At 39.2% G+C, this 144,179-nt stretch overlaps 9 protein-coding genes, 2 non-coding genes and 2 pseudogenes across 11 annotated transcripts; 6 read left to right on the forward strand and 7 right to left on the reverse strand.

Moving 5' to 3' along the window:
- Positions 1-858: 858 nt before the first annotated feature.
- On the reverse strand, positions 859-1,803 carry OR6M2C (olfactory receptor family 6 subfamily M member 2C). The gene has a single exon (NM_001389746.1). It carries the CDS (start codon positions 1,801-1,803, stop codon positions 859-861), a length of 945 nt encoding a protein of 314 aa, NP_001376675.1.
- A 9,632-nt stretch (positions 1,804-11,435) lies between these two features.
- On the reverse strand, positions 11,436-12,383 carry OR6M7 (olfactory receptor family 6 subfamily M member 7). The gene has a single exon (NM_001389773.1). It carries the CDS (start codon positions 12,381-12,383, stop codon positions 11,436-11,438), a length of 948 nt encoding a protein of 315 aa, NP_001376702.1.
- A 22,133-nt stretch (positions 12,384-34,516) lies between these two features.
- OR8D4 (olfactory receptor family 8 subfamily D member 4) lies at positions 34,517-35,452 on the reverse strand. The gene has a single exon (NM_001389895.1). The coding sequence runs from the start codon at positions 35,450-35,452 to the stop codon at positions 34,517-34,519; it is 936 nt and encodes a 311-aa protein (NP_001376824.1).
- Positions 35,453-44,938: 9,486 nt separating this feature from the next.
- LOC112444939 (U6 spliceosomal RNA) lies at positions 44,939-45,045 on the reverse strand. The gene has a single exon (XR_003033347.1). It is a non-coding gene; the product is annotated as a U6 spliceosomal RNA (small nuclear RNA).
- A 4,343-nt stretch (positions 45,046-49,388) lies between these two features.
- Positions 49,389-50,333, forward strand: OR4D5 (olfactory receptor family 4 subfamily D member 5). Its single transcript, NM_001206740.1, has one exon. The coding sequence runs from the start codon at positions 49,389-49,391 to the stop codon at positions 50,331-50,333; it is 945 nt and encodes a 314-aa protein (NP_001193669.1).
- OR6T8P (olfactory receptor family 6 subfamily T member 8, pseudogene) lies at positions 57,702-58,616 on the reverse strand (annotated as a pseudogene).
- On the forward strand, positions 64,726-65,655 carry OR8B72 (olfactory receptor family 8 subfamily B member 72). The gene has a single exon (NM_001206756.2). It carries the CDS (start codon positions 64,726-64,728, stop codon positions 65,653-65,655), a length of 930 nt encoding a protein of 309 aa, NP_001193685.2.
- A 1,217-nt stretch (positions 65,656-66,872) lies between these two features.
- Positions 66,873-67,004, forward strand: LOC112444949 (small nucleolar RNA SNORA71). The gene has a single exon (XR_003033355.1). It is a non-coding gene; the product is annotated as a small nucleolar RNA SNORA71 (small nucleolar RNA).
- A 3,144-nt stretch (positions 67,005-70,148) lies between these two features.
- Positions 70,149-71,081, forward strand: OR8B1AJ (olfactory receptor family 8 subfamily B member 1AJ). The gene has a single exon (NM_001390491.1). It carries the CDS (start codon positions 70,149-70,151, stop codon positions 71,079-71,081), a length of 933 nt encoding a protein of 310 aa, NP_001377420.1.
- Positions 71,082-79,847: 8,766 nt separating this feature from the next.
- Positions 79,848-80,816, reverse strand: OR10S1 (olfactory receptor family 10 subfamily S member 1). Its single transcript, XM_002707797.2, has one exon. It carries the CDS (start codon positions 80,814-80,816, stop codon positions 79,848-79,850), a length of 969 nt encoding a protein of 322 aa, XP_002707843.2.
- Positions 80,817-96,583: 15,767 nt separating this feature from the next.
- On the reverse strand, positions 96,584-97,519 carry OR10G6 (olfactory receptor family 10 subfamily G member 6). Its single transcript, NM_001390040.1, has one exon. It carries the CDS (start codon positions 97,517-97,519, stop codon positions 96,584-96,586), a length of 936 nt encoding a protein of 311 aa, NP_001376969.1.
- Positions 97,520-111,241: 13,722 nt separating this feature from the next.
- OR10G9G (olfactory receptor family 10 subfamily G member 9G) lies at positions 111,242-112,204 on the forward strand. Its single transcript, XM_002699118.2, has one exon. It carries the CDS (start codon positions 111,242-111,244, stop codon positions 112,202-112,204), a length of 963 nt encoding a protein of 320 aa, XP_002699164.2.
- OR10G9P (olfactory receptor family 10 subfamily G member 9, pseudogene) lies at positions 135,125-136,062 on the forward strand (annotated as a pseudogene).

Consider the following 144,179-nt stretch of genomic DNA (forward strand, 5'->3'; position numbering starts at 1 on the left):
CCAGTGATGTAGTTTGGGGCAAGATGCTCAGTGAACTTCAGTTTTCTCATCTGTAAAATGGAGATAAAAATATCTGATTTTCAAGGTTGTTAAGAGGATTAAATGATATATATATATATAAATATATATACATTTAAGTACACTGTACAACACTGAGATATGTTATTCTTCTTCCTTGTTTTGTTGTTGTTTTTCACAATTATTATCTGCAGTATTTGGCTGAGAGGGATGAAGCCAATAGTCTTGTGAAAGATGAAATGCCCAGTTATGAGTTCACTTTTGATTACATGTGGTTTCATGTCTTAGACTATTTCAGTTAAGCTTATTTTAACAAAAAGGAAAAGCACAAGCTGTATTCTCCACTTTACAGAAGGAAATGAAGGTCAGAGAGGCTGTATCACCTGCTTAAAAAAACACGTTAGGATCAGGCTTAAAATTCAGGTTTTCTGACCCTGGTTAGTATTTTGATATTCTGTGTGTGAGACAGTCCAGTAATCGAGTTCAGAGCATGTTTATTTTTCTCTGTGGCTGAATTACCTCCTTTAGACCTTGACTTTGCCTCCGATGTGGCAGGAAGTTTTTCATTTCTTCTTACACATCTTTGATTTTATGGTCTTCAAGAATACTTTACTCCACATTGTGTCCAAGATTTTAAAGTGTCATTTTGCTTTTTTTTTTTTTTTTTTTAATATTTATTTATTTATTAGGCGTTAGGCATGTAGGATATTTAGTTACAGCATGTGGGATCTAGTTCTCTGACCAGAGATCCAACCTGGGTCCCCTGCATTGGGAGCACAGAGTTTTAGCCACTGGACCAGGAGGCAAGTCCTGAAAGTGTCATTTTTAGGAAACAAACTTTCAAGGTTTCCTGTGCAATGAGGATATAATTTTGTTGACTGCATCTCTCAAAACATCTTTTGCAGTTTTATTCCTTAGACTATAAATGAAGGGGTTCAAGAGAGGGGTCACCATTATAGTGAAGACAGCAGTCACTTTGTCAAATTGCAGGGAATGACTCTGGCTGGGTCTCACATACATGAAGATGTTGCTTCCGTAGGCAATAGAAACGACAGTGATGTGAGAAGCGCAGGTGGAAAAGGCTTTCTGACGCCCTTGGGCCGAGGGGATGCTCAGGATGGTAGAGATGATGTAGGTGTAGGACACGGTGGTGAGCACCAGCGAGGTCAGGAGGATGAGAGAAGACAAGAGGAAGCTTATCATCTCAAGGAAATGAGTGTCTATGCAGGCCACCTGCAGCAAAGGGGCGATATCACAGAAGAAGTGATTAATCTCCTTGTGGCAGAAGGGCAGCCTGGACAGCAGAATAACCGGGCAGAGCACAGACAGGAAGGCCCCCACCCAGCAGCCCAGAACCAGCAGGAGACACGCCCTGCTGTTCATGATGATGGTGTAGCGCAGGGGCTTACAGATGGCCACATAGCGGTCAAAGGACATCACCACCAGCAGGATGAACTCCACGGTCCCCAGGAAGAAGAAGTATGTTTGGCTGATGCAGCCTGCAAGAGATATAGTCTTCCTGTCCTTGAGGAGAAAGGATAACAGTTTTGGGGTAACTGAACTAGTGTATGAAATATCCAGCAGTGACAAATTACTGAGGAAGAAGTACATTGGGGTTTGGAGGCGATAATCAGCCCATATTAGGGAAATGATGACACCATTTCCAGTTAGAGTGAGCATGTAAGTAAACAAGAGGACCACGAAGAGGGAAATCTGAAGCTTCTGGACAGTAGGGAAGGCAGTCAGGATAAATTTGGTCACCGTGGTCTGATTCTGCACATCCATTGAGTGCAGAGCAAGGTGGGCAGCATGTCTCTGAAAAAATAATAAAATATAAAGATGAAATTCAGCTTAAACTTTCAACTGTCAATATCATTGCTAAGATGCAGTACAAGAAGATCTGAATGCAGAGTCGAGGGTGATTTGTTTTCCTTCTCTCTGTAACCCCATTAAAGGGAGGACCTTGGATCAATGCCTTGAGTTCCCTAAACTCAGTATTCTCATAGTAAAAATTTTGGTTTAATAGAATTATCTTTGTGATTCCATAAAAATCTAGTCTTCATGACTTTATTTTTTTTATACAAATCTTCCATTTTTCATTTGCATTTTTCCTAATGCTATTTTCCCAGCTAAATTCTGTGCCTCCTTAACTGAGAATCCAACCAATCAACTTGAAAAATTGAAAAAGGAAATGTTAATAAAACTGAGTTGCTTTTATCAAAGTTATTTCAATGTTTCAGGCATTGTTTAAATCAAAGAGCAGAGACAATGAAAACCAGACAGTCAATGAAAAGGGACTTGTTTCTGTCTCTCCTTGCGTTCATTATCAATATTTTGTTGGGTATCAAGTTGTACCCAATTTACTTTGCTGTAATAGTAGTTGATGTCTCCATCAGGCTGTACAGGTTTTCTTTGTTTTTATTTTCTATAATGATATAAATTTTTATGTTTACACTGTTATGCAACAAGTAGGTCAATGGTCTGTGTTTCATAATTTGCAAGTGATTTCATATATTTTGAAAAATTGTTTTTGGGAAAATGGTCAATGTGGTTCTTTTTTGTTCCCTGCAATGTCGTATCCATGGCAGCATCCAGAAGAATAACAAAATTTCCCCTCCCATTTCCCAACCGATTCTTTTTTTTTTAATTAAAATTTATCTGTTCGTTTTTTGGCTGCATGGGGTCCTGGTTGCTGTGTGGACTTTTCTCTACTCACAGCGAGTGGGGGCTGCTCTCTAGTGTGGTGTGTGGTGACTTCTGTTGTGGAGCACAGGCTCTGGGTTGTATGGGCTTCAGCAATTGTGCTGCAGGGGCTTATTGCTCTACAGCGAGATCTGCGATTGATCTGCAGTTCGATCCCTGTCAGGGACTGAACCCACGTCTCCTGCATTGGCAGGTGGATTCTTTACCACTGAGCCACTAGGGAAGCCCCCTTGCCTCTAATTGATTCTTATAGGTTCTCTCACTCATCTCATATTCTTTTCAGCCATTTGAATATCATGTTTGTTATTAATAGTAGTTCAAGTACGGATACAGACGGTATTTGAATCACTCATTTTTATCTCTGGAGACCACTCAACTTTGGTGAATAACGACTGTATAGAATGCAGTTGCCTGCTGTCATTTGTTGTATTATTTTGTGACTATTCCTTAAGTATCAAGTTAAAACAAGATACTCATGAATGCTGGGCTAGATTATTTCTGGGTTTGGAGCCCACCTGGTTCCTCTTTAAAGGAGGTCAGTTTCCTCAGACTCTATCTGGGGTAAGTAACTTCTAGTAACTGCCTTTTGACTTAAAGACAGGTTTTTTTTTTTTTTTTGTGAACAAATTTCATTGACTTTGTCGTCCTGTAGGAACCTCTTTATTTCTATTCAACTCTCACTTATCCCACACATCTATGCATCCTTCTTATTTTAATAGCAAGTGTTTTGTCTTCACCTTCTCTGTTCTAGCCAGGAAATATTGGTTTCTTAGAATTTTTAACTTTTCTAGGTTGGTGAATAAACTCCTTTACAAATGCATACTTGTTTCTGTTCATCTCAGATTAATTTTTGAATGTAAGAAGATTTGAACAACTTGACTTGCTGTTGAACGAATGGGAGAGCTCATTTACTTTCTCTTAATCCCGGGCTCCAATTTCCACATCTATAAAAGAGATTATTGATCATCTACATTTTCCTTCCAGTCTAAATAACATCTTTTGTTTTCCATAAAGGCAGTCACAGTCTCTATTTAAGCCCCATTCTTTGGGTACAAGCCCCATTCATTTATTTATTCAATAAATAAAACAGCACGGTGGAGCTCCCTGCTTAAGTATGAGGGTGCAGCTGTTCGAGATTAAACTCAGTGCATTTTCATGTACCAAATACAGATTTCACCATAATCTATACCTTTCTGGTGTGTGTCACCTTTTCTCTAGTTTTAAGTGTGGGATCCTTGTAGTTCTAGAAAACTGATTGCTGCCACATTAATGCTGGATGTGGGGAAGGGACCCAAAACCAATCAGTCTGATAGATCTGACCTTTCAGGGTTTAGAGACAGGGAGCATCGCAAGAAGGTAACAGCCTAGGATAAAAGAGAGCAGTTTACAATTGCAAAATCCATTATTCCATTTCTTCGAATAACCTTCCAAATTGTCATAAGGCAGTTTGTTTCACCTTCTTTTAGGCTATCAGAAGTCTTCAAAGGGTCTCATCCATTGATGCAGGGTCTTGGTACCAGAAGGAACTCTTTCTACCACAAAATATTCTAATATTCACTCCTCCCCTACTGCTCCTGCACCCAGATGATAAACTTCCAAACTACTTACTAAAGTGAGAAATAGTTTCTGGGTGAACTAGTGTCCCATCACTTCATGGGAAATAGATGGGGAAACAGTGGAGACAGTGTCAGGCTTTATTTTTTGGGGCTCCAAAATCACTGCAGATGGTGATTGCAGCCATGAAATTAAAAGACGCTTATTCCTTGGAAGGAAAGTTATGAACAATCTAGATAGCATATTCAAAAGCAGAGACATTACTTTGCCAACCAAGGTCCATCTAGTCAAGGCTATGGTTTTTCCAGTGGTCATGTATGGATGTGAGAGTTGGACTGTGAAGAAAGCTGAGTGCCGAAGAATTAATGCTTTTGAACTGTGGTGTTGGAGAAGACTCTTGAGAGTCCCTTGGACTGCAAGGAGACCCAACCAGTCCATCCTAAAGGAGATCAGTCCTGGGTGTTCATTGGAAGGACTGATGCTGAAGCTGAAACTCCAATACTTTGGCCACCTGATGCAAAAAGTTGACTCATTGGAAAAGACCGTGATGCTGGGAAGGATTGGGAGCAGGAGGAGAAGGGGACGACAGAGGATGAGATGGCTGGATGGCATCACTGACTTGATGGATGTGAGTTTGAGTGAACTCTGGGAGTTGGTGATGGACAGGGAGGCCTGGCGTGCTGCGATTCATGGGGTCGCAAAGAGTCAGACATGACTGAGCGACTGAACTGAACCGAATTGAACTGAACTGGTGTTAATGTTATTGAGGTTTAGTACAGTAGTAGAATTGAGCACACTTTGTAGAGAAGTAGACATGCTTTATAGTACCTTTAATTTCTAGGTCACCATCTTCATCACCAACAACACTGGATATTGATAAGTATCATAACAGAATACTGTGGGTTCTCATGAAGTTACCTCTCATCTATTCTACTGTTTCTTCCATTTGTCTATTTCACCACTGCCATAATGTTTTCCAGTTGCCTATATAGTCCTTGATGACCCTGATATGAGCTTGAATTCCCTTTTATTGTAAAATGTGAATAACTTGGTATCTTTAAGGCATTATGAGATGTTCAAACACAGAGTTGATATTTGCCATGATTGCCATAGGATTACTATGGAAAAACAGATCTTTATATTCTTTTGTATTTTGGTCAAATAAACTTCTATGAGAAGAACTAAAGATATAGCATTGCTCTCATTTTTGGAGTCTCTCAAGTTCACGATGGTGAAGAAAACCTGGGTTTGTGTTAGCTTTGTCTCGATGATCTCTCTGCCCTCAGGATCCCATCATATCCAGGAGGAAAGGTTCTGGACCATGAAAACCTGTGTATAACAATTTAGTTACAACCTTGCCAAGTGAGGGTTTTCTTTTGGGGACCGTTTTTCTCATTACCATTTCCGTGGATTGTTGCAAAACTGCATAAAATTGCACATTTCAAGAATCCAATTCAGTCAGGGACTAGTAGATATCAAAATTGGAGAACCTGTGTTATATTTTTTATTTGGCCATGGACAGGCTTTGAGATCTTTCATAAGACTCTTTCATAAGCAATCTGAGTCTTATTTTCCTCCTCTCTAGAATGAGTTATAGTCCTAATGGCAGATTGATAGTCCTAACACAGGATATATCACAGCGATTTATACATACTTTGTGTTCAACAGATATTTAAGAAGACAGTGATGGGGAAGTATGTCAGAAAGGACTAAGATGTGTGGGGGGGGATGGGGAGATCTGTGATGGGGAAGGATGACAGAAAAGGACCAACATGTGGGGGGATGGGGAGATCTGTGCTGCTATCAGGAAAATATGAAAAAGTTTAATTGTAGCTGAGGGACATTAAACACATGAATTTACATAATTATGGGAAAGCTATCACCTTTGACTTCTGTCATAAGTAATTTTTTGGCAAAGCAGTAATTGGAATTTAACTCATAAAATACACATATAAACAAATTTACTAAGACCTATATGTTTAAAATACAAATATGGATAAATGCATAATAAAATATACTTACATCTTCCTGAATGTAGAACTTGTGGCATTTTCTTCATTCAATTATCAAAAATTTTGTCTTTATTCTTATGCCTTCCATCCATTATTCTTTAAATTTTTATATTGCTTTGATTTTGAATTCCATATAAATCTCTCTGTCTTACTCTGAAACTCTTCCCCATATCATACACATCCCTTTTCTCAAAAACACACCGAATGGTTATTCAGTTTTTGCTAAAGTACATCATCTGCTTCATTTGAATGAAAAAGTGTCCTTTTATAAGCTCTGATTACTTTCTTCAGTTTTTTTTAATTGTTATAGAAAAGTCTAAGTTTTGACTTGTACTAAGTCCAAGCATTATGTTATCACTTAATCTTTTTTAATACACGTATTTGGTATCACATTTTTGCCAAAATGGCAAAATGATGACTTTGATGATGACTCAGAAAGTTAGACCCAGTGAATTAAGAGCAGGTCTTCTGACTTCTGGTTTATACTTCTGACAAAAAGACTGGAAGTCTTTCTTCCCAAATCTCCCAAATTTCAGATCTTGTTTTTCAATATAGAAAGGTAATAACCTGACAATTTGGTTAATTTCTGTATCTTCTGTGGATCTATTCAGAAACTTGGAACTATTCAAAACCACAGACTGTCAGGTTAGAAGAGAACAAAAGGGCATATGAGACAGTCTGGTGCTAAAACCTCCCGCACTGCCTCTGTCGTCTAGTGATGTGAAGCTCTCTATTTCCTCTATTTCTCATTCTGCTTTACTGGTTTTGGTTGTTAGAAGAAACTTATATTTGCATTCACTGCACTACCTTTCTAAATTTTCATCACTTTGTTTAGTCACTCCTGTTCTTCAGCTGGCATATTGCGACTTGATTTTAGACATATCCACCTTATTTGCTTTCCTTAGGAAATGATGTTGTCTTGTGATTTGTAAAGTGATTACAACTAGAAGAACTATGATATTTAAAGATTTTTTAAAATTTACCATTAGAGGTTTGGTTTAGAATGGCTCTTGGGATTCTGGCATTAAAAAAGGTTAATTATTATTATTGCAGTCTTGGGATATTAGAACTGAAGTTACTAATCACAGAAAGTTAAAGTCTCTTGAGAGACTGTCTTATTTTATTTATCTAAAGAAAAACTTAGACATCTGATTTAAATTTTCAGTGAACTAGATACTTGGAAAACTTAAAAAATATAATGTGTTTAATAAGTTTTAAGATGCTTGTCAAAATGAGATTAATTATATAGATGAAGGTGTATGTACATATTTAAAAATTTATTGAGTTAAGATTTATAGACAGTCAACATGTTTAAGTATATAATTTGTTGAACTTTGACAAATGTACACAGTTACATGGCCACCATTACCAGTACAACATTGGTTTAACATTACCTTAAACATTTTTTGTGACCTTTTGCAAGTAAATGCTTTTCCCTCCATACCTCAGCATCTGACAACCACTGATGTTTTCTGTCAGCATAATTTGAATTTTCTAGAATGTTATATAAATGCAATCTTATATTATTTATGAACCATGTATCTTGATAATATGTTAATATCCAAAACATATGAGGAACTTATGTATTGCAATAGCAAGTATATATATATATATATATTTGCTAAATAAATATTATTTATATATGTATTATTTGCTAAATAAGTAATATAACTATATATATGTATTTGCTATTGCAATACATAAGTTCCTCATGAGTTTTGGATGTTAACATCTTATTAAGATACATGGTTCATAAATATTTCTCGTGTTGCATAGACGGCTTTTCACTTTGTTGATTGATGGTCCTCCCATGGGCTTTTTGGGTTGTTGTCTTCAGTTCAGTTCAGTTCAGTCGCTCAGTCGCGTCCAACTCTTTGCGACCCCATGAATTGCAGCACGCCAGGCCTCCCTGTCCATCACCAACTCCGGAGTTCACCCAGACTCACGTCCATCGAGTCAGTGATGCCATCCAGCCATCTCATCCTCTGTTGTCCCCAATCCCTCCCAGTTGTTGTCTTAGCAATTGTTAACTGTCACTGTGTTGGTGGGAGTGTCATTTAGCATGCTAATGAAGTATAATGACCATATGATGAGGGTCAAGATCAAAACTTCCACCAGCTTGGGCCTAGTTAGTTCTAACCATTGTTTTCCTCTTTGCAGCTTCCTCTTGAAATTTAGGTAAGAATAGTTGGTTTCCACTTGAGGGAGGGACCAGGTGTATAATTCTGGGATGATAGCTTTGGTAATGACTTGTGTTGGGCTTCTGACTTCAGAACTGTAAGATAATAAATTTGTATTCTTTTGAATTGCTAATTTTGTTATGGAAGTATTTGGACACTAAGTAACTTTCAAAATTCTTCTTAATGAATGTCTAATTATGAGTACAGAGCAGAAAATTATGTGGATGCTTCATTCCTGGTGATATTGTTTTACTTTTTTTTGATCTTTAAACATTTGTCCACTGGTTTATTTTTTGATGGCCTATGTTATTTTATAACATATTATAGTATTTGAATCCATTCTGAAGATAGCACTTTCTCTGCTTGCTCTCCCATGAGGGTTTCCTGCCAATTCTTAAGGTCTTCATCTTTGTCTACGAAGCTAGATGACCCATGACCAAACTGGTAGTGACCTATTTTGATCTTCGAGATGCCTCTTGTTTTCTCCCTGTTCCCAAGCTCCCTTTTTACATGCTTGTCCCCATTGCACCTGCTCAGTGGCTGTGTGGACAGAGGGCAATTTACCTCTTGCCATACCCTTCCTCTTACAAAAAGAGAAGTGGGGAAGACATCATCTCACTTCAGTGAGACCAATCAGACCATTCACTTCAGTGAACCTTTCAAGGAATTTGGGTTTAAAATACAGGTAATTTAAAATACATATACTAAAATAAAATAGAGAATTCCTTGGCAGTCCAGTGGTTAAGATTCGACACTTTCATTGTTGTGGGCCCAGGTTCAATCCCCAGTCCAGAAAGTAAGATCCTGCAAATTGTGCAGCACGGTAAAAAAAAAAAAAATCCATGTAAATTGTATATATGTCTCAATATATTTAAATGTTTTCAGTATACATGCATATATATTGAATATACCTACAATGGATTTTTTTTAGCCATGCCATACAGGATGTGGGAATCTTAGTTCCCTGACCAGGGATCAAACCCATGCCCACTGCAGTGGAAGTATGGAGTCCTCACCACTGGACTACCAAGGAATTCCCTGAAATATATATTTGCAAATGACTGAAGCAGCCATTATCTTCCGTATGCACAGAGAAAGGGAAATAAATAGTCTGCAGAGAAAGAAACATGAAACTGGTATGTACTAGTTTGATGTGATGCTACAGCGAATTACTACATGGTGGCTTCAACAACACTAATGCGTTCTGTTACAGCTCTGGAGACAGAAATCCAAAGTCAGTTTCATTGGGCCTAAACCTGGGCGTTGGCTGGGCCATGCCAAGGGCTCTATGGGAGAAAGAATCCTTTGCTTTGCTTTTTCAGCTTTGAGATGTACATTCCTTGGCCTGTGGCTCCTTCATCCATCTTCAAGGCTAGCAGCACAGCAACTTCAAATCTCTGCTTCTATGATCACATTACCTTCTTTTGTGTGGTAAAATCTCCCCTCTCCTCTCTCATATAATGACACTTGTGACGACAATTAGTACCTGTGTAATTCAAGATCATCACCCTATCTCAAGATCTTTAATTTGAATCCCTCCTCCAGAATCCCTTTGCCATATACATTTTATATGTTACTTAGATTCACAGGATCAGCAATTAGGTCTGGATGTCTTTCAGGGCCGTCATTCAGCCTGCTACAAGATATTTGGGAAAAAACAGTAACATAGAAACCAAATGACTCCTGAGAAAGCTAGAGAGAGAGCAGAGATTCTGAGGGAAGTGGGTGTCTGCCTTGCATTTTTAAGGAGTTCTAGCTACTAATATTTGTCCTTAGCAGGTCTTGCGGTTTCTTACCTTCTGAGGTTTATGTGCTATTCTTGATTATTATTATGATAAATATCAATGTCACTTAAGCTAGCTTGATTACTTTTCTGCTTTTATTTTCCCCAACGAAATGCATCCTAGGACATTTATTCTTCTATAGATGATGACCACTTTGGCCAGTTGCCACAGATGATCAGTCTGGACTCATTGTCAGTTACTGCCTCTGAATAACTGGTTTTCCTTTCAACACATTGCCTCTCACAATCTGTTCTCACTCATCTGATACTCCTTGGTCTGCAGGTTTTCTAGATAATTAGAACTGGCAGGGAATGCTCTTATCTCAGAAAACATAGATAACTTCTCATGTTAACTCTGTTTCCCTTAAGTTTCTTCCCATTCCACACTTCATGACACAGTGACATGCTTGAGTAGGCTAGAGTTCACATATATCTGCACACACATACACACACACACACACACACATATATATAAATGTATATTCAAAACTAGTGATGTAAGATGCTTAATCTCAATGAATTCCAAGTTTTCTCAGCTGTAAAATGGGAAAAATGTCACATTCTCAAGGTTAAGAGGACTAAATGAGATGTATATATGTACATATTGGACTATACTGTACAAACACCGGGATATTGTATTCCTTTCCTTAGTTTGTTGTTATTATTATTATCCATAGTATCTGGCTGTCAGGGATGGAGCAAATCGTCTTGAATAGTCTGCAAAGACCTGTAAAAAGTACTTATTTTTAATTACATGTGGTTTCATTTCCTAGACCATCGTGGTTGAGCCTACATTAACAGAAAGAAAAAGAAGACCCACAGACTATATTCCCCACTTTACAGATAATATATTAGGTTCAGATAGGCTAAGTGTCACCTGATAAAAAAGTGATAGAGAGGGCTTTAAATCTCTGACTTCAGTGTTTTTCGTTAATCCATGAAGTTCTGTGTGTGAGAAGGTCCAGTAATAGAGTTCAGAGCATGTTATTTCCTCTGTGGCTGAACTGCCTCCTCTGGACTCTGACCACAATACTTTGCAGCTGTTGTGGCACATAGTTCTTCCATCTCTTTGCACACATCTTCGATTTTATGGTCTTCAAGCATGCTTTACTCCACATTGTGTCTAAGACGTGAAAATGCCATTCTTAGCAAACAAACTTTCAAGGATTCCTGTGGAATTATGTTTCAAGCTTTCCTGGGCAATAAGGACATAATTTTGTTGATTGCATCTCTCAAAACTTCCTTTACCTTTTCATTCCTTAGACTATAAATAAAGGGATTCAGAAGAGGGATCATCATTGTGGTGAGGACAGCAGTCACTTTGTCAAATTGCAGGGAATGACTCTGGCTGGGTCTCACATACATGAAGATGTTGCTTCCGTAGGCAATAGAAACAACAGTGATGTGAGAAGTGCAGGTGGAAAAGGCTTTCTGACGCCCTTGGGCCGAGGGGATGCGCAGGATGGTAGAGATGATGTAGGTGTAGGACATGGTGGTGAGCACCAGCGAGGTCAGGAGGATGAGAGAAGACAAGAGGAAGTTTATCATCTCAATAAAATGAGTGTCTATGCAGGCCACCTGCAGCAAAGGGGCGATGTCACAGAAGAAGTGATTAATCTCCTTATGGCAGAAGGGCAGTCTGGACACCACAATAGTTGGGCAGAGCACGGACAGGAAGGCCCCCACCCAGCAGCCCAGAACCAGCAGGAGACACACCCTGCTGTTCATGATGGTGGTGTAGTGCAGGGGGTTACAGATGGCCACATAGCGGTCAAAGGACATCACCACCAGCAGGATGAACTCCACGGTCCCCAGGAAGAAGAAGAAGTATGTTTGGCTGATGCAGCCTGCAAAAGAAATGATTTTCCTGTTTTCTAGGAGACAGGCTAACAGTTTTGGGGTAACTGATGTAGTATATAAAATGTCCAAAAAGGCTAAGTTACTGAGGAAGAAGTACATTGGGGTTTGGAGGCGATTATCAGCCCATATTAGGGAAATGATGACACCATTTCCAGTTAGAGTGAGCAAGTAAGTAAACAAGAGGATCATGAAGAGGAAAATCTGAAGTTTCTGGAGAGCAGGGAAGGCAGTCAGGATAAATTCAGTCACTGTGGTCTGATTCTGCACATCCATTGAGTGCGGTGCAAGGTGGGCAGCATGTCTCTGAGAAAATAATAAAGTAAAAAGATCAAATTCAACTTAAACTTTCAACTGTCAATATCATTGATAAGACTTCCCTGGTGGCCCAGTGGTGTAGGAGCCACAGAAGACGCGGTCTGATCCCTGGGTTGGGAAGATCCCCTGGAGAAGGGCGTGGCAACACACTCTAGTAGTCTTGCCTGGAGAATCCCATGAACAGAGGAGCCTGGCGGGCTACAGTCCATGGGGTCGCAAAGAGTCAGACACAACTGAAGTGACTTAGCACGCACAAAATACCATTCATAAAATGCAGTAGAAAAACATCTGTGTAGAATTGAGTGATTTATTTTCATTCTGCCTCTTACCCTTATAAGTGTAGCATCTTAGATAAATTACATGACTTCTTCTAAGCTCAGTATTCTCACATTTAAAATTTTTCTTTGTATTAAGTTGTTTTCATGGTTCCATAAAAACTCTAGTCTTAATGATTTTGTTGTTTTTTATACAACAGTCCTTCCCTTTTCTATTTCACTCCTCCTAAACTTCTATTTTCTTAGCTAAGTTCTGTGCCTTTAAAGAGAAATCTACTTCACTGAGATTTCAGTCAGTTTGGAAAATGGAGAGAATGTTAATAAAAGTTGAGTTATTTTTCTCAAAGTTATTTCAAATTTTCAGGTGTTATCTAAATCAAAGAGCAGAAAAATCGAAACTAACCAGGACAGTCAAATGAAAGGAAATCTGCAACATCTGTCCTCACTTTTGTTATTGATATTGAGTATCTGATGGTACCCAAGTTTTTCTGATAGAATAGTACCTGAGTTCTCCATCAAGGTGTATAATTTTTCTTTGTTTTTTTCTATAGCAATAGAAAGTTTTATGTCTACACTCTTATAGAACAAGGAGGTCAGTTATACATATTCCATTATTTGCAAAACATTTATATATTTTGAAACACGTTTTCTTGAAAATGATCAATATGTGTCTTTTTATTCTTTGCAATGCTATATGTATGGCAGCATCCAGTAGAGTAGCCTTCACCTCCCATTTCCCAACTAATTCTTGTGGGTTCTCTCAGAGAGGACTCTGATACCTTATATTCTTCTCAGCCATTTGTAGATCAGGTTATTAATAGTAGTGGGAAAAGTGGATGCAGATGGATGGTGTTTGAAGCCCTCAACTTAATCTTTGGATACTGTTCAGCTTTGCTGAGCATATATAGCATGTCTAAAATACATTTTGACCCACTCCTTTGGTGTATAATTTAATGGCTAATCCTTTAGTTTTAAGTTAAAGCAAAGCAAATATAAACCAGTGCTGGGTACTTTATAGTGGCTCAGTAAGAGAATCAGAATCTGCCTGCCAATGAAGGAGACGCCAGAGACATGGATTCGATCTCTGGGTCGGGAAGATCCCCTGGAGGAGGAAATGGCAACCCACTCCAGTATTCTTGCCTGGGAAATCTATGGACAGATGAGCCTGATGGGCTACAGTCCAGGAGGTTGCAATGAGTCCGACACTACTGAAGTTACGGGGCATGCACTCATGCATAGATGACTGTGCAATAGATATACTTACATCATATTGATTGTAGAGCAGGTGGGATTTTCTTCACTCAAATATGTTAAGAACCATGAACTTTGGCTATTCCTACTGCTTTCTGTCCATTTTCTTTAAATTCTCTTACTGCTTCTATTTGAATTCCATGTAACTCTTAGTTTTACTCTGAAACTCTTTCCCATATAACACATCCTCTTTTACGAAACCACATCAAATGGTTTTTCAGTTTTTGCTGAAGTATTTCATCTGCTTCACTTGAATGAAAAACAGAAACAAACCAATAAAACATAACCTGTCTTTTGATAAACTCTGATTACTTTTCCCAATTCTTTTTCTTATTCCTGCAGAAAAAAATCTGTCTCGACTTACACTAAGATTAATTCCAAGTGGTATATTATCATTTAATCTTATATTTTATACATTCAGCGAGCCTTAATTTTAGACTGTTTCTCTAGGTTTTAAGTAGTATGTATTTTGGATCACATTTTTCCACACAAAAAAAAAAAAAAAAAAGAAAAAAAAGCCAGAATGGTGAGTTTGGTGATGACTCAAGAAATCAAACCCAAAGAATTAAGAGCAGGTCCTCCAACTTCTAGTTTAGATCTCTGGCAAGAACCCTGAAAGCCTTTCTGACTGAAATCTTTCCAAGTTTCAGGTCCTTTTTTTTTTCACTTATAGATATATAAGTTTATGTTTGTTCTGATAATTTCTGTCTTTTGTGCATCCATTCAGAAACTTGGAGCTATTCAGAATGATAAACTATCAGATTAGATGAGAACTAAAGGGCATATGAGATAGTCTGGTGCTAAAATAATCTGTAATGTCTCTGTTGTCTAATCACGTGAAACTCACTGTTTCTTAAAGGATCTCATTCTACTTTACTGGTCCTGATTGTTAGAAAATTTCATATTTGTATTGACTGAACTATCTCTCTGAAGTTTCATCTTTTATTTTTGTCACTCCTGTTCATTCTTCACCTGTATTGTAACTTGACTTCAGATATATCTACTTAATTTGATTTCTCCTGGAAGTAATAACTACCTTGTGCATATTAATGTGGTTACGACTGGATGAATGTGATATTTAATGATTCTTTAATTCACTTTTGAAAGTTTGCTTTAGAATGGCTCTTGGGATTCTAGCATAAAAAAGTTTAATTATAAGTAGTGCAGTCCCAGGATGTTAGAAGTGAAGTAACTAGTCACAGAAAGTTAAGGTCCCCTGGGAGACTCTCCTGGGTGTTTATTTTATTTATTTAAAGAAAAACTTATAGCTCTGCTTAAAGCCTCTGGAAACTAAAAATTTGGATAAATTAAATTAAAAAAAAGTTCATCATATATTAAAATAAATTGTTTTTCAAACTGAAACTATTTACATAGATATATGTCTATGTACATATTTAAAAAAACCTGTAGATCGACTATACTTCAATAAAAAACAGTATCCATTGGGGAAAATATTTTATTGAGCTATTATTTATAGACAATAGATAAACATATAACTTTTTGAGTTTTGATAAATGTATGCATTCATGTAGCCACCACCACCAGTATATCAATGGTGTGAAGTATTTAACATTTTTTTGAAGTAAATTGCTGTCCTCTCCCCTCCTTATCCCCTGACAACCATGGATTTGCTTTCTGTCAATGTAAGTTTGAATTTCTAGGCTAATGTATACATTCTATATTACAACATATAGCTTTGATTTGTTCCACTTAATCTGATGCTTTGAAATTAATTTGAGTGTTTCAGGCATGAGTAGTTTCTTCCTTTGTGGTATTTGAAGATTTATCTACTCTACAGATTGTGTAGCTATATGAGCTTGTATATTCACCACATGATAGATACCTGAACTGTCTTCAATTATTAATTATGAATTAAGCTTCTCTGAACATTTGAGTTCATGCTTTTGGTGAATATTTGTTTTCATTTCTCTTGGACATGTTCCTAGGAGTAGAATTACTCTATTGTTTGGTAAGCATATGTTTAATTGTACCAGAAGCTGACAAAGTGTTTTCCAGAGTTGATGTATTGTTTTCCTTTCTACTAGCCATGCGTGTGAGTACCATAGTTCCACGTCCTTGCTAATACTTGGTGTTGTAAATCTTTATTTTTAGCCATTAGATCATATATAGTGGAATCATCTAATTAATTTTTGCATTAGCTTTATTGAGGAATACTTGACAAAATTGTATATGAAGTGTGCTATTTGATGATATGACATACGAGTATTTGTGAAAAGACCATCAAAGAGGTTAAGTATTAACACATCCTTCACCTTGTGTGTGTGCTTTATTGCTTCAGTCATGTCTGACTCTGTGTGACCACAAGAACCATAGCCCATCAGGCTCCTCTGCCCATGGGATTCTCCAGGCAAGAATACTGGAAGTGGGTTGCCATGCCCTCCTTCAGGGGATCTTCTGACCTAGGGATCGAATCCTTGTCTCTTAAGTCTCCTGCGTTGTCAGGCAGGTTCTTTACCACTAGTGCCACCTGGGAAGATACCTCCTTCACCTTACATCAGTTCAGTTCTGTTGCTCAGTCGTGTCTGACTCTTTGTGACCCCATGAACTGCAGTACACCAGGCCTCCCTGTCTATCACCAACTCCCGGAGTTCACCCAGACTCATGTCCGTTGAGTCGGTGATGCCATCTAGCCATCTCATCCTCTGTCATCCCCTTCTCCTCTTGCCCCCAATCCCTCCCAGCATCAGAGTCTTTTCCAATGAGTCAACTCTTCGCATGAGGTGGCCAAAGTACTGGTGTTTCAGCTTTAGCATCATTCCTTCCAAAGAAATCCCAGGGCTGATCTCCTTCAGAATGGACTGGTTGGATCTCCTTGCAGTCCAAGGGACTCTCAAGAGTCTTCTCCAACACCACAGTTCAAAAGCATCAATTCTTCGGCGCTCAGTTTTCTTGACAGTCCAACTCTCACATCCATACATGGCCACTATTATTGTTATTTTTTTTTTTTTTTGGCAAGAGTGCTTAATATCTCCCTTCTTAGTAAATTTCAAGCATGCAATACAGTGTTATTAACTATAGTCACCATGCTGTACATTAGATAACTGGAGCTTATTTGTCTTGTAACTGAAGGTTTCTAGCCTTTGACCAGCATCTCTCCATCTCCCTTTTTCCCTCAGGTACTGTTTACCACCATTCTACTCTTTGCTTACGTGAGCTAGATTTTTAAAATCCTGTATAAAACTGAGATCATGCAGTTTTTTTTTATTTTTCTCTTTCTGGCAAATTTTTTAGCATGTCCTCTAGTTTCATCTATGTTGTAGCAAATGTCAAGATTTTCTTTTTTAAGGGTGAGTAAATAATATACCATTGCATACACGTATGTTTCATCTTCTTTCTCTGTTCATTCATCATTGGACTCTTAGCTGTTTCCTTATCTTTACTATTTTGAATATTGATACCATGGATATGGGAGTCCAGATATCTCTTCAAGATGCTGATTTCATTTCCATAGGGTATATACCCAGGAGTGGAATTGCTGATCTTATGATTGTTCTATTTTTAATTTTTTTCAGGATGCTTCACATTGTTTTCTATAGTACGTGCATCCATTTACATTCCCACCACCAATGCACAAAGCTTCCCTTTTTTCCACATCCTTATCAAGGTAGTGTATGTTGTGATTCTCAAATGATATTAGTGACTTCAGCAGGGCACACTCAGGCAGACTAAATCTTTATAAAGTCCTGTGATGTCACATGGAGGTAATTTGGACCATGAAATCACCGGAGGCTATCTTCAGGTGTATTCTTTCATTTATTTTTATTTTTGGCTGTGCCGGGTCTTTGCTGCTGTGCTTGGGTTTTCTCCGTTGCAGCAAGCAGGGGCTACTTTCTAGTTGCTGTGTGCCAGACTTCTGGTTGCAGTGGCTTCTCTTGTTGCAGAGCATGTGCTCTAGGGTGCACAGGCTCAGTAGTTGTAGTGCATGGGTGTAGTTACTCCATCTTCCCAGGCAAGGGATTGAACTCATGTCTCCTGCATTGGCAGGTGGATTCTTAACCACTGAACCACCAGGGAAGTCCCTTTAGATTCTCTCTTGGTGTGCTGCTTTGCACATTGAACTCCAGTATATCAGATTGTGCTTCATAAATAAGCACAAAAAATACCATACCTTCAAAAGTTTACAGAATTGCCACTTGAGGTAGAACTCTGCATATCATGATAATCATTCTTTGTTGATGACTTTTATATTAATTTCAATTCTACATTGTAGCTATGATTTATTAATATTAGATATGGGGTCTAGAGTACTGGATAAATTACTGTATTCTTTAGTAGCTCAGCTGGTAAAAAATCTGCCTGCAATGTAGGAGGCTCTGGTTTGATTCCTGGGTCAGGAAGATCTGCTGGAGAAGGGATAGGCTACCCACTCCAGTATTCTTGGGCTTCTCTGATGGCTCAGCTGGTAAAGAATCTGCCTGCAGTGTGTGACATCTGTGTTCGATCCCTGGGTTGGGAGAAGGGAACAGCTACCCACTCCAGTATTCTGGCCTGGAGAATTCCACGGACTGTATAATTCATGGGGTCCCAAAGGATTGGACACAACTGAGCAAGCTTCACTTTTAGTTACTATGGTCATTTCAGAACTTCATTGCTAACTTCAGTTGGAGATAGTCTGAAAATAGTAAAGGTTGCAATCAGTTTGGTTTGTCTTAATACATTTCCCTCAGGATTAATTTTCAAACTTAAGGGAAAAATGGAATTCTTTAGAGTGTTTAACTATAATAATAAGGCAGAAAATAATTGGGATTTTAAAAGAAAGTTTTAGGTATTTTTGTTCCTTCTTCTAAAATGGACATCAACTTTAAGAATATGACCTGAGTTTAACAGACTGAATAAAATAATTTCCTATTTATATACCAAATACCAAATATGGGATTCACTTCTTAGGTTCCAGTACATTAGTATAGAGATAACTTTAGCCTCTTCAGAAAAATTCCCATTCCAATATTTTAAAATTAAAACATATGCATTCCAGGCATAGAAAATGTAGAACAGTAGAGTGTTTAAAAATGTCACCTAAAGCATCACTCAAATTAATCAGCATTGATTATTTGGAATATTTTCGTTCAAACTTTAAAAAATTTTCATGTGTGAGATAACTATGAATGAATAAAAGAGTTTTGAAACTTTCTATTCTAACTATTTAGTTTCATATTTACTCATATGCTTTTTCTAGTGAAAGTGTAAGCACCTTCCTCTTTCCATTTGAACACAGCCCCTCCTCCAGGCTTCCACTGTATAAACTAAATGGGATGTAAGTCTTCTTAAAGTAAGGAAGACCGTCCTGGACATTTTTAAATGCATGAGTGAAATTAGATACTGCTACATGAATTCAATTATTACTAGGATGTCAAAACCATAAATAGGAAAAAAAAAAAACTGTCACCATAAATAAAGAGCCTCTTGATGAGGGTGAAAGAGGAGAGTGAAAAAGCTGGCTTAAAACTCAACATTCAAAAAGCAAAGATCATGAACTCCGGTCCTATCACTTTATGGCAAATAGACGGGGAAGAAGTGGAAACAGTGGCAGTATTTTATTTTCTTGGGCTCCAAAATCATTGTGGATGGTGTCTGCAGCCAGCAAATTAAAAGACGTTAGCTCCTTGGAAGAAAAGGTATGACAGACCTAGACAGTGTATTACAAAGCAGAGACATTACTTTGCCGACAAAGGTCCATGTAGTCAAAGCTATTGTTTTTTTCAGTAGTCATATATGGATGTGAGAGTTGGACCATAAAGAAAGCTGAGAGCCAAAAAATTGATGCTTTTGAACTGTGGTGTTTGGGAAGACTCTTGAGAGTCCCTTGGTCTGCAAGGAGATCAAACCAGTAAATCCTAAAGGAAATCTACCCTGTATATTCATTGGAAGGACTGAAGCTGAAGCTGAAGCTCCAATATTTTGGCAACCTGATGTGAAGAGCTGACTCACTGGAAAAGACCCTGATGCTGGGAAAGATTGAGGGCAGGAGGAGAAGGGGGTGACAGAGGATGAGATGGTTGGATGGTATCACTGACTCAATGGACATGAGTTTGAGCAAACTCTGAGAGATGGTGAAGGACAGGGAAGCCTGGTGTGCTGCAGTCCATGGGGACATAAAGAGTTGGACATGACTTAGCGACTGAACAACAACAACAACAACAACTAAATAATTTCAACTCAGGCTTTTAGTGTACAGGATAGAAGCTTGTGTTTCGAGAACTGATCTCTAAGAAATTTGGGGTAATTGTCTAACAGCTTTCTTAGACAAATGAAATGTTGAAAATATGGAGGGAAACACAGAAATAAAAGACATTTAAAAATGATTGATTTTATAACTGGCAAGGCCTTAGATAACTTAATATTTCCAATTATCACAAAATTGCATGAGAAAATCTAGTAAATGGGAGCTGTTTAGTAAATTTGTAATGAATTCCACTGGATCTCTTTGGGTATAGAGTGCAAGCAAAATATAATAGGATTTAAAAAGTGGGCAGCTCCAAAGCAGAAATAAAAATCTAAATAAGAGTTGAGGAAGAAGTAATAAAAATAGGGCTTTTCTTTTTTTTTTTTAATTTCCTTTATTTATTTATTTAATATAAATTTATTTATTTTAATTGGAGGTTAATTACTTTACAATATTGTATTGGTTTTGCCAATCATCAACATGAATCTGCCACGGGTATACATGTGTTTCCCATCCTGAACCCCCCTCCCACTTCCCTCCCCGTACCATCCCTCTGGGTCATCCCAGTGCACCAGCCCCAAGCATCCTGTATCCTGCATCGAACCTGGACTGGTGATTCATTTCATATATGATATTACACATGTTTCAATGCCATTCTCCCAAATCATCCCACCTTTGCCCTCTCCCACAGAGTCCCAAAGACTGTTCTATATATCTGTGTCTCTTTTGCTGTCTTGCATACAGGATTATCGTTACCATCTTTCTAAATTCCATATATATGCATTAGTATACAGTATTGGTGTTTTTCTTCCTGGCTTATTTCACTCTGTATAATAGGCTCCAGTTTCATCCACCTCATTAGAACTGGTTCAAATGTATTCTTTTTAATGGCTGAGTAATACTCCATTGTGTATAGGTACCACAGCTTTCTTATCCATTCATCTGCTGATGGACATCTAGGTTGTTTCCATGTCCTGGCTATTATAAACAGTGCTGCGATGAACATTGGGTACATGTGTCTCTTTCAATTCTGGTTTCCTTGGTGTGTATGCCCAGTAGTGGGATTGCTGGGTCATAATTGTCACCCTGCTTATTTAACTTCTATGCAGAGTACATCATGAGAAACGCTGGGCTGGAAGAAGCACAAGCTGGAATCAAGATTGCCGGAAGAAATATCAATAACCTCAGATATGCAGATGACACCACCCTTATGGCAGAAAGTGAAGAGACTAAAAGTCTCTTCATGAAAGTGAAAGAGGAGAGTGAAAAAGTTGGCTTAAAGCTCAACATTCAGAAAATGTTGGTGATGGATAGGGAGGCCTGGCGTGCTGCGATTCATGGGGTTACAGAGTCGGACATGACTGAGCAACTGAACTGAACTGAACTTAAGGCAGTTCTATTTCCAGTTTTTTAAGGAATCTCCATACTGTTCTCCATAGTGGCTGTACTAGTTTGCATTCTCACCAACAGTGTAAGAGGGTTCCCTTTTCTCCACACCCTCTCCAGCATTTATTGCTTGTAGACTTTTGGATAGCAGCCATTCTGACTGGCGTGAAATGGTACCTCATTGTGGTTTTTATTTTCATTTCTTTGATAATGAGTGATGTTGGGCTTTTCTGATGACAGAGTATTCAGTATAGCACAAATTTATCTGCAGTTCCTTATTAGATCTATTATCTTTTCATACCAGATGGGTTAAAAGTGTTCTGGTAACTGGTGTTCTCAGGGACCTTTGGCATCAAACTCATAAGCAGATAATGACTCTGCTCACTTCTGTTTACATGCTCTGCATGAACAGTTCCTAAATGGATTCTTTAAGTCAGGGATTTAATAACATAGGTATTATTGATAACTGAGAGAATAAAACTAATTTTATGGGTAAACAAAACCCAGTTTTATATTCCTTTTATTGAGGTATGCAAAGACATAATTATTATAATCTGCATATTATGATGCCTTAATGGCCTATAGCCAATGGTCTGTGATGACCTATATGGAAATAGAATTTAAAAAAGAGTGGATACGTATATATCTGACTTCTCTTGTGGCTCAGTGGTAAAGAATCCTCCTGCCAATGCAGGAGAGGAGGGTTTGATTCCTGGGTCTGGTAGATCCCCTGGAGGAGGGCATGGAAACCCACTCCAGTATTCTTGCCTGGAAAATCCCATGGACAAGGGATCCTGGCGGGCTACAGTCTGTGGGGCTGTAAAGAGTTGGACACGACTGAGTGACTAAACAACAACAATATGTACACGTATAATGAAGTCATTTTGCTGTACACCTGAAACTAACACATTGTAAATCAACTCTACTCCAATAAAAATGAAAAAAAGACTGCCAGGCACACATCTATAGTTGAAAAATTGGGTTTATTATTCACTGCCTACCACACAATTGCACTCATCTCACACGCTAGTAAAGTAATGCTCAAAATTCTCCAAGCCAGGGCTTAAGCAATATGTGAACCGTGAACTTCCTGATGTTCAAGCTGGTTTTAGAAAAGGCAGAGGAACCAGAGATCAAATTGCCAACATATGCTGGATCATGGAAAAAGCAAGAGAGTTCCAGAAAAACATGTATTTCTGCATTATTGACTATGCCAAAACCTTTGACTGTGTGGATCACAATAAACTGTGGAAAATTCTGAAAGAGATGGGAATACCAGACCACCTGATCTGCCTCTTGAGAAATTTGTATGCAGGTCAGGAAGCAGCAGTTAGAACTGGACATGGAACAACAGACTGGTTCCAAATAGGAAAAGGAGTTCGTCAAGGCTGTATATTGTCACCCTGTTTATTTAACTTATATGCAGAGTACATCATGAGAAATGCTGGACTGGAAGAAACACAAACTGGAATCCAGATTGCTGGGAGAAATATCAATAACCTCAGATATGCAGATGACACCACCCTCATGGCAGAAAGTGAAGAGGACCTAAAAAGCCTCTTGATGAAAGTGAAAGTGGAGAGTGAAAAAGTTGGCTTAAAGAACTCAAAAGCCTCTTAATGAAAGGGAAAGTGGAGAGTGAAAAAGTTGGCTTAAAGAACTCAAAAGCCTCTTGATAAAAGTGCAAGTGGAGAGTGAAAAAGTTGGCTTAAAGCTCAACATTCAGAAAACGAAGATCATGGCATCCAGTCCCACCACTTCATGGGAAATAGATGGGCAAACAGTGGAAACAGTGTCAGACTTTATTTTTCTGGGCTCCAAAATCATTACAGATGGTGACTGCAGCCATGAAATTAAAAAACGCTTATTCCTTGGAAGGAAAGTTATAACCAACCTAGATAGCATATTGAAAAGCAGAGACATTACTTTGCCAACAAAGGTTCGTCTAGTCAAGGCTATGGTTTTTCCTGTGGTCATGTATGGATGTAAGAGTTGGACTGTGAAGAAGGCTGAGCGCCAAAGAATTGATGCTTTTGAACTGTGGTGTTGGAGAAGACCCTTGAGAGTCCCTTGGACTGCAAGGAGATCCAACCAGTCCATTCTGAAGGAGATCAGCCCTGGGATTTCTTTGGAAGGAATGATGCTAAAGCTGAAACTCCAGTACTTTGGCCACCTCATGCGAAGAGTTGACTCATTGGAAAAGACTCTGATGCTGGGAGGGATTGGGGGCAGGAGGAGAAGGGGACGACAGAGGATGAGATGGCTGGATGGCATCACTGACTCGATGGACATGAGTCTGGGTGAACTCCAGGAGTTGGTGATGGACAGGGAGGCCTGGCGTGCTGCGATTCATGGGGTTGCAAAGAGTCGGACACGACTGAGCGACTGATCTGATCTGATCTGATCTGATGAGAAAGAACTCACACTTTGGAGAATGTGGAATATCTCAGTGAAACAATGAACCTAAGGAAATGGGGGCTTGTTCTGGATTGGGTGTTATCAGAAAGATGTGGCAATTCTAGGATTGGGTAGCTCAGTAAATCTTTTCTGCAGTGAGGGTAGACAGAGTGAGATGTAATTGGTATGTAAAAGATGTAATTGGTAAAGAGGTAGCGGTCATTCCATTTGGCAACAAAGGAGGAGGTTTAGTATTTTGTGTTGTACAGTGACCTTGTGTAAAATAGATATTTTGTCAACTTTTGTCCAACAAGTGAAAAGCATGATGATATGTAAGCATTGTTATCAGTTTGCAGTTCACTGAGACCTATTTGTGAACGTCAGATGAGTTCTGGGTCAGGTAATGATTTTTTTCTTAAATGTTATTATTCATATAATCCTCCTGACAGTGGCAGTGTGAGGCTCCCTTCTCTAGGACAAATCTGCTTTGATTCATAAGATTACATTTATTTGTTGAGCCCCTTTGGGGTTCTTATCTTCTAAGATACTCAGCAACAGGGTCAGAACTTCCACCATCTCAGGGCTGATGAAAGCTTCCTTTTTCTATCTCAACAATCTCTCCATGTGAAATCAATGTTACTTTTATGAAAATCATCTCATTTTGTAGCCACAAGTGCCTGGTAAGATAAACAGAGCAGAAGTTCTTGGCTCTATTTTACAGATGAGCAAGTGGCAGCTTAAAGAAGTAACTTACTGAAGTCCATTGAAAAAAAAAAAAGTATTGTGTTAAAAAAAAAAAAGAAATTAGTGCCTGAACAAATGTTAGACATCAGCTCTTAGAACTCAGAGTCTGGAATGTTTCTGCCTTTCTACATTAATTTATGCAAAATACTTCAAGGACTAGGGGGTGGGTTCTAGTCCTGTGTGGGACTCAATTATGTGGCTCTGGGGAAATCACTTGGCCTCAGTTTTCATCTATGTAATTGATGCGCTAGGGGAAAAAGCCCCCCCAAATAGCAACTCTGTGAATTCTTTAAACTTTAACTCTGATTTTTATTTGATATATTTCTTTTCTCCTTATTTCCTTCCTTAAACCCAAATCTATTCAAACTAGCTGAAATATATAATTAACTGAAAATCACTCAACTTATTTTGATCATACAATTCAAGAATAAAAAAATAGGGATTTCCCTGGTGGTCCAGTGGCTGAGACTCCCTTGCTCCCATTGGAGGGGGTCCAGGTTCATCTCTGTTCAGGGAACTAGATCCCACATGTCACAACTAAAACCTGGCACAACCAAATATATTGTTGATAAAGACCCTAAAGCTATTTGGCCTTGTAAGTCATGTTTCTTCCAGCATATGCTTCTACCACACAATAAATGGAAGATAAACACACACATTTGTATACCCTGTGGGCAATTCAAAACTGACCCCATAATTCTTGGCACGTGTTTTGTATATTTAGACATAGAAAGAACCTTAACTTTTCAGAATTGTATTTGTTTGATTCCTTCTCAATGCTGTATGATGCACTATTTTCTTGCTCTGATTTTCTTGGAAAGCTTCACAGTCCAGGGGCTACTTGTCCAAACCTGCTGTATCTTCCTCTCCAAAAAGTCAAACTATCTATGCTTAGAATCCTTCATTTGTGGAAAACATGCAAGTTGCTTATTTGTGCATCTTGTTTCATATTTGATCATCTCTAACTCTTAGAAATTCTTTATTAACTTGAGGTAAAACCTTTTTCCCCAGGAACTTTCATCAGTTGGTCTCAGTACTGTATAATTAGTGTTATTCAGATGAAGTCATTCTCCTCAAAAGGCCTTCGTTTCTATTTTTAGGTTTTAGGTAAGAGCCGTGATTTTTGTTGTTTAGTCGCTAGGTTGGAGAAGGAAATGGCAACCCACTCCAGTGTTCTTGCCTGGAGAATCCCAGGGACGGGGGAGCCTGGTTGGCTGCCGTCTCTGGGGTCGCACAGAGTTGGACATGACTGAAGCGACTTAGCAGCAGCAGCAGCAGTCGCTAGATTGTGTCTGACTCTTTGCGACCCCATGGACTGTAGCCCACCAGACTCCTCTGTCCAAGGGAGTTCTCAGGCAAGAATACTGGAGTGGGTTGCAATTTCCTTCTCCAGGGGATCTTCCTGATCCAGGAATCAAACCCTCATCTCCTGCAGTGCAGGTGGATTCTTTGCCTCTGAGCCATGAGGGGTAGCTGTGATACTACTTAACATACACTGAGTTCCTGGTCATTATATGCTAAGTGCTTGAAAAATTTAGGTACTATTAAAAAAGAATGTGAGAAGGGAGTGGCAGGGGATGAGATGGTTAGATAGCATCACTTGACTCAATAGACATGAACTTGAGCAAACTCTGGGAGACAGTGGAGGACAGAGGAGCCTGTGTGCTGCAATCCTTGGGTTTGCAAGGAGTTGGACCTGACTGAACAACAACAACAGCAACAGCAACAAAACGAAAAGTGTATCGCCTACTTAGACACAAAATTTTCTTGCTGATTTTTAGGTTGGCAGTGTTTGTTTCCACATCATCTTTTGTTTTGATCTATTAATTTCTGATAGGTGACTATTAAATCATCCCTATAATTGATGTTGAATGTGTCATATTTTTCTTGCATTTTGTCAGTAGCTGTTTTAATCTGTTTCAAGGTTTTGCTATTTTATACATGTATGTTTGGCAACCTTTTGAAGTAGGGAGTAGATATTGTGATTTACATTTTGCACATGTAAAACTTGAAATTTATAGAATTTAAAGGGGAGGGAGGCAGGAGGGGGGTTCAGGATTGGGAACATGTGTACACCCGTGGCAGATTCATGTTGGTGTATGGCAAAACCAATACAATATTGTAAAGTAATTAGCCTCTAGTTAAAATAAATAAATTAAAAAAATAATTTTCTTGTCACATAGCTAGTGTATGACAAAGCCAGATTCAGTTCCAGTTCTATCTGATCCAAAGATGCATTCTTTAGTAAAAGTCACAATCTGGATTCTTATTCCCACTTTTGTAGAGAGGGAAAAGAGGTCAGAGAGGCCCTAGTTATGGTCTAAATTATATGTTACGTAAGCCTGGATCAAGACTCACTTCCCTAGTTTAGTTAATGCAAAAATGTTACTCTCATTGCTATGTCCCGTATTTAGGAATGTTGTTCTTACTGTTGTAGCCTCGTGTTCTGGGAAACAAACTCACTCAGATGGACCATGCAGATAGTGGAGTGCAGTTTATTACACCAGTGGGCCCAAGGCAGAGTCTCCTCTTAGCCAAGGACCCCGACCAGTTTTTGTGAAAACCTTATATACCATAAGTGTAAGTGCCCAAACCCACCTCCCCAAATTCCCTGAAACTAGTCTGAACAAAGGAAAAGAAAGATACAATCAAAGTTAAGCCATGATTCATATGCCTCATACCTCATACCTCAATAAGCATAATAGAATGTATGATTCTATTTGGTTACACAGATAATCAGGGTATTCTTTTAGGCAATGGAGAGTCTCTTCCTTCCTGGGGCCTGGTTTTCCAGTTGGTAGGTCATTTCCATAGATACTGGGTATATAGCTCAAAGTCCACAGTCTAGCCCAAGATGGAGTCCTGCTTTCAAGCTGGAGCCTGCTTTGTCTGTTTCCTCTTTCATTACTATTTTGAATAATTGAGTAACTGGAATATTTTAGATTCAGAAAAGTCTTAGCATTGGAAGGGATATTTAGGATGAGGTAGTTCTACCAAAGCAACCTCTGGTGGCTCAGACGATAAAGAATCTACCTGCAATGCAGGAGACCTGGGTTCGATCCCGATCAAGAAGATGCCCTGGAGAAGGGAATGGCTACCCACTTCAGTTCTTACCCGGAGAACTCCATGGACCGGGGAGCCTGGTGGGCTGTAGTCTACGGGGTTACAAAAAGTTGGACATGACTGAGCACACACACACAGTTCTACCAAGGGCTAAATATAAACATTCTTTTCAACTATTTTTCTAGCCTGAGACCTACTGTGGATTGCCTATTACATCTTTGTTAAACTCTGTCACAAAATCCATCATTACTTTGACTTGAAATCTGCTTACCAGTTGTTTTCATGTGTTTATTCTGAAACTCCGAATCCTTTATAAGATAAATGGAACTTTGAACATTTTTTTTCTTGCATCTAAGATGTGATGTGTCCTTTTCTCTATGAAAATAGGCCATGAATAAGCTGTGATATTTGAAAGTCTTGCTTGCTCCTAAGAATTTAATTGAGAATGACTCTTGGGAATATGAGGTAAAAGAGGTTAATTACTATTATGATAATCAAAGACTTTTAACCCTGAAAATTAATCACAACTACAAATTTAGTTGGAGATGCCAAATACACATGTTGAGGCCTCTAGGGGAATTACACCATGTTTTTGCTTTATTCAGTTAATAAAAGTTTGGTGGCCTGCTTTAGAGTTTCAGAGAAACTGAAACACAAAACTTTTGAGGGAGTCCCCTAGTGGCTTAGTGGTTAGGATTCCAAATTTTCACTGCCATGGCCTGGATTCTGTCCCTTGTTGGGGAACTGAGATCCCACAAGCCACACAGAGATGTTAAAAAAAATTTTTTTTTTAAACTTTCTATTTTGTATTGGGGTAACTGCAACCATGAAATTAAAAGACGCTTACTCCTTGGAAGGAAAGTTATGACCAACCTAGATAGCATATTCAAAAGTAGAGACATTACTTTGCCAACAAAGGTCCGTCTAGTCAAGGCTATGGTTTTTCTTGTGGTCATGTATGGATGTGAGAGTTGGACTGTGAAGAAGGCTGAGCGCTGAAGAATTGATGCTTTTGAACTGTGGTGTTGGAGAAGGCTCTTGAGAGTTCCTTGGACTGCAAGGAGATCCAACCAGTCCATTCTGAAGGAGATCAGCCCTGGGATTTCTTTGGAGGGAATGATGCTGAAGGTGAAACTCCAGTACTTTGGCCACCTCATGTGAAGAGTTGACTCATTGGAAAAGACTCTGATGCTGGGAGGGATTGAGGGCAGGAGAAGAAGGGGACAACAGAGGATGAGGTAACTGGATGGCATCACTGACTCGATGGACGTGAGTCTGAGTGAACTCTGGAGATGGTGATGGACAGGGAGGCCTGGCGTGCTGTGATTCATGGGGTCGCAAAGAGTCGGACACGACTTGAGTGACTGAACTGAACTGAACTGAATCCCAATTAACAATGTTGTGACGGTTTTAAGTGAACAGGGAAAGGCCTCAGCCATACATATACATGTATCCATTCTACCCCAAACTCCCCTCCCATCCAGGCTGTCACATAACTGTTGAGCAGAGTTCTTTGTGCTATACAGGAGGTCCTTGTTGGTCATCCACTTTAAATACAGCTGTGTATACATGTCCATCCCCAAATCCCTAACTGTTCCTTCCCCTCATCCTTCCCCTTGGCAACCATAAGTTCGCTCTCTAAGTCTGTGAGTCTCTTTCTGTTTGGTAAGTTCATTTGCATCATTTCTTTTTAGATTCTACTTAAAAGGAATGACATATGTATTTCTCCATCTCTGTCTGGCTTACTTCACTTAGTATGACTATCTCTGGGTCCATCCATGTTGCTGCAAATGGCATTATTTCATTCTCTTTAAAGGTTGAGTAATTTATGATGTTCTCAAATAGTTGACAAAATTATGCCAGATTTTCCTTTCCCAGGAATGGCGCAATAATGGTATTTCCAATGCTCTGAAAATGATAAGTGTGCCCTTCTTTCTCTGTTAAAATAGAAGAAAACTTTTTTGTTCTTGCCAAGACCTGTAAAGGGTGACTTTGTCTTCATTTATTATTTTCGACTATACACACATATTCAGTCATGTCTAATTCTTTGTGACCTCATGGACTGTACAGCCTTACAGGTTTTCCTGTTCATGGAATACTCCAGGCAAGGATGCTTGAGTGTGTTATCATTTCCTACCCCAGGGGATCTTCCCAACCCAGAGATTGAACATGTGTCTCTTGCATCGCCTGCATTAACAGGCTGATTCTTTACCACTGAGCCACCTGTGAAGCATAATTGTGTATACTTCATCCTTAAATTAGCCTAAAAATCCTTAGGTTGTGACTTGGAGTAAGTTTAGGTGCCATTAAGTGAGCACAGGCATTTTCTAGATTGATCAAATGTAATTTCTAAAAGTGGGTAGAAACCCTCCAAAGAGGCCAGGCTTGGAATAGAGAGGTGCCATGCAGCATTACTCTCAGCCAGTGGACCCTTACATGTGTTTTTTTTTTTTTGTATTGTATCTCTTGTATACTCCATTTAGCTCACATCAAAAGCTTCGTTTCTGGGACTCATCCATTTTCCTCTGTCAAAGCCTAGACACTTTGACATTTCTACCTATTAAAAGTCAGAAATTGTTGGATTAGTTTAAAAAAATGCAACTACATTTTAATTACTGGAGACACATCTAAAATAGAAATTGTGATTGAAAAATAAAGGGAAAGAAAAGGGATACACAAGACAACAAAGACCAACTTTGGTAGATTGCATTATTGTTCTCAGCCATTTTGTACCCCTTTTCTTTATAAGATGATTACATGTCTCCACTTACACATCCCATTCTCACACTGGCTTTGTGACATGCTTTAGACAATGGCAGCTGAATGGACCTGCAGTGCTCAAGGCTTGAGCTAAAGTTTGAGCTATTGCTCTGTTCCCTCTGTCACAGATTGGCATGTCCCAGGTAGGGGCTGCTGCTTTCTCCTGAATCCAGAATAAGGACATATGTGGGGCAGAGACAAAGCACATAGGGAGCCAGGAACATGCAGTGTGGTCGAGCAACACGTCTGCTTTCTTTCTTTGTCTCTCTTTTGGCTGCACTGTGAGGCATGTGGGATCTTACTCCCCAGATGAAAATGGAACCCATGCCCCTGAAATTGGAAGCTTGGAGCCTTAACCACTGGACCACCAGAGAAGTCTCTAAATCTTATTTTTTGTTAGCCAATGAAATCTGGGGGGTTGTTTATTAATGTATCATAACATAATCAAATTGACTCCTATGCTATTGAAAAGCAACTGCCAACTTAGAGGCCAAGCCCCCCAAAAAAATTCGTCAAAAAATGAAATAGAGATATTAATATTTTCAAATAAAAAGTAACCTGAATGTGTTTATTGTCAGCACATCTACATAAAAGAACTACAGATTATTATTAACATCAAAGAATAGAAATTTAGATATGCAGAAAGAAATTAAGAACAACATAGAAATTAAATATATGAGCAATGTGAATTAATTTAGACTTTACAAAATAATTATAGTGGTTTCATAAAATTTTAAATATATTTATAATAAAAACTCATCATAATAATGTGAAATGAAATTAAAGACATACATATGTCAATATGTGATGATATTACATGTAAATATATTTGATTTTCTAATTAAAAATCTAAATTTTCAGATTGGATACAAATCCCAACTATACACAGCTACAAGAGACCTTAAATATGAGGCACAGGCTTGTTGAAATTGAAAGAACTGAAAAAGATATATAATGCAAACTCTAAGAAAAAAAGCAAGTGTAGCTATATTAATGTTAAACTAGATGTTATGACAAGAAGTTACTAGAGCTATACTGGAATATTCTGAAATATAAGAATTCTAAATCTGTACCTACCAAAACTATGACATCAGAATATACAAAGCAAATGCTGACGGTGCTTGTAGGAGAAACAGACAAATTCATATTTGTAGATGGAAGTTTAATAATACTTAAGAGATAAGATGGCTTCTTAAGCAATAGAAAGCAGACAAAACAAATAGTAACAATAAATAAGATTTGAATAATACAATTAGTAGTTTGATTCAACTAATATACAGGGTATTTCAACCAAGAGTGACAAGATAAAGAGGAGCTTTACGTAATGATAAAGGGGTCAAACCTAAAGAGTACACAACAATTGTTATTGTGTATGTGCCTATCTACAACAGCAGAGTGTCAAAATATGTGAGGCAGAAACCAATATGACTGCAAGGAGATATAGACAAGTTGACTATTATAGTTGAAGAATTAAAAAACCCTCTATGAGAAATGAAGAAATCCAACAAGCCAGGAAAAAGCATATAGTTGAACTCAATAGCAGCACTAATCAACCAGGTATAATTTACATCTACAGACTATTTCAACCCCAAACAGAAAAATACACATTCTTCTGAGGCTCACATAGAACTTTCTTCAAGATAGACTACATTCTGGACCATAAAACACACCTTAGCAAGTTTAAATGATCAGAAATTCTACATGTTTTCCCCATACAGTGCATTATGAATTATACAGTGTATATGAGTTTATTAGTGAAAACCATAAACTTTTTCATTATGTTTAATTCAAAACATTTTCTAAGGAAGAAATTAAAGGCATCTGGTTTACAGCCTAGAAAGAAAAAAACAGCTCAAATAAAGTTGTAAAATATTGCATATGTACTGGTCACACAGGAAAAAGCAGGATGTTTAGATAAGTCTGTAAAGGTATAATCTCCTAATCTAGATATTCTAAGTTTTATCCTTTGATCACCAGAGACCAAATACTGGGACTGTATTAGTTTTTCCTTTGGTCAGTCTTCTTCATTAAATTGCATTTTGATTTAATATTGGCCTTTTATAAGCCAATTATTAAAATTAAAGTTCTTCCTCATTTATTACAAAGTTGTTGTAATGATTTTTACCATACTGTTCAATGTTTCCTGTGCAGATTTCTATTAAAATATCTCTTTTGAGTAAAATAAATAAGAGGAAAGACTTTGTCATACTAAAAGAATTGAGTGTGTTTTTGTTTCTGATATAACTATACAGTATTTCAAGATTTTGTTTTATTTTTGCTTAGATTCAGGGAACTGAATTTCTAAAGGATAGAAATTGAGTTTAAATCACAGGAATGATATTAAATTTTAAGTTGAAAATATTTGCTACTTCTTACTTTTATACTTATTTTACCTTTTATTAGTCTTGTGTGTAAATATATTTAGTAACCTGAATGTATATAATATCATATATATATATATATATATATATATATATATATATATACACACACACAATCTTTGTTGTTCAGTCACTAAGTTGTGACCGACTCTTTTCAACCCCATGAACTGCAGCACACCAGGCTTCCCTGTCCTTCACAATCTCCCAGAGGTTGCTCAGTCTCATGTCCATTGAATTGGTGATGCCATCCAACCATCTCATTCTCTGTCATCCCCTTTTCCTCCTGCCTTCAATCTTTGCCAGCATCAGGGTCTTTTCCAACGAGTTGGCTCTTTGCATCAGATGGCCAAAGGACTGGAGCTTCATCTTCACCATCAGTCCTTCCAATGAATATTCAGGACTGATTTTCTTTAGGATTGATCTCCTTGCTGTCCAAAGGACTCTACTCAAGAGTCTTCTCCAACACCACAGTTCAAAAGCATCAGTTCTTTGGCATTCAGCCTTCTTTACAGTCCCGGACAGTATCCTGTGGGGTCACTGCTCTTTTCTCCTGGGTCCTGGTGCACAAGGTTCTGTTGTGCCCTCCAAGAGTCTATTTCCCAGTTCTGTTTAAGTTCTAGCAGCTCTATGGTGGGGTTAATGGTGACCTCCTCCAAAAGAGCTCATGCCATACCCAAATCTGCTGCTCCCAGAGCCCCTGTCCCTGCAGCAGACCACCGCCGACCTGTACCTCCACAGGAGATGCTCAAACACAGTCTGTACCAGTCTTTGTGGGGTCCCTGGGTCCTGGTGCACACAAGGCTTATTTGAGCCCTCTGAGCATCTCTGGCTGGAATGGGGCTTGATTCTAAACGCGAATTCCCCCCTCCTACCATCTTGCAGGGGCTTCTCCTTTGCCCTTGGAAGTGGGGTATCTCCTCACAGCTGCTCCAGCGCCTACTGTCTTACTGGGGTTTCTTTGACCTTGGACGTGAGGTATCTCTTCTTGACCGCTCCAGTGCTGTGCAGCTGCTGAAGAATTGATGCTTTTGAACTGTGGTGTTGGAGAAGACTCTTGAGAGTTCCTTGGACTGCAAGGAGATCCAACCAGTCCATCCTAAAGGAAATCAGTCCTGAATATTCACTGGAAGGACCGATGTTAAAGCTGAAACTCCAATACTCTGGCCACCTGATGCAAAGAACTGACTCATTTGAAAAGACCCTGATGCTGGGAAAGATTGAAGGTGGGAGGAGAAGGGGATGACAGAGGATGAGATGGTTGAATGGCATCACTGACTCAATGGACATGAGTTTGAGTAAACTCTGGGAGCTGGTGATGGACAGGGAGGCCTGGCGTGCTGCGATTCATGGGGTTGCAAAGAATCGGACATGACTGAGCGACTGAACTGAACTTCTTTATGGTCCAACTCTCACATCCATACATGACTACTGGAAAAACCACTTTAACTCCTTTCAAATTATTTTTAAAGACTCAGGACATAAATACAAGCAAGCACATATGATTATGTGATGATTAATACATAAATAAATCTTAATATGGGTGGTATGGGGGGTACATGTAAACATACAGCTGATTCACTTTGTGCAGCTGAAATCAATACAATATGGTAAAACAACTATACCCCAATAAATTTTTAAAAAACATTTTCATTATGAAGATATTTTTCTTCTTAAGAGTTTCATCAATGAGTTTTTTACTTCCTTGTTCCTCAGACTATATATCAGGGGATTCAACATGGGAATCACATTGGTATATAATACTGAGGACACTTTCTCCTGGGTGAGTGAACTGCTAGAAGCAGGTTTGAGATACATGGACATGAGAGATCCATAAAATACAAGGACAGCTGTCAAGTGGGAGCTGCAGGTGCTGAAGGCTTTGGACCGACCTTCTTTAGAATGGATGTGGAAGATGCTGGAGAGGATAAAAGCATATGAAGTGATGATGGTCATGCTGGTGGCTACCATGTTAAATCCTCCAATGACAAAAATCAAAAGCTCATCAATATAAGTGCTGGAACAGGAGAGTTTAATGAGAGGAACGATGTCACAGAAATAATGTTTAATGATGTTTGATTTGCAGAAAGTCAACCTTAACATAAAGCCACCATGCATCATAGCATCAGTAAAACCTACTGAGAAGACAGCAGCCACCAGCAGAGAACAGACCCTGGGGGACATGATGACATTGTAGAACAGGGGGCTGCAGATGGCGACATAGCGGTCATAGGCCATTGCTGCCAGCATGTAGCACTCAGAAATGATGAAAATACAGAAGAAAAACAGCTGGGTCATACATCCAGAATAGGATATAGCTTTATCTCTGCATAAAAACCCTGCCAGCATTTTGGGGGTAATGACAGAAGAATAGCAGAAATCTATAAAAGACAAACTACTAAGGAAATAGTACATGGGCTTGTGGAGTTGAGAACTCAACCTGATTATCAAGATCATGCCGAGGTTTCCCACTGCCGTGACTACATAAATCCCGAAGAAGAGGCAGAAGAGAGGCAGCTGAAGCTCTGGTTGGTCAGTTAATCCTGCAAAAAGAAACTCAGTCACTGTGGATTGATTTCTTACACCCATTCTCCCCTGAGAACTCTGTGGAGATAAGGAGAAAGAGTCAAATTAGACAGGCAGTCCCAGTTCCTCTCCAGTTCTTTACAATTCAGATATTCTCTCTGTGAAAACACTGAACCCCGGTTTTCTTACCCTTTGGCACTAAGCCTGTGCTTTTACTGATGGTAGGGACCCATCAAAAGTCAGGTCCCAGATAAAACAGAGTAAGTATCCTCTCCCTGTAGATTTTGTGTGCTCAGTAGCTTCAGTTGTGTATGACCCCATGTGACCCCATGGACCGTAGCCTCCCATGCTCCTCTGTCCGTGTGATTTTGCCAACAAGAATACTGGAGTGGGTTGCCATGCTCTCCTCCAGGGGATTGTCCTGACCCAAGGATCAAACCTGCATCTCCTGCATTGCAGGCGGGTTCTATACCTGCTGAATCACTGCGGAAGCCCCCATAGATTTTAGGAACCATATATAAATTTTCACATCCTCTTTACTGTCTCAAATTCTTTTAGCAAAGTATAAAACCCTTAACTTCAGCATTAAAAATAAGTCTAATGCTAAAGAACATTGGAGAGTTTTTCTAAAGCAAATCAGTTGAAAAGGCACATAAAGAAGACCTATGTGCTTAGAAAATACTTCTGCTAATAACATAGTGGCCTAGGGCTGAAACTGCCTCCAGGATTTCCTATAGAGAAGGTATTTATTGTTAAAATTAATTATAATGTCCACATCAAGGTTTTCAAGGGTGTTTAAGAGTATTAATTCCAGGGTGTACATGAAATAAGTATGTTAGGATCATACTGGTTTCAGACATGCAGAATTACATAAAGTTAAACACGTTTTGTAACTAAGACTATTTCAGATTCTCCAAGACAGCTCTACAACAAACAATTTTTTCCAAACTAAATTGATGATAGAATCCCCCTGGCACTTTAAAACAATCATGTTGTAGCTCCAGTGTGGCTCAGAACATGTTTCAGGAAACTGTATTTTCATTTCTGCTATTTTATTGTAATCTAATCACAAGCTGATTTCCAGGTAGAAAGCATATTCTTCTAATACCTCAGTAAAGCTCGATGATGGTGGAATGGCAGCACTCCCACAAATATTTCTGCCTTGTGAACCTCTGTCAATCCTCTGAGCTAAGCCTACCTATATCACCAAGGCTACTGAGCAAGACAATGCACTTCTGCTAGTGCTGCCACTTGGGGATTTCAGTTTTCGTTGGAGGCTTTTAAGTAGTGGTTCCTGTCTTTCACTCACACTTCCCCTGCTACTGCTGCTGCTAAGTCATTTCAGTCGTGTCCGACTCTGTGCGACCCCATAGACAGCAGCCCACCAGGCTCCCCCGTCCCTGGGATTCTCCAGGCAAGAACATTGGAGTGGGTTGCCATTTCCTTCTCCAATGCATGAAAGTGAAAAGTGAAAGTGAAGTCACTCAGTCGTGTCTGACTCTTAGCGACCCCATGGACTGCAGCCTACCAGGCTCCTCCATCCATGGGATTTTCCAGGCAAGAGTACTGGAGTGGGGTGCCATAGCCTTCTCCACACACTTCCCCTAGAAGGAGGCAAAGAGGGCACTCGACTTGCAGATGCCTGTCCTGGGGTCAACAAAGTCCATATCTCTGAAAAATCAGACCAGTTTCCTTTTGGTGTTGGGCTGGTCACAGTCTGCAGTCTTCTATCTACCTAGAAGTTATACATGGCAATGCTCAGACATCTGGTCTATCATCTTCTCAACCTGCCACAGATCTACTTTTCCGCCTTGCTCTTTCTTCCCTACTGGCTCTTAAAGAAACTCTTGTGCCTCTTACCTCCATCCATTCCTGCCATATTAGGACAGAGCACACTTCCTTTGGTCACATGCATCCCCAAGTCTGTTTAAAACAAAGGAGCTTCCCAACACTGAACAGCTGTCCTCTGAGCAAGGTGGCCAGATTTTACAGAACACATGACTTTTGCATCTGCTCTTCTTTTCCTGTCCTGAGGGATGGAGACAGGGGAACCACGTGCAGAAGAGAGATTGTCCAGTTGCCCTGAGTCTGTTGCTAAAACACCCGTGAGTCCTCCTTTCCCTTCAACTCTTGCCAACTAACACACAGGTGTAGTCTAGTCCTAGAATCCACACAGAGAAATAGAAAAGGAATGTTAAAGAAGAGCCAATACTCAGCTTTTTGCCTATAAGGTCTTTTCAAGCATGCCTTCAGAATGCCCTGAATGTCACAAACTCACTAACCTCTCTCCTCATGTGTCTAATTCTCCCACATGCCCTCTGATTTTTACTGGGCTCTCGATCACAGTGAAATGTCTGCCATTCTGCCCACGTTCCTTGTTCTGTTCCAGGGCTCTGCACCTGTATTCCTTCCACTCAAGCCAGCTCACTTCTCTGTCCTGTCTTTGCTCTTTCCCAAACATTTCTGTGCTGTGGGTCCTTATTACTCAACATGGAACATCACTAACACCACTGGGGATTTGTTGCACCATCTCAGGTCCTAAGCCATACCAGCTGAGTCGGGATCTGCATTTTAGCAAGATCCGCACGTGATGCGTGTGCACATGAAAGTTGGAGAGGTGCTATTCTAGGTTTCTGTCTCCTAGAACTGGAATCATTTCTCTTTGTTCATAATTTCTCCCCAGAACCTCTCTCTGCTTCTTTTCTGTGCCAGAAAGCATTATAGGATCATTTAAAGCCCATTCTTGAAAACATCCTCTCAAGAAGGGCCTTTTGAATGGAGGATAGAGCTGCACCATTTTACATTTTGGTGTTTTTCCACCTTTACATAGTCTCAGAGATTCCATGGGAGTATAATACGCATTCCAATGGCTTATTACAACACACAGAATTGCAATGTTTTGTTTATAGGAAGAATTTTTATACAGATTACATCTTAATCCACATAAAAATGAATAATGCTAACCAGTATTGACTTTATTTAACCATTACTAAGCAGTAGATTCTACTAGGCCTGGGTTAAAGTTTTTTATGTTGTATGTTTGACCTCCCTTGAAATGATCTACTACACTGACTCAGCTGATTCAGGCCTTATGTAAATTTTGGATTCAAAAGCGATTTAACAATTTATCTTTTTTTTCAGTTTAGCAACTCAAAAGGTAAGTTTATAAACATTTCCATGTACCATACAGTGCTATTAAAACTATGACAATTGTTAACTTGATCAGCATTGCTTGATAGAAAGATAATGCAGTCACAAGGGTGATTTATTAATATAATGTCCTAGAAGCCCCCCCTTTTATTTTTTACAAAGCAAAAGCAAATAGCTAAAGTCAATTTACTACTATATTTAATTTAGTATATACAAAAAATTACACTTAATGTAATGATATAAAAATTCTTATGAGGTATTTTATATTTTTTTGTATAAATCTTTGAAATTTATAATGTGGCTCAGATGCTAAGGAATCTGCCTGCAATGCAGCAGACCTGGGTTTGATTTCCTGAGTTGGCAAGATCCGCTGGAGATGGGAATGGCAACTCACTCCAGCATTCTTGCCTGGAGAATTCTATGGACAGAGGAGCCTGGTAGGCTACAGTCCATAGGGTCGCAAAGTCCATGAGTGACTAACACTGATTGACTTAACAATACACTTCAAATCACACTACATTTCAAATGCTCAGTGGCCACATGCAGCTAGAGGCTATAGCATTGGACAGCTCAGGTCTAGAACATAATTTAAAAAATTGAATTTGATTTTCAAAAATTGCTTCCTTTAAATCTAGAATATAATTAAAAAAATTGGATTTGATTTTCAAAAATTCCTTCCTTTAAAGAAGGAAACCATTAACACAGAGTGGCAGAAAGAACACTGAATCATGAGTCAAATACATTTTGTTTCAATACTAACTCTAACACAGTGTAACGTTTGACTCAGCAGAGAATCACTGAGTTTTATGTTTTAGTCTATAAAAAATAATAAATACTTATAAAGATGGCCATGCAAATTAAATAAGACATTTTTTGCATTGTCTATTGTGTGTAAAAATATTTCTAGTATTGTAATTCCTACTTTAGAGGCTGATGATTCCATAGGTTAATTCACTAGGCTACTCAGATAAGGAATCTGAGTCTGAGATAGGTGTCCACAGGCTCTTCTCTCCCTTCCTGTGTCTTGGTGGCCTGAACCTCCAGCTTTTGGGAAAATCAGGAGGTAATTTAAAACCTGTTTATTTTAATACCTATACAACATGAGCATTGTAATTGTGAAACTCACCTTCCTCCTTGTTCTTATCACTTTAAGAATAAAAATGAGTCAGTTGTACCTTTTCATCTTGGCATGAAGCAGAAGCAGATCTAAGTGAGTGTGACTTCTGTTCTCAGTTCAATTATTTTATGCCTAGAGATATAAAAAACAAGCATCCCCCAAGGGATTCTGATCTCTGGAGTTTAGTGGCTGGTATATTTGTAAGAATATATCCTATCATATTCTTTTTACATAAGAAAACCTAGCCGTGTAATATCACATTTCCAGAACATTGTAATTAGTGTAGCTCAAAATCAGAAATATATTTACAGCACGTAATGAAGAAATAGAATGTATGAGGAAAGGAATGTAATACTCTCATAAGAAGTATTTTAAACTGTAGTGATAGATTTCCAGTCATATTTTTTAAAGTCATGGATAAAATTTTAATTTAAAAGGTATGTATAGAACAGTCTTTTGGACTCTGTGGGAGAGGGAGAGGGTGGGATGATTTGGGAGAATGGCATTGAAATATGTATAATATCATATATGAAACGAGTCGCCAGTCCAGGTTCGATGCATGATACTGGATGCTTGGGGCTGGTGCACTGGGATGACCCAGAGGGATGGTGTGGGGAGGGAGGAGGAAGGAGGGTTCAGGATGGGGAACACATGTATACCTGTGGCAGATTCATTTTGGTATATGGCAAAACCAATACAATATTGTAAAGTTAAATAAAATAAAATTAAAAAAATAATAATTCAAATATTACATAAATTAGTGGCTACAGGACTGGAAAAGGTCAGTTTTCATTCCAATCCCAAAGAAAGGCAATGCCAAAGAATGCTCAAACAACCACACAATTGCACTCATCTCACACGCTAGTAAAGTAATGCTCAAAATTCTCCAAGCCAGGTTTCAGCAATATGTGAACCGTGAACTTCCTGATGTTCAAACTGGTTTTAGAAAAGGCAGAGGAACCAGAGATCAAATTGCTAACATCTACTGGATCATGGAGAAAGCAAGAGAGTTCCAGAAAAACATGTATTTCTGCTTTATTGACTATGCCAAAACCTTTGACTGTGTGGATCACAATAAACTGTGGAAAATTCTGAAAGAGATGGGAGACCAGACCACCTGATCTGCCTCTTGAGAAATTTGTATGCAGGTCAGGAAGCAACAGTTAGAACTGGACATGGAACAACAGACTGGTTCCAAATAGGAATAGGAGTACCTCAAGGCTGTATATTGTCACCCTGCTTATTTAACTTATATGCAGAGTACATCATGAGAAATGCTGGGCTGGAAGAAACACAAGCTGGAATCAAGATTGCCGGGAGAAATATCAATCACCTCAGACATGCAGATGACACCACCCTTATGGCAGAAAGTGAAGAGGAACTCAAAAGCCTCTTGATGAAAGTGAAAGTGGAGAGTGAAAAAGTTGGCTTAAAGCTCAACATTCAGAAAACGAAGGTCATGGCATCCGGTCCCATCACTTCATGGGAAATAGATGGGCAAACAGTGGAAACAGTGTCAGACTTTATTTTTCTGGGCTCCAAAATCACTGCAGATGGTGACTGCAGCCATGGAATTAAAAGACATTTACTCCTTGGAAGGAAAGTTATGTCCAACCTAGATAGCATATTCAAAAGCAGAGACATTACTTTGCCAACAAAGGTTCATCTAGTCAAGGCTATGGTTTTTCCTGTGGTCATGTATGGATGTGAGAGTTGGACTGTGAAGAAGGCTGAGCGCTGAAGAATTGATGCTTTTGAACTGTGGTGTTGGAGAAGACTCTTGAGAGTCCCTTGGACTGCAAGGAGATCCAACCAGTCCATTCTGAAGGAGATCAGCCCTGGGATTTCTTTGGAAGGAATGATGCTAAAGCTGAAACTCCAGTACTTTGGCCACTTCATGAGAAGAGTTGACTCATTGGAAAAGACTCTGATGCTGGGAGGGATTGGGGGCAGGAGGAGAAGGGGACGACAGAGGATGAGATGGCTGGATGGCATCACTGACTCGATGGACGTGAGTCTGAGTGAACTCCGGGAGTTGGTGATGGACAGGGAGGCCTGGCGTGTTGTGATTCATGGGGTCGCAAAGAGTCGGACACGACTGAGCGACTGATCTGATCTGATCTGATTCCTACTCCAAGATATTTGAAGCTACTTTTTTTTTTCTTAAAATTCTTTTATTGAAATATAGTGGGCTTACAGTACTGTATTAGGTTCAAGTGTACTGTAGTTATTTAGTTCTTATATGTATATACAAATATATTCTTTTTCAGATTCTTTTCAATTGTAAGTTATTTCATAATATCGAATATAGTTCCTTGTGCTATACAGTAGTTCCTTGTTGTTTATATGTAGTAGGGAGTGAAGTGAAGTTGTCAGTCGTGTCCGACTCTTTGCGACCCTATGGACTGTAGCCTACCACGCTCCTCCATCCATGGGATTTCCCAGGCAAGAATACTGGAGTGGGTTGCCATTTCCTTCTTCAGAGGATCGTCCCAAGCCAGGGATCAAACCTGGGTCTCCTGCATTGTAGGCAGACGCTTTACAATCTAAGCCACCAGGGAAGTCATATGTAGTAGTAGGTATCTGTTAATCTCAAACTTTTAATTTTTCCCTTCCTCTCCTTTGGTAACCATAAGCTGTTTTCTATGTCTGTTTTGTAAATAGGTTGACTTGTATAATATTTTTTAGATTCAAGGTATAAATCATATTATATGATACTTATCTTTCTCTATCTGACTTACTTCACTTTGATTGATAATCTCTAGGTCCATTCATGTTGCTGCAAATGGCATTATTTCATTTTTTATGGCTGAGTAATGTTCCATCGTATATGTGTTCCACTACTTTCTCCATTCATCTGTTAATGGACATTTAGGTTGCTTCCGTGTCTTGGCTACTGTAAATAGTGCCGCTATAAATATTGAGGTGTATGTATCTTTTTGAAGTATGATTTTCTCTGAATATATGTTCAGGAGTGGGACTGCTGGGTCATATTGTAACTCTATTTTTAGTGATTTTAGGGAACCTTCATACTGTTCTCGATAGTGGCTGTACCAATTTACATTCCGACCAACAGTGTAAAAGGTAGAATTTCTATTCTTAATAAATAGTTCACAAATAAGATAAACAAAACTACAAAAATGATAATGCATGGAACATCTGGGAAAAGAATAAAGAAACACCACTATCAATATGAATGTCATGGAAGAATTTTTAAGACAAAAAAATAACTATCTTCAATAATTTTAAAAGTGCATGTTAAAATCAGACTTTTAGAAAATTCAATTGAAAATGATGCAAAGATTGATAATTATTGTTGGCAAAAATATGGTGAGATTGAACATCTCACATACATCAATTGGAATAAATTTTCTGAAAATAAATAACATAATAAATATAAACAATAAGTATATAACATATATATAACAAACATTTAATAAAATGTTCATATGAGAATATGTGTCTCACATATATAAATTGTAATAAATTTTTTGAAAATAAACATATAACAAGCATTCAGTAAAATTTTCATATCTGAGAGTTCTAAAACATCTACAAATTTGAGGATTTTATGAAGTATATACTTTGCCTTATTGATATGCATAAAATATTGTCCAATACACAGATGACCTCAAAAATCTTTAACAAAGACAATGATACAAAAAGCAATTGGTTGGGAACAATAAAGTCAGATTGAGGAGCAGCAGGTTTGTGGTAGTTGGCTGAACTCTTACTTTCTCAGTGAACACTCACATTGGTTTATTTTATGCATTTAAATCTTTGATCTGTATGGTAATTAATAAACATTATAAAATAGGGTAGGAGAAAGATAGGAAAACAGATAACTGGAGACAAATAATTGCAAATTTAATTTTTGAATTATGGTGCCATGATATGGTAATGCAGAAAAATCTTTCAAGCCAGAAGGGAAAGCAGTTCATTTATCCCACAGGGATGGTTTACTCAAGCCATTGCCCCTCCATGCTCTGGTTCTTGGTGTGGTCTCCAGTGACATTTGACTTTGGAGAGCACCGGGCAGGTTTGCCTGCCCCATACCTGGAATTTGCCTCCTGTTGTGCCAATAATCCCTCTGCACTAAAATTAGCCAAGTTCCATTCCCCAAAGCCCTTTCAAAGGCTCAGCAGAATCTTTACACTCAAATATTTTCCCCCATATTTATAAATCTATATTTGCTATTGGTATATCTTAAATGGGAAGCTGCAGGTAAGTGAACCACTGCTATTTCACGTGTTCTTTGGCTTTTTCTCATCCATTTGGAGATGTAGATCCTGAAATTTCCATTGAAAGGATATGATGTAGAGCACGGTCTAGTCTGTGCTACTAATGAACTTTGAGAATTTAGCAAGTCATTTTTGTTCTCTGAGACTCAACTCTGCTGGAGTGACTTTGCATTAAAGTCTAAGACCATTTTTCATGCTGTGGTCACTCTACTTTTAGGATGAGAAATAAGATTTAAAATTAGACTATTTCCTTTTTTTTGGTAGGTTTTATTATTTTTTAGTTGGAATATAATTGCTTTACAATGTTGTATTAGTTTCTACTGTATAACAAAGTGAATCAGCTATATGAATACATATATTCCCTCCTTCTTGGAGGTTCACTTAAATGGAGTGAGTAAACAAGAGGTTTAAATACCTATAATTCCACTGACCAAAGAGAATTCACAAATTTTAAATGTTTACTTAAATAGGGTGTTCAAATGGCACAGCTAAGCAGTACTAATGCCTTTTTGATTTCCTTACTCCCCTGCTTGTAAACTCTATCTAAAACAGGAACTTCTTAACCTGACATTTACCTAAAGCTGAAGTTATGATCTGAGTCCTCTGTCTACTTTTCCTACATTATCGCTTACCACTATTTCTATTTCAAGAAAGACATTCTGACTCTATTCAGACATTCCCTCTACTGTTGCATCTCTGTGTATTTTTTATTTCTTTCTTTTTTGTGTGGTTTTCCATTTACCATCTTTGTATTTGACAACATTATATAAATCTTTAGACTAGATTTTTGTTTTAAAAATATTTATTTATTTTGGCTGCACCGGGTCTTAGTTGCAGCATGGGAACCCTTAGTTGTGGCAAGTGGGATCTACTTCCCTGATCAGGGGTCCCCTGCATTGGGCGCAAGGAGTCTTAGCCACTGGACCCCAGAGGAAGTCCTAGAGTAGATTTTCCAAAATTATTTCTCTAGTTAGCTTCTTACAAAAATATAAAAAGCCAAACAAAAACAGTTACACAGTTATTATACAAAATGTATTCTATAAAAATATGGAACGCTTCATGAATTTGCATGTCATCCTTGTGCAGGGCCCATGCTAATCTTCTCTGTATCGTTTCAATTTTAGTATATGTGCTGCCAAAGCGAGCACTCTGTATTTTCTTAATGTTTCTTCCTTCAGAAATGCAGCATTTCTATCCTTCCCTGTTTCTGAGTTAAGAATACTTTCTAAATTTCAAGATACAGCTACTATTTATTTACATTCAAGATACTGTTATCTAGTACTCTTCTAGGCATTAGGCTAAAAGCTTTCTTTTTTTTTTTTTTTTTTCTAATTTTATTTTATTTTTAAACTTTACATAATTGTATTAGTTTTGCCAAATATCAAAATGAATCCACCACAGGTATACATGTGTTCCCCATCCTGAACCCTTCTCCCTCCTCCCTCCCCATACCATCCCTCTGGGTCATCCCAGTGCACTAGCCCCAAGCATCCAGTATCGTGCATCGAACCTGGACTGGCAACTCGTTTCTTACATGATATTTTACATGTTTCAATGCCATTCTCCCAAATCTTCCCACCCTCTCCCTCTCCCACAGAGTCCATAAGACTGTTCTATACATCAGTGTCTCTTTTGCTGTCTCGTACTCCGGGTTATTGTTACCATCTTTCTAAATTCCATATATATGCGTTAGTATACTGTATTTATGTTTTTCCTTCTGGCTTACTTCACTCTGTATAAAATGAAACTAGACCACTTTCTAACACCACACACAAAAATAAACTCAAAATGGATTAAAGATCTAAACGTAAGACCAGAAACTATAAAACTCCTAGAGGAGAACATAGGCAAAACACTCTCCGACATACATCACAGCAGGATTCTCTATGACCCACCTCCCAGAATATTGGAAATAGAAGCAAAAATAAACAAATGGGACCTAATTAACCTTAAAAGCTTCTTCACATCAAAGGAAACTATTAGCAAGGTGAAAAGACAGCCTTCAGAATGGGAGAAAATAATAGCAAATGAAGCAACCGACAAACAACTAATCTCAAAAATATACAAGCAACTCCTACAGCTCAACTCCAGAAAAATAAACGACCCAATCAAAAAATGGGCCAAAGAACTAAATAGACATTTCTCCAAAGAAGACATACAGATGGCTAACAAACACATGAAAAGATGCTCAACATCACTCATTATCAGAGAAATGCAAATCAAAACCACTATGAGGTACCATTTCACACCAGTCAGAATGGCTGCGATCCAAAAGTCTACAAATAATAAATGCTGGAGAGGGTGTGGAGAAAAGGGAACCCTCTTACACTGTTGGTGGGAATGCAAACTAGTCCAGCCACTATGGAGAACAGTGTGGAGATTCCTTAAAAAACTGGAAATAGAACTGCCTTATGATCCAGCAATCCCACTGCTGGGCATACACACTGAGGAAACCAGAAGGGAAAGAGACACGTGTACCCCAATGTTCATCGCAGCACTGTTTATAATAGCCAGGACATGGAAGCAACCTAGATGTCCATCAGCAGATGAATGGATAAGAAAGCAGTGGTACATATACACAACGGAGTATTACTCAGCCATTAAAAAGAATACATTTGAATCAGTTCTAAAAGCTTTCTATACATTGTCTAATTTCATGCTTAAATCAACCCTCCAGGGGAAGTGCTGCTGTCCTCATTTTGCAATACTGAAAACTGCGATGTAGGCACCATTGCCCATACCATACGGACTAGATTCAGAACAATTCAGATTCTTTAACCAGGAGATCACAGTTTATGAGTCCAAAACCCAAGGTCTACTGGTGATGCTGGGAACACGCTTTCCTCTCTATCCAAGCCGGTTTTTATAGTGTTGGCAAAAGTTATGGCTATTGAGCACCATAGGTATCTGGAAGTAGAGATCCTAAAATGAGTGAAATAGACTTCTCTCCTGGAGGTCTCACAGTTACTCATTCCTTTAAGGGGAAGGAATTTTTTCTCCCCCCAATAGCACTATATTTATAGCATTTTAGAGACATGTATCACATTTTAAATTTATTTAAAAGTTTTATTTTGTTCTTAATTTACAAAATGATTTTCTTATCTTTCCATCTAAAATAAGATACAAGAAGGTAGAGATACTACGTATTACTTCTTCACTATTTTTGTAGTTGCTAGTACTCTTTGTTTACATAAAAATATCCTGAGAATAAATGATCACTGAATTGGAGTGAATGGAAAATTCACAAATGTATGCCTAGTGATGGTTTGGCGGTTTAGTCGCTCAGTTGTGTCTGACTCTTGTGACCGCATGGGCTGTAGCCTTCCAGTCTCCTCTGTCCAGGGGATTTCCCAGGCAAGAAGACTGGAGCAGGTTGCCATTTCCTTCTCCAGGGGATCTTCTTGACCCAGGAATGGAACCCAGTTCCCCTGCATTGCATGTATGCCTAGAATTATACTTAAAAACACCTAAAAATGTATGCTGAAGAACAACCCACTATGTCAGTTAAAAATCTAATATTTACATTTACAATGCTAGATATAAGATATATTACAGTGAATTTCCCATTTAGAAACGTTTCAGGTATGACAAACGAGAGTAAACTCTTTCCTATCTTAGGCTCATCGGCAACAGAATCTGCTTAGAATCATACAAAGGCTGGGAAAAAGTCATACCTATATGGCAACCCACTCCGTACTCTTGCCTGGAGAATCCCATGTACGGAGAAGCCTGGTAGGCTGCAGTCCATGGGGTCACTAGGAGTCGGACACAACTGAGCGACTTCACTTTCACTTTTCACTTTCATGCATTGGAGAAGGAAATGGCAACCCACTCCAGTGTTCTTGCCTGGAGAATCCCAGGGATGGGGGAGCCTGGTGGGCTGCTGTCTATGGGGTCGCACAGAGTCGGACACGACTGAAGCGACTTAGCAGCAGCATATATTAATTTACATATTATGCTTAAAATATCTCAGTGAGGCAAACTGGGTATATTGTCATCATTTTCATTTTACTGGCAGGAAAATTAAAGTTGAGAGAAGTTAAGTAACTTTCCCCAGATCACATGTCCTAGTGCAAAACTAGTTAAGTTAAACTTGAATTGATAAGTGACCATTCTATTATGGGATGTGAAGAGATGCATTCCAGGTGTCTTGTAAATGGCTAGCTTTTTTTAGTATCTTTTAAAATGCTTAAATACAGGAAACATCTCTTTTATTTCCAAGGTTTTCAAATGTTGAGGCAGCTCTGTATTTTGATAGTGATTTTAAAACTCAAGTCAGTATTTGTGATCTTCTCTTGAAACTTTTCATATGTATAAGAAATTACACTTTAGATAAGTACCCTGAGATTAATATTGAAAATCACACTCACCCTTCTATTTGTTTCCCCAGGGGACTATCATTTCTCTGGGTTTCCCAGAGACACATGATAGAAAGCTTTTCTTCCACATGTTTTCTAATCAGACAGTAGGTCGTTATCTTTATAATGTGCAGAACAGTGGTTTTTTTTTTTTAACTTTTGATTTTGTATATAGAGTGTGTCAATTAACAATGTTGTGATAGTTTCAAGTGAAAAGCAAAGGGGCTCAGCTGGACATGTACATGTATCCATTCTCCCCTAAACTGCCCTCCCATCCATGTTGCCACATAACACTGAGCAGAGTTCTGTGTGCTAAACAGCAGGACACCGTTGTGTGTACATTTAAACATAGCAGTGTGTAATGCCCATCACAAGCTCCTTAACTCTCCTTTCTCTATCCTTCCCCTCTAGTAAGCTTAAGTTCGTTCTCTTATGTCTGTGAGTCTGAGGAACAGTGTTTTCTATTTGGTCCCTTGCCCATGATTTAACATCCTTCTAGGATGAAAATCCTAAAGCAGGAAATACATGTCCAAGTTAGAGCTAACTCAAAAGGAAACTGAATATTTTTCCAGGGATATGATGGGAACTTGCACTTTTTTTTGTTTGGGGATATAAAAGAGCAATCTATCATACCATGGAAACTAAATATCTGCCATGGGAATTTATCAGGTTTCCTACATAAATGCCACATATAATTATAAACTATAGAATATTTTGCAGACATTATGGCTACTTTATATCATAGATGTGGGAAGTGAGGTTTAGAGAATTTCTGAAGATTGATATTGTTTATACAGTTAATGAAAGAATAAAAATTCACTCCCAGTTTGGCAATATTGCCTCTAGTCCCAGTTTGTCATTTTTGAGGACTGATGATTTGTGATTCTCATGAACTATAAATACCAGTGCTATGCTGTGTTTTATGGTCTTGGTGTTTGATTATACCAGTACTTGATGTTCAAATGCTGGGTGTCCCGTAGAACCACTTACAATCTTCTTCTTGTATTAAATGACAGGCAAAAACTCCATTCCCCAGGGAAGCCAGAAGATATTGTCCCAGAGAAGCTTGTGGAGCCCACAGTGAACATGCCCGTTTTCCTCAGCAGGCTCACTTGCCAGGCCACACCAAGCAGATGACCACAGCGAACCATTCCCAGGTGACAGGTTTTGTCCTCCTGGGGTTCTCTCAGGTATGGGAGCTCCGGCTTTTCTTCTTTATTGTCTTCTCAGTTGTGTATCTTATGACTGTGACTGGAAATCTCCTGATTGTGGCCGTAGTGACCTCTGACCCACGCCTGCATACAACCATGTACTTTCTCTTAGGCAATCTTTCTTTCCTGGACTTTTGCTACTCGTCCATCATGGCACCGAGGATGCTGGCTGACTTGCTCTCGCGGAAGCCTGTCATTTCCTTTGGTGGCTGCCTGACTCAGCTCTTCTTCTTCCACTTCATCGGAGGCATCAAGATCTTCCTGCTGACGGTCATGGTATATGACCGCTATGTTGCCATTTCCCAGCCCCTGCGCTATATGCTTATCATGAATCGGACAGTCTGTGGGCTCCTCGTGGCGGCCTCCTGGGTGGGGGGCTTCATCCACTCCATTGCACAGGTTGGACTGACTGCCCAGTTGCCATTTTGTGGGCCTGACAAGCTGGACAACTTTTACTGTGATGTGCCTCAGCTGATCAAGTTGGCCTGCACAGACACCTTTGTCTTAGAGCTTCTGATGGTGTCTAACAATGGTCTGGTGACCTTGATGTGTTTTCTGGTGCTCTTGGGATCCTACACAGCACTGCTAGTCATGCTCCGAAGCCACTCGCGGGAGGGCCGTAGCAAAGCCCTGTCCACCTGTGCCTCCCATATTGCTGTGGTCACCTTAATCTTCGTGCCTTGTCTCTATATCTATGCACGGCCATTTCGGACATTCCCCATGGACAAGGTGGTCTCTGTGCTGTACACAATGGTCACTCCCATGCTGAATCCTGCCATCTATACCCTGAGAAACAAAGAAGTGATCATAGCCATGAAGAAGCTGTGGAGGAGGCAAAAGGACCTTCTGGATCCCCTGGAGCACTGATGTCCAGATGAGCAGAAGCAGGGAGCTAAGAATCTGAGCTATGCTTCAGTGTAGCAACCTGCCCGAGAAGACCCATAAAGTAGCCAGAGCTACGAGTACGTCTACTGCTTCTTTACTGCTTTAACCTCAGCTAAGTTCTGCTGACCTGAGCTTTTAACAAAGCTAGAAAATGGAATCAAGAGCTTCCTTGGTGGTAAAGAATCTGCCTGCCAGTGTAGGAGACATGGGTTAGATCCCTGATCTGTGAAGATCCCGCATGCTATGGAGCAACTAAGCCCATGTATCACAATTATTGAGCCTGTGCTCCAGAGCCTTGGAGCTACAACTACTCAGCACATGTGCCACAACTATGGAAGCCTGAGTGCCAACAAGAGAAGCCACTGCAAACAGAAGCCCATGCTCCGCAACGAGAGAATAACCTCCATTCTTCACAACTAGAGAAAAGCCTGTGTGGCAACGAAGACCCAGCACAGCCAAAACCAAACAAACAAACAAATAAATAAACATTTTTATTGGAAGTAAAAAAGGAAGTGGAATTGAGAAGTTCTTCCAAGTTTCCCCTAGAGAAAAAGCCTCCAGAGCTATTCAGAAATGATGTTAAGCTCCGATGGCACTTTCCTTACAATGTTGGCCCTGCTGAGAACGTTCAAACTGCAGTATGCATGGAGGTGGTGCATCTGTGTTTTCTTTTCTGATTTTGCTTCTTGGACACAAAATACATTTGAGGAGCTCAAAATGATTCTAAACTTCCAGAAGACAGCAGGGATCTGTAGGTTAAAATAAATGTCAGAAGTCAAATCATGATTTCAGGAGGCTGATTGAATTTAATGTTGATGAAGAGAAAAGGAATCATCTTGGGCAAAGTTCTTTCTTCCTCACAGTTTCTTAAAGTCATTGTCATCTCATGTCATCTCCATCATTAAGTAGTATCTGTTAAGAGCTTACTGCGTGCTGGGCATTGCTCCAAGTGATTTAGTTTTATCGTTTACTTTCATTCATTCAACATTCTTATGAGATTGGTACCTTCTGCATTTCAAAAGTGAATCAGTTGCAGGTTAGAGACATAAAATAATTTACTTAAAGCCCCAGAGCTCGTTTCTGAAATGTTTCTGTTTATTTAACTTTTGAGCCCAAGTTCTTGATAATAGCTAAGACTCTCAGATATGAGAGCATATGAATGGCAACCACTCTAGTATTCTTGCCTGGAGAATTCCATGGACAGAGGAGCCTGGTGGGCTACAGTCCATGGGGTCACAGAGAGTCGGACACGACTGAGCGAAAATATCTGAAACCCAGGAAAGAATGCAAAATTGGGATATAAAGTGGGAAGAGAGATTATCCTCTGGTCACTAAATAAAGAGTGGTATAAAATAATACATAAGCACCCCTACTAGCTCTACTTCAAATTAAGAAGGTGTGGAGAAATTATTATGGCCTTCTCCTTCATCATCTCTGTTTCCCCCCAGTACCCTATCTCCTTGATCCAGGTTCCTGCATTTTCTGTCACCAAGGTAACAGTTGGCTTCTCATCTATGTCAGAAGACCTGTGCATTTTTAAACTCACTTCCATATCTAAGAATCAATTTGAAAACAAAGCAAAGCAATGCTTGTTTAACTTCTTGAATGTATTTAATCCATCAGTGATACTCTCCATGGATGCGGGATGAGATGAGGATGACATGTGTCTGTGATCTTAGCATTAAGTCATTATCCGTTGCTTAGTAAGTAAATTAATTAAATTAACTGACAGATTAACTTACTAAGTAAGTTGATTAAATTAAATTAGTAAGTAAATTACTGTAAGTGTAGTTTCCCTCCACAGTAATAGGCAAACAGGGCCTAGATCATGGGTCAGACTTGAAAGAGGAAAGGCAAAGGATTAGAAAAGAGGAAGCTGGGATATTGTAAGACAAGTCATGACAACATAGAGCAAACAAACTGTTTATAGAGTGTGTATTTCAACGGAAAGAGAATTTCAGAATCAGGAGATGTTAAGTCAGAGTCCTCTTTCAATGCACCTTAATTTAGTAGCAAAAATCTAACTGTCTTTTTATTATATTCTGAACTTGTAGCAAACTTTAATTATACAAGTTATATGTGCAAATAGATTGTAGCTTCTCAACAATCAATGTAATTTTCCTAAAAGTGTCCTCTAGCCAATAGTAGGGAAAAATAGCTAAAATTTAGGCAAGTTTAGTACACTTACTTTTATGTATAAAGTCAAATAGTTCCGTAAAAGAAGTGGTCTTTTTTTTTTTTTTTCCCAGAAAATAACTCAGTCCTTTAGAATTGTGGCCTCTCCTTCTTTCCAATTTTGTCCCTTTAAAAAAACTTCTTTATTTATGGCTGCGCTGCTTCTTCACTGCTGCATGGGCTATTCTCTAGTTGCAGCCTGCAGGCTTCTCATGGCAGTGGCTTCTCTTATTGCGGAGCACAGGCTGCAGGGCACGCAGGCTTAGTAGTTGCTGTGCTCAGGCTCTAGAGCATGGGTTCAGTAGCTGTGGTGCATGGGTTTAGCTACTCCACCACTGTGGGAGCTTCCCAGACCAGGGATCCAACCCGTGTCTCTTGATTGGCAGCTGGATTCTTTACCACTTAGCCACCGGGGAAGCCCTTTCATTTTGTAAAGTGACATCAAAGTGCACAAAGGAGGTGTGCAGTTTACTTGATCCCATGGTGATGAAGCGAGACAGGCCTCGCGTGCACACGCTGTCCTCTGCTACAGAGTGGCTGAACCTGGACTGCTTTCTGGGCTTGTGACTGGACACCAGAGTAACTCCACGTCTGAATGTTCTGCTGACCCCAATGCTGAAGTCTGTGACTAACAGGCTGACATTTGGTTTCTCTGTTTGGTCAGGCTGGGTGATGCTCCCATTGGAGCTTAGTCTCACCTAATCTCTGGTTTGAGTCATAGATCCCATTGAATCTGTTGCTCTTTTTCCACCCATTCCTAGGCCAATTTTTTCATCCCACAGAGCTTAATCATGTGACCCCTGGCCACTGTGAAGCCAGGACACATTCACTTGCTGTCAGCTCAGACCCCAACTGAATCCCTCCTCGGCAGAATATGGGATCTTGGGGTCCATCCATTATCACAAGGAAATTGAGGGTGCTTGAAAAGCTATATTGCCAACCCATCCTTTGCCTTACTACCCTGGTTCTCTCAGCTGACTTTAATGTGACCACATACCAGCTTGGTTTGTGGACAGCCTGTGGGACCAGCTCATTCAATGCCCTAAACGTGAGCAGGAAGAGGGCTTCTGTCCTCGGCATTCCCCTTAGTCTGTTCTCAGAGGCAATGCAGTGAAGGAATATGGAGACACCCCTCTGACCCTCTGCCTCCTCTACCTATGTATTCTTTTGTTTCCTTTCAATATTTTGCTCTTTCTCTTTCTGACCAGAACCTTCATAGGTGAAACTCTATGTTCTGGTAACTAATCAGGCCTAGATCCCAGTGTCTCAAAGAGACATTAAAGAAAAACAGAAAATCCTTTTCACTCTGCCAAACTCAAGTTTCATGACTGTTATCTTGATAAAAGATCAAAAGAATCAAAACTAATAGGTGTCTTCTTTGTTTCTGTGTTTTCTCTATGTATCTATCTATGAGTCTTGCTGGGAAGCCTTTGGATTAGAAATATTAATGAAACCATGGTTTAAGGAGGGAATCTAAATGCTTCCGCTTATTGTTCATGGACTATTTTCCCTTTGCACTACTGATGGGTTCTTCTTTTCGTGAGTAGAATGGCGGAAGTTCTGGAAGAGTACAGAGATAATATGGGAAGCAAACGACTTACTCAGTGTTAGCATGTCTATCGGCATATGCCAAGAGTTCAGGTGGAATGTACTTGCATTGGCTTCCCAGGCAGTGCCAGTGGTAAGGAACCCGCCTGCAAATACAGGAGACATAAATGACCTGGGTTTGATCCCTGGGTTGGGTAGATCCCTTGTAGGAGGGCATGGCATCCCACTCTAATATTCTTGCCTGGCCAGAGGAGACTGGTGGGCTACAGTCCATAGGGATGCAAGGAGTCGAACATGACTGAAGCGATTTAGCACACAATGACTTGCACTTAAATTTAGGGGGCTGAGAAAACTAAAGAGATTTTAATATTAATAATAAAAATAGTGTTTTAAAGATACTTGACAGATGTGGTATGTCTATCATTTCTTTCTTCTAGGAGGGGAGTGTTGGGGGATGTATTTTCTAGGGTTAGCTGAAATAATTAGTATAGCACAATTGGGAAAGCAATAAGCAACATGTTGACACCTTCCTGTTACTGTTCCTACAAAAATCCTCAATAACCCTTGTTCCCATAATAGATTGTTATGGCTGAAGTTGCCCAAAGGGTAGTGATAGTATTTGGAACTTAGAACAGTGAGTTGTTCTCGAAACAGACTAAATGTCTATGCCATTCAGCATATGCAACTTAAGAGCCTGCCATGTCCAGAGTGCCTGCTGGTTTTTCAGATGAGTTGCCTGAGACAAGAATATTTCTGGTCTTTCCTGTAATATGCAGGAGTCTTCCCCCAATGTCTACTTACACGTATTTATACATAGTGTCAGACACGACATCAATTTGTCTCTCATCTATTTCTTTCTATTTATCTATCATGTATTTTTATCTATCAATATTATTACCAAAATATGATGCTAACAATGATACTTGCAATCATAATGTGTTAGTAAAAGTGTGTTTGAATAGACCTAGATGTAATTGAGGTTCTTTCAGAGTCATACAGAATCATAGATTGCTAGAGCTGAAAAAATATTAAAAATTATCTAATTCATGGTTCCAGAGATGGGCTTAAGTGCTCCATAAACAATCTGAAATTATATACTAGATTTTATGTCTGTATAAATTATTTGGAGTGAAAAGGGTATATAGATTTAAAAAGAGATTCTCAAACAGATGCATGATTCCTCCAAATAGTAAAAACCATCTGATTCAGTTCTTTTATTTTACACATGAGGAAAATAAGGAAAATGAGAAAATCATTTGTTCAAGTGCACTGGGCAAGTAAGTTGGGACAACAGGAACACTGATCTGCTTTCTGGTTCTAAACTCCCCCCGCCCCCAACAATGGCACTTCTTGAAAATAGTAAGAAGAGAGCTGCATTGATTGGCTCCTACTTATCTTTCCATTCTCAGGTCTTGCTTCTCTTTGCCCCAAGTCTATCATGTTGTGTATCTTTCGTTTTCCTGAATATGCTTGGAGCACCTCTGGGACTCTGTACCTGCAGAAGTGTTATAGGGACCACCCAACACCCCTCTTAACCTGGCATACTTCTCTGTGATCTAAGGGGAGATAACACCTCAGGAAGTGTTCACCGTCCCTTTCCCTCTGCATTAAGTGTACTTCTCTTCTTTTTCCCATAGAATCCTTGCCTTTCACATTGTAATGCTTATAACTGCTGTGGTTTCCTTTTACTACCCTGGTTCCACTATAGACTGCAAGATCTGTGGGCAGGAAGAGTATTTATCAACTCTCTTCTAAATTACATGTGTACTGTTCATTTCTCTCAACCTCCATTGTCAAGTCTAAAGTCTTACCTAGCCCATCTGTTGTTACCTAGTTAATTCTTGAAAATCCACGTTTGCCTCCCTCTAATCAATGGTTCCTACAATGCAGATTGATCTTTTAAAATATGATGTGAGCAGTCCCTTGTTTAAAACTCTTCAAAGGCTTTACATGTCCTTTAAAAAGAAAGAAAGATGCCTATAAATTTTATTGATAAGATCTTGTCTGCATTGACCTTAACCCACCTCCCCAGTTCCACTCCTTTACAACATTTGTTTCTCTCAGCCACTTCTTTCTTTGCAAATACTGCTCACTTTTTCTGAACGCTCCTCTATTAATTTTTCCTGGTTAACCTCTTCTCAATCTCAGGCCTCAGTTTAAAGACCACTTCTTCAGAGATGTGGTGTTCCTTGATCTTTAATCCAAATTATTTGTCCTTATTACTCTCTTACAAAACTCAGCACTTTCCTCAAAAGCATTCCTCACAACTTACAACTACATATTGACTTATGCATTTAAGATGTTTTTTTGTCAACTACCCCGATGATACTATAAATTCTACCAAAGTGAAGCTATGTCTTCCTTGTTTTCTACAGTATCTCCCAAAGCTTCGTGCAGAGCCTAGATCAGGGAGCAGCAGCAGAGGTGGCTCTGGTGCAGCAGTGACGAGTCCTTTAGTCTCAGCTTTGTGCACAGCCTGACCCTAACCTTGCCCAGTCATGTGGGCAAGTGTGTCTTTAAAATGTGTGCCCTAGACATCTCCCTTGGTTCACCTTAGTCCTATCCCTACCTAGTTCAGTGCCTAAAACATATTATTTAATAATATTTCTTAAATAAATGGTTATCCCCATATTTGGAGTCTATTAGGTAGAATTTGACTTGGGAATTAGAAATAGCTAAATATTTCTTGAGAGTCACCTGGACAGCAAGGAGATCAAACCAGTCAATCCAATGGAAGTCAACCCTGAATATTCACTGGAAGTACTGATGCTGAAGCTGAAGCTCCAGTCCTTTGGCCACCTGATACAAAGAGCTGACTCACTGGAAAAGACCCTGATGCTGGGAAAGATTGAAGGCAGAAGGAAAAGGGGATGACAGAGGATGAGATGGTTGGATGGCATCACTGACTCGATGGACATGAATTTGAGCAAGCTCTGGGATATGGTGAAGGACAGGGAAGCCTTGTGTGCTGTGGTCCATGGGATCGGAAAGAGTCAGACATAATTGAGTGACTGAACAACAACAATAAATAGTTTTTTGGTCTCAGCATTTTTCCTATGTGAGATTGTTTCAGGACCTGCTAGTCACATAAAGAGTATAACACAAGAGAATCAAACAGCTCATAAACATTTGTTATCACAGCCAGAATTTGATTTTCTGATACGGGGATCCTGGGTAATCTTATTTGTCATATCCAGTCTAGATGCAAGGCCTCAGAGGGTCTCTTACTCCCCTCTAAGCTGCAAATCTGAATCTCCATATTTTAGCATTTCTGTTTGGCTTTATGACCTACCATCTTGAAGCAGTAATAGGTGTGCTTAAGCACACACGTGTGAAGAAAAAGAGGAGCAGCCTCTGTGAATGGAGGCTACATGTTTAAGCACCTCAAAAGAAACATGTCATCGCCAGAAGTTTGAAACTTGACCAAATGGATCAGTTTTCTCTGTGTGAAGATTCAAGGGAGGAAAGCGAAGGCTGATCTCCACATTGCATATTTATGAAGACCTATTTCATTATCTGAGAAACGTACAAGGTATTGCCTATGTGACCTGAACTTCAAATATTTGCCCACTCTAGTAGGAATATTTCCTTTTACACATGACCCTCATGGTGTCTTGCAGCCATGGGTCAGTTCCACCTGAGGGCATCTCTCAGAGCTCACTTCACCTTCTCATTGCAGAGGCTGAAGATGAACGGTTTCAGGAGGGGCATGATGATATAGTTCAGGACCGAGACCCCTTTGTTGAACAGCATGGACTGAGTCTCTGGCAGATAGATGTCGAGAAAAATGGAGCTGCTGTAAGAGATGATCACCACTGTAAGGTGTGAAGCACAAATGAAGAACGCTTTCTTTCACTCAGCAGTGGTCCCTGAGAACAGTGGAAAGAATGCAGGTGTAGGGAACTGAGGGCAGTGTCAGCGAGTCCAGCAACACTGACGTGGATAGCACGAAGGCCAGCAGCCCCAGTAGGCAAGTGTCTCCACAAGAGAGCCTCAGTAAGGGCTCACCGTCACAAGAGAAGTGGACAATACCGCTGGGGCCACAGAGTGGTAGGCTGACCGTGAGGACGGAGTGGCAACGGACACAGAGAAACCCAGCTAGCCAGGAGGCCAAGTTGGGAACCGACATGACCACTCATCAGGGTCTCATAGCAGAACGGGTCTACAGATTGCCAGGAAATGATCCAGAGACGTGACAGCTGAGAGGAAGAAGTCGGTGGTGCCTAGGAGGAAGTAGAGGTAGGACTGGATGATGCAGCTGGCAAATGAGATGGAGCGGTCCCCTGGGAGGATGACAAGCATCTTGGGAACCACAACAGACATGAGCAGCAACTCCAGGAAGGACAGGTTCCACAGGAAGGAGGACACCTGTGTGTGCAGGCATTGGTCCATCCAGCTGAATCCAGTGATGAGTAGGTTGCCTGTGGTAGTTACAATGTAGACCACTGGCGGTCTTGGGAAAAACAGGAACTGCAGAATATTGCTTCTGGGGAAACCCAGGGGGACAAACCTTGTTACCTGAGTCCAGTTTTTAGGGCTCATTTTCAGTCATCCGCAGGGTAAATGGAACAGAAATTCATAACTGGTCCACAGTGACCAATCCTTCAATCAATCAATCAATGAGATAATACCTCATGCTTAGCAATTTCTTACATTCTGACACTTAATCTGTATTTCTGCCTGTGGGTTACTTACAAAAAGAGAAACAGATTGTGATAGCAACCAGAATACCAGTAATAACACAGATGATATTGAGCACCAATTACTTATTAGGAAATTTACAGCCAGTATCTCCTCTCTCATCTGCCCTTGAAGACAGGTAGTGCTGTGCTCATCTTGCAGATAAGGAAAGGATGACTGAAGTTTAAGGAACTCTTTTATGATCACTCAGAGTCAGAGGCATGATTTCATGCCAAGTCTCTGGCTCCAGTACACATACTACTGGACCTATTTCACTGAGGCTTATTTCACATGAGTACTGTGGTTTAGGGGAATCCAGAAGAGTAGAGGGGTCAGAGAACACCTTACAGAATAAATGCACCTCGAACAAAATCTTATTGGTTTTAAGAACTCTTCTTTTAGTGTTTGCAGTCCTTCTGTGTCTTGGCGTAATATAAAAATAATAGAATGAAAGTTTGGGTTTTCAGTGTCTTTACAGATTTTATTTTTCTTAATCAGCCAGAGAGCCACATTGGATTGGACTGTTCAGAGCCCTTGTCCTGTCATAAGGTTTTTTTTTTTTTTTTTAACCAAGACTTCCCTCTTTAGGTTAGAAATAATCCCTCTTCCTAACCTAAAGAGGGAAGACTTTGTTAAAAAAAGAAAGAATCAACAACAACAACAAAAAGAGTTGGCTCAGTGGTAAAGAATCCGTCTGTCAGTGCAGGAGATTTAAGAGACGTGGGTTCAATCCCTGGGTCAGAGAGATCCCCCAGAGAAGGAAATGGCAACCCAATCCAGTATTCTTGCCTACAGAATTCCATGGACAGAGGAGCCTGGTGGGCTACAGGCCACAGGGTTGCAAAGAGTCAGACATGACAGAGTGACTGAGCATGCACTTGTGCATGCTTCAATAAATCTGGAAAAACAAGTCTACTTTTTTTTAGCCCAAGGACCAGGAAAGGGGTAGCCAAGTAAGATAGAAAATTTTAGTACAATAACCACCATACCATAGACCAACCCCAGGGAAAACCTGTAGCTAGCTCCCCCTCCATGACAGCAAAGTTCAAATAGGAATCCATAGACTGCCTCTCTTACAGGATGTAATGATTGCCCCAATACTTTCTCTGGTGGTAGAATCAGAGAATGCTATGTAGAGTCAGGGCTTTGATTCTCACTGGGTGACAAGAGCTCCCTACATGGTGTGAGTGGAAGCCATTGAGGGAGCCTGAACTTCCATCAATACCCGTCAGTAATGAGGGAGTCCTTGTCCTCCATGAGGTCATGTCAGAGGAGGACTTAAGGGGAATCAAGACTCTTATTTTTAAAAAAGAAAATGTCAGCCAAAAAATAGAAGATACAATGTTATACTGTGTATGCTTCTATTAAATAATATAACATAAATCTTGAAATGATAAATTTACAGAAATGGAGAACCTGGTTGGTCATGGTTGCCAAAGGTTTAGAGAAGAATAGGATAGAAAGAAAGTGGTGTGGCTTTGAAAGGAAAAATGGGTGTGATGGTTGGATGGCATCACTGACTCAGTGGGCATGAGTTTGAGTAAACTTCTGGAGTTGGTGATGGACAGGGAGGCCTGGTGTGCTGCAGTCCATGGGGTCGCAAAGAGTCGGACACGACTGAGCAACTGATGAGGGAAAAAGTGGGTGTCAAAGGGAACATGAAGAAGCCTTGTGGCAATGGTAGAAACAGTATTTTGACTGAATCAATGTTAATGACATAGTTGTTATGTTAAAAAAATACAATATTGTAAAGGTAAAAATAAAATAAAATAAAATAAATTAAATTAAAAAAAAGCTAAAAAAATTAGTAGCAGTCATCTGTATAAAATTAGTATCTGATAACTTGCTTTATTTTGCTTAAAAATTATAATATAACCTCAGTTATACATTTAATTTTGAAAATATATTAGTTAATATTTCTGGGTGATTGTAGCTTGTTAGCTTAGTGTCACATAATCCTGCCAATTAAAAATCCATTTAGTTAAAATACATCTTTATGTTTTATGCATCTTTATCGTATAGTATAAATTTTTTATTACCACTGACTTTGACAAGTTAGAACATATTGGGGTTGAGATACTTAAAAAGGAGTCAAGAATGAATAAAATTGAATGTATAATTTTTATGAATATTTCCACTATTTTCTGAATTTTTCTTCTGCTTGTAGTAACACTATAGTTTATCCAAACATCTAGGCTACTATTTTTTGGAATTTTTTGGTCTTCTATCATCTTTGTGAGAAGTCCTGATGAATCTTTCCTTGGAATATATCTCAGTGAGAGGGTGACCATTTGAGAGTTACACCTGAATTAGGCTAACCTGATGGTTATGGAGAGAGAAGAAAGAAAGGGAATGAGAATTTTGCTGTGTAGGTATAAGCTCAGAATTGCTCTATATTAATTCCATGTTTGCTTATATTTACAGTGGCAAAAATGAAAGAATGATTTTTCAACTCTAGTGTAGAACCCTGGCATATAATTCTTCTTGCAATGTGATTTGATATACTATAAAATTAGAGGAAGTATTTCTGTCTATTGTATTGCCTAAATAAGATTTTTTAACTTTCCATAGAAAACACATTTTAATAAAGTTCCAAGTTCTTTATCATTGCTGAAGTCAAGGAATGTCTACCTTGTGGGATAGAGTTCAACTTTGGCTTGAGGAATTTTTGGTCCCCTAGTAATTGTGAAGGGTCTGAGAAAAATGACTGGGACTCATTTTAGTGATGATTGGGTTTAAGAGATTATCCTAAGTATAATACTCACAATTTGGGGAATTTCCCAAGTATTCTTCTACCCTCTGCCCTTTTTCTCTTTACTTTCTCTTATTTAGTTTACTTAACCCCATGGCTTTAATCTCTATGGAAACAATCCTCAAACCTTCTCATGTTCTGACCTTTCTTCTTACTTTTAGCCTTTGTTGTTCAGCCACTAAGTCATGTCAGACTCTTTACCACCCCATGGACTGCAGCACACCAGGCTTCCCTGTGTTGAACTATCTCCCAGAGTTTGCTCAAACTCATGTCCATTGAGTCGATGATGCCATCCAACAAAGTGCTTTAGCTTTAGTTAGGCATTTGCCCAATTGTACACTTTTACTTGGATGTCCCCTGGTGGCTCAGCTGGTAAAGAATCCGCCTGCAATGCGGGAGACCTGAGTTCTATCCCTGGGTTGGGAAGATCCCCTGGAGAAGGAAAAGGCTACCCACTCCAGTATTCTGGCCCAGAGAATTGCATGGACATGTTAGTCCATCTGAAAGAGATGGGAATACCAGAGCACCTGACCTGCCTCTTGATAAATCTGTATACAGGTCAGGAAACAACAGTTAGAACTGGACATGGAACAACAGACTGGTTCCAAATAGGAAAAGGAGTACCTCAAGGCTGTATATTGTCACCCTGCTTATTTAACGTATATGCAGAGTACATCATGAGAAACGCTGGGCTGGATGAAGCACAAGCTGGAATCAAGATTGCAGGGAGAAATATCAATAACCTCAGATACGTAGATGACACCACCCTTATGGCAGAATGTGAATAAGAACTAAAGAGCCTCTTGATGAAAGTGAAAGAGGAGAGTGAAAAAGTTGGGTTAAAACTCAACATTCAGAAAACTAAGATCATGGCATCTGGTCCCATCACATCATGGCAAATATATGGAGAAACAGTGGAAACACTGACAGATTTTATTTTCTTGGGCTCCAATGTCACTGCAGATGGTGACTACAGCCATGAAATAAAAAGATGCTTACTCCTTGGAAGGAAAGTTATGACCAACCTAGACAGCATATTAAAAAGCAGAGACATTACTTTGCCAACAAAGATCAATATAGTCAAAGGCTATGGTTTTTCCAGTAGTCATGTATGGATGTGAGAGTTGGACTATAAAGAAAGCTGAGCACCAAAGAATTGATGCTTTTGAACTGTGGTGTTGGAGAACACTCTTGAGAGTCCCTTGGACTGCAAAGGAGATCCAACCAGTCCATCCTAAAGGCAATCAGTCCTGGGTGTTCATTGGAAGGACTGATGTTGAAGCTGAAACTCCAATATTTTGGCCACTTGATCTGAAGAGCTGACTCATTTGAAAAGGCCTTGATGTTGGGAAAGATTGAAGGCAGGAGGAAAAGGGGACGACAGAGGATGAGATGGTTGGATGTCATCACCGACTCAATGGACACGAGTTTGAGTAAACTCTGGGAGTTGGTAATGGACAGGGAGGCCTGGTGTGCTGATTCATGGGGTCGAAAAGATTCGGACACGACTGAGCAACTGAACTGAACTGATTGACAGTTTTAATAGCTTCCTATCGTAGACCTGCCTCCAGTCTTCCTTACTCTAGTCTGTTCCTGCCAGTGACCACGTTATTACTTTCTAAGTTGGCATTTTGATTATTTCAAACCTGTGTCAAAAAAGAAATGATTTTGAATGGTTCCTAATGATCTCCCTAATGAGCTGACCTTGATTTGAACATTTGGAAGCTTCCTGTGTTGATCCAAAACTGCCTTCTGATCTGAGTCTATGCTGCAGACTTCTGAGAAGAGGCACTGGGGCCTCTGTAAGAGGAAGTCGTCTGTGTGACATTCAGGGAGGACAGAAACTTGTATTTTCTCTGATTTCAGTAACTTTGATCTACAAGGCTTATAGATGGCCACTAAGACTTTACCCATGACCTTCACTACCTCACTGGTGTTTGTCCAGTCCCACACTCAGGCCTACGAGGAAAATCACTAATACTATATAAGCCTTTGCCCATGGGGCAGTGCTTCTGCTGTGGTATCCAGTCTTGGTCCCCAGGGAAATGAGGAAAAGGGGTTCTCATTCATTCATTTTTATTAAATGAGTATTTATATAATACCTACTGTATATGTGTGGTTTTACTCTAAGTTGCTATAAAAACAGTACTGAACAAAACAGACAAAATCTCTGCCCTTATGGAACTTAGGTTCAAATGCATGTGAATGTATGTGTTTGTGTTGTGAGAAGACACACCAAATAAACAAATAAGTGACTAGTGTTTCTTAAGAGCTGTGGATGCAGGAAAAGTCACTGCTTTTCCATTTGAGGATGTGCTCCATTTGGCAACAAACCAAAATGTATGCAAAATGGGTTACTTCCAATACACACTGATATTCTAGTGAACTCCTCTTAAATGCAGAGTGGGTAATTTTTCTTTCTTACAAATCATATCTCTGGGGAAAACACAATGAAAACCTAAGACTTCTTAATCAGGTCCCTAGGATTTCCCAATTCACAATAACCCCTGGGTCATATTAGCAGGTGGCTCCCTGGGCACCAGCAGATGCTATTTCCACCCCCTAGACTGGAGAGGACACTCTGGCAGAGCCACCATCAGAAATCGTGACCTGTAACTCATGTCACCTTAGAGCCTGGTGTACTGAGGTCTGTGCTCTGACTCTCTCAGTCCGAAACGCACTCAAAACAAAAACAACAGCAAAGAAGAAGAATCTCTGTTCTGGGCTGTTCATCTCTAAAATTCATCAGAACCACTTGAGAATAAGGAAGCAGAGTTAGCAAGTCCCAACACTGAAGTCTCTGTGCAGAAGGGTGAGTGTTGAATCTTATCTGTCCAGTTACTCATCTTCCAAACCTCATCTGTGGAAGCCAAGGATTCCCTGAAATGACAGCTTTCCCTCTGCTGAGATGACCACTGATCATTGGGTCTGGTAAACTGTCAGAGCAGAAGTAGAGCAGAGATGCTGTTGTCATGAGGCTAAGGTCACTGAATCTTACCCTGTAGAACTTGCCCGTTAGTGTTTTTAATACACATCTTTAAAAATTCCCTCAGCCTTTTTGTAAAGAAGAAGAAAAAAAAAAGATACAGAGGGTTGGGCTGGGGTTCCTTCTCACATTCTTGGTCTCAGCCTCATTAGAGTGGGATTGGGTGGAGAGAGTGGGGTACTCATTTTAATGTTACCCTCTGTCCTGTTCCCACAGGTATGTCCTAGGGAAGAATGGCCCCAGGGAATGAATCTTCAGTGACTGAGTTTATCCTGCTGGGTTTAACACAGCAGCCAGGACTCCAGCTGCCTCTCTTTTTCATTTTCTTAGCAGTTTATGTGGTCACTGTGGTGGGGAACGTTGGCTTGATTATTCTTATTGGTCTGAACCCTCACCTGCACACTCCCATGTACTACTTTCTCTTCAACCTTTCCTTCATTGATCTCTGCAACTCCTCTGTCATTACCCCTAAAATGCTGATGAGTTTCGTAAGCCAGAACATCATCTCTTATGCAGAGTGCATGACTCAGCTCTGCTTCTTCTCCTTCTTTGTTATTGATGAGTGCTTTATTTTGACATCAATGGCCTATGACCGATACGTGGCCATCTGTAAGCCCCTGCTCTACAAGGTCTCCATGTCCCATCAGGTCTGCCTCATGCTGACAGTGGGTGTATATGCGATGGGGCTTGTGGGTGCCATGGCCCACACTGGGTGCATGCTGCGACTCTCCTTCTGTGATGGAAACATCATCAATCACTACATGTGTGACATTCCTCCTCTCCTCCAGCTCTCCTGCACAAGCACCTCCATCAATGAGTTGGAGATTTTCATCGTGGTGGGTGTCAATGTCATAGTGCCCAGTGTCACCATCTTCGTTTCTTACACCTTGATCCTCTTGAACATCCTTCGCATCCGTTCTGCAGAGGGCAGGTCCAAAGCCTTCAGTACCTGCAGCTCCCACATAATTGCAGTTTCTCTTTTCTTTGGATCAGCAACATTCATGTATCTCAAGCCTTTTCCTGCTGGGTCTCTGGATGAAGATAAAGTGTCCACTGTTTTTTACACCATTGTGGGGCCAATGGTGAATCCTTTCATCTACAGTCTGAGGAACAAAGATGTCCATGTTGCACTGAGTAAGACTATTAGGAAAAGGGTGTTCTGAATAGAAATTGTGTTAGCTGTTGATGTCAAATTTTAGTAAGGGCACACAATGTATGATGATATGGAGAAAAGAATTAAAATAAAAAAGCAGGTGATTTAAATAAAAAGAGAAGCAAAGTTTTTTATGAAAACCACTTTATAAGAAAAGATAGTATAAAGAAGAGGAGAATCAGCCATTCATCCTTTCATAGAAAGTAGGAAAGTACTGGGTTGGACAAAAAGTCCAACCCTATAATTCATTCTGTCATGCTCCAGCTTATTTTCAGAGATTATAAGGTTTTAAATAGAAAAAAGTGAATGGTGATGAATCCAGAAACACTAAGATTTTGAGATTTTTGACTAAGGTATGTCCAGAACTCCTGTGAAGCTTTGTCAAGGACATTTGGACTTTGTGGACTTCAGATTCAGTAAGTTACTAATTTATTTAATAAACCTCTATTGAAATTGCTGGAGAGGATTTTGTCTGGTAGATTCCTTTGTTTCTCAGAAAAGAAGATGAGGAAAATACTTCTCACTATTGTCTCTATCTTCTCAATTTAGTCTTAAGAAAACATGGTAAAGGGAGATTGTTTTTCGATCTCAGTTCAAGGACAAAAAAACTCAGATAACCATTTATAGCAGTCAGGAATGAAAAAGGTAATGTTTTATTTTATGTAAAATATATCTATTCTGCATACGGTAATGTGTATATTTCCATGTTTCTCTCAATTTGTCCCACCCTCTCCTTCCCCTACTGTGTCAACAAGGCTGTTCTCATGTCTGCATCTCCACTGCTGCCCTGAAAAGAGGTTCATCAGTACCATCTTTCTAGATTCCGTATGATGTGTTAATGCACAATATTTGTCTTTCTCTTTCTAACTTACTTCACTCTGTATAACAGGCTCTAGGTTCATCCACTTCATTAAGACTGACTCAAATGCATTCTTTTTTTTTTTATAGCTGAGTAATATTCTATTGTATATAAACGTACAACTATTTCTGTATCCATTCATCTGTCGATGGACATCTAGGTTACTTCCACGTCCTAGCTACTGTAAAAAGTGCTGTCATGAACATTGGGGTACATGTGTCTCTTTCAGTTAGATTTTCAAAGGGTATATGCCCAGTATTCATAGTTACTTATATTTTTACTACAATGCTGCCATATAGTTTTATTACAATGATTCAGGTGTCCTGGGGTAACTGAAGGTCACTGAAACTTTTAAAGGAGGAAGGGACTCCTGCATCGAAAGTGATTGTGGGCTGCCCGTGCCCTGGTCATCGATACTGCAGGGAGAGGAGTCTCTGAAAGACCTGTCCCCGTGTTTGAAGAACCCAGCCGTCCCTTCCAAACCCTGGAGCTTTCACACACTAGTTTTTTTCTCCTGCCATTCCCTTCAGAGCTTAGACCTCGTCTGGTCCCTGGACTTGCAGGGGTTCACTTTGTCTTTGAAGTTCAGGGGCCTCTTGGCAGAAACCAGTCAACACATTTATTCTTGGTCTTCACACTGGAATAAGTTCATGTAGTGCGAAAGAGCATGGGGTGGGGAGGAAGGGCTGTAAACCGTGGCTTCTGCTCTGTGGACTTAACAGGAGTGGAGGACAACCTGTAATGTATTATTCAAGACAGCCTGTGACTGACATGCTTGTTGGTGTGGCTGACAGAGTCACCAGGCCTGCCATCAGCAGAGGGCTGATGACCTGCCTTTTGAAAAAAAAAAAAATTAAAAAAAAAAAAAAAGAAGGAAGGGAGAGTTGTGTGCTTCCAGAACTTATCCTCCAGTTGTGTATATGGCCAAATAAGAGGGAGTATGTGAGAAAAGCTAGAATTGTTACTGGAATCATTACATTTCAGCATTTAGTTCAATAAAAACCTCAAAAGTACCTGAACTTGTGTGGTGGCTAGGGGAAAAGGATGGAAGTCAGTGTGGCTGTTGACCCTAATGCTGAGCATGTGAGAAACGTGAGAAACACTCGGAAGGCTTTCACCAGAGAACAATGTAACTTACAGAGTTATTTATGCAGTGCCTACTGTGTGAGTTAAAGTCACTCAGTCGTGTCCAACTCTTTGTCACCCCCATGGACTACACAGTCCATGGAATTTTCCAGGCCAGAATACCGGAGTGGGTAGCCATTCCCTTCTCCAGGGGATCTTCCCAACCCAGGGATCAAACCCAGGTCTCCCACATTGCAGGAGGATTCTTTACCAGCTGAGCCACAAGGAAAGTCCCTGCACTATTCACAGCAGTACAAGAGAAGTGGCAAATAAGACAGAAGAGATGTTAGTCCTCATTTATAATTTATAAGGAGACACAGGAATTAGAGAGAAAAATGGTGAGTGGTATGATGGAGGATTTACAGAAAGTTTGGAGAACATATATGAAGACAGCTGGCATTATTTGACTGTATACTACATGCCAGGTACTGTTCTAACCATTTTTTGGTATTTTTTTCATTTAATCATCAAGATAACCCAATGAAGGAGATGCTATTATTATTATCAATATTTTCAGTTCAGTTCAGTCACTTAGTCATGTCCGACTCTTTGCTACCCCATGAATTGCAGCACACCAGGCTTCCCTGTCCATCACCAACTCCCGGAGTTCACTCAGACTCACGTCCACCATCTCATCCTCTGTCGTCCCCTTCTCCTCCTGCCCCCAATCCCTCCCAGCATCAGAGTCTTTTCCAATGAGTCAACTCTTCGCATGAGGTGGCCAAAGTACTGGAGTTTCAGCTTCAGCATCATTCCTTCCAAAGAAATCCCAGGGCTGATCTCCTTCAGAATGGACTAGTTGGATCTCCTTGCAGTCCAAGGGACTCTCAAGAGTCTTCTCCAACACCACAGTTCAAAAGCATCAATTCTTTGGTGCTCAGCCTTCTTCACAGTCCAACTCTCACATCCATACATGACCACAGGAAAAACCACAGCCTTGACTAGATCCTGAGGTATGGAGAGTTAATCACTGTGTCCAAGTTAGTAAGCATGGGGGTAGGCCTCAAACTCATACCCTCTAACTCTATAGCCCCCACTCTTTTCTACTATGAGAAATGATTGATGACTCAGTTAATTAAATAATATATTTAAGGACCCAGCTGGAACCTTAGGTAGATATTTCCAGTAGGTGTTTAAAATGTAAAAAATTTAGTAGGGAGAAAGGCATTTAGCATTTTCTTTTTGAGATAATCCATGAGAGACAATAAGTGAAGTGAATTACTAGAGGCTTTGTAAAATTTCAAGTAAAGATGTGAAGAAACCCCTAGGTAGACTCTGGAAAATTTCCTCTTAGGATCTGGGAAGACACAGAGAAAGAACCTGTACAATAGATTTTTCTAAAGTGATGAAGATGATAGGAAGATGGGAGCTTACTTTTGCCTCTTCCTTGGGGGATGTACAATCCCTGGAGTGATGTGTAAACTGGATTAATATATTGAGTCTCTAAGGACCTAGATAGAGAACACTGTAAATGTAAATCCCTTACTTCTTTTTTACATATAGAATCTATTCACTGGGGAGAGACTGATCAAGCTTCCACCCTGTTTATAACCAAGTGTGCTACATCATTAAACTCACAGTCAGTCTTCTGTTTATTATCAAGTGGCAAACCTGATAACAACGCTGTGAAATTTTCCTTACTGAGTGAGAAGACTCAAAGTCATAATTAGAAATTAATATTTGTAGTTCAGAAAGATTTCCAGGGCATAATCTGAAATTAAGTCTGGGCTGCTCAGACTTTTCATTTTAGAATCAAATGAACCAGAGCCTCCACTGCCTTTCAAGGACAAACACCAAGGGAGAGCTCTAAGGTTTCTGGCCACATAAGGGTGAGTTTCTGAATTCTGTTGACATCAGACCTGCCACTTTCCTGTCTCCCCCTCTCCCCACCATATTGTGCAGTCATGAGATTCAAGTGAAACTCTTAGGAGACTATATCGAAGGGGATCAGAGAGTGTTCAGAGGTTAGGAGGTGCAGAAGTATCTCAGTCAGTAAGCTCCTTTTCTATGGACAGACTCTCACTCTTCTACTTGGGCAATAACTAAACCTCCTCTAGCATTCGGTCCCTTAGTCTTTGGTTAGAGACAATCTTCTTGGTTCCAACTCACACCAGATCTAATCTGCACCAGAAGCCAGCACCATGTAGCTGGGGTCTCTGCCTACAATTTTGCTGATGAGGAGAAGGCTCAAGTGAATGAAGAAAAGGTGAAGTTAGAGAAGGACTTTCTAACTTGATCCCTCTCTCTTATCTCTTCGTTTTTCCAGCAGGCATGTATCTGTATGGCAGCATTGCCTTCTCTCTGTAGGCTGTTTGTTATGATCTTTGTTTTATTTAGCTTATCAAGACTCTAGAAAGGGAAAGCCCATGGTAAAGGCAGATTCTATGGGCCCAGGTTGGCCTAGTGTCAGACATGCTCAGTATGTACATTCTCTTGTAGGATGAGATATTGTCAGAAGGACTGAGCTGTTCCCCAAGGTAAATATTCTCTCCTGTGTCCACAGATTTTCTTAGGGAGGAATGGCTCCCGGGAATGGGTCTTTCGTGACTGCATTCATCCTGGTGGGGTTAACAGATCAACTGGATCTCCAAGTTCCCTTGTTTTTCCTGTTTCTATTAATGTATATGGTCACTGTGATAGGAAATTTGAGCCTGATAATCTTAATTGGGATACATTCACATCTACACACCCCCATGTACTTTTTCCTCCTTAACTTGTCCTTCACAGACCTCTGTTACTCTTCAGTATTTACACCCAAAATGCTGATAGATTTCTTATCAAAGGAGAATATTATCTCTTACATGGGGTGCATGACTCAGTTCTACTTCTTCTGTTTTTTTGTTGTTTCTGAATGCTATGTGCTGACATCAATGTCCTATGACCGCTATGTGGCCATCTGTAAGCCATTATTATATAATACTGCCATGTCCCCTAAAGTGTGTTTCAGCCTTATGCTTGGTTCCTACTTGATGGCATTTTCTGGTGCCATGGCTCACACTGGATGCATGCTGAGACTGACCTTCTGTGATGCAAACACCATCAACCATTATTTCTGTGACATCCACCCTCTGCTTCAGCTCTCCTGCACAAGTACCTATGTCACTGAGCTGGTAGTTTTCATCATGGCGTGCATCAACATCATTGTGCCCAGTCTCACCATCTTTGTCTCTTATGGTCTCATCCTGTCCAGCATCCTCCACATCAAGTCCACGGAGGGCAGGTCCAGAGCCTTCAGCACCTGCAGTTCCCACATCATTGCTGTTTCTCTCTTCTTTGGGTCTGGGGCATTTGTGTATCTCAAATCATCTTCTACTGGATCTTTGGATGAGGGAAAAATCTCTTCTGTCTTTTATACCAATGTGGTTCCCATGATGAACCCCTTAATTTACAGTCTGAGGAACAAAGATGTTAAAAGTGCTCTGAGAAAAACCCTGAGGAGAAGAAAGTATTGATTAGAATCAGTTTCTGTGTCCAGGTCATAGGATGGGAGAGATTTTGTGTGTTTATTCACAGTATTTGTAGTGGCAACCTTCTTACCATATTTATTTCTCATCATAGGGAAGGAAATTTAGTCTTCCGTCAAGTTGTTTCCAGTTTCTTAGAGTAGATCATCTTTCTTTTATTACTACTTTAGCAATATCCTTTCCTTTTCTTCATGTTTCCCATTTAAAAATGACATAAATAAACTAACATATTTTTTTTTTTTTTGCCACCCAGCATGGCTTTTGGGGTCTTAGTTCCCCAACCAGGGATTGAACCCTTGCCCCCTGCAGTGGAAGTGCAGAGTCCTAACCACTGGACCACCAGAGAATTCCCTTCTATTTATTTTCCTTATTGTTATTATGGACTTTTTTTTTCACTTGGAAAAAGATGAATGTTTCTGCTAATGATCAATAAAGTAACACTAGTGTGACTTTATTAGAGAAGGAAATGGCAACCCACTCCACTGTTCTTGCCTGGAGAATCCCCGGGATGGGGGAGCTTGGTGGGCTGCAGTCTATAGTCTATGCAGTCTATGGCTGCAGCTTGGTGGGCTGCAGTCTAAAAAGTCTTTTAAAGTCTTTAAAGTCATTGATTTTGAATGTTCAATAAAGTAACACTTTCTTAAATGACACTTATGCCACTGGAAGCATGAATCAGACAACCTGTCCTACCTTTTTCTTTCTCCTTACAGTGGTCAGGCATGTGATTTCTCCAAATGCCATTGTTTCACCCTTATAGGAGATTCCATAAAGACTATCAAAGATACTCCACTTTGAAGCTGTATACATTAGTCATTAAGCTACTTTCATGCTTATCTCCAGTATTTCATATTTATTTTCTATATTCAAAGTAGCACATCAGATTTTCAATATGTATTTATTTCATGAATACAATACTGAATACTGAAACTCAGAGAAGTGTAATTATTTACTTAAAGTCACACAATTTCTTTATGAAAAAATCTGGGATAAACTATTAGCCTTTTGATTTCAAATGTACTACTCTTTCTAGTATACTTTCTGTGTACTTCATTTTATTTGTATTTTAGTAAACATAAGGTAAGGCTTCCCAGGTGGCTTAGACAGTAAAGAATCCACCTGCAATGCAGGAGACCTGGGTTCGATCCCTGGGTTGGGAAGATTCCCTGGAGAAGGGCATGGCAACCCACTCCAGTATTCTTGCCTAGAGAACCCCCATGAACAGAGAAGCCTGGCAGGCTACAGTCCATGGGGTCACAAAGAGTCGGACATGACTGAGAGACTAAGCATAGCATAGCAAACATAAGATATGAGAAAACATTTGTTTTGAAAGCTGACTTTTTCTGCAAAAAAAAAAAAATATTTTCAGGATCTTATAATTCAGAGAACAGGCATTCCTAAGAAATAAGTAAAGCATTTCTTAGGAATGTGTCATTAGTCCATGGTCTAATAAAGAAGGCCAATAAATAAGAGGTTGCCGGGGACCAGCCCCGGCTGATCCAGGGTATTCGAAGGAGAGACGGCGTAGGCGAAGATCAGGAAACAACTGCTTAATTAAACGTTAATTAAGGATATAAAGAGTAATAGAATGAGGATAGCTCAGTAAAATTCAGTGAAGAAAAGAGGCTGAATAATTCAGCCAGAAGGTAAGAGAAAGAACGACATGGTGAGACCAAGTTTTGGTGAACAAGGCCCGCACTTTATTTTCCAAAGTAGTTTTTATACCTTAAGTTATGCATAGAGGATAATGGGGGAAGGGGTAGAGTCAGGCAGCAAGCCAGGCTTTCTTCCTGCAAACTTATCATATGCAAAAGCTTAGGTGATTTGCATCATCTTCTGGCCCAGAGGCCTGTTAACATTTTAAGACCTTTTCTTCAGAAGACTTATTTTTCTCTAAAGGTGTCTGGTCAGGAGCCACCCTCCAAAAGCATTAGATAAAGTTGCATTCCTACAGCGCAAAGATGTGGTGGGCTATAACAAGAAAAAGAATTAACTCAAGGGTCCCAGGTTACAAACATTAAAGCTACTACTTACACCAACTATATTAATCAATACACTGCCAGGGACACAGCAGGTAAGGGATATGGAAACTTAGCAGCAAACATTGGCCCAAAAAGTGAAAATCCCTTCACCAATACAATTTCTAATCAATCTTTTAACTGCTCAAAGGAATCTGTATTTAGACAGTTTAGAACATCTCCTGCCTCTCACATTTGGGAGGCTCTGAGCAATCACATGTGGCCGGAAAAACCTATTCAGGCAGGCTAGAGGATTTCCAATGGAGTTTGTAGGTTAAACAGTGTCACACTCAGGAATTATTAACTGGAGCTGTAAGCTAACTCTTTTTTCAGAGAGGTAGTGGGGGACAGCCCCCCGTAAAGTCAGAGGTGTAGGTGAAAGCACAAAGCAGAAAGTAGGCAGACTCTGGTTTTGGGTGTAAATGCTCGAGAATTTCCAGGGGGACTCCTGAGGCTCGATCCCGCCTTTGCGATCCCGCCTTTGCGTATGCCGAGCCTCCTTCCTCATGACCTTTGTCATGGGCGGAGTTCCTCACGCTGGCTACCGGCAGTGATAGAATTCCAGTTGAGCTACTCCAGATCCTGAAAGATGATGCTGTGGAAAGTGCTGCACTCAATATGCAATATGCACTCAATATGCAATATGCCGGCTCCCCGCAAGAGGTACCTCACACAAGGCCAATAAATAAGAGGTCCCTCAGTAGGGAATGGAAAATGAGATTTAGAAGTCACACTTCATCCTGAATTTGTTTCCTTATCTGTACTTAAATTATCCTCCATTGTCCATAAAGCTTTAAAAAAAAAAAGCGAAAAAAGTTAATTTTGAATAAAAAAATTGCAATTTGGGGCAAATAGATTTTGGTAGCAGCCCAAACAGTGTCCCAGCTCAGGAGTAAAATCAAAGGCTTTTAGAGGTAAAGAAGGAAAGTTGGCACTGCAAAGAATTTTAATTTAAGGGTTGGAGACAGAAGCTAGTCTTGGCTAAACAGGATTGAGTACTAGCTATCACTTGCTATTGTTTTGTCGCTAAGTTGCGTCTGACTCTTTTGCGACCCCATGGACTGTAGCCTGTTAGGATCCTCTGTCCACGGAATTTTCCAGGCAAGAATATTGGAGTGGGCTGCCATTTCCTTCTCCTCCATAAAGCTTTTATTAAAACTTATAATACACAATGACCACACATTAATAGTAATTTGGAGGATGAAGACCAATGGCTATGGCCACATCTGTTGGGAATCAGGTAGAGAGAGGACAGTATCTTAAGGAGATAACATAGTGATTTGTAATCAAAACTCAAGTTAGAAAGAAAGAATAGAAAATAAAATTATGAGAAAAGAAAGCTCTTTCTATGATTTTCTTCTTCTTCTTTCTAGAAGGCTCTAGAAATATTATGGAGGTCACAGGATTTCTCTGGAAACCCTTTAGCTTATTTGGTACTTATAAAATGTTGAACACACATTCCTGTTTCTTGGCTTCCACATGCTACTCTTATGTGGATTTTAAAGTACAAAAGCCTCAAATTTCAGCTGTGAGAGCAATGACTATTTGAAGGAAATATTTGGGGAATAAACTAAATTTTGAACAAGATGTCTTTTTCTTTTGAGGTACTAGGAAAAAGAAAACCACTCAAAAATATGATGTGTTGAGACAATTTAAACATGTCCGAAAATAACTGTAGTAACATTTATTACTTTACTGTTTTCCAGTCTCCATACAATATTTAGATATTTTGAAATTTAGTATAGCTGGATTGTTGGCTTGTTTTTAGATGTTCAATGTTGCTAAATTCTTGACATAGTTTTACTGACCATTCATATCCCATCCCCTGATCCAATATTAGTATGTTTGATTTTCACTTAACTAGTTCTATGTATGTGAAATAATTGATCTTGGTTGAATTTTTTTTTTTTTCATTTTGCTTTTCTTTTAGTAACTGTTCTGATAAAATTACTTTCCATATTGAAGGGAAAATATATCTCAATAGGCAAACAGTATCTTGCTATTTGGGAGCCTTTGCAGACATTGCAGATTGTGTTCAATATGTTATATATTTTACTAGCATTTGAGGTGACTCAAAGAGTGGGTTAAAACTGATGGTTGATCTTTCATTTGATGAGACTCAAAATACAAATGAAACCCGTTTCAATCTCAGAAAAAAATCTTTAAAGTTAGCTTTCAATAATTAAAAAAGATGCATGTACCCTAATGTTTGAACTTCCCAGGTGGCACTAGTGGTAAAGAATCCACATGTCAATGCAAGAGACACTGATTTGATCCCTGGATTGGGAAGATGCTCTAGAGAAGGAAATGGAAGCCCACTCCAGTGTTCTTGCTGGGGCAATCCCATGGACAGAGGAGCCTGGTAGGCTATAGTCCATGGGTCTCAGAGTTGGACATGACTGCATATCTAAGCACCTCAATGATCACAGAAGCACTATTTACAATAGCCAGGACATGAAAGCAACCTAAATGTTCATTGACAGAGGAATGGATAAAGAAGATGTGGTACATATATACAATGGAATATTACTCAGCCATAGAAATGAAATTGGGTCATTTGTAGAGATGTCGATGGACCTAGAGTTTGTCATACAGAGTAAAGTAAGTCAGAAAAGAAAAACAACTATCATATATTAACACATATATGTAGAATCTAGAAAAATGGTACAGAGAAACCTATTTGCTAGGCAGGAATAGAGATCCAAATGTAGAGTGAACATGTGGACACAGTGGGGGATGGGGAGGGTGGGACAAACTTGGAGAGTAGCATTGACATATATACCCCATGTATAAAACAGATAGCTAGTGGAAGGCTGCTGTGTGGCACAGGGAGCTCAGCTTGGGGCTCTGTGATGACTTAGAGTGGGATAGGGGTGGGGTGGGATGGGGTGGGGTGGCAGGGAGGCTCAAGAAGGAGGAGATATATTAATATGTATACATATAGCTGATTCACTTCACTGTATAGCAGAAACTTAACACGACATTTTACAGTAATTATACTTCAATAAAAAATTATCTCATTCCTTTAGATTATTTTGGAAATGATTAATCAGAAAAACAGATATACCTACAGATTGTAAAAGTTAAGGGTGGCTAAGTTTTAATAGAGGCAATTTAGTCTTTTAGTTAGTGCCTTTAAGTACTATATAGCTATGTGGACTTCTTTTAACAAGGAGGAATACATGTGAGGAAACAAGTCAGTTATTCTATATACATAGCATAGAATTTTGAAATGGGATAAAAGGGGTTATGAGGGAAAGTATGATTCTATTGAAGTTGGCACAGCTGAGAATCAAACAGGTAAGTCATGGGATTCTTCTGTGCCTGTGTACTAGGATGGAGCTGTTTTTAGGTCAGTCCAAAAGCTTTGATATTGTAGGCTTAACAAAAGTGGTCTTCCTAGTTAGGGACCAGAATGTTCCCTGATGACATCATGAATGTGTTTAATGTGAACTTTCTCTAAGTGGGCTACTTTTGTTAGGATCAGGTTTGGAATGAGTATGACGAGGGTGCACTGTGATTAAGGGCTAAAGAAACGAGAAGTAAAAGTGGTTCTGATAATTCCTGAACTTTACTGAACCCCATTATATACTTCTCCTTATACGGCCTTGCCCCCAACACACAGAATGTCTTTAAGTCTTGTATTTTATGAGATCACTGCCTAACATCAGTTCATGATACACACCCACTTTTAATCTTTGCAAGCTCATTCAGGTAAGTGGTTCTTTACTCCAGTGCCTGAGGGGCAAGGCTGAGTAGGAACTACTTGTTGCATCTAGCAAGAGGAAATGGCTGTTGATTCATTCACCCATTTGATTATGTGACTACAACGAACAAAACATGCATTTAATATCCATTGTTGGTGATATGTACAATGAGCTGTATGTCACAAGTGAGAGAAAGTCATCGAGGCTGTTTTTCTCTTTAAAATGTAGTGGAGTTGCAGGCTACCCATGGGTTGAATGTGAGATCAGTTGTTTGTATTCAAAATTCTTACTGAAATTTGATTCTGGTAAATTGACGTACATATTGAGGACAGACACAGCGTTTCCCCAAAGCTGGCACAATTGGTTTTTCTCTCAAGCTCTGGGACATTTCCCTGTGTAGTCAGCCTGGCACCAGCTGAAGTTGTTGCTTTACATGCTGGGTCTGGTGTACAAAATAAGCACCTTTAAACATTAAAGCTCACTCAGTGGAGACATCTTATGTTCTGAAGCAGAGACACCCTCTTGCTCAGTGAGTGGGAGGCTGGTGGAATCACCTGGGCTGTTTGAAGACTCCCTATGCCATGAAGTTCAGTAGACCCACTTCACACATTAATAGAGAGAACTTGCAGGGTGTCACAATTGTTCTTAGAGGTCGTGTTGCAGTTTTCTCTGCACCTTTGCATCTGTCAGGCTGTGTGTTCCTCAGGGAAGGACAGTGAGGGAGTTAGGGAAGGGGATCCTAGTTCCCATCTCAGGGATGATGAAACTGAGGCTCAGAGATGTTCATGCTTGTTCCAACTGGCAATTTATAAGTGGTAGAGCTGAGACTAGGACTTGGGTGTTTTTTTTTGATTCTAAATATGTAAAGTTAAAAAAATATACAGAATTTACTATATACTTTCAAAAATCAGTGACACACAAACAATGATTTTAGTGAGTAAAAGGCATCTGAACACAGACAAAGGCAAAATTCTAAATTAAGAAAAATGTAAAATATCTTCACGTTTCTTTCACAGTTTATTGCCTAATTTAGAGTACGTGAACAAATTTTATACTTCCCTGCATCCATGCGTGCTAAGTTGCTTCAGTCATGTTCAACTCTTTGCGATCCTATGGACTGTAGCTCAGTAGGCTCCTCTGTCCATGGGATTCCCCAGGCAAGAATACTGGAGTGGGTTGCCATGCCCACCTCCAGGGGATATTCCCCTCCAGGGGATATTCCCCACCCAGGGATCGAAGCTGCATCTCCTGCATTGGCAGGCAGATTCTTTTTTTTTTTTTTTTAATTTAATTTAAAATTTTAACTTTACAATATTGTATTGGTTTTGCCATACATCAACATGAATCCACCACAGGTATACATGTGTTCCCCATCCTGAACCCTCCTCCCTCCTCCCTCCCCATACCATCCCTCTGGGTCATCCCAGTGCACCAGCCCCAAGCATCCAGTATCATGCATCGAACCTGGACTGGCGACTTGTTTCATATATGATATTATACATGTTTCAATGCCATTCTCCCAAATCATCCCACCCTCTCCCTCTCCCACAGAGTCCACAAGACTGTTTTATACATCAGTGTCTCTTTTGCTGTCTCGTACACAGGGTTATTGTTACCATCTTTCTAAATTCCATATACATGCGTCAGTATACTGTATTGGTGTTTTTCTTTCTGGCTTACTTCACTCTGTATAATAGGCTCCAGTTTCATCCACCTCATTAGAACTGATTCAAATATATTCTTTTTAATGGCTGAGTAATACTCCATTGTGTATATGTACCACAGCTTTCTTTTTTTTATTTTTTATTTTATTTTATTTTTTTAAAATTTTATTTTGTTTTTAAACTTTACAATATTATATTGGTTTTGCCAAATATCGAAATGAGTCTGCCATAGGTATACATTCATTTCTGATCTAGCTTTTGCTGTTTATTTTCTTGCGCTTCCTTTAGGTTTCAATTACTTTTCTTTCTCTAGTTTCTTAAATTGGAAGCTTAGTAAGATATTTTTCTTTTCCTATTAATAACATATGCATTTAATGCTGAATATTTCACTTTGATCTTTGTTTTTGCTGCACCCCATAAATTTTGTTAAGTTGCATTTTTTTGTTTAGTTTAAACCTTAGCTTGTATAATAAGCACTCTTGACTTCTTCATTTTGCTTTGAAAGAAATGGGAATATCCATTTTTCAGCGAGCACTTAACATAAATATATTATTTAGCCTGCCTAAAATTCTACTAAGTAGTTAATTTTAATCTTACTATATTAGAAGAACACACTGAAACAGCAAGTTATTATAAAATATGCACAAGATTTTATATCAAATGACAAGTGGAATCAGGATTCGAGTACTGGTAGTTCCACCTGATGTCAAGGTCCATGTCTTTCTATCACTAGTTATAAACCACGTGGAGTGGGAAAATAAAGACAATGACACTTTCTAAGCGACCTTGGGCAAGTTGTTTTTCTCCTAATAGTTGTATTTTATCATCCTAAAAACTGTCGCTTCTTCTTTTAAACTGGAGATACATAGACAAACATTGTCTATACTATACTTTTGTAACCAGCATTTTAAAATATGTTATATTTAACACAATTATTTCATAGTTAAAAAAAGATATACTTGCTAAAATAAATGAGGCTGTGAATAGCATTTCACATACCTCTGAGCCATAAAACCTAGGTGGTAGAGATTTTCTGGGATCACCCGATCCAGCCCTTTAGTTTTCTGCATGCCAGGAGGCATGGCAGGATCTTCGTTCCCCGACCAGGGGCTGAACCTGCATCCCTTTCAGTGGAAGTGGAGTCTTAACCGCTGGATCGCCAGGGAAATGTCCCAGCCCTTTGGTTTTAAAGATGAAAAGTTTGTGACAGACATTGACACCAGTCAGTTGGCTGAAGTGAGGGGAAAAAAGGTCTTGGCTGAGCTGAAACTCAGTTTTTCTCATTTCCACCTGAATGATGCTCCTTTCCATTTTGACACGGAAATAGACGCTTTCTTGGCGGGCAAATGAAGAGAATCGCAGTGTAGGTTAGCGGAGCAGGCTGCCTGCTGGAGAGTCTCTGGAGCCTTGGCCCAGAAGTCTTCGCAGAGCCTGCTTCACCTCTGTGTTCCGCAGGGTGTAAATGAAAGGGTTGAGCATGGGAGTGACTATGGTGTAGAAGACGGTAGGGGCCCCAACGCCTGCCCCACTGGAGCGAGGCTGCAGGTAGATGCAGACCGGGGGCATGTAGTACAGGAGCACCACCGTGAGGTGGGAGGTGCAAGTGGAGAAGGTGCGCTTCCTGCCTTCCGCTGTGCGGATGCGCAACACAGCTGCGGCGATGAAGACATAGGAGATGACGATGAGTATGAGGCAACCTGCAGCCACAATGCCAATGTTGGCAAGCATGACAAGCTCATTGACAGTGGTGTCTGCACAGGCCAGCTTCAGCACTGGCGGGATATCACAGAAGAAGTAGGCGATGTGACGAGGCCCACAGTAGAGCAAGTGGAAGGTGAGGCAGGTATGGAGTGCGGAGTGCACCGCACCCATGGTCCAAGTGATCCCAGCCAGCCCTGCGCACATCCGCCTGTTCATGGCCACCGGGTAGTGCAGGGGTCGGCAGATAGCCAGGTAGCGGTCGTAGGCCATGACTGTGTACAGGAAGCACTCGGTGCTGGCCAGGAAGTGGAAGCAGTAAAGCTGGATAGCACAGCCCTCAAAGGAGATCACCTTTCCATCCGGAGTGAGGAGGCCTGCCATGACCTTGGGCACTGTCACCGTAGACAGACATGCATCTAGGAAGGAGAGGTGCGCCAGGAAGTGGTACATGGGGGAGCAGAGGTGAGGGTCAGAGCCCACGGTGATGAGAATGAGGAGATTCCCAGTCACGGTGATGCTATAGATGAGGAGGAAGAGCAGAAAGAAGAGGCTAGGATGTTCAGCTGTGTACATCAGACCCTCCAAGAAGAAGAAGTCCACCACGGTCTGGTTGGGGTCTTCTGTCTCCCTGATCATCTTCTCAGGCAGGAGAGGACTGACATCAGCAGACAGAATAAGTAGCCATTTGCCTTCCCTGAAGTGTCATTAGCCAGTTGGTTCATGTCATGGATATACATGTTCAGTTAACTCTTTTGGCCTGTTCTGGTGTTTTCTTGCTGCCCTTTCAAAATGAGTCTTTTAATATGGGAAACACTATCTTTTTGAGGCACACAAAGAACTGTAAGGATTATTTGGGAAAAGTACACTCCCTAAAAATGGCAAGAAAAATACAGATTATAAATCTTACTCTCATGGAGCCTATATATATATATATATGCATATATATATATATATATATATATACATACATATATATATATATATATATTTTTTTTTTTTTTTGCAGAGTTGGAAACTGTGGTTCCTCTGCTCCCCTGATTTACTCTGCTGTACTGCATATGTGGATGACCAGGTTCTTATTGCTTTGAGTCATCAGGGAGTCACATCTCATCTTCCGGGAGACTTGTCCAGAGTCTGGGAGCTATTACATCAGCCAGGAACACAGCAGTCCCATGCATTCTTCATCCAGAGGGAGTTCTTTAGCCACTCACAGTCAACTCTCAAGTGTAGGAAGATGAAGCCTTAGAGAATTGAGTTAATAATTACCACAACAGATTGTTCAGTTTCATTTCAGTCTCTTCCTGTAAACCTTTATTTCAGCCTTTTGGGAAATGTTTTCCTGTTCCTTTGTTTTTAAGCCTAAAATGAAATTTAAGTTTTCTTTAATTCTTTCAATCTGTTAACTCTTAAACCTAATTAGATGTTAAATTATATGAAAATTTTCTTTAAACTGCTTATTTCTGCTGTATCTTCAGTTCTATAGGTTTTACCTAAGACTTCCTCTGCATATTTCATACCTAAATTTACACAAAGGTGTTTTATGTCTTAACTCTCAATTCTCTAATATATCAAATGTTCTGTATTCCACTTTGTCAGTTTTCTTAAAACAACATGTTTAATTTCTCTCTCCCCTTTACTGTTCCTCTCTGTCTAAGGCATAAATTGACTCTCTTTTCAATATGCAAAACTATCTGCAAGCTAATTCCATTATAAGCACAAAATCTTTATCTCCTGCAGTCCCAGGAAGAAACTTCTCTTATCTAGGGTTGCTGTCTACCTTTTCACAATTTGCCATAATCTCCCCCTGATCTCATCACAGCATTCCATCTTAGAAAGTAAATGGAATTCTTTTCGTCTCTGCTTTCACTAATCTACTCTCTATGGCTAATTTTGAACATTAATTCCTCTAGTTGCCCTTTATAAATAATATTTTATCTCATACTACTTTATTCATTCATGAAATATGTAGTATTCAGGATAATTATTAATAATAATTAGACCAAAGTACATGCTTATGTATTATTAATAATTAGCCTAAATACAGTATGTTTCATGGATGAATAAAGTTATATGAAATAGAATATTTATAAAGGGCTTCTAGAGGAATAAATGTTCAAACTTAGCCTTCTTTGGACTTAGTGTTCCATGGGCATATGTCATGTCTTTCAAAGAGAAACAGAGAAAATATCTTATGCCTTATTTAGTTTCTTTTTTAAAAATTTATTTTTAATTGGAGTATCATTGCTTTACAATGTTGGGTTTAGTTTCTGCTGTATGACAACGTGAATCAGCCATGAGCATTATATACAATCCTTCCTTCTTGAGCCTCCTTCCCCCTACCCATCATTCTGCCCCTCTACGTTGTCACAGAGCACTGGGCTGAACTCCCTGTGTTACACAGCTCCTTATCTAGTTTCTGATTAATGTTTTTGGTATAGAGAAGTAGAAATAGCAAGGAGCCAAGTTTATTTGGATGCTTGTAAGCTTACGTTTAGAAGGAAATGGCAACTCACTCCAGTATTCTTGCCTGGGAAATCCTATGGACACAGGAGCCTGGTGGGCTACAGTCCATGGGATTGCAAAAGTCAGACACAACTTAGTAACTGAACAGCATTTAAGGGCTTCCCAGGTGACTCAGTGGTAAAGAATCCATCTGTTAATGCAGAAGATTCAGGTTCAATCTCTGGGTCGGGAAGATCCCCTGGAGAAGGAAATGGCTACTCACTCCAGTATTCTTCCCTGGAGAATCCCATGGACAGAGGAGCCTGTCGGGCTATAGTCCATGGGGTCACAAAAGAGTCAGACACAACCGAGTGACTAAACAACAATGATGATGACAAACTTAAGTTTAAGTCTCTGGTCAATCACTTACTAGCTGAAAGAGAACAATAATTGTGCTAAATTTCTTGGTTCCTCCATTCATCAAATTTTAAATGGGGATATTATTATTTGTGACAGTTATTCATTTACTTAGAATAGAGTAGGACACATAGCACATGACCTTAAATTTATTCATATTCATTAATTCAGTTTTCCTATAATGCTCCTGATGAAAAATTGCATAGATTCTGCTTGAACAAATTCAGCAATGGAGTATTCCCTATTTCACAAGAGAGCTCACTCCAGTGTTGGGTAGATTGATGTATTGTAATGTCCTTTACATCAACTGTATATATGTATGCCTGATATTTCAACCAATTAGGTTTAGATTTGTCCTCTTCTCACTCACTGGAATGGATATGATTTTTAAAGTAGACAAACAGTAACAAGTGTTATTGGTTATGGAGAAACTGAAACCTCTACACATTGGCATTCAGAATGCAAAATGGTAGAGTCCACTTGGGGAAACAGTGTGGAAGTTTCTTAAACAAGAGTTTTACTATATGATCCAGAATTTCCATTTATAGGGATACACAAGAGAAGTGAAAACGTGCATATAAACATAAATGTTTATAATGGAATTAATCATAACAGTCAATGCCTGGAAACAATCATGTTTGTTGGTCATCAACTGGTGAATAGATTTTTTTTTAAAGTATATCTGTACACTGAAATACCACTCAGCAATACAGAGAAACAAAATGCTAATGCAGAGTATAAAATGGATAGTACTCAAGAACATGATGCTAAGTGCAAGAAGCCAGACACAAAAGGTCACATGTTGTATGCTTCTTAGGAAACATTCTGTTAAGACAAATCTGTAAAAAGAGAAAAGTTAGTGGATACATGAGACTGGAGTGAGACCAGGGAATGAATACAGACTGTCATGAGGAATCTTTCTGAAGTGAAGGAAATGTTCTAAAATTGGATTGTTGTTACATTGCACAAGTTTGTAAATTACTAACAATTTTTGAATTGTATACTTAAATAGGTGAATTTTATGGTGTACAAAAATGAGTTATTAAAAAAGGAAGAAGTAAATCAAAAGGAAGAAAGTTTGCCAAGTGATGCAAAACATGATTTAAATAAATGGACAAATACTGTTTGCTGAAGGATAGTATAATAAAGTATTTAAATTCCTTCTAATTTTAAAAATGTTTTTGTTTTGAAATGTTAAATTTATAGAACATTAAAAAATAGAGAAGATGACATATATTGAGTTAAATTCTCCTAAAATTGACACTGTAAAATTATAAGAATCAGGGAATTAGCATTAGTACCATACCATAAACTCAAATATAGACCACATTCAAATTTCACCAGTGCTTCTCCAATATCACTTTTCTTTTCCAGAACCCAGCAGAGGATCTTAGTCTCCTTTAATCTGTGACAGTCCCTCATTCTTTCCTTGTAATTAATGACTTTTACCCTTTTGATGAGTACCAATTAATTATTTTATATAACATATTTCAATTTGGATATGTATGATGTCTTTTCTTGAGTAGATTGAGATTATGCAGTTTTGGCATAATACCATAGAAGTGATCTTGTATCCTTTTCCAGGTATATATCATTTCAGGTGTATGTGATGTCAATATGTCTTATTGGTTATGGTAAATGTCTTGTGGGAGAGATACTTTGAGACTATGCTTATATTTTGTATCTCCTCAAATTTTCACTCAAGAATTTTAGAATCATCCATTTTGTCAGGGAACATTATTACCTTGTTGTTTGTCAAATGGTGATTAAAAAATAATGCCATCAATTCTGTACATTATTATTAATAATAGGAATTCTTCTGTATGGAAGAACAGTTTCTTCTTCCTGTTTATTTATTCAATTATTTATATCAGCAGAGATTCATGAATATGTATTTTATTCTGTGATTAAACATAATGCAGTGTAATATATATTTTGTTATTCAAGTTGTTCTATTTTGACCATTTGGGGCTCCTTCAGTTTGTCACCAGTATCTTATTGATATGCTTCACCTTTTTCATACATGTCCTTGTTTCCCGACACAACAGGATGTTCCAGGCTGCTCTTGAGTTTTCCCTTCTCCAAACCTAGATGCCACAACTTCTCTAAAGAGTCTTTCTATTGGAGAATTGCATTAAAATTTAGAAACCAAATCTGATTTCTAAGTGCACTCCTTGCTACTGAGATGTCTTTACTCCTAGGGACCCTCAACAAATAGAAAATATATGTATGAGTACTAACCTATCCAAACATATGCATCTATACTTATTCTGTATCATTTTATCATCATAATTTTAAAAGCTATTTATTTATAATGATACTTCCAAATTCCAATCCAACACCACTTTTGCTCTCTTTATTTGTTGTTTCTTTCTCCAAGAGTGAGAAACCTACTTCTCATTACCTAAATTTGTCAGTTCCATATTAGATTTTTTTCTTTAATTGCTTTTGGATTTTGAGTCATAATACAAAATTATTACCTTATGTCATGGTTGAAGAATAATTCACCCATGTTTTCTTCTATTATTTATAAGCTTTCACACTTTACATTTAGATTCCAAATCTGTTTGCAGTTTATTCTTTTCTGTGGTGGAAGAGATATGGACCTAATTTTGTATGGCTTGTGTTTATGAAGACTTTGATTTTTGCATATTAAATTCCTTTTTATTACTGGTCTTTTAAGTTGAGTTAGTTTTATTATTGATTCTCTGGGATTTTCCAGATGTCCTATCTATTATTTGCATATGGAGATACTTATTTTTTATTGTTTATGCAGTTTTTATTTATATTTAAAAATTTATTGGAGTACAGTTGATTTAAAATGTTGTGCTAATTTCTACTGTACAGTAAAGTGAATTAGTTATACGTATACATATATCCATTCTTTTAAATAGTCTTTTCCCATAAAGATCATTACAGAGTATTGAGAAAAGTTTTCTGTGTTATACAGAAGGTCCTTATTAATTTTTTATTTCCTATATAGTAGTGTGTACATGTTAATCTCAATCTTGCATATGGAGATAGTTCTAGTTATTCTTTACCCATTCTTATTCCCCTAATATTCTGTAATTTATTTCTCTTGCTTAATTGTATTAGCTAATTGTAGGCAGATTCTTTACCATCTGAACCACTAGAGGAAGCGCAACACTTCTAATATAGCATCAAATATGAGAAAAGAGCATGTGTATCATTACTTTGATCTTGTTTTAGTTGGAAATGCCTCTAGTATTGTCCAATTAAATAAGAAACTGCCTGAATTTCTTATTATACATATAAAATATTATTATATATTATCATGTTAAGTATTTCTCATGTCAATTTTCTTGAGTATTTTGATCATAATGGGTGTTGAATTTTGTCAAAGACTTTGTTAAATATCTGTTAATATAGTCATATGACCTTTCCCCCACACTTATTAATATGGAGTATGATATTAATTGATTAGCTAACATTAAAACATCATCCTCTTCCAATACATCCCACTTGGTTATGGTGTATTATTTTCTTTTATGTGGTATTGGATTCTGTTTGCAAATATTTTATTTAGTGATTTTTGAATTGACATTTATGAGTTCGTTTCTCTACAGTTTTCTTTCTTATACTGATTTTAAAAATCTAGTTTAGCTTTCTGTTTTATTATTTTATTCTTTATTGTCAGGCTTATTAGTTATTTTCAGTATCTTTTAAAGTACGTCTATTGCCTGTACAACAATAAGCTTTTTAATTTCTCTCTTTCCTTTCATTTTTCTCTCATATTTCAGTTGTATTATTTCAACTTTATCACAATACATAACCTTTGTGCCTGAGTCTTCCACCTTCATTCCTCCTTTGCTTCATTCTTATGTGTACATTTATATAATTTAAAATATTGACCATCTGTATTTTTGCTGAAGTTTTCTCAATTATCTTTTGATTGGTTGATGTTCTTTCATTATTAGATTCCTTAGGAAGGGTTGATGAATGCAGAATTCCTTAAGTACTTAATATGTTGAATGGTGTTTTTTCATTGCCTTGATCTTTGAAGGGACAGTTGTGCTGCATATGAAATCATTGGTTTATACTTTCTCTTACTGAGTTTTTAAAAACATGTTGTGCCATAGATTCTTTGCTGTGCATTTTGCTTTTTAAATGTCTGATGTCTTAGTTAATTATTTTGCTTTTTAAATTACTTAATCATTTGGTTGAAGTCCTTGATGGTTTTATCTTCATATTTGAAATCTGGTAGTGTCTTAGATTTGCTTAGGATATCTTAGAGTTGACTTTATAAAATATAACAGAGACTAGATTTAAAAATTATATATCTATTTATAACATGAACATAACCTTGGTATCAATTTCAAATAAAAACAGCAAACAAAATAAACTTATAGACTAATATCATTTATGAATATAAGTGCAAATAATCACATAGAAGCAAATACATGTCAAATAAAGTAATATTTGCATAGAGCATAAGGATATTTTAGTATCAGGAAACAATCCTTTGTAGTTCACCACATTAAGAAATTTATAGGAGAAGAAAATATTACCCAATAAATTTAGGAAACAAACCTCAATAGTCATTATGAAAAGAATATCTTAGTATATTAATAATTTAAAACAAAATAATGGGTATAATTATTTTAGGGACAATCACATTTATGGTGACAATTTACTTGTATTCCCCTCAAAGTCAGGTAAAATAAAGAACATCTCTTTTATCCTTTACTGCTGCTGCTGCTGCTGCTAAGTAGCTTCAGTTGTGTCCGACTCTGTGTGACCCCAGAGACGGCAGCCCAACCAGACTCCGCCGTCCCTGGGATTCTCCAGGCAAGAACACTGGAGTGTGTTGCCATTTCCTTCTCCAATGCATGAAAGTGAAAAGTGAAAGTGACGTTGCTCACTTGTGTCTGACCCTCAGCGACCCCATGGACTGCAGCCTACCAGGCTCCTCTGTCCATGGGATTTTCCAGGCAAGAGTACTGGAGTGGGGTGCCATTGCCTTCTCCGTATCCTTTACTACTTAGCATTTTATAAGTATCCTTGTCAACATGATCAAATAGGAAAAAGAGAAAAGATTGTGCCAAAGAAATAAACTTTGTTTTTAATTTAGGAACAAACAAGAGTATCTGGATTCTAAAAATCAGCAGTTGCTTTGAAAAATTTCAAGAAGCTTCTTTCTAAAATTAGAACTATGTTTTTTTGCAGAAAATATAAATACTCCATGCATTCATTGAATAATAAAAAGGAAATTGTCAGTTTAAATATATTTTTGTGTGTTTATAATGCAAATGCAATAATAAATAAATATAAGACAAATTCATTATTTATTGTGAAAAAGGGAAAATTACTATAGGCTGTATGAATTACATCATTAGGGGCTAAAGATACATTACAGGTTCTTAGTCTTATACATTATAGAACCAGTTGGCTAATAGTTATCACTTTAGATGAATGAAAGAAAAGTCTGAAGAATAAAATATGGTATTTAGGTTATAGGACAGGCAGTAGTTAAGTTTAGTTTCAATGGAATATTGCTTTGACTTGTTTAATCTGATAAGCAAAATATTTTGCTTAATTTCAATTTATCATTGCTTATCACAGCACTGTATCTGAGTGAACCAATATTCACAAGTTGAGTGAGATAGTTCTTTCCTTGTGCTTCATATTTCATAATTATTGTTCCTTTTAATAAAATAAGACTGAGCAAAAAGAGATTTATAAATATTTCTTGCCATTTTTCTTTTTTATTCCAGATATGAGATTTAAAAACAAAATCAAAGAAAACACTTAGGTTTTCTTTCATTATGGCAAATAAGATAGTTCAGCAACCATTTTGAGTATGAAACCAACAATTCAAAAATCAAGACCATCTGTCTGCTCTGTTAATACAAAATTAACTGCTGCAGGAAATGCCTTCCAACTGTAAAAGTCTAGAAAAATAGACAAAAATCTATACATTAATTCTTTTTAGACATTGGACAAAAGGCAGTATAGGACTATGATTCCTGGAATAGGGGAAACAAATGAAGTAAGTCCTGAGAGTGCCTGAACTTAATGCCTGGAGACAGTTTCTGTAATTCAGAAACCCATAATACATAGAGTATGGGTTAAAATCCTCAAAGGTTAGTGCCTTAGTATGAGGGCTTATGAGATCAAGAATAAAAGCTGTTGCATACCTAGTCGTAAAAAGAACCAAATGAAAATCTGAGAGGTGAAATGTATAACAACTGAAGTAAAAAGACACAGAGTAAGATGAACAGTAGCTTAGATATTGTAGAAGAGAAAAATTCATGAATTTTAAATGTTAGAACAGGGCCTCAGTCAACTGTAGGATAGTATCAAGCAATCTAATTTGTATGTAATTGGAGTCGAAGAAGAGGATAGAGGTAAGTAGAAATAAAATAAAATAAATAATACCTGAAATTTTCCAAATTTTATGAAAACAATAGACCCACAGATAAGAGAAACACAATGAGCAACAAGTAACATAAGCATAAGTAAAGCAGCACGAAGGCACACTCCCCACACAAACTACTGAATTTACTGAAAAAGAGAAAATCCAAAAGGAAGACAGAGACAAAGAAGACTCATTATACTGAAGGAACAAAGATAGGAATGACATGAAACCTTAGAAACCTGTCAAGCCAGCCAGAAGAGGGAGCATCTCTAAAGCAATGAAAGAAAAAAACCTACTATCAACCCAGAATTCCATATTCAGCTAAAATATCTTATATAAAGAAGGTGAAGTAAAGATTTTTTTCAGTCAAAAGCATAAATTCCCATTTTCATTAGGCCACAATTATATTTGAAAAATTTAACACTTCCTTGTCAGTTATTAATCAAAAATGTAAAAATAAATCAGGAGAATATAGAAGACTGAAACAATGCTGTCCACTAACTTGAGCTAACTGACAATTATAGTAATAGTAATACTGCACCAATTCCTGTAAATAAAACTTCTTTAAAAGTGGTGGGGTGATATGAGAAAATAGCATTACCAATAGTATATTACCATGTTAAAACAGATGACCAATGCAAATTTGATGCATGAAGTAGGGCATCCAAAGCTGGTGCTCTGGGATGACCCAGAGGGATGGGATGGGGCGGGAGGTGGGAGGGGAGTTCAGAATGGTGGGACACATGTACACCCATGGCTGATTCATGTCAATGTATGGCAAAAACCACCACAATACTATAAAGTAATTACCCTCTAATTAAAATAAATAAATTAATTTTAAAAAGATAAACTGAACTTGGTGGTATAAGCGTTTGAAGGGCAGGTTTTTTTTTAAAGGTTAAAGTCAGATAGGTCAATTGTTTTCTCACTTTTAGAGAAAAATTGGAAATTCCTCAAGTAAGATATAAGACTTAGGTGCTTATTCACTTGCAAGTCATGGCTGACGTCACTAGAGGGCGCACTCCTACCATAGCCCATACAAAGTTCTGAAACTAGACTGGTCACATTTTTTTTTTTTTTTTTGGTTTTAATTTTATTTTATTTTTAAACTTTACATAATTGTATTAGTTTTGCCAAACATCAAAATGAATCCACCACAGGTATACATGTGTTCCCCATCCTGAACCCTCCTCCCTCCTCCCTCCCCATACCATCCCTCTGGGTCGTCCCAGTGCACCAGCCCCAAGCATCCAGTATCGTGCATCGAACCTGGACTGGCAACTCGTTTCTTACATGATATTTTACATGTTACAATGTCATTCTCCCAAATCTTCCCACCCTCTCCCTCTCCCACAGAGTCCATAAGACTGTTCTATACATCAGTGTCTCTTTTGCTGTCTCATACACAGGGTTATTGTTACCATCTTTCTAAATTCCATATATATGCGTTAGAATACTGTATTTATGTTTTTCCTTCTGGCTTACTTCACTCTGTATAATAGGCTCCAGTTTCATCCACCTCATTAGAACTGATTCAAATGTATTCTTTTTAATGGCTGAGTAATACTCCATTGTGTATATGTACCACAGCTTTCTTATCCATTCATCTGCTGATGGACATCTAGGTTGCTTCCATGTCTTGGCTATTATAAACAGTGCTGCGATGAACATTGGGGTACACGTGTCTCTTTCCCTTCTGGTTTCCTCAGTGTGTATGCCCAGCAGTGGGGTTGCTGGATCATAAGGCAGTTCTATTTCCAGTTTTTTAAGGAATCTCCACACTGTTCTCCATAGTGGCTGTACTAGTTTGCATTCCCACCAACAGTGTAAGAGGGTTCCCTTTTCTCCACACCCTCTCCAGCATTTATTATTTGTAGACTTTTGGATCGCAGCCATTCTGACTGGTGTGAAATGGTACCTCATAGTGGTTTTGATTTGCATTTCTCTGATAATGAGTGATGTTGAGCATCTTTTCATGTGTTTGTTAGCCATCTGTATGTCTTTTTTGGAGAATGTCTATTTAGTTCTTTGGCCCATTTTTTGATTGGGTCGTTTATTTTTCTGGAGTTGAGCTGTAGGAGTTGCTTGTATATTTTTGAGATTAGTTGTTTGTCGGTTGCTTCATTTGCTATTATTTTCTCCCATTCTGAAGGCTGTCTTTTCACCTTGCTAATAGTTTCCTTTGATGTGCAGAAGCTTTTAAGGTTAATTAGGTCCCATTTGTTTATTTTTGCTTTTATTTCCAATATTCTGGGAGGTGGGTCATAGAGGATCCTGCTGTGATGTATGTCGGAGAGTGTTTTGCCTATGTTCTCCTCTAGGAGTTTTATAGTTTCTGGTCTTACGTTTAGATCTTTAATCCATTTTGAGTTTATTTTTGTGTATGGTGTTAGAAAGTGGTCCAGTTTCATTCTTTTACAAGTGGTTGACCAGATTTCCCAGCACCACTTGTTAAAGAGATTGTCTTTAATCCATTGTATATTCTTGCCTCCTTTGTCGAAGATAAGGTGTCCGTATGTGCGTGGATTTATCTCTGGGCTTTCTATTTTATTCCATTGATCAATATTTCTGTCTTTGTGCCAGTACCATACTGTCTTGATAACTGTGGCTTTGTAGTAGAGCCTGAAGTCAGGTAGGTTGATTCCTCCAGTTCCATTCTTCTTTCTCAAGATCGCTTTGGCTATTCGAGGTTTTTTGTATTTCCATACAAATTGTGAAATTATTTTTTCTAGCTCTGTGAAGAATACTGTTGGTAGCTTGATAGGGATTGCATTGAATCTATAAATTGCTTTGGGTAGTATACTCATTTTCACTATATTGATTCTTCCAATCCATGAACATGGTATATTTCTCCATCTATTAGTGTCCTCTTTGATTTCTTTCAAAAGTGTTTTATAGTTTTCTATATATAGGTCTTTAGTTTCTTTAGGTAGATATATTCCTAAGTATTTTATTCTTTCTGTTGCAATGGTGAATGGAATTGTTTCCTTAATTTCTCTCTCTGTTTTCTCATTATTAGTGTATAGGAATGCAAGGGATTTCTGTGTGTTGATTTTATATCCTGCAACTTTACTGTAGTCATTGATTATTTCTAGTAATTTTCTGGTGGACTCTTTAGGGTTTTCTATGTAGAGGATCATGTCATCTGCAAATAGTGAGAGTTTTACTTCTTCTTTTCCAATTTGGATTCCTTTTATTTCTTTTTCTGCTCTGATTGCTGCGGCCAAAACTTCCAAAACTATGTTGAATAGTAATGGTGAAAGTGGGCACCCTTGTCTTGTTCCTGACTTTAGAGGAAATGCTTTCAATTTTTCACCATTGAGGATAATGTTTGCAGTGGGTTTGTCATATATAGCTTTTATTATGTTGAGGTATGTTCCTTCTATTCCTGCTTTCTGGAGAGTTTTTATCATAAATGGATGTTGAATTTTGTCAAAGGCTTTCTCTGCATCTATTGAGATAATCATATGGTTTTTATTTTTCAATTTGTTAATGTGGTGTATTACATTGATTGACTTGCGGATATTGAAGAATCCTTGCATCCCTGGGATAAAGCCCACTTGATCATGGTGTATGATCTTTTTAATGTGTTGTTGGATTCTGATTGCTAGAATTTTGTTAAGGATTTTTGCATCTATGTTCATCAGTGATATTGGCCTGTAGTTTTCTTTTTTTGTGGGATCTTTGTCAGGTTTTGGTATTAGGGTGATGGTGGCCTCATAGAATGAGTTTGGAAGTTTACCTTCCTCTGCAATCTTCTGGAAGAGTTTGAGCAGGAGAGGTGTTAGCTCTTCTCTAAATTTTTGGTAGAATTCAGCTGTGGTCACATTTTTTAAAATTAAAAAAAAAAAGTCAGAGGGATGGTATGGGGAGGGAGGAGGGAGGAGGGTTCAGGATGGGGAACTCGTGTATACTTGTGGCGGATTCATGTTGATATATGGCAAAACCAATACAATATTCTAAAGTTAAAAAAAATAAATAAAAAATAAAAGGCCTTAAAAAAAAAAGTCAAATGTATTTTCATCCATTTTTAAACACCAACTTGGTAAAAAAAAAAAAAAGTGACTTCCCCAAAGTAATATTAAGCACACTTTATTCAAATACTTTGGCCACCTCATACGAAGAGTTGACTCATTGGAAAAGACCCTGATGCTGGGAGGGATTGGGGGCAGGAGGAGAAGGGGACGACAGAAGATGAGATAGCTGGATGGCATCACCGATTCGATGGACGTGAGTCTGAGTGAACTCCGGGAGTTGGTGATGGACAGGGAGGCCTGGCATGCTACGATTCATGGGGTCACAAAGAGTCAGACACGACTGAGTGACTGAGCTGAGCTGAACTGAAACAGGACCTTGTTCTTAATTACTGTTTTCAACACTGGTTGAACATTCAAATTAACCACTTTTTCTCTTCTGCTTTATTTTTTTCTCACTTTTAAGGCTAGAGAACCTCAAAATGAACTTGAAAACGAAATTTCCTCTTAAGAGTTGAAGTTGCATAAAAAGTATATACTAACCTACATAGTTCTTTCTAAAGGAGGCTTTCAAGTTTTGGACTCAGACTTAAGTTCACTTATTGGCTCTGCAGTTGTTTAACTGTGAATAGAGGATAAAGTCCCTGGTTTGGAAAGATCCTCTGGAGGAGGTGATGGCAACCCACTCCAGTATTCTTGTCTGGAGAATCCAATGCATAGAGGAGCCTGGTGGGCTACAGTCCACAGGGTCGCAAAACACACACACACACACATGCACAGGATAAAGTAAAATTTGTTGCTTGCTGTTTTTATGAGGTAGGTTTCTTAATTTAAAGTGATGAGATATATTTTATGTTTCTCGATTACCAGTTAAACAAGAAATTAAATTTTTTATGTAACCCTTCATTTTTGCATGATGTGTCATTGGTCTTGATGAGAAAACAGATGCCACGTTTACTTTAATCCAACTTTCAGGTCTCTGTTCTGACCCAGGAGGCTTATTAACTGAGTTCTGCTGCTGTTTGTGCAGTGGGATGCTGAGGTGCCTGTAGCACTGAGGTGTTTTATGTTTGTCAAACAGAATTTGTAACTAACTGCTTTTTCCCATCCCCAGGGCAACTCCACCCAAGATAGCTAATTAAACGTCTCTAGGGGTTTCTCTGGAGAAGGCAATGGCACCCCACTACAGTACTATGCCTGGAAAGTCCCAAGGGCGGAGGAGCATGGTGGGCTGAAGTCCATGGGGCCGCTAAGAGTCGGACACGACTGAATGACTTCACTTTCGCTTTCACTTTCATGCATTGGAGAAGGAAATGGCAACCCACTCCAGTGTTCTTGCCTGGAGAATCCCAGGGACCGGGGAGTGGTGGGCTACCGTCTATGGGGTCGCACAGAGTCGGACTGAAGCGACTTAGCAGCAGCAGCAGCAGCAAGGGTTTCTCTTAGGATTATCTTTAGGGTTTATATTGTTCCTATCACATGAAAAATTCTATCTATTTACTCTTTTTTTTTTTTTTCTGAGTAGATTTTACAAGACCTGCAAACTGTGGATCATCCTATACTTTCCAGGGTGCCAGCTTTATAAATTCCAGATTCAGTTATCTTTCTCTAACTCCTTTTCCTGAACTACTGCAGTACTTATTGTATGCTGAATTATAAACTCATTTTAAATTTCAGTTTCTAGTCATGGAATGGCATGAGTGCTCTGTCGTGTCCTGCTCTAACCCCATGGACTGTAGTCCGCCAGTCTCCTTTGTCCATGGGATTTCTCAGGCAAAAATACTGGAGTGGGTTGCCATTTCCTTTTCCAGGGATCTTCCAGATCCAGGGATTGAACCCGTGCCTCTTGCATCTACTGCATTGGCAGGCCTAGCCTTTACCATTGGTGTCACCTGGGAAGCCCTTTCTAGTCATATATTGATAGTTTATCTACATGCTCATGTATAAATGTATTTTCTTCTTGTAAGATCATAGATGCATTTAGAATAGACAACAATGTTATAATTTTGGAGTTACACTGAATATGTTTTTCTTGATTTGAATGGAATTACCTATTCATGCATATTTTGATATTCAAACTTACATCTCTGCTGTTAGAGCAGACAGCAAGAAAAATCACTGAACACACACATCTAGGCTCAGAAAATATCTGGTACACATAAATCAGTTCTCCTTCCTTTTGCCAGCTATTTAACAAGTAGAGTTGATTTTGGAATAGAATATCATCATATTTCATGGGCTATACTTACGCATGTATATTCAAAAGCAAAAATTCAGACATCAAAACAAAACATCTTGAGCACTCTGGGATTGAGGGGCCCTCCTTGGACCCTGGCAACATTATCACAAAAAAGGACTAATAGAGCAGACCTCATCTCCTTGCAAATACGTATATGCGCCATCCCATTTGTGTCTCCTCACTCATACTCAATTGTTGTGGAAAATGCCAGGATATGGTAGCATACATTCTTCTACCATCGCATATGGTCTGTGTAATTAATATCCAAGAAGTCAACAGGGAGATCTAGTCATAAGGAAATTTATCCTTGATATACCCATGTCAATTTTACCAAAGTAGAGTTCTGTGCAAGCTCAGGTCGTGATGCAGTGCACATTTCATGGCTCCCTTACTTTGCAGTGGAAGTGCCCTCTCAAGTTAGAGTTCACAGACCATTGTTTATCAAAGTAAAAGGCAGAGAGTGAATATGGGAAAGCCACTTACTTCCTTGAACTTCAGTTTTCCCACAGTTACATGGGAATAATAATGCTTACCTCATATAATTGTTGTCAAGGTCAAATTATATGGTTTGCATGCAGGTTACTTGTAACGTGTAAAAAGCTATGTGGGTATCAACTCAGGGATTAGAAGCAGTAACACACATGTAGATGGATGCCACAGTGAGAGTTTTTATGTGGACAGTTTACTTATCTTAGATTGTTTTCTGCCTGTTATCATCCTTGTTGAGTGTTTTAATTGATTTCCATTGTTATTCAAGGAGGAAACATGAAAAATCATGTTCAAAAATAGGTTACAATGTAGAACTTTCCAAGGTTCCCACTCCATATCTAGAAGTCATCAACTCTTTGTATGAATTCTTCATTCTCTTTCTATCTTAAAGCTCCCCAATTATCTGGTGTCTCATCTGATACCCTAAATTTTAGCATTTCCTGTATGTCTGTGATGCATGGAGTCAGTGAGGCTTCACGACCTTGCGACCTCCCAGCCTCCGTAAGGCTACCTTCATTTCTTTGTTGCGGAGTGTGTAGATGATAGGATTAAGCAAGGGAGTGATGGCTGTGTAGAAGACAGCTACCACTCCATCCAGGGGTTCCTGAGAGCCAGGGCGCAGGTAAATGAAGGTGCAGGGCACATAGTAGACAATGACGACTGTGAGGTGGGCGGCACAGGTGGCGAAGGCGTTGCGGCGCCCGTCGGCGGACCGGATTCGCAGGATAGCAGCCACTATGTAGCCATAGGAAGTGAGGATAAGCACAAAACAGGTGAGGGCCAGGAATCCAATGTCCACAAGGGTGGTCAGCTCGTTGATGGTGGTGTCAGCACAGGCTAGACGCAGCATGGCAGGAATGTCACAGAAGAAGTAGTCTACCTGGTTTGGACCACAGAAAGGCAGCCGGAATATGAAGCTTGTTTGGAAAAGTGAGTGGAGGATGCCTCCCAGCCAGGTGCCAAAGGCTAAATAGTTACAGACACTGCGGGTCATGATGGTGGCGTAATGTAAAGGCTTACAAATGGCTAGGAAGCGATCATAAGCCATGAGTGTGTACAGGAAGCATTCAGTGCAGCCCAGGAAATGGAATGAAAAAAGCTGGATGACACAGCCTCCAAAGGAGATAATCCTACTGTCCAAGAGAAAGCCAGCTAACATCTTGGGGACAATGGCAGAGGAAATGGTCATGTCCAAGAGGGAGAGGTGACATAGGAACCAGTACATGGGGCGGTGGAGCTGGGTGTCCACCAAGACCGTGAGGATGATAAGCCCATTCCCAGAGATGGTGAGGGTGTAGATGACAAGGAAGGTTAGGAAGAGCGGTGTCCCCAGCTGTGGTGGGTGGTGCAGCCCCACTAAGATGAAGTGAGACACGGAAGTGTGATTTCCACGTTGCATCTTCTTGCTGTTCACATCTGCCAAAAGAAGCAGCAGAAGGGAAAAAGCGATGCTGTAAATTCTGTAGGCACGGGATATATATTCTATGTCACTGCCAAATATGGACCGAAAAGGATCTTCAAAAGAGAGGTCTTCTCTAGCTCTTGTTCATAATCGTTCTTTCTCTTCAACCCCTGATTCTGAGATTCTGCTTGAATCTCAGAGCAGATTCAAGCAGAAAAGAGCAGCTTTTCTCTCCAGGGTTAAAACCCGTGTAACAGATTATGTGTATATAGTTCCGGAGAGTGAAGGAAAGACCATACACAGAGATAGTCATGTCAGAAAGAAGAACAATTATATAATGCCTAAACCAGCCTAAGAAGAAATGACTGTTCTATTGTTTTCCTTCAGTTTGATCTCTGATCTGCATACTAGAGAGTTAGGTTACAGCTTATTTACTTACTGAGAATTGGAATTATATTTCTTAATGTAAGTTTGCCAAATAAAAAATGTGTGTATTTTTTAAAATGCACTCTCTGGTTTATACATCAAACATAAAATATTCAGAATCTTTGAAATTATGGGAGGAATATCTATTTTTATAAATTCTATTTCAAACATACACAAACCCTTTAAAATCATTCAGGTTAGTGAAGCAACACAAAATCCAAAATTACAACAGGATACCTGTTGTAATCTATTCTCTCTGCTTCTGCCTGCGTGCCATCCATCTTTCCATCCATCTATCCATCCACCCATCCAGCATGCATCTGTCTGTTCATATGCCCATTCAGTAATATACTGTATACTGTATCTTAAGACCATGAATGCTGAAGTCAGACGTTGTTTAAACATCCTAGCTCTTCCACTTTGACTCATTGGAAATCTTGGAAATCCTATGGACAGAGGAACCTGGTGAGCTACAGTGCATGGGGTCACACAGAGTCAGACATGACTGAACGACTGAACAACGATCTTGGAAAAGCCATTTCACCTGTCTTTGCCTATTTCTAGAAATGGGAACAACTGTAGTGTCTACTTTATGGGGCGTTTGTAAGGATTAAATAAATTTACATAATTCACACTAACCCTCAATGACTTTAGCTATTATGTGTCAGGGTTCTGTATTAGAAAAATTCAGGCATTGTATCTGTGCCTCAGGTCTGAAGTGAACCTGTAACTTCCAGTGAGTTGTCAAATAGTAGATTTGAGTTCTCAGAATTTGCAGCATCATCACAAAGAGGCTTTTCTCCCAGGACTACTGGTGACAGGCATCAACCACAGTGAAAGGAAGAAATCAGGAAGGTGGCTAAGAGGGTGCTAGAGCTCTTTCAGACACCGAGGGGTTATGGGAGGTATATCCTTCTTAAGTGTCCCTTCTCCCCACCGATATTAGCTCTAATAGTCTTTTTACCAACTGGAAGCAAGTATCCAAAATAGTGTGCTACCTTTTTGAGAATTCAGGGGTCACCCAGAATCACTCAGAAGGCTTTGAAAAGTGTGGAATGAAATTTGGCTTCCAGCTGGACAGCTAGCAGGCAAAAGGACCAAGATGGCAGCTGTGGCTGACCTCTTCATCTTCTTCTACACCACGAATCACTGTGTATCCATAACCTTTATTCCTTTCAGTCTTCATCAGTGCCACAGAGACGACTCATCAGTGAAGATAGGTGTTTTGGGGACTGAGCAATTTCTCGGGTCATGAGATTTTCCTTGTTAAACCTAAGAGAGTCCAGGGCAAACCAAGACAGGTGTGTACCTTAAGTAAGAGTCTAAACCACATAGACTCAGACAGCAAAGAATCTGCCCACAATTCAGGAGACCCGGGTTTGATCCCTGGGTTGGGAAGATCCTCTGGGGAAGGAAGGAAATGGCAACCCACTCCAGTATTCTTGCCTGGAGAGTTCCATGGACAAAGGAGCCTGGTAGTCTACAGCCCATGGGGTCACAAAGAGTAGAACACGACTAAATGACTTTCACTTTCTTTCAAACCACATAGAAACTAAATAATCTCTCCACATGTAGCTACAGAATCTATTTTGAAGCAACTTCAGAGGAAATTCTTAGAGGTTTCCTGGGCATTTCCTTGATTACCAACCTTTACTGGCATCATGGTGCTCAGGCGAAAATTCAAACACACTGGCATGCCCTATGGGAACAGAGACACTCGTAACCTGATATCCACATACTTCCTTAGCCTCCTCTCTTTGTGCTCCATCCCACAAATCTGTGCTGTAGTCAAACATTCCACACCCCCCCCCTTCCCTATACATTAGTCCCTTTAATATGTACTGGCCCTGTTCCACTGATGCTTGAAAAATTTCTACTAATCTTTCAAGATCTCATTCATGTGTGATGTACTAAGTAAAGGCTTGCCTCCTTTTTCCCCAAAAGGCCTTTCATTCTTTGTAGCCACCACAGTACTTCATTCACATTTCTATCATAGGTTTACTAGGCAAGTTGCAATTTGCCCTCTGTGTGCCTGATCTACCCCATCAGGCTGTGAATTCCTACGGGGACTTTGTCTCATTTTTCTTTTGATCCCAAATTTATAGCATATCTTGCACAGAAAGATTTTTATGTTTTATTGAATAGAAGGATTCCCCTCTGTCTTGTCTGGATTCCCTATTATCTAGACCCTTAATCTAGGATAACAATCACTTATGTCTTATAATCTAGGACCCCAAATCATAAGAATTCCAATACTGAGACTGTCACTACTTACTATATTGTTTTGAGCAAATTTCTTAATATGCCTAGTGTTGGCTTCTCATTTGTAAGAGAGAGAGAGAAGGGGAGGGAGAGAGAGAGAGACAGAGAGAGAGGGACAGAGAGAGAGAGAGAGAGAGAGAGAAAGGAGGCGTTTGTGCTGATTCTTACCTAAAAAGAAATAGCTATCTTTTCTATATCAGTAAGGGTTCACACTGTAAGTTTTGTTTTGTTCCTACATACAGAAAATCAATTTTCCTCCTAGCTTTAGTTCTCTTCTGTACTATAAATTTTTCTCTTGTCTCCCGGTTGCCTTGGCATCTCACTCCTCATTCATTATTATAATTTATTGTTCTCTCTGCACAATAGTGTATGCCACATGAAAGAATAGTGAAACATCCTACTAGTCTCTGCATGAATCAAACACACACCATCTCTACCAGCTCTTGCTTACCATAGCTCAGATCCTCCTCCCAACCCCAGATTCCCCATAATGTACACGCATGCGTGTGTGCTTAGGCTTCCCTTATGGCTTAGCTGGTAAAGAATCCTCCTGCAATGTGGGAGACCTGGGTTTGATCCCTGGGTTGGGAAGATCCCCTGGAGAAGGGAAAGGTTACCCACTCCAGTATTCTGGCCTGGAGAATTCCATGGACTATAGAGTTCATAGGGTCGCAAAGAGTCGGACACGACCGAGTGGCTTTCACTTTCACTGCACAATAATCATCGTTTTCCCCCTGGAAAGAGAGAATACCCTATTGATGGTTTTCCTATTTATAGCTAAAACTGCTCCAGTCCTGTGGTGTATACACTTTAGTCAGTACCACATTATATTATCAGCATATGATATATTCATCCGTGTAATGGGAAAGGAAGCAGTTTCTACAAGCAGTCTTGGGGAAAAGGACATGAGTACCCATATACTAACTTTATCTGGCCATTTGTACTCTGTATGAACTGGACTAGGCTTGAAATAGATCTTGAAGCTTACCAGGGTCCAAAACTGAGAGGTAAGTTGACCTTCAATGAGCAGAGTATGAGGCCCCTCCATCCCTTGTAAAGCCTAATGCTGGGAAGAGATCTCAGGTGTCTGCACTGTTTCCAAAGTCTCTAACATACTTCTAATAAATGCAAGTCTCCCAGCGAGTTCTGTTACTAGCCCTCATCTCCCTCTCCGAGTCTTCTCTGCTGATGGCCACTACCTGGATGTGACTCTGCCCCGAGGATACTGTGTATTGCTTGCCGCAGCTTTTTCACGCTCTTTGCTGTTCTTTGTAGAGGCTCCTTTCTGAGCTCAGCAGGTTCCCTGGTCCCCTCCTATGACATGCCCTTTCTTGGCTTTGTCACTGAGCTCTTTTGGTGCACCTTTCTTGGCTCACCATCTTCTTTATAGCTTTTTTGAAGACATTGGCAGCAATCTCCCTAGGAGACTCCTCTGGGGTCTCCCTTTCTGGCAAGTAGGCTGTTCCTTCCTATAGTCCCCATGGGGTGGAGGAAGGGGGCTGATGTCACTTCTGCTTCACCCTCCAGAGGCTATTAACTTGCCCAGAAATAAGCTTCAGTGTCTTTGTTAGCAGTGAAACGTGAACTATGGCTACTCAGGAAGTTTACTTACTTGCTTGTACTGTTCCTGTAGCATAGAATCCTCCTAAGAGCATGTGGATATATGTAAACTGATTCACTTTGCTGTATACTTGAAATGAATACAATATTGTAAATCAACTATACTCCAATAAAAAATTAAAAAAAACAAAAAAGTGTAAAAAAAGGTGAGTGGCCAAGATGGTGGAATAGGAAGACCCAGAGCTTATCTCCTCCCATTGGCATACCAAAATTACCTCTATCTACAGAGCTATTATTGATCAGAGTGACCTGACAACTAGAAGAAGAGATTTTCTACAACTAAAGATGTAAAAAAGGAACCAATAATGAAATGTGTAGGAGGGGTGTAGACCCATACCCCCAGATAAGCAACACATAAAAAGGAGCATAATCAAAATGGCAAAAGTTCTCCCCAAGAAGCTACAACTTCAAGCTCCACATCAAGCTCTGCAGACCAGGGGTCTTGGCACCAGGAAGATGAGCTGCCAGAACATCTGGCTTTGAAGGCCAATGGGACTTGCTTTCCGGAGAGCTAGAGCGATGTAGGAAATGGAGAGTCCACTCTTAAAGGGCACACACAAAATCTCACATGCTCCAAGACTCAGGGCAGAAGCAAAAACTTGAACGGAACCTGGGTCAGGTCCAAATGCTGATCTTGGAGAGCCTCCCGGAGAGGTGGGAGGCAAGTGGGACTCACCCAGCTACCGAGGACTTGCTGGTGGCAGCCATTTGGGGGAGCTCACTCTACCCTGAGGACACCGATGCTGGCGAGTGTCCTTTTGTAGTCCTTCCTCTATTTTATTAGTGGCTGGGACTTGACCCATCTCATCAGCCAGTTGATACCACTTCTGGCCAACCATCCAGTTTCACGGGGATGCAGGTCCACCACCTGCAAGTCCTCAGTAGACCCCTCTGAGCCCCCAAGCTGCCCTAGGACTTGGTTCTGTTCAACAGAATACAAGGGACCCAGCCTTGCCAACCCCCTGGCTTACACAGTTCCCGCCCCCTAGAAACCCAGTCAGCCACCTTAGGATCCAACTCCATCTGCCAGTGCTGTACACTTTAAACTTAGCCAGTCCTATATGCAATCATATCTCAATAAAACTTGAAAGGAGAAATTAATAATAAAATGACTTATTTAAAAAATGCATACCAACAATGATTTAAAGTAAATAAAGCATACTAAAAAAGATATTTAACAATTATTTATTGATCTATTCATTGCCCAGTGTTATTTCAGAACTACAAATTCCTCTGTTATGATAATTAGAGGATTCCATATAATGCATTTACATAGCCTTATGTGGGATTTTTACCCACTAAGTAAGCAGTATGTCCTTTTGTATTTGGAAAAGTCCATGTTCTCTACAGAAGTTGCTTTTTTTCAAGGGTAAAATGGGGGTGTGCTCTAGGTCACTTTTCTAAAGGGCTGTCCAAGCTCTAAATATGTTTGATTTTTAAGGGACTGCCAAGTTTTTCAAATTCCATCTCGCTTAGTCTCTTCTTTGCATACTAGATGATCTAGACAGTGCTGCCTGAAATAGTGTTGCCTGTAGTAGTGTAGTGTCCTCAGTTCAGTTCAGTTCAGTCTCTCAGTCATGTCCTACTTTTTGTGACCCCATGGACTGCAGCACGCCAGGCTTGCCTGTCCATCACCAGCTCCTGGAGCTTACTCAAACTCACGTCCATTGAGTCAGTGATGCCATCCAATCATCTCATCCCTTTTCATCCCCTTCTTCTCCCACCTTCAATCTTTCCCAGCATCAGGGTCTGTTCTAGTTCTTTGCATCAGGTGGCCAAAGTATTGGAGTTTCAGCTTCAGCATCAGTCCTTTCAGTGAATATTTAGGACCGATTTCCCTTAGGATGGACTGGTTGGATCTCCTTGCAGTGCAAGGGACTCTCAAGAGTCTTTTCCAACACCACAGTTCAAAAGCATCAATTCTTTGACACTCAGCTTTCTTTATAGTCCAACTCTCACATCCATACATGACTACTGGGAAACCATAGCTTTGACTAAATGGACCTTTGTTGAAAAGTAATGTCTCTGCCTTTTTTTTTTTTTTTGAAAGTTTATTTATTATTATTTTTTAATTCTATTTTATTTTATTTTTTAGCTTTACAATATTGTATTGGTTTTTGCCATATATCAACATGTCTCTGCTTTTTAATATGCTGTCTAGGTTGGTCATAGCTCTTCTTCCAAGGAGCAAGCGTCTTTTAATTTCATGGCTGCAGTCACCATCTGCAGTGATTTTGGAGCCCCCCAAAATAAAGTCTTTCCCTGTTTCCATTATTTCCCCATCTGTTTGCCATGAAGTGATGGGACCAGATGCCATGATCTTAGTTTTCTGAATGTTGAGTTTTAAGCCAACTTTTTCACTCTCCTCTTTCACTTTCATCAAGAGGCTCTTTAGTTCCTCTTCACTTTCTGCCATAAGGATGGTGTCATCTGCATATCTGAAGTTATTGATATTTCTCCTGGCAATCTTGATTCCAGCTTGTGCTTCTTCCAGCCCAGCGTTTCTCATGATATACTCTGCATATAAGTTAAATAAGCAGGGTGACAATATACAGCCTTGACGTACTCCTTTTCCTATTTGGAACCAGTCTGTTGTTCCATGTCCAGTTCTAACTGTTGCTTCCCGACCTGCATACAGATTTTTCAGGAGATAGGTAAGGTGGTTTGGTATTCCCATTTCTTGAAGAATTTTCCACAGTTTGTTGTGACCCACATAGTAAAAAGCTTTAGTGTAGTCAATAAAGCAGAAGTAGATTTTTTTCTGGTACTCTCTTGCTTTTTTGATGATCCAGCGGATGTTGGCAATTTGATCTCTGGTTCTTCTGCCTTTTCTAAATCCAGCTTGAGCATCTGGAAATTCACAGTTCACATACAGTTGAAGCCTGGCTTGGAGAATTTTGAGCATTACTTTGCTGGCATGTGAGATGAGTGCAATTGGATGGTAGTTTGAACATTCATTGACATTGCTTTTCTTTGGGATTGGAATGAGAACTGACCTTTTGCAGTCCTATGGCCACTGCTGAGTTTTCCAAATTTGCTGGCATATTGAGTGCATCACTTTCACAGCATCATCTTTTAAGATTTATAAATAGCTCAACTGGAATTCTATCACCTCCACTAGCTTTGTTCATAGTGATGTTTCCCACGGCCCACTTGACTTCACATTCCAGGATGTCTGGCTCTGGGTGAGTGGTCGAACCATTGTGGTTATCTGGGTCATGAAGATCTTTTTTGTTTAGTTCTTCTGTGTACTTTTGCCACCTCTATTTCAATCTGAGTTAAATTCAAAAGGCATTTTTACAATAATTAGTACGTGACATCCATGTATTCATAGCATCTTTGGCTTTAAAGTTCATTCAAATTCCAACCCTAGTACCTCTATAGGATAACTGGATATGGCAGCATTAGCTTCAATTGACAGATGATGAAAGTAAAACACAGAGAGATGGAAGGAGTCCTTCCTGACTCCTGATCAAGTACGCTCTCTTAAGAGGATTCTATGCTACAGGGCATTACAGAGTATTGAGAAGAGTTCCCTGTGCTATACAGTAGGTGCTTTTTAATTATCCATTTTTAATATGGTAGAGTGTATTTGTCTCTTCATTAACTAGTAATGATTTAATCATTTTTAAGGCCATTTGGGTTATCAACTGTGAATTGCAGATCCATGTTCCTTGCTCAGTTTTCAAATTTGAGAGGTGGCTTTCCATTTTTATTGATTTGCAGGCATAATTTATTTTGAATTTAAGTTCTTTGTCAATTATCTGTATTACAAATACTATTTCCTACCCTGCAGCTTGTCTTTCACTCTCGTAATGAGACTTTGTAATAAAAGAAATAAATTTAAGAATGAGAGATAGTAATGAAATTTCACAATATCATCCAAAAGTCAAACAATTAAAAGATATTCAGCTTCAGTTTTCATCAGAAAGAGAAAAATTATACCACAATAAAATATCACTTCACAATCATTAACAGGACCAAAGTGAAAAAGACTGATGACGCCAAATGATGGTCATATGTGAAACAACTGGAAATTCCATGCACTGACACTGGGAGGATAAACTGGCAAAACTCTGTGGCAGAATCTACTAAAATGATGATAAAAATTCCCTGTGACTCAGCATTCCACTCCTAGGTATATATCTGATAGAAATACGTGTATATGTTTGCCTCCATTTAAAATAAATAAATTTAAATAAAAAAAGAAATACGTGTATATGTTTATACATTTCCAAATGTGTATCTGAAAGGAAGAGATATTATATATAACCTACAGTATATAACATATAATATATAATATTATATGTAATACATCATGGGGGCTTCTCTGGTGGATCAGCAGTAAAGAATCTACCTGCAATGCAGGAAACCACCTACCAAGCAGGAGATCTTCCCTGGGATAGGAAGATCCCTGGAGAAGGCAATGGCAATCCACTCCAGTGTTTTTACCTGGGAAATCCCATGGACAGAGGAACCTGGTGAACTACAGCCCATGGGATTGTGAGAGTCCGACATGACTTAGTGACTATACTACCACCACGATACATTATATATAGTTTTGCCAAAGAAAATTTCATATATACATACACACAGAACGTATATTCTAATAGTTTAGCACTGTTTTAAATAAGCAAAATTGGAAACTATTCAAATGCCTTTCTATGGTTGAATTAAAAATAAATTGTAGTATATTCACACAACATATATTAATATATCAAAGAGAATCTATGCTCTGCAACTTCATGTATAAACAGCTTATGCACTTTTGATTTGTGTCCATTTGTTTATGTATGATTAGGTTCAAAATATTGAAATGTGTATATTACCATATGTGAAGTAGATGATCAGTCCAAGTTTGATGCATGAAACAGGGCACTCAAAGCAGGTGCACTGGGATGACCAAGAAGGATGGAATGGGGAGGGAGGTGGGGGGGTTTAGGATGCGGGGGACACATGTATACCCTTGGCTGATTCATGCCAATGTATGGCAAAAACCACTACAATATTGTAATTAGCCTACAATTAAAATAATTTAATTAAAAAAGCAAACTTTATTAAATATTTAAATCAGTAGCTCTCAACTGTGATTTGAAAATGTCTGTAGAAATTGTTGATTGTCTCTGGTACTTGTGTCTGTGTCTGGTGGTCATTGATGCTGCTAAATATCTCCGAATGCACCAGATAGCTCCCCATAAGCCTTGTCTTGCTCACAATGTCCATAGTGCTGAGGTTGAGAAAACTTGATCTGGATCTAAAAGTAAGCAAAGATGTGTAAGATCACAATAATAGAAACTGCAAAACATTTTTGAGAGATATATAAAAGTTGCTGAAGAAATGATGGATTATAAATCGCTCACGGCTTGGTGTTTGCTGGTGGCTCAGACGGTAAAGAATCTACCTGCAATGCAGGAGACCCAGGTTTGATCCCTGGGTCAGGAAGATCCCCCAGAGATAGGAATGGCAACCCACTCCAGTATTCTTGCCTGGAGAATCCTATGGATAGAGGAGCCTGGTGGGTCCATAGTGTCACAAAGAGTTGGACACGACTGAGTGACTAACACTTTTACTTTCACAGCTTGAAAGACAAGATTTTAAAAATTGTTTCTCCTCAAGGGCTCCCCATATGGCTCAGTGTTAAAGAATCTGCCTGCCAATGCAGGAGACACCAGAGATGTCTCCATCCCTGGGGTTTGATCCCTGGGTGGGGAAGATCTCATGGAGGAGGAAATGGCAACCCACTCCAGTATTCTTGCCTGGAAAATCCAATGGACAGAGGAGCCTGATGGGCTACAGTCCATGGGGTTGCAAAGAGTTGGGCACAGTTGAGCCACTGAGCACACACATTCTTCTCAAATTGTTAATAGATTCAATGCAGTTCTAAATATAATCTCAGCACTTTATTCTATAGACATGTGGACCCTATAGTGTATATTCAAGTGGAGAGAGATTCCAAAATGGCCAAGATAATCCAGAGAAGTTAAAATTAATAGATTCACAATACCAGATATCAAAAATCACCATGCGGACTTCCCTGGGGGTTGAGTGGGTTAAGACCTTGGACTTGCATTGCAGGGGACCAGAGTTTGAACCCTGGTTGGGGAACTAAGATCCCACATGTGATTTAGCATAGCCAAAAATAAATAAATAAGTACATTAAAATATTTTTAAAAAGTCAGTATGAAGGTTTCCTCTAGATTCTCAAGTTTTATTTATGTATTATCTTAGTTAGTGCTTTTGAGTTTTCCCCCTTTATTTAAATCTTTACTTCATCTGGGATTAGTTTTATTTTAGATATGGTATAAAGATGCCATTATTTTATAATAATTAAGAATTATAGCAGTAATTATCTCATTAATTGAAGTGGTATTTAGAAAATTGGTTTAAGTTCCCAATTGTTTTGTTTTCTATAATATAGTATGATTATAAAGCTCTTTAACCTTATAACATATGATCAAAGAGAATGAGACGCAAAATTTGTATTTTAAAATGCAATCAATTTAGTTCAGAGCATTATGTTTCATGGTTGGCTTGTTTGCTTATTTTCTTTAAAATGTCTTTACCTAAACAAATGAAGTAATGACTACCACAGATATCTAAAAACAGCTGTAAAACAGTTTGGGAATTTAGACAACTAAATTTAAATCATCTTAAAATATGCTGAAAGAAAGAGTGAGATATGAGATGGAGCACAGAAATAAGAGATGATAATCGTCGGTTCTGGGCAATTTTAAGTTGAAAATAAACCATTGTGAGTTTATCTGCATCATTGATGAGGGAATAGGGTAACAGTCCTTCTTTCCTCTTGGGTAAAACTGCTAGCTCCAGAAAGACATGAACTCTTCTCAGGAGTGTTCAAATAACAAACATACAGGGAGATACACGTGTGATTTTTAAAAACTTTTAATTAGATTCTTTTTGTTGTTTTTCTGATCATTCAGGAAACCCAAGGGTAATCCAATTCCTTGTGAAAGTAAATCAAATTAAGCTCCTGCCTGTCTAGCTATGTTAGTTTCCATTCTTTGCCCTTCAACTAGTTGGGTCCTATAACAGAAATGAACCGCTCTTTCTCCACAGGCAATCACAGGTATGCCAGCTCCTTGAGTATTAACTTGCAAACAAGTACCTTGATGTAGCATGTAGAAAGTTAAATATTTTGGCAGGCTTGAGGGTAAACACAAATGAGTTTTATATTGTAATGAATCACATAGTGCAGGTGAGTTCTTACAAACGTAGCTTTCTCTCATTTCCACTTGCTTTCCTTCTTAAGCTTCCATTCAGAGATAAGATATTGTTAGATTTCCTTCTCAATGTGGCTATCAAGTCCTGTCTGCCTGTCTTTTACTCTGTCTCTGTTTCTAATTTATTCTTTCTCTCTGTTTGTATGTATGTATATATACAAATTTCACACACACACACACACACACACACATATATATACACACAACATATGCATATCTGTATATACAGTTAGTAATAAGGACCTATGATTAGTTACTAAGTTGCTATGGCATAAAAGACAAGTCAAACACTGATAACTTTCATTGATACTTCTGCCTTAGGTCTCAGGCTACCTTGCAATTCACCTGATGAAAATTTTCATACTTTAATCTAAATGTGATTTTTCCTTATGATGGGACCCCATTGGTGCTGTAGAAATTTTCGAGATACATTTGTTCTGTGTTTTGAATTTTGATATCCACATAGGTTGTTAGGGTAAGTGTCTCTGTTATTTACTCTTTCATTTGAAATACAGCTTTAATGTAGCTTAAGGCACATTGTGTGGAGATAGGATCTGTTGTGTATGGGTTTTGCTAAGAGCAGAGAACCTCATTTCTCTCATGTTGATGAGTCTTCACTTGAAATATACTATCAGTCTTGACCTTGACAATATTTTGGATTAAATTAAAACCATCATTTCTGCCTTACTTTCCATAGTACACAATTCCAATGTTTCTTGATGTTATGCTAACATAGGTCCTTTTCTCTTACAATGGTTCTGTATTTCTTGTCACAAGTAGTAGGTTTTATGTAAGAATCTGATACTTGATGGAATTGTCTTCCCTTATGAGGGCATCACCTGGATTTATGAATATGAGGAGTAGAAGGTGGGGGGCAGGAATATCATCTCTAACAAAGCCAATACTATAAAATACTTATATATTTAAGATAGCAATATGTGTCAATATACTAGAAGCCAGTCCCTACCCAGTGGATTGCAGTTGGGAGAACGTGTGAAGTTTATGTTCTTAGAGCCTCGTGAAAGACTATTTAAAATAAGACAAGCATGTGGCCAGCAGTGTTATGAGGGTTGCTGTTTCCTAGATCATATGGGAGGCGGTAGGGAGACGGCAATGGCACCCCACTCCAGTACTCTTGCCTGGAGAATCCCATGGATGGAGGAGCCTGGTAGGCTGCAGTCCATGGGGTGGCTAAGAGTCGGACACGACTGAATGATTTCACTTTCACTTTTCACTTGCATGCATTGGAGAAGGAAATGGCAACCCACTCCAGTGTTCTTGCCTGGAGAATCCCAGGGACAGTGGCGCCTGTTGGGCTGCTGTCTATGGGGTCGCACAGAGTCGGACACGACTGATGCAACTTAGCAGCAGCAGCAGCAGCAGCAGGGATTCTATATGCAGTTTAGACTCTTAACCTGCTCTGAGACTATTTCCTATAAAAGCAGATAGTGGTGTTAGTGAGACGTGAGTACCAATAACAGTGGTGAAATCTTCCTCAAAGTTGTAGCTGTGAAATTGAGAAGTCGCTATAGCACAATGAGAATTTACTTTTCCTCTCTACTCACCTCTCTGTCTGTCTCTCTCTCCATATATCTATATCTATACATTAAAAAAATAAGGCAGCAGCTTCATATAGTATGCTATCATTTATTGAGTACCTACTAACATAGGCACTTTACTAAATACCTTGTATTTATTATCTTATTTTGTACTGACATCTTCACTGAGACAGGTGATCCTGAGCTTCAGATTAGAGGTGAGATTAGAGAACAATCTGAAACTTTGGTTTCAACATTGTGAAGCCTGGAGCAGAGGACCAAGCTGACATGACCTATGGAGAATACCAAATAGAAAACTTGCATTGTTTTATGGTGCTATGTTAGTGATATTTATGATACACCAAGAGAAATTTACAATGAGTTTCTACCAATTTTTTTGCATGTATCTGTGTATGACTCTATGTCATTGAGAGTGAGATAGAAGATGAAAATGTTCTCTCTCCTTTTACAAAGGAGACTTATAATAAGCAAAGTGGAATATAACTCTAGAATTATGTATGATGTATGATGCAGATTTCATATAAAGAATGAGTTGTCAATTCTCGACTAAATGCTGGGTGCTCTTGATATTCCCATAGAGAGAGAGAGAGAGAAACCAAAAGCCTGGAGAAATGACGAACATGAGCCTAGTGACAACGTTCATCCTCACGGGCCTTCCCCATGCACCAGAGCTGGACACATTCCTCTTTGGAATCTTCCTGGTGATCTATGTCCTCACCGTGGTGGGGAACTTCCTCATCCTGCTGGTGATTATAGTGAATCCCCACTTGCACACCCCCATGTACTACTTCCTGAGCAACCTGTCCTTCATTGACATGTGGTACTCCACGGTCACTACACCCAAAATGCTGATGACCCTGGTGTCCCCAGAAGGCAGTCCTATCTCTTTTCATAGCTGTGTGGCCCAGTTTTACTCCTTTGACTTCCTGGGCAGCACCGAGTGCTTCCTCTACACCGTCATGTCCTATGACCGCTTCCTGGCCATCAGTTACCCACTCAGGTATGCCAGCATGATGAGTGGGAGGACTTGTGCCATCCTGGCCACAACCACGTGGCTCAGTGGCTCTCTGCACTCTGCTGCCCAGACCACACCGACATTCCGTTTACCCTTCTGTGGACCCAACCAGATCCAGCATTACATCTGTGATGCACCATCTGTCCTCAAACTGGCCTGTGCAGACACATCCACCGTGGAGATGGTGATCTTTGTCAACATTGGGGTGGTGGCCTTGGGCTGTTTTTTCCTGATAGTGCTGTCCTACGTATCCATCGTCCATTCCATCCTGAAGATCCGCACCTCAGAGGGGAGATGGAGAGCCTTCCAGACCTGTGCCTCCCACTGCATTGTGGTCCTTTGTTTCTATGTTCCCCTTGTTTTCATTTACCTGAGACCAGGCTCCAAGGAGGTTGTGGACAGGATTGTGGCTGTTTTCTACACTGTGATGACGCCCCTTCTGAACCCTGTGGTTTACACCCTGAGGAACAAGGACGTGAAGAAAGCTCTGCTCAAGCTTAAAGACAAAGTAATGTATTCACAGAGCAAATGGTCTCTGCAATGTAGACTTGCTCATTAAAAAATATAGTATTAAATAGTATAATATAGCATAGAAATATAGTATAGTATAATATAGTAATATAATATTTTCAATGTGAAATGTACTTTGTCAATACTTCTCAATATTAAACTATGAACAAAATACTTGGAAATATTTGTTTCACAGATTTTTAAAAGGAATTTAAAAATTGCAATTTTTAAATTTACTGTGAATGTGCCATTCACTCATTTATCTGCAACATGTTTCTTTTTTACTTTTTCCCTAGTTTTGTTGACTTGTAATTGATTATGACATCATTTTTACCTTTTTAAGAAGGAAATATTTAGCCTGGATCTTGGATGCAGAGGAATGAATTATTTATATATACTTACACTGACAATATACTTTTTTGTTTATGTCTTATGCAACGAATTGGGGATATAGAATTTTGGGGACACAGTTCAAGGATAGCATGAATTACCGGAGGCGACTTACTCATGGGTGCAGTTGTGTACCTGTCTCCTCAATTCTTTTTGTGGCTGTGTGTGTGTCTGTGTATATATATGTGTGAGTTGTATGTGAAGGTCCCAAAGTAACTAGTCCTCTTCCCAGCACATTTGACCCTGGTCAGTGCTCCCACATTGAGAGTCCCACACTTTTGAGCAGTTTGCTGTCTCTCTAGGTATGTCTGCCAGGACAACCTGTGGCTCTGACAGGCTCCTTTTAGAGACTGGGAACCATCACCACCTTCAAAGAGCCCTGAAGTTTCTCAGGTTTGGTTAGTGTGATCAGGAGGAAGCTACCATCAGACATCTCCAGTCTCCATCACATAATCTGACCTTGATTTCCTGTTTTAATGGACCAGGTGCCCATATTCAGCACAATCATTCTATGCTGGGTCATTACTATGGATGTTGGTGATGGTCATGTTGCTCAGAGAGCTCCTACTCTCAATATTTTAGAGTCTTGGAAATTCAGATTAATCAAACCTCAACCTTCTCTAGGACAAAGACATCTTATATTGCAAGGAGCCAAGGGTGCTTCCTACTTAGAAAGCAGAAAAATTAAAGTGCAATTAAGTCACTTGGTAGCATGGAATTTCAACATATTTCTTTTACAAGTTAGAAAAATGAGGCCTGGTAAAGAAAAAATAGCCTAAAAAACTCAATGAATAGCTACACAGCCCATACAAGTGGACTTACATGTGTAATGGATGAAGTGCTATAACTGCATGCAGACAAAAGCATATATTGGCTCAAATAAGTTTAGAAATAATTTTATGCTCTGTATCTCTGTTTCTCATCTATGAAAGATCTTGTCTCACAATACTTTCAGGAGGATTAAATGAGTTAGTAGAAGTAAAAGTGCTTTGAGTGATACTGATTCACAATAAATTCTTAAAGTTTTAAAATTCAAACCTGGGACTACCAGCCAGATAGCATGATTTTCAGAATCATTTCTTTTATGAGTTATTTCAATGATTCCTTAGCCACTAACATAATATTTGAAAAATGCATGAATATAACTTTCCTTAAATCACTGATAATAAATTACTGTCATGATTAACACCATTACTGATTACAATGTAATTTTTCTAATTATTTTGATAAATTTGACATTTCCATATTTACTAGTTTTCACATAATTCAACCATAATAAAATCCATGAAACACTAATGTTATATGGTCTTAAATTATTCCAGAACAATTGAGAGACAAAAGCATAAACATTTTTGAGCTTGGGATATACTGGACATTTTATAAGTTAACCATTATAGATCAGATCAGATCAGTCACTCAGTCGTGTCCGACTCTTTTTGACCCCATGAATCGCAGCATGCTAGACTGCCGGGGACTAGCCCCGGCTGATCCAGGGTATTCGAAGCGGGGACAGCGTCAGCGACCTATTTATTTAAATATTTTATCAAAGATATAAAGAGTAATAGAATGAGGATAGCTCAGTAGGAAAATTCAGTGGAGAAAAGAGGCTGAGTAGCTTGGTTTACGCAGGAGACCAATAAAACTTCAAGACAAGAAGTTTGCACCACTTACATAGGCCGCAGGCGTCCTTCCATTCTCCCAAAGGAGAGGAGACACTGAGGCCTCCCCGGTGGGATCTTAGAAGCCCAGGCATAATTAGTAAGCATGGCGGGTTCCGCGCTCCAGATGGAGACTCAGCCAGAATTTGGGAGAGAGAGCAACATGGGGAGACCAAGTTTTGGTGAACAAGGCCCGCACTTTATTTTCCAAAGTAGTTTTTATACCTTAAGTTGTGCATAGAGGATAATGGGGGAAGGGGTGATGCAAGGACAGCAGTTCCTGGTCCTAATCGAAGCCAGGCTTTCAAACTTATCATATGCAAAAGTTCAGGTGAATTACATCATCTTCTGGCCAGGAGGCCTGTTAACATTTTAAGAAACTTATCTTTCTCTAAAGGTGATTATTCCAAAGTCAGGCACCAGCCTCCAAAAGAGCATTGGACAAAGCTGCATTCCTATAGGGCAAAGGTGAGGTGGGCTCAATCAAGAAAAGAATTAACTCAAGGGTCCAAGGTTACAAACATTGAGGCTACTACTTACATTTCTATACACCCATTATATCAATCAATACACTGCCAAGGACACAGTAGATAAGGAGTATGGAGACTTAGCAGCAAACATTGGCCCAATAAGTGAAAAACCCTTCACCAATACAATTTCTAATCAATCTTTTAACTGCTCAAAGGAATCTGTGTTTAGACAGTTTAGAACATCTCATGCCTCTCACAGTTGGGAGGCTCTGAGCAATCACATGTGGCCGGAAAAACCTATTCAGGCAGGCTAGAGGATTTCCAAAGGAGTTTGTAGGTTGAAACACTGTCACATCCAGGAATTATTAACTGGAGCTGTAAGCTAACTCTTTTTTCAGAGAGGTAGTGGGGGACAGCCCCCCGTAAAGTCAGAGGTGTAGGTGAAAGCACAAAGCAGAAAGTAGGCAGACTCTGGTCTTGGGGGTAAATGCTCGAGAATTTCCAGGGAGACTCCTGAGGCTTGATCCCACCTTTGCATATGCCAAGCCTCCTTCCTCCTGACCTTTGCCATGGGCGGAGCTCGCTCCCCGCACTAGACCTCCCTGTCCATCACCATCTCCCGGAGTTCACTCAGACTCACGTCCATTGAGTCAGTGATGCCATCCAGCCATCTCATCCTCTGTCGTCCCCTTCTCGTCCTGCCCCTAATCCCTCCCAGCATCAGAGTCTTTTCCAATGAGTCAACTCTTCGCATCAGGTGGCCAAAGTACTGGAGTTTCAGCTTTAGTATCATTCCTTCCAAAGAAATCCCAGGGCTGATCTCCTTCAGAATGGACTGGTTGGATCTCCTTGCAGTCCAAGGGACTCTCAGGAGTCTTCTCCAACACCACAGTTCAAAAGCATCAATTCTTCAGCACTCAGCCTTCTTCACAGTCCAACTCTCACATCCATACATGACCACAGGAAAAACCATAGCCTTGACTAGACGAACCTTTGTTGGCAAAGTAATGTTTCTGTTTTTGAATATGCTATCTAGGTTGGTCATAACTTTCCTTCCAAGGAGTAAGCATCTTTTAATTTCATGGCTGCAGTCACCATATGCAGTGATTTTGGAGCCCAGAAAAATAAAGTCTGACACTGTTTCCACTGTTTCCCCATCTATTTGCCATGAAGTGATGGGACCGGATGCCATGATCTTCGTTTTCTGAATGTTGAGCTTTAAGCCAACTTTTTCACTCTCCACTTTCACTTTCATCAAGAGGCTTTTGAGTTCCTCTTCACTTTCTGCCATAAGGGTGGTGTCATGTGCATATCTGAGGTGATTGATATTTCTCCCGGCAATCTTGATTCCAGCTTGTGTTTCTTCCAGTCCAGCATTTCTCATGATGTACTCTGCATAGAAGTTAAATAAACAGGGTGACAATATACAGCCTTGACGTACTCCTTTTCCTATTTGGAACCAGTCTGTTGTTCCATGTCCAGTTCTAACTGTTGCTTCCTGACCTGCATACAAATTTCTCAAGAGGCAGATCAGGTGGTCTGGTATTCCCATCTCTTGAAGAATTTTCCACAGTTTATTGTGATCCACACAGTCAAAGGCTTTGGCACAGTCAATAAAGTAGAAATAGATGCTTTTCTTGAACTTTCTTGCTTTTTCCATGATCCAGAGGATGTTGGCATTTTGATCTCTGGTTCCTCTGCCATTTCTAAAACCAGCTTGAGCATCAGGAAGTTCAAGGTTCACATATTGCTGAAGCCTGGCTTGGAGAATTTTGAGCATTACTTTACTAGCATATGAGATGAGTGCAATTGTGCGGTAGTTTGAGCATTCTTTGGCATTGCCTTTCTTTGGGATTGGAGTGAAAACTGACCTTTTCCAGTCCTGTACCACTGCTGAGTTTTCCAAATTTGCTGGCATATTGAGTGCAACATTATAAGAACCTTATAAAATAGGTACTGTTGATACATAAGAAGTCAAAACTGAAGATTAGGTTGGCTACTCAGAATCGCACAGTTAGTAAGGAATTTGGTCAAGGCTTAACCCCAGATATCTGATACCAAAGCCCATTGTGTTAAATTCTACCCTGCATTGCTACCACTAAATATCAGGAAACTTTTAACTGTTTTGGGGAGCAGGACAATATCGTTGGACGTCAATAACCACTGAAATAAAAAAGCACAGAATTTTGTACAGTTATGTGTAGTTTACATATCAAATGTAGGTTTTGGAACAACTCTCCCTCATATACTGTGAAAAGAACCTTAGTTACTCTACCTCTGCCTGACTTAGATTCTAAATGCTTCATCACACTGCTTATTTACATGCTCCACATTAAGTTGTGGACTCCTCAAGGAGAAATACTGTCTTATCCTGTATAGTAATCCACCTTCATAAATCTTGGTCTGTTTTCTTTATGATGTTCTCCCTGTTCCAGGCACTTTCCACTTCCCAGGATGTTTATACTTGGGAAGGGACCCAAGTTCTTATGCACACTCATAATATTAGCTATCACTCCTAAACAGGGACCTTCTCTTTCTCACCATACTATTCCTGATTTCCTTTTTCAAATCCTTGTTTGTCAGGTATTTCCATTAGGAGATATAACTATTGCATCAAATTTCCTATGTCTAAATTTTTTCCCCCTCTTTTTCCTCGTTTGGCTTGTAGGTGCTATGATTGAAGCAGTATAAATTACCCTAAAACTCAGAGGGTCTGCCCATAATCATTCCTTGTACATTTCTAATTTATACAATTGAAAAAGGGATAAGAGAAGAGATAAATAGAGATGATAGAGTTGGGATGGAATGAAATATCTCAGAAAACAAAGAGTAATGGATAATTGGAATACTTCAGCAATCCTTTTTATTATCAAATATTAATTGGAGCTACTTTATTGTATAAACACTTTACCATCTCATTATTAATAATAAAAAGGAATCAAATAATTCAGAGTGATGTTTGCTTTCCACTTAAGAAATGATGAAAGCTGAGCAAAACTTTCAACACATTATGCTGTATTTTGATGTATTCTCTTGAGTCCCTCCTTGAAATAACCGCTGTGGAGCACTGAATTTGTCCTCTGAGACTCATTAGTATCATGTCATTCCCCTGTTAACCTGAAATTTTAAAATATTGTTTGTAGTAGCGTGATATGTATGATTGATGGCTTGAAGTTATATTTTCTGTGTTAATTAGTACTTGAAAAGGATATTAAATTATAGAAGTAAATAGTTACATTATAAAAAGTAAATAGGTAACAGGTCTTCCCTTGTGGCTCAGCAGTAAAGAATCTGCCTGCCAATGTGGGAGAAACGAGTTTGATCTCTTTGTCAGGAAGATCTATGGAGAAGGAAATAGCAACCCACTCCAATATTCCTGCCTGGAGAATCCCCTGGACCTAGAGGAGGTTGGCAGGCTATAGTCCATAGGGTTGAAAAGAGTCAGACATGACTAAAGTGACTGAGCCCACGTGCACACACACACACACACACACACACACACACACACACACACATCTGTATTTAAGGCACAGGAAATCCAGAATGTCAAGACAGCATTTGTGCTCCAAAAACTCTGGTACTGTGTACCACCAAAAGTGAAACCCATAAGTAAGCAAGTGAGGTTCAGATTGTCATAAAGTGTATACGTGTTGCCATAGTAAACTGCATGGCATCTAACTGAAGTTAGATAGCTGAGTGAGTCACAGTCTGAAAATAAAATTACATAGAAGATAAAATATTACCCCAAACATATAACTCATAATTATAAGAGGTAGCATATGAATAATACAAAATCTCTTTCAGCTTATGTGTTTTGGCATCTGACCCAAATTCACAGAGCTTCTACTTTTCAGGCCAAATCATAATGTATTCTGAGTCTTTTAGTTCTAAGAAGAAAATCTGGACACAGGAGGCTAAATTCAAAACATTTCAGATCTCTTTCTTGCTCTGATAATCTCAATGCCCAGACCATGCATTCATATTGCCCAGGACCTGCCTCATCCAACCACAAGAAGCCAGGAGGCGCATTCCTGCCGTGTCCCTGTGGTGGGCACGTGGAGACATTAGGTGGACTGTGTTAAGGTGTTAACTCAAATGTTTACAGTGTGATCCTCTTTTTCTCACTGTGGGCAAAATGAAGACAAAAATATCTCTCTTCTTCCTTGGTAAAATGTGGGGCATGTTTTCTGCATTCAAGTTTATCATCAGCAAAATATTTTCAAGGAACATTGTTCTCATATTTTGGATACCCATCCTATCAAAAGTGACCAGGGGTCATGCTTATTAGTTTGAAAGAAACATTTATGGAACCCAAAAGACACTAGATGAATATCATATGTTAATTACTGTAAAATGCTCTTTGAATTTCTTTCTTTTTTTTCCCTTTTTTTAAATTAATTTTTTTTTTTTTTTTACTTTACAATATTGTATTGGTTTTGCCATACATCAACATGCATCCACCATGGGTGTACACGTGTTTCCCATCCTGAACCACCCTCCCACATTCTTCCCCATACCATCCCTCTGGGTCATCCTGGTGCACCATCCCCAAGCTTCCTGCATCCTGCATCGAACCTGGACTGGCGATTCATTTCTTATATGATATTATACATGTATCAATGCCATTCTCCCAAATCATCCCCCCCATCCCTCTCCCACAGAGTCCAAAAGATTGTTCTATACATCTGTGTCTCTTTTGCTATCTCGCAAACAGGGTTGTCATTACCATCTTTCTAAATTCCGTATATATGTGTTAGTATACTGTATTGGGGAGAAGGCAATGGCAACCCACTTCAGTACTCTTGCCTGGAAAATCCCATGGATGGAGGGGCCTGGTAGGCTGCAGTCCATGGGGTCGCTAGGAGTCGGATACGACTGAGCGACTTCACTTTCATTTTTCACTTTCATGCATTGGAGAAGGAAATGGCAAACCACTCCAGTGTTCTTGCCTGGAGAATCCCAGGGACGGGGGAGCCTGGTGGGCTGCCGTCTATGGGGTCGCACAGAGTCGGATACAACTGAAGTGACTTAGCAGCAGCAGCAGCATACCGTATTGGTGTTTTTCTTTCTGGCTTACTTCACTCTATATAGTAGGCTCCAGTTTCATCCACCTCATTAGAACTGATTCAAATGTATTCTTTTTAATGGCTGAGTAATACTCCATTGTGTATATGTACCACAGCTTTCTTATCCATTCATCTGCTGATGGACACCTAGGTTGCTTCCATGTCCTGGCTATTATAAACAGTGCTTCTATGAACATTGGGGTACACGAGTCTCTTTCAAATCTGATTTCCTCAGTGTGTATGCCCAGCAGTGGGATTGCTGGGTCATATGGCAGTTCTATTTCCAGTTTTTTAAGGAATCTCCACACTGTTCTCCATAGTGGCTGTACTCGTTTGCATTCCCACCAACAGTGCAAGAGGGTTCCCTTTTCTCCACATCCTCTCTAGCATTTATTGCTTGTAGACTTTTGGATCGCAGCCATTCTGACTGGCGTGAAATGGTACCTCATTGTGGTTTTGATTTGCATTTCTCTGATAATGAGTGATGTTGAGCATCTTTTCATGTGTTTGTTAGCCATCTGTATGTCTTCTGTGAAGAAATGTCTATTTAGTTCTTTGGCCCATTTTTTGATTAGGTTGTTTATTTTTCTGGAATTGAGCTGCAGGAGTTGCTTGTATATTTTTGAGATTAGTTGTTTGTCAGTTGCTTCATTTGCTATTACTTTCTCCCATTCTGAAGGCTGTCTTTTCACCTTGCTGATAGTTTCCTTTGTTGTGCAGAAGCTTTTAAGTTTAATTAGATCCCATTTGTTTATTTTTGCTTTTATTTCCAATATTCTTGGAGGTGGGTCATAGAGGATCCTGTTGTGATATATGTCAGAGAGTGTTTTGCCTATGTTCTCCTCTAGGAGTTTTATAGTTTCTGGTCTTATGTTTAGATCTTTAATCCATTTTGAGTTTACTTTTGTATGGAAATACGAAAAACCTCAAATAGCCAAACCAATCTTGAGAAAGAAGAATGGAACTGGAGGAATCAACCTACTTGACTTCACACTCTACTACAAAGCCAAAGTCATCAAGACAGTATGGTACTGGCACAAAGACAAATATAGATCAATGGAACAAAATAGAAAGCCCAGAGATAAACCCATGCACCAATGGGCACCTTATTTTGACAAAGGAGGCAAGGATATACAATGGAGAAAAGACAATCTCTTTAACAAATGGTGCTGGGAAAACTGGTCAACCACTTGTAAAAGAATGAAACTAGAACACTTTCTAACACCATACACAAAAATAAACTCAAAATGGATTAAAGATCTTTCTTTTTTAAATTGGAGTGTAATTGCTTTACAATGTTGTGATAGTTTCTGATGTATAACACAGTGGATCAGCTATGCCTGCCTGCCTGCTAAATTGTTTAAGCTATGTCTAACTCTTTGTGACCCTATGGGCTGTAGCCTGCTGGGCTCCTCTGTCCATGGGATTCTCCAGGCAAGAATGCTGGAGTGGGTTGCCATGTCCTCCTCCAGGGGGTCTTCCTGACCCAGGGATCAAACCAGTGTTTCTTATATCTCTGCATTGGCAGGTAGGTTCTTTACCAATAGTGCCACCTGGGAAGCTTGAATCAGCTATACGTTTACTTATATTTCCTTCCTCTTGGACTTCTATCCCCCCCCCCATTTCCATCCTACCTCTCTAGGTCATCATAAAGCACCAAGCTGAGTTCCCTCTGCTATACAGTAGCTTCCCACTAGCTATCTATTTTATGCATGGTTGTTGTTCAGTCACTAAGCTGTGTCTGACTCTTAGCGACCCCATGGACTGCATCACACCAGGCTTCCCTGCCCTTCACTCTCTCCTGCAGTTTGCTCAAATTCATGTCCATTGAGTTGGTGATGTCATGTAACCATCTCATCCTCTGTCATCCCTTCTCTTCATGCCCTCAGTCTTTCCCAGCATCATGGTCTTTTCCAATGAGTCGGCTCTTCACATCAAGTGGCCAAAGTGTTGGAGCTTCAGCTTCAGCGTCAGTCCTTCCAATGAATATTTAGGGCTGATTTCCTTTAGAATTGATGAGTTTGATGTCCTTGCTGTCCAAAGGACTCTTTAGAGTCTTCTCCAGCACCATAGTTCAAAAGCATCAATTCTTTGACAGTCAGCCTTCTTTATGGTCCAACTGTCACATCTGTACATGATTACTGGAAAAACCATAGCTTTGACTATATGCTTTTTAATACCCTGTCTAGGATTGTCATAGGTTTTCTTCCAAGGAGCAAGCATCTTTTAATTTGGTGGCTGTAGTCACCATCTACAGGGATTTTGGAGACCAAGAAATAAAATCTGTCACTGTTTCCACTCTTTTCCCATCTGTTTGCCATGAAGCGATGGGACTGAATGACATGATCTTAGTTTTCTGAAAGTTGTGTTTTAAGCCAACTTTTTCACTTTCCTGTTTCACCCCCATCAAGAGACTCTAGTTCCTTTTTGCCATTAGAGTGGTGTCTGCTGCTGCCACTGCTAAGTCGCTTCAGTCGTGTCCGACTCTATGTGACCCCATAGACTGGACTATGCAGCCCACCAGGCTCCCCCGTCCCTGGGATTCTCCAGGCAAGAACACTGGAGTGGGTTGCCATTTCCTTCTCCAATACATGAAAGTGAAAAGTGAAAGTAAAGTCACTCAGTCGTGTCCAACTCTTAGCAACCCCATGGACTGCAGTGCACCAGGCTCCTCCGTCCATGAGATTTTCCAGGCAAGAGTACTGGAGTGGTGTCAGTCATGTGCATATCTGAGGTTGTTGATATTTCTCCTGGCAATCTTGATTCCAGCTTGTGATTCATACGGCCCAGCATTTCACACAATGTACTCTACATATAGGTTAAATAAGCAGAGTGAGACAATATACAATCTTGTCCCACCCCTTTCCCAATTTTGAATGAGTCTGTTGTTCCATGTCTGGTTCTAACTGCTGCTTTTTGACCTGCATACAGGCTGTATGTACTACACATGGTGGTATGTATATGTACTACACATGGTGGTATGTATATGTTAATCTCGCAATCTGTCCCACCCTCCCCACTGTGTCCACAAGTCTGTTTTATACATCTGCATCTCTATTCCTGCCTTGCAAATGGATTCCTCTGTACCATTTTTCTAGATTCCACATATATGAGTTACTATACAATAGTTGTTTCTCTCTTTCTGACATCACTCAATATGACAGATTTTAGGTCCATCCACATCTCTACAATGACAAAAGAGGCAAGATTATACAATGTAGAAAATACAGTCTTTTCAATAGGTGTCTGATTCTTTTGCAGCTCCATGGACTATAACCTACCGGTCTCCTCTGTCCATGGGATTTCCCAGGAAGGAATACTGGAGTAGCTTGCCATTTCTTGCTCCAGTGGATCTCCCTGACCCAGGAATCGAACCCACATCTCCTTCATTGGCAAATAAACTCAAAATGAAATGGCAAGGGTAACATAGAATTTTGAAAGAGCTAACAAGGTATCAGCCATGCTTTAGGAGGTTGGTTTATGTTTGTAGTACTGGTGGGCCATCTGAGGAGTTGAGCTGCATGGAGACAGCCATGGACCCTCACCAGTTATTCCTTTGGCATTATTTTGCAAACATTCTGCCTGGCTTTCATGTTCCCTGTTCCTTTTATAAATTTGACTCTTTGGCTTTTTGAGTTTCTTTTTACCTGGGTTTGGGCATGTGGGGGTATGTTTTAACTGATAAATACTTTTTATAAGTTTGCTTTTTCCACTTAAAATATGTATTGTAATCATCCCTACATATCAATATCCAGTTATTTTATTTTCTGGTTTCTTTTTACATATATATGCATGTAATTATTAATTAATTAGGTTATATTACCCATCTCATATTATTATTTTCATCCTTAAAAGTATATTTGCTTGTTTTTATCATCACTAGTCTTCAGCCTATAATTAGTAACCTGATTTTATCTTTTTACTCCTCTCTCTATGCTCCTATAATACACACATTGTCAGTTTGTTTTACACAAACTGACAATGATAGCCACACCCCCTCCTATTAGAAAATATCATGAAAATCCCTCAAGGTTAATTGATGTGATTATAAATAAGTCTTTTATTAGCTGCTACATATTTCATGATATAGCAGTACCATGATTTATTCAGCCATTCCATTTAGGAATTTTCACTCTTTTTAGTTGTTTTGCAAATATAAGTTATCTATTAACACATATATGAGTAAATTATTAGCACTGGTTCTTTTATTTTTATGATGTAGCTTCCTGGACTGGAATTACTGGATTAAATTATATAAATATATATAAACTCAGTAACAATTACCAAATTACTTTCTTAAAACTATTCATATTTATACCAACAATATATAAGATAAAGCTTTTTCTTTCATCCAGGCCACCAACAGATATTTTCACTATTTGTCCATCTAACGAACCGAAGAATTGATGCTTTTGAACTGTGGTGTTGGAGAAGACTCTTGAGAGTCCCTTGGACTGCAAGGAGATCCAACCAGTCCATTCTGAAGGAGATCAGCCCTGGGATTTCTTTGGAAGGAATGATGCTAAAGCTGAAACTCCAGTACTTTGGCCACCTCATGCGAAGAGTTGACTCACTGGAAAAGACTCTGATGCTGGGAGGGATTGGGGGCAGGAGGAGAAGGGGACGACAGAGGATGAGATGGGTGGATGGCATCACTGACTCGATGGACGTGAGTCTGAGTGAAGTCCGGGAGTTGGTGATGGACAGGGAGGCCTGGTGTGCTGCGATTCATGGGGTCGCAAAGAGTCGGACACGACTGAGCGACTGATCTGATCTGATCTGATCTGAACGAGTATGAATTAGTAACCTGTTCTGTTATTTGACATTTTACTGACTAGTAATGAGTTTACTCTATGAAAGAAAGTGAAAGTGAAGTCGCTCAGTTGTGTCCGACTCTTTGCGACCCCATGGACTCTAACCCACCAGGGTCCTCTGTCCATGGGATTTTCCAGGCAAGAATACTGGAGCGGGTTGCCATTTCCTTCTCCAGGGGATCTTTCCCATCCAGGGATTGAAACCGGGTCTCGATGGTTCAGAGGGTAAAGCATCTGCCTGCAATGCAGGATACCCGGGTTCAATTCCTCGGTTGGGAAGATCCCCTAGAGAAGGAAATGGCAACCCAATCCAGTACTCTTGCCTGGAAAATTCCATGGACGGAGGAGCCTGGTGGGTTACAGTCCATGGGGTCGCAAATAGTCGGACATGACTGAGTGACTTCACTTGCACTTTCTTTTCAATGAGTTTACTCATCTTTCCAAGGTTATTTTAATCATCAACTGTGAATTGCTGATCTGTATTCTTTGCTCAGTTTTCCAATTTGAGAGGGGGCTCTCTATATTTTTTGTTGATTTGTGAATACAATTTATTTTGGATCTAAGTTCTTTGTGAAAAATATGTATTACAATTACTATCTCCCACTCTGCAGCTTGCCTTTCACCCTCTTAATGTGACTTGGTAATAAAAGAAATGATAAATTTAAGAATGAAAGATAATAGTGAAATTTCAAAAAGAAACATTCACAATATCATCCAGAAATCAAATAACTAAAAGATACTCAACTTTATTTTTCATCAGGAAGAGAAAAATTCCACCCCAATAAAATATCACTTCACACCCATTAGCTGCCAAAGTGGAGAAGACCAATGATGCCAAATGATGGTCATATGTGAAACAACTGGAAATTTTATGCACTGACACTGGGAGAATAAACTGGTAAAACTCTGGCAGGATCTACTAAAACAATGATAAACATTCTCTGTGACTCAGCAATTCCATTCCTAGGTATATATCTGATAGAAACACATGTTTGTGCTTATACAAATCTGAATGTGGCTCCAAAAGGAAGACTGTTTTTGTTTAGTTGCTCAGTTGTGTCCAACTCTTTTGCAACCCCATGGACTGTAGCCCACCAGGCTTCTCTGGTCATGGGGTTTCCCAGGCAAGAATACTAGAGTGTGTTGTCATTTCCTTCTCCATTGGATCGTCCTGACACATTAGGATCAAACCCACATCTTCTGCATTGGCAGGCAGATACTTTACCCCTGAGACACCAGGGAAGCCTCAAAAGGAAGACATATAGCATATAACCTACAAAATAGAACATATATAAGATTATATATTATATATAATATATATAGATTTTCCAAAGAAAATTTCATATGTACATACACATGAAACATATATTCTAATTTTTTGTATCACTATTTTTAACAGGCTAAATTGGAAGCTATTCAACAGACTATGTACTGTTGAATTAAAAATAAATTGTGGTATAGCCACACATTGGATTATAGCAAAGAGAATCTGTGCTTTATAACACATGTGAAAATGGTTTATGCACTTATAATTTGTGCCCAGCTGTTTTGGTTCAAAATAAAAAGCAAATGTTTATTAAATATCTAGATCAATGGCTTTCAACTGTGATTTGAAAATGTCTGTAGAAGTTGTTGATTGTCTCAGAGGCTGGCATCTAGTGGCTAGAGATCATGGATGCTGCTGAACATCTTATGATGCATGGGACAGACCCCAAGACTGTCTTGACTAGGTAGGTGAGTGACTGGAAAAAATATAAGTAATGATGTATAAGACCACAACAATAGAAACTGAAAAATCCTTTTTGAGAGATATATAAAAGTTTCTGAAGAAATGATGGATCTAAATGCTCATGCTGAAAAGATTTTTAAAGATTCTTAAACCACTATGAGGTACGCCTGACGCGATCCAAAATCTACAAATAATAAATGCTGGAGAGGTGGAGAAAGGAACCCTTTAACTGTGGTGGAATGCAAATGTCAGCCACTATGGATCAAGTATGATGAATCCTTAAGACCACTGGAACAATAGAAACGAAAAATCCTTTTTGAAGCCAGAAGCATAGATATTAAAGCTTTGAATAACAATGATGGATACATAATCATTGCTACACTATGTATTAGCCAAAGGACAATATTATAAGAGATTACATTGTAATAGACCTATGATGTAAACATTTCACAAGTTGGCTTACAGATCAGTGAAAGCGTAAAGAAGCGCAGCACCTTATTCTGTAGATATGTGGACCCTATAGTGTGTTTTCAAATGGAGAGTGACTCACAAAATGGCATAGATAATCTAGAAAAGGAAAAGCTTGAAGATTTGAAAGACCAGATATAAAATTCATTATGAAAGTTTTCCCTAGATTTTCTGGTTTTGTTTATATGTTGTCTTAATGCTTTGTTTTTTCCTTCTTTATTTAAATCTTTACTTCATCTGGAATTAATTTCATTTTAGATATGGCATACTGTCAGTATTTTCTGCAAAATAAGAACTATAATTTAGTTATCTTATTAACTAAAGTGCTATTTATAAAATTGGTTTAAGTTCTCAACTCTTTTCTCTACCTGTAGTATGGTTATTAAGCTCTAGCTGTATTACATAAGATCAAAGAAAATTAGTTGCATAATTTTTATTTTATTTTTTAATTTGTTTTGTTTTTAAATAATTCTTCAAAGATTCATTTATTTACATCACAAGTGTTCTTTCTTCTTGAAATATATTTGACATATAACACTGTGTAAATTTAAGGTTTACAGCATGTTGACCTGATGTACTTACATACTATAATTGCCATTGTATCAATAGTTAGCACCTCTATTATGTCACATCTAAATTTGTATTTTAAAATGAAATCTACCCCCCGCCCCACACACAGTGTTCTTGAGCTTGATATATTTTTTTCTCATTCAAGTTTCAAAACCAAATAAAATGCAATGAATATAGTTCAATGCATCATTTTTTATGGTCAGCCTTCTTTGTTTTCTTTAAAATATCTTTACCTAAACAACTATAATAAAGAATGCCATAGTTATGTATAAATTCAGCTTTTAAAAATGTTGAGAAATTCAGCAGTTTTAAATCACCGTAAAATAGGGTGCAAGAGAGAGTGAGATATAAGATGGGAGTACAAAAGGAGATGATCACTTTTGGGTTCTGTGCAATTTTATGTTGAGAATAAACCATTGTGAGCTTATCTGCAACACTGATGAGGGAATAGGATAACTGAATCCTTCTTTCCTCTTAGGTAAAACTGCAAGCTCCAGAAATACACGAACTTTTCTCAGGAGTGTTCAAATAACAAACACACAGGGAAATATATGCGTGACTTTTAAAAACCTTTAATTAGTCCCTTTCAATTGTTTTTCTGATCATCCAGGAAACTCAAGAGGAATCTTATTCCCTGAGAAAGTAGATCAAGTTATGCTTCTCTGCCTGTCTAGCTATGTGAGTTTCCATTCTCTGCCCTTCAACTAGTGGCGTCCTAGAACAGAAATGAACCACTCCACAAACAACCACAGGTACACCTAATACTTTGAGCGTTAACTTGCAAACAAGTGCCTCGACATAGCATGTAGCAAGTTAAACATTTTGGCAGGGTGAGGGATTAACACAAATGAGTTTTATATTGAAAGGAATCACATAGTGGCAATGAGTTCTTAGAAAAGTAGATTTCTCTCATTTCCTCTTGCTCTTGCTTTCCTTCCTAAACTTCCATTCAGAGGTAAGATACTTGGGGATTGTTAGACTTCCTTCTAAATGTGGTTATCAAGTCTTTGTCTCTATTTCACTCTCTCTTTTTCCCTTTATTTCTCTCTTTATATATATACACACACACACACACACACACTCACTGCATACATATGTATGTATTTGTTTATACACACAGATATACATATCTGTATATATACAGTTAGTAATGTGCTGTGCTGTGCTTAGTCTGTCAGTCATGTCTGACTCTTTGTGACCCCACGGACTGTAGCCTGTCAGGCTCCTCTGTCCATGGGATTCTCCAAGCAAGAATACTGGAGTGGGTTGCCATACTTCTCCTCCAGGGGATCTTCCCTAGTAATAAGGACCTACGAATAGTGACTAAGTTGCTATGGCATGAACATACAAGTTGAACATCAATACCTTTCACTGATACTCCTACTTTAGGTTTCAGGCTGCCTTGCAATTCACCTGATGAAAAATTTCATACTTAATATAAATGTGATTTATCCTGATGATGGGACCCACTGGTGCAGTAGAAATTTAAGAGACATATTTGTTCCTTTTTTGAGTTCTGATATCTACATAGGTGATTACTGTAATTGTCTCTGTTATTTACTCTTTTATTTGGGCAATATACCTTTAATGTATGTTTTTAAAATACATTGTATAATATATGCTGGGAAAAATTGAAGGCAGGAGGAGAAGGGAATGACAGAGGATGAGATGGTTGGATGGCATCACTGATGTGATGGACATGAGCTGGAGTAGGCTCTGGGAGTTGGTGATGGACAGGGAAGCCTGGTGTGCTGCAATCCATGGGGTCACAGAGTCAGACAGGACTGAGCTATTGAGCTGAACTGACCTTTAATGTAGCTTAAGGCACTTTGTGTGGCGATAGGATCCACTGTGTATGAGTTTTGCTAAGAGCAGAGAAACTCATTTCTTTCATATTGGTGAGTCTTTCCTTGAAAAACAGTAACAATCTTGAAATAAACTATATTTTGGATTAAATTAAGAATATCTACCTCACTTTTCACTGTACACAATTCCAATTTTTCTTGACATTCATGTAAAAAATACGTTCCTTTCTCTTCTGTTGGTTCTGTATTTTTTTGTCACAAGGAGTAGATTTTAAACAAGAATCAGATACTTGATGGAATTATCTTCTCTTATGAGGGCATCACTGTGTTTTATGAGTATGAGGAGTGGAAGATGGGGGAGGGATACCATCATTAACAAAGCCAATACTGGAAAACACTTAGATATTTAAGATAGAAATATGCATCAAAATATTAGATGCCAGCCTGTACCCAGTGGATCGTGGTTGTGAGAACACATATGAAGTTTATGTTCTTAGAACCTCCTAAAGGTTAGTCTTCAGGAGATAGTGAAGGACAGGGAAGACTGCTGTACTGCAGTCCATGGGGTCGCAAAGAGTCGGACATGACTGAGCGACTGAACAACAACAACAAACGTTAGTCTAGTCTAAAATTTTAAAGACAAGCATGCAGCCAGCAGTGTTATGAGGGCTGGTATTTTCTGGATCATATGGGAGGTGATAGGGATTCTGTATAGAGTTTAGATTCTTGAACTGCACTGAGGGTATTTCCTACACGAGCAGGTGGTGTGTGTTAATGAAACAGCAGAACTAATCAATACTAGTGATGAAATTTTCCCTTAAGCTGTAGCTTTGAAACTGTAAAGTCTCTATAGCACAAGATAATTTATTTATTTTGTCTCGCTCCTTCTCTCTCTTACAGTCTCTGTCTCTCCATATTATCTATACCTATATGGCTTTTTAAAGCAGGACAACAGTATCATATAATTTGCTATCTATTATTGAGAACTTACAAAGCACTGGGTACTTTGCTAACTACTTTACATTATTTATCTTACTTATCTATTGTATATGGATTTTACTAAGATCACTGAGGTAGGTGATCTTGTGCCCCATATGAGATTATAAATGAAGCTGACACATTGATTTTCAACTTTGTGAGATCTGAAGCACAGAACCCAGGTGACCTGACCTATAGAAAGAATCAAACAGAAAATTTGAATTGTTTTATGGTGCCAAGTAATATATATATATATATATATATATATATATATACACACACACACATACATACCTATATATATATATATAAAACACCCTATATATATTATATATATGATTATATATATATATTATATATATTTATATATATATATTGTTCTAGAAGGTATGTATGTATACATACCTACATATATATATATATATTGTGGGTGTTAGTTCTAGAAGGTCTTGTAGGTCTTCATAGAACCATTCAACTTCATCTTCTTCAGCATTACTGGTCAGGGCATAGACTTGGATTACTGTGATATTGAATGGTTTGCCTTGGGAACGAACAGAGATCATCCTGTCGTTTTTGAGATTTCATCCAAGTACTGCATTTTGGATTCTTTTGTTGACTAGGATGGCTACTTCATTTCTTCTAAGGGATTCTTATCCACAGTAGTAGATATAATGGTCATCTGAGTTAAATTTATCCACTCCAGTCCATTTTAGTTCACTGATTCTGAAAATGTCAATGTTCACTCTTGCAATCTCCTGTTTGACCACTTCCAATTTGCTTTGATTCATGGACCTAACATTTCAGGTTCCTATGCAATATTGATCTTTACAGTATCGTACTTTACTTTCATCACCAGTCACATTTATAACTAGGTGTTGTTTTTGCTTTGGCTCCATCTCTTCATTCTTTCTGGGTTTATTTCTCCATTGTTCTCCAGTAGCATACTGGGCACCTACCAACATTTTCATTATAGGGAACTGGAATACAAAAGTAGGAGGTCAAGAGATACCTGGAGTAAGAGACAAATTGGCCTTGGAATACAAAATAAAGGAGGGCAAAGGCTAACAGAGTTTTTCCAAGAGAACTCACTGGTCATGGCAAAAACCCTCTTCCAACAACACAAGAGAAGACTATACACATGGACATCACCAGATGGTCAACAGTGAAATCAGATTGATTATATTCTATGCAGTCAAAGATGGAGGAGCTCTATACAGTCAGCAAAAATAAGACTGGGAGCTGACTGTGGCTCAGATCATGAACTCCTTACTGCCAAATTCAGACTTAAATTGAAGAAAGTAGGGAAAACCACTAAACCATTCAGGTATGACCTAAATCAAATCCCTTATGATTATACAGTGGAAATAATCAAATCAGGGATTGATCTGATAGAAAAAGTCCCTGAAGAACTATGGATGGAGGTTCATGGCATTATAAAGGGGGCAGTGATCAAGACCATCCCCAAGAAAAAGAAATGCAAAAGTCAACATGGTTGTCAGAGGAGGCCTTACGAATAACTGAGAAAAGAAGAGAAGCAAAAGGCAATAGAGAAAAAGAAAGATATACCCATTTAAATGAAGAGTTCCAAAGAATAGCATTGAGAGATACCCAATGCAAAGAAATAGAGGAAAACAATAGAATGGGAAAGACTAGAGATCTCTTCAAGAAAATTAGTGACACCAAGGGAAACTTTCATGCAAAGATGGGCACAATAAAGGACAGAAATGGTATGGACCTAATATAAGCAGAAGATATTAAGACGAGGTGGTAAGAACACACAGAAGAACTATACAAAAAAGATCTTCATGACCCAGATAACCACGATGGTGTAATCACTCACCTAAGGTCAGACATCCTGGAATGTGAAGTCAAGTGGGCCTTAGGAAACATCATTATGAACAAAGCTAGTGGAGGTGATGGAATTCCAGCTGAGCTATTTCAAACCCTAAAAGATAATGCTGTGAAAGTTCTGCCTTCAAATGCCAGCGATTTTGGAAAACTCAGCAGTGGCCACAGGACTGGAAAAGGTCAGTTTTCATTCCAACCCCAAAGAAAGGCAATGTCAAAGAATTCTCAAACTACCACATAACTGCACTCATCTCAGATGCTAGCAAAACGAAAGTCACTCAGTTGTGTCTGACTCTTTGCAACCCCATGGACTGTATCAGTTCAGTTCAGTTCAGTCGCTCAGTCGTGTCCAACTCTTTGTGACCTCATGAATCGCAGCACGCCAGGCCTCCCTGTCCATCAGCATCTCCCAGAGTTCACTCAAACTCGTGTCCATTGAGTCGGTGATGCCATCCAGCCATCTCATCCTCTGTCGTCCCCTTCTCCTCTTGCCCCCAATCCCTCCCAGCATCAGAGTCTTTTCCAATGAGTCAACTCTTCGCATGAGGTGGCCAAAGTACTGGAGTTTCAGCTTTAGCATCATTCCTTCCAAAGAACACCCCAGGACTGATCTCCTTCAGAATGGACTGGTTGGATCTCCTTGCAGTCCAAGGGACTCTCAAGAGTCTTCTCCAACACCACAGTTCAAAAGCATCAATTCTTCGGTGCTCAGCTTTCTTCACAGTCCAACTCTCACATCCATACATGACCACTGGAAAAACCATAGCCTTGACTAGACAGACCTTTGTTGGCAAAGTAATGTCTCTGCTTTTGAATATGCTATCTAGGTTGGACATAAATTTCCTTTCAAGGAGTAAGTGTCTTTTAATTTCATGGCCACAGTCACCATCTGCAGTGATTTTGGAGCCCCCCAAAATAAAGTCTGACACTGTTTACACTGTTTCCCCATCTATTTTCCATTAGGTGATGGGACTGTATGCCATGATCTTCATTTTCTGAATGTTGAGCTTTAAGCCAACTTTTTCACTCTCCTCTTTCACCTTCATCAAGAGGGTCTTTAATTCCTCTTACCTTTCTGTCATAAGGGTGGTGTCATTGCATATCTGAGGTTATTGATATTTCTCCCAGCAATTTTGATTCCAATGCTTCTTCCAGCCCAGCGTTTCTCATGATGTACTCTGCATAGAAGTTAAATAAGCAGGGTGACAATATACAGCCTTGACGTACTCCTTTTCCTATTTGGAACCAGTCTGTTGTTCCATGTCGACTTCTAACTGTTGCTTCCTGACCTGCACATAGGTTTCTCAAGAGGCAGATCAGGTGGTCTGGTATTCCCGTCTCTTTCAGAATTTTCCACAGTTTATTGTGATCCACACAGTCACTGTATAGTCCATGGAATTCTCCAAGCCAGAATACTGTAGTGGGTACCCTTTCCCTTCTCCAGGGGATCTTCCCAACCCAGTGATCAAGCCCAGGTCTCCCACATTGTAGGCAGATTCTTTACCAGCTGAGCCAAAGAGAAGTCCAAGTTTGTAGCGTATCCTTCCTCTGGTGGATCTTCCCCACCTAGGAATCAAACTGGGGTCTCCTGCACTGTAGGCAGATTCTTTACCAATGCTAGGTAAGTAATGCTCAAAATTCTTCAAGTCAGGCTTCAACAGTATGTGAACTGTGAACTTCTAGATGTTCAAGTTGGATTTAGAAAAGGCAGAAGAACCAGAGATCAAATTGCCAACATCCATTGGATCATAGAAAAAGCAAGAAAGTTCCAGAAAAACTTCTACTTCTGCTTTATTGACTATACCAAAGCCTTTGACTGTGTGGATCACAAGAAATTGTGGAAAATACTAAATGAGATGGAAATACCAGACCATCTTACCTGCCCCCTGAGAAATCTGTTTGCAGGTCAAGAAGCAACAGTTAGAACTGGACATGGAACAACAGACTAGATCCAAATAGGGAAAGGAGTACGTCAAGGCTGCATATTGTCACCCTGCTTATTTAACTTATATGCAGAATACATCATGTGAAATGCCAGGCTGGATGAAGCATAACCTGCAATCAAGTTTTCAGGGAGAAATATCAATAACCTCAGATATGCAGATGACAGCACCCTTATGGCAGAAAGTGAAGAAGAACTAAAGAACCTCTTGATGAAAGTGAAAGAGGAAAGTGAAAAAGTTGGCTTCTAACTCAACATTCAGAAAACGAAGATCATGGCATCTGGTCTCATCACTTGATGGTAAATAGATGGGGAAACAATGGAAACAGTGACAGACTATTTTTATTTTTGGCTCTAAAATCACTGCAGATGGTGACTGCAGCCATGAAATTAAAAGAGAGTTGCTCCTTAGAAGAAAAGCTATGACCAACCTAGACAGCATATTAAAAAGCAGAGCCATTACTTTGCCAGCAAAGGTCCATTTAGTTAAGGCTATGGTTTTTCCAGCAGTCATGTATGGATGTGAGTGTTGGACTATAAAGAAAGCTGAGTGCTAAATAATTGATGTTTTTGAACTGTGGAGAAGACTCTTGAAAGTCCCCTGGACTTCAAGAAGATCCAACCAGCCAATCCTAAAGGAAATCAGCCCTGAACATTCATTAGAAGGACTGATGCTGAAGCTGAAACTCCAATACTTTGGCCACCTGATGGGAAGAGCTAACTCATTGGAAAAGACCCTGATGCTGGGAGAGATTGAAAGTGGGAGGAGAAGGGGATGACAGAGGATGAGATGGTTTGATGGCATCAGTGACGCAAGGACATGAGTTTGAGAAAGCTTCAGGAATTGGTGATGGACAGGGAAGCCTGGTGTGCTGCAGTCCATGGGGTCACAAAGATTCAGACATGACTGAGCAACTGAACTGAACTAGCAATATTTATGATACAACAGTGGAAATTTAAAATTGATTTATCCTTTTTTTTTTTAACATATATCTGTGTGTTTCTGTCTCTCTGTGTGAGAGAGAGTTAGAGAGGTAAGAGAGGGAGAAGACAGAATCATTCTATCCTTTTTTTCAAAGGCGACTTGTTATAAACAAAGTTGAGTATGATCCTAGAACTATGTAGCATATATGATGCAGTTTTTGTATAGAAAATGGGTTTTCAGTTTTTGATTAAATGCTGGGTGCTCTTGATATTCCCATAGAGAGAAGGAGCGATCAAAAGTGGAGAAATGACAAACGTGAGCCTAGTGACAACATTCATCCTCACGGGCCTTCCCCATGCACCAGAGCTGGACACATTCCTCTTTGGAATCTTCCTGGTGATCTATGTCCTCACTTTGGTGGGGAACCTACTCATCTTGCTGGTGATTATAGTGAATCCTCACCTGCACACCCCCATGTACTACTTCCTGAGCAACCTGTCCTTCATTGACATGTGGTACTCCACGGTCACTACACCCAAAATGCTGATGACCCTGGTGTCCCCAGAAGGCAGTCCTTGTCTCCTTTCCCAGCTGTGTGGCCCAGCTCTACTCTTTCCACTTCCTGGGCAGCACCGAGTGTTTCCTCTACACCGTCATGTCCTATGACCGTTTCCTGGCCATCAGTTACCCACTAAGGTACGCCAGCATGATGAGTGGTAGGACGTGCGCTCATCCTGGCCACAACCACGTGGCTCAGTGGCTCTCTTCACTCTGCTGCCCAGACCACACTGACGTTCCGTTTGCCCTTCTGTGGACCCAACCAGATCCAGCATTACATCTGTGATGCACCACCCATCCTCAAACTGGCCTGTGCAGACACGTCCACCGTGGAGATGGTGATCTTTGTCAACATTGGGGTGGTGGCCTCAGGTTGCTTTCTCCTTATTGTGCTGTCCTACGTGTCCATCATCCATTCCATCCTGAAGATCCGCACCTCAGAGGGAAGGTGGAGAGCCTTCCAGACCTGTGCCTCCCACTGCGCTGTGGTCCTTTGCTTCTTTGTCCCTGGTGTTTTCATTTACCTGAGACCAGGCTCCAAGGAGGTTGTGGACAGAATTGTGGCTGTTTTCTACACTGTGATGACGCCCCTTCTGAACCCTGTGGTCTACACCCTGCGGAACAAGGAAGTGAAGAAAGCTCTGCTCAAGCTTAAAGACAAAGTAGTGCACTCAGAAAGCAAATAAGCTATATTATGTAGATACACATATTTAAAAAACTTAGTAATATAATTTAGTCATCAACAAGAAATGTATTACATTTATAGTTCTCAGTATGAAATTTTATCTAAATCAGCTACTCAGGAATATTTGTTTGACTAATTTTTCTGAGAAATTTTAAGGCCATATTAGGTTTTCTAAACATGATATTTCAGTTTATTGGGTTTCCTTGGTGGCTTCAGATGGAAAAGAGACTGCCTACAACGCAGGAGACCTGGGTTTGATCCCTGGGTCAGGAAGAATCCCTGGAGAAGAGAATGACTATCCACTCTAGTATTCTTGCCTGGAGAATTCCTGGACAGAGGAGTCTGTCACACTACAGTCTATGGGGTCAAAAACAGTCAGACACGACAGACCAACTAACATGTTAATACACTTTCACACTTCCAGTTTATTAATTTAGTGAAACCAAGGCATATATCATATTATCTTAAACTGCATAGTTCCTTGCAATGTAATTTGGTTTGACCTCTTCTATTGAATATCATTTAAAAAATTTGTTGGAGTGTAGTTAATTTCTAATAATATGTTAATTTAAGGCATAGAGCATAGCAATTCAGTTATACATATACATATATTCATCCTTTTTCAGATTCTTTTCCTATGTAGGTTATTATAGGATGCTGAGTGGAGTTCCTTGTGCTGCATCATAGGTCCTTATTCATTATCTATTTTATATATAGTTGTATATGAATGGACTGGTTCCCAAATGGGAAAGAAATACATCAAGGCTGTATATTGTCACCCTGCTTATTTAACTTATATGCTGAGTAAATCATGCGAAATGCCAGGCTGGATGAAACACAAGCTGGAATCAACATTGCTGGGAGAATTATCAATAACCTCAGGCATGCAGATGACACCACCCTTATGGCAGAAAGCGAATAGGAACTGAAGAGCCTCCTGATGGAAGTGAAAGAGGAGAGTGAAAAAGCTGGCTTAAACCTCAACATTCAAAAAACTAAGATCATGGCATCCAGTCTGATCACTTCATGGTAAATAGATAGGGAAACAATGGAAACAGTGACAGACCTTTATTTTCTTGGGCTCCAAATCACTGAAGATGGTGACTGCAGCCATAATATTAAAAGATGCTTACTCCTTGGAAGAAAAGCTATGACCGTTCTAGACAGCATATTAAAAAGAAGAGACATTACTTTGCCAACAAAGGTCAATCTAGTCAAAGCTATGGTTCTTCCAATAGTCATGTATGGATGTGAGAGTTAGACCATAAAGAAAGCTGAGTGCTGAAGAACTGATGCTTTTGAACTGTGGTGTTGGAGAAGACTGTTGAGAGTCCCTTAGAGTGCAAGGAGATCAAGCCAGTCCATCCTAAAGGAAATCAGTCCTGAATATTCATTGAAGGACTGATGCTGAAGCTGAAACTTCAATACTTTGGCTACCTGATGCAAAGAACTGACTCATTGGAAAAGACCCTGATGCTGGGAAAGATTGAAGGCGGGAGGAGAAGGGGACGACAGAGGGTGAGATGGTTGGATAGCATCACTGACCTGATAGGCGTGAGTTTGAGTAGGCTCCAGGAGTTGGTGAAGGACAGGGAAGCCTGGTGTGCTGCAGTCCATGGGGTCGCAAAGAGTTGGACATGACTGAGTGACTGAACTGAACTGATATGAATGTTAATCCCAGGCTACTAACTATTATCTCTCACCCCACCTTGTTTCCCCTTTGGTAACTATAAAGTTTGTTTTTGGAATCTGTGAGTCTGTTTCTGTTTTGTAAATAAGTTCATTTATATAATTAAAAAATATATAAAAATACCACTTTCTCTATCCATGCCTCTGTGGACATTTAGGTTGATACTATGTCTTGGATATTCTAAAATAGTGTTGCTATGAACATTGTAGTGCCATATCTTGTCAAATTATGGTTTTTCTCTGGATATATGCACAGGAGGGGATTACTAGATCATGTGATATTTCTATTTTTACTATTTTAAGGAGTTCCATACTGTTATCCATAGAGGTTGTGACAATTCACATTCTCACCAATAGTGTACAAGGTTTCTCTCTTCTCCACAGCCTCTCCAGCATTTATTATTTGTAGATTTTTTGAGGATGGCTGTTCTGACCAGTGTGAGGTAATACTTCATTGTAGTTTTCATTTGCAATTCTCTAATTATTAGTGATGTTGAGCATCTTTTTATGTGCTTTTGGCACTCTGTATGCCTTCCTTTGGACTTCCCAAGTGGCTAAGTGGTTAGAATCTGCCTTCCAAGGCGGGAGATGCAGGAGATGTGGGTTCAGTCCCTGGGCGTAGAAGATCCCTTGGAGAAGGAAGTGGCAACCCTTTTCAGTATTCTTGCCTGGATAATCCCATGGACAAAAGAGCCTGGCAGGCTACAATTCAAGAGGCTGCAAAGAGTTGGATACAACTGAGTGACTGAGAATGCAGCATGCAGGCCTTCCTTTGAGAAATGTGTATTTAGATCTTTTGCTCATTTTTTGATTGAGTGGCTGTTGTGTTTTTGAGAGAGTTGCTTGAATATTTTAGATATGAATCACAGAGTTGCTTGAATATTTTAGATATGAATCCTTTGACAATCGCTTCATTGGCAAGTATTTTCTCCCATTCCATGGCTTGTCTTTTTGTTTTGTTTATAGTTTTCTCTGCTGTGCAAATGCTTTTAGTTAAATTAGGTCCTATTTGTTTATTTTTGCTTTTATTTTCATTAATCTAGTAGGTGAATAGGAAAGCTACTTCTGCGATTTATGTCTGAGTGTTCTGCCTATATTTTCCTCTAAGAGTTTTGTAGTGTCCAGCCTTATATTTGGGTTTTTGAACCATTTTTACTTTATTTTTGTGTTAGAGAGTGTTCCAAACTAGTTCTTTTACATGTAGCTTTACAGTATTCCCAGAACCACTTATGAAGAGACTGTCTTTTCTCTACTATATATTCTTGCCTCCTTTGTCATAGATTACTTGGCCATATGTGTGTAGATTTATTTCTGGGCTTTCAATCTGGTTCCATTGGTCTAAATTTAAGTTTTTGTGTAGTACTGTACTGTTTTGATTACTGTAGCTTTGTATTATAGTCTGAAGTCAAGGAGCCTGATACCTCCATCTTCACTTATCTTTGTCAGGATTGGTTTGGTTCTTCAGAGTCTTTTCTGTTTCCTTATAACTTAAATATTTTTTTACTCTAGTTTTGTGAAAAATGTAATTGGTCATTTGATAGGGATTGCTAAGAATGTGTAGATTGCCTTTTGACATATAACATTAGTAGTGGGTGTACAAAATAATATTTCAATATTTGTATATATTGCAAAATACCACAGTAAGTTTAGTTAACATTTGTCAAAATTCATAGTGACAATTTTTTTCTTTTGTAATAACTTTTAAGATCTGTTCTTTAGCAACTTTCAAATATATAATAGAATGTTATTAAGTATGATCACCACATTGTTTGTGCTGTCCCATGACTTATTTATTTAATAACTGGAAGTTTTCACCTTTTGACCCCCTTCATTCATTTTGCTCACTCTCCATCACCTGCCACTACCATATTCAGTTCAGTTCAGTTCATTTCAGTCACTCAGTCATGTCTGACTCTTTGTGACCCCATGAATCACAGCACGCCAGGCCTCCCTGTCCATCACCAACTCCCGGAGTTCACTCAGACTCACGTCCATCGAGTCAGTGATGCCATCCAGCCATCTCATCCTCTGTCGTCCCCTTCTCCTCCTGCCCCTAATCCCTTCCAGCCTCAGAGTCTTTTCCAATGAGTCAACTCTTTGCATGAGGTGGCCTAAGTACTGGAGTTTCAGCTTTAGCATCATTCCTTCCAAAGAAATCCCAGGGCTGATCTCCTTCAGAATGGACTGGTTGGATCTCCTTGCAGTCCAAGGGACTCTCAAGAGTCTTCTCTAACACCACAGTTCAAAAGCATCAATTCTTCGGTGCTTAGCCTTCTTCACAGTCCAACTCTCACATCCATACATGACCACAGGAAAAACCATAGCCTCTTCAGTCAAGGCTAGACAGACCTTTGTTGGCAAAGTAATGTCTCTGCTTTTGAATATGCTATCTAGGTTGGACATAACTTTCTTCCAAGGAGTAAGCATCTTTTAATTTCATGGCTGCAGTCACCATCTGTGGTGATTTTGACATTAGCAATTACTATTCTGTTTTTTTATATCTATAAACTTGACTATTTGTTGTTGTTGCTGATTCCACATACATGTGTGATCATAAGATATTTATCTTTGACTTAGTCCACTTAGCTTAATGTCCTCAAGGTCTGTTCATGTTGTCACAAATGGCAGGATTGCCTTCTTTCTCATTGGTAATTTATATTAAATATCCCATTATATATATGTGTGTGTGTGTGTGTACACATCTATACACACATATATATACTGTGGTGAGATATATCTATATCTATCTATCACAGTCAAGAATGAAAGATAAGGTATTCCCTACAGTAACAATATAAGCATTGTATTCTGAATATTTTTCCTAGCCTTCCTCAAATGGATCCATGTTCTTTCCATAGAGTAACTAGTGAAAAAAATACCACACCATTTTAAATTTCTTAAATTTTGGCTTTGCCAGCTGATAAATGGAGAGCTGAACCAAGTCCACCTTAGAAAAATACTTTACCCTGCAATTAATTCCTAGTTCATAAACGTGGAGTAGGAATTGATATCTCAGCATCTGAGAGAGTCTTCTTGTTGGTTTTCTGACCCTGTAGTAAGTAGGAGCTGTTCTAGGCCATGTGGAAGCCCTTGGTCTTCCCACTTTCAAGAAGAGTCATAAAAACTTTTGTTTTTGAGGAGACTCACAGAGGTTAATAGTACTATCAAAAATTAGAAAGATTCAGGATGAAAATTTTGATTACATTCCTGTTTAACTCTACAGGTGCAGAATGATACAGAATCATAGATTTAATGGTATAGTGACTAAAGTCACAGCTCCTGATCTAGATGTGGTCTGATTAATGTGTGTTAGGACAGCCACGAGTAAGGTGATCTCTAGCTGTTAATCACTTCTAATTTGTGAAAATTTCCGAAACACAATCTCATGCATAAAAATTTTCATATACATAATAGTTACATGCATAGCACACATATTTCATAATGCTAAAATGAGATATGTGTGAACATGATCCAGTTTGAAACAAAATGTTGCGTGAACCCCTGGAGCATCCTTTGTGATTTTCTCCCATAGCAATCTCTTCTCTTGGTATGAGAGATAACAACTACCCTGACATTACTGTTAGCACTCCCATTGATTTTCTTTTACCAGTAAGTTTACCAACTATGTTTCATTCCTGTTTTGAACTCATATAAATGGAACCATGCAGCAGCATTTTAACCTAAAAATATCTGTTTAAAATATTTGACTTTGGTGTCTGTAGTTACTTAAAATTTTAAAAAATTCTGTAGTATCTGTTTTATGAATAAGACTTTTTTTTCCTCTGCTTTTCTGTACTTCCTCTCTCTTCTTTTCAAACTGAACAACAATGTGAAAACATCAGATAATATCTTCTGAACAATAGTTTTTTTTCCTAAAGAAGTTCTCTTGATAATTTTTGCAAGGCAGGTCTGTTGGCAACAAATTTGTTTGTCTGAGAAAGTCATTATTTTACTTTCAAGTTGGAAGGATAATAGTATTGGGTTTAGAAGTTCAACACGGTAATTTTTTTTATCACCTTTTAAATATTTCACTCCACTCTTTTCTTGATTGCATGGTTTCTAATCATATTTCCTCTGAAATTCAGAGTGGTTTATGCATTTTGAATCCTAGGTCCTTATCAAATTGATATTTTGAGCTTATTTCTCTCATTCTATGTGCTGTTTTTTTTACCTTCTTCATGATGTCTTTTGGAGGATGTCTTATTTTGAGCAGTGTGGAAAGTTGAGGAGCCTGACACTTTCTGATTAATAAGGAAATCCTCTCTATTAAGTATAGCATCTTAATTGACTTAATTTTTTTTTGAAATATAAAACAATCATAGTTTTGATAATTATATTTTTATTACAGTGTTGCAATGTACTTTTATTACAAAGTTTCAATTGCCCATTGGGTAACTGAAGATCAGCTATTAGTATACATATATCCCCTCCTTCTTGAGCCTCCATCCCACCAGTGCCCCATACCACCCCTCTAGGTCATCACAGAGCACTGAGCTGAGTTCCCTGTGTTATACAACAGGTTCCAACTAGCTATCTGTTTCATACATGTCGGTGAACTAATGCTTCTTTCTTGATTCTTCCCACCCCTCCTTCCCCCACTGTGTCCACATGTCCATTCTCTACATCTGAGTCTCTGTTCCTACCCTGAAAATAGTCACATCTGCACCATCTTTCCAGATTTCATGTCCAACTCTTTACAGCCCTATGGACTATATATATATGTACTAATATATAGTATTTGTATTTTCCTTTCTGACTTACTTCACTGTGTATGACAGCCTTTAGGTCCATCCACATCACTACAAATGACCCGTTTTTTTCTCCTTTGCATGGATGAGTAATATTCCATTGTATATATGCATCACAACTTCTTCATCCATTCATCTGTCAATGGACATTTAGGTTGCTTCTGTATCCTGGCTATTGTAAATAGTGCTACAATGGATATTGGGGTACATGGGTTTTTTTGAATTATGGTTCTCTCAGTATATATGCCCAGTAGTGGAATTTCTTGCAATACCTGCCGTCTCATTTGGGATTCTCTTACCTTGGACGTGGGGTATCTCTTCATGGCTGCTCCAGCAAAGCACAGTCGCTGCTCCTTACCTTGGACGAGATTGCCCCTCCTGACCTTGAATGTGGAGTAGCTCCTCTCAGCCCTCCTGCATTGGCGCAGCCGCCTGTAAGAGAAACCCAAGTGAGATGGTTGCGAGAGGGCATCAGAGGGCAGACACACTGAAACCACAATCACAGAAAACTAGCCAGTCTGTTCATATGGACCACAGCCTTGTCTAACTCAATGAAACTAAGCCATGCCATGTGGGGCCACCCAAGATGGATGGGTCATGGTGGAGAGGTATGACAGAATGTGGTCCACTGGAGAAGGGAATGGCAAACCACTTCAGTATTCTTGCCTTGAGAACCCCATGAACAGTATGAAAAGGCAAAATGATAGGATACTGAAGGAGGAACTCTCCAGGTCAGTAGGTGCCCAATATGCTACAGGAGATCAGTGGAGAAATAACTCCAGAAAGAATGAAGGGATGAAGCCAAAGCAAAACAATACCCAGTTGTGGATGTGATTGGTGATACAATCAAGGTCCAATGCTGTAAAGAGCAATATTGCATAGGAACCTGGAATGTTAGGTTCATGAATCAAGGCAAATTGGAAGTGGTCAAACAGGAGATGGCAAGAGTGAATGTCGACATTCTAGGAATCAGCGAACTAAAATGGACTGGAATGGGTGAATTTAACTCAGATGACCATTATTTCTACTACTGCGGGCAGGAATCCTTTAGAAGAAATGAAGTAGCCGTCATGGTCAACCAAAGAGTCCAAAATGCAGCATACTTTGCTGGGACAATCAGCACATAAGAGGCAAATGTTGAATAAGAGGGAAAAAAGTTTAAATACATGAAATTTGATGCAATAACTTTATCTACTAATGGAAATATCTGACAAACTGAAGTTATTAGGGACTTGAACAAGGAAGGCAGGAACAGCATGTACAGAAAGAGAAGGCCCCTGTTTAGGATTGATATCTAAAATTATGACTGTGCATCAGAAGTTGGGTCCCTCAGTATGTATAAACATACTGGGAAGTGGAAAGAGTCTGTAGCAGGGAGAGCATCTTAAATAAATGATACCAACAATTATGAAGGTGGAATACTACAAAAGAAGACAATATTTTTCCTTGAGAAGTCCACACCTTAATGTGAAGCTCACAAATATATAGTGTTATAAAGCACTTAGAACCTAAGTCAGGCAGAGTTAGGGTAGCTAAGGTGCTTTTCATAGTATATGGGGGAAATACGTTTTTTTTTTTAAAAAACCTACATTTGATATATAAACTACACACAACTGTACAAAATTCTCTTCTTTGTTGCTTCAGTGATTATTGATGTTAACTGATGTTTTGTCCTCAAAGA

The sequence above is a fragment of the Bos taurus genome, chromosome 29 (genome assembly GCF_002263795.3).
Source record: "Bos taurus isolate L1 Dominette 01449 registration number 42190680 breed Hereford chromosome 29, ARS-UCD2.0, whole genome shotgun sequence".
NCBI lineage: Eukaryota > Metazoa > Chordata > Mammalia > Artiodactyla > Bovidae > Bos > Bos taurus.

Coding starts and splice junctions, on each gene's coding strand:
- OR6M2C (NM_001389746.1), bottom strand. CDS start 1,803: ATGGATGTGCAGAATCAGACCACGGTGACCAAATTTATCCTGACTGCC.
- OR6M7 (NM_001389773.1), bottom strand. CDS start 12,383: ATGGATGTGCAGAATCAGACCACAGTGACTGAATTTATCCTGACTGCC.
- OR8D4 (NM_001389895.1), bottom strand. CDS start 35,452: ATGGGTGTAAGAAATCAATCCACAGTGACTGAGTTTCTTTTTGCAGGA.
- OR4D5 (NM_001206740.1), top strand. CDS start 49,389: ATGACCACAGCGAACCATTCCCAGGTGACAGGTTTTGTCCTCCTGGGG.
- OR8B72 (NM_001206756.2), top strand. CDS start 64,726: ATGGCCCCAGGGAATGAATCTTCAGTGACTGAGTTTATCCTGCTGGGT.
- OR8B1AJ (NM_001390491.1), top strand. CDS start 70,149: ATGGCTCCCGGGAATGGGTCTTTCGTGACTGCATTCATCCTGGTGGGG.
- OR10S1 (XM_002707797.2), bottom strand. CDS start 80,816: ATGATCAGGGAGACAGAAGACCCCAACCAGACCGTGGTGGACTTCTTC.
- OR10G6 (NM_001390040.1), bottom strand. CDS start 97,519: ATGCAACGTGGAAATCACACTTCCGTGTCTCACTTCATCTTAGTGGGG.
- OR10G9G (XM_002699118.2), top strand. CDS start 111,242: ATGACGAACATGAGCCTAGTGACAACGTTCATCCTCACGGGCCTTCCC.